General features: G+C 40.9%; 4 protein-coding genes and 1 non-coding gene across 5 annotated transcripts; 2 read left to right on the top strand and 3 right to left on the bottom strand.

The window, feature by feature from the left end:
* Positions 1-7,782: 7,782 nt before the first annotated feature.
* XK (X-linked Kx blood group antigen, Kell and VPS13A binding protein) lies at positions 7,783-21,596 on the bottom strand. Its single transcript, XM_065741558.1, has 3 exons — positions 21,352-21,596; positions 14,136-14,398; positions 7,783-10,886 (listed from the first exon to the last, which is right to left on the bottom strand). The coding sequence occupies exons 1-3, from the start codon at positions 21,594-21,596 to the stop codon at positions 10,063-10,065; spliced, it is 1,332 nt and encodes a 443-aa protein (XP_065597630.1). The 3' UTR covers positions 7,783-10,062.
* Positions 21,597-27,629: 6,033 nt separating this feature from the next.
* On the bottom strand, positions 27,630-57,007 carry LANCL3 (LanC like family member 3). The gene is made up of 5 exons (XM_065741555.1): positions 56,432-57,007; positions 32,248-32,371; positions 31,452-31,649; positions 30,030-30,237; positions 27,630-29,785 (listed from the first exon to the last, which is right to left on the bottom strand). The coding sequence occupies exons 1-5, from the start codon at positions 56,990-56,992 to the stop codon at positions 29,626-29,628; spliced, it is 1,251 nt and encodes a 416-aa protein (XP_065597627.1). The 5' UTR covers positions 56,993-57,007; the 3' UTR covers positions 27,630-29,625.
* On the top strand, positions 56,991-81,753 carry LOC136051402 (uncharacterized). Its single transcript, XM_065740846.1, is given in 5 exon segments — positions 56,991-57,233; positions 80,989-81,073; positions 81,076-81,114; positions 81,117-81,374; positions 81,635-81,753. Coding segments are annotated over 5 exon segments (744 nt in total).
* On the top strand, positions 81,445-81,563 carry LOC136053360 (5S ribosomal RNA). Its single transcript, XR_010622624.1, has one exon. It is a non-coding gene; the product is annotated as a 5S ribosomal RNA (ribosomal RNA).
* Positions 81,754-92,381: 10,628 nt separating the features above from the next.
* On the bottom strand, positions 92,382-115,116 carry PRRG1 (proline rich and Gla domain 1). The gene is made up of 5 exons (XM_065741568.1): positions 115,054-115,116; positions 106,763-106,843; positions 103,859-103,908; positions 100,045-100,205; positions 92,382-93,286 (listed from the first exon to the last, which is right to left on the bottom strand). Exons 3-5 carry the CDS (start codon positions 103,866-103,868, stop codon positions 92,762-92,764), a joined length of 696 nt encoding a protein of 231 aa, XP_065597640.1. The 5' UTR covers positions 103,869-103,908; positions 106,763-106,843; positions 115,054-115,116; the 3' UTR covers positions 92,382-92,761.
* Between the last annotated feature and the right edge of the window lie 631 nt (positions 115,117-115,747).

The following is a 115,747-nucleotide window of genomic DNA, read 5'->3' as shown; positions in this document are numbered from 1 at the left end:
TCCAACCTGGTCTTGCACACCTCCAGGGATGGGGAATCCACAGCCTCACTGTGCAGCCTGTTCCAGCAGCTCAGCTCTCTCTCTTTTAAGAACTTCTCCATGACATCCAATCTAAACCTTCCCTCTTTGAGCTTAAAACCATTCCTCCTTGTCCTGTCACTGTCTACCTGAGAAAAAAAGTTGATTCCCCTCGTTTATAATCTCCTTTTAGATACTGGAAGGCTGCAATGACAGACATCTCTTAGGGAGGTTCTGCAGCCCTTTGATCATCATGTCTCTCCTCTGGACTCTCTCCAACTGCTCCACATCTTTCCTGTACTAGGGGCCCCAGATTTGGAAGCAGTACTCCAGATGTGGCCTCAGGAGGGCAGAGCAGAAAGAGACAATCATTTCCCTAACCCTGCTGGCCACTTGTCTTCTGATGGAGCCCAGGATACCATTGGTCTTCAGAGCTGCAATTGCACAATGCTGGCTCACACTGAGTTTTTCATCCACCAAGAAGTTCAAAGTCTAGCCAAGGTAGTATTACAAAATAGGACAGCTTTAGATGTGATATTGGGTGTACAAGGAGGGGTTTGCACACTAGTAAATACTAGTTGTTTTGTTTATGTGGATCAGAGTGGTAGAATAGAAACAGACATATATAAAATACGGCATCAAACTAAAATATTGCATAAAGTAAGCCAGGATGGTGCAAGCTAGAGCTTAACAGACCTTTAAATCAAAATGACTTCCTGGATTCCCAGATTAGATTGGTTAAAGAAGTTATTTGTAGCGACAGTAGCTATATGTATCCTTGCTTGCTATATGATTCAGTCTCTAAATGTGAAGGGTCAAAGGTGGTGAGAAGTAAGATCTAAACATCATGATCCTCAAAGGAAAAGGAAGGATTGATAAAGACTGGTTTAGCAATAAGTATTAGTACACTAGTTTAAGTACCATATTAGTTTACCAAAAGGAATCAATGAGTGCTAGTTCCAAAAATTTTCCATTTTACCTTTGCTTAGTGTGTGAACAGCCTTATTTTTCTCAAGGATTCTTCTTCACAGGAGCACTGGAGTCACAATAACTACTTTTATCTTTGCATCCACCAGGTGCAAAGACTTTCACCTCAGATTTCATATATGTTGTTTTGGATTAGAGTGCACTAAGATAGAAAGTTGCTCATTAAGACCTAATAAGCAATGGAAATTTGTTAAATTGGGGGAAAACAGCTAGAGGTAAGCCAAAAGTCACTGTCATGAAGCTGATGATGGAAAATGGGGAGAAAATAAGTGGTCATAGGATCACCTCAGATGCAACAGTGCATGGCATTCCATGCCCAGAGGGACATTAGCATATAGTGTCAGTTCTTGGAAAAGAATGAATATGTATGCCAATGCCATATGTATATCTTAGCGGTTTAAATGTAGAACTTGAATTCTCATAGAGTGTGCCTGTTTTGTCAAGTTGCCTGGTACACATCAAGAGGAATAAAGGAATGGTGCTTTCTAACACCACATTGGAGTTAAAGAGTTTTCTTCCTGGATTTCAGATGACAGGACTAGAACTCATTGATTCCTAAAATAATATATTGGTCCTTAAACTAATATACTAACCCTAAACCATCCTATATCAAAATCATTATTTAAAAAGGACATTAAGATGAGTAGATTAGATTGGGGAATGTTTTCTGCAATATTACTCACTCTTACTTTTTCTTTATTAGCTCTTAATGCAAAATTTGATGGCTTAATCATATTCTCCCATTTCCATTGTTGAGGATTTCACAGGAGTAGCGATACAGCCTGGAGATATCTCAACTCTTTCGCAGTTGAGTTCACAGATTGTTCTGAAATAATAATTTTCTGCCAAATGGTGCATGCAAACTGCATGTATAATGTCAGCAATATTATTTCTACTCTGACCATTAGCCCAGATATGTTTATTTATTTCATGATGAGATGCAGAATCAAAACTACTATGTGTACTGCAACACTACATGATTAAAGACTGTGCTGCTACTGAAATAGACTAATAAAATATAAATTAAAACCAAATGACTAGGCAATGCTATGTCTAGATTAGGGAGACCTCAGCTTCTGAGGCATGGTACCCAGACTCCTTACTTGAGCTTGTACCGTGCACCTCAGAGAATGCTGGTGGATAAGCCTAGGTACTTCCTCACATGAGTTTTTCTGAGTTGCACCAAATATTTCTGTAGACTTGCAGTGTCACAATGTCATTTTCTTTTCTTCATCATCTTTTTTTTTTTCTTTCCATGTATTTATCCTTAAAAATAAGAAGGGAAGTTAAAAACAAGAAAGCCCACAGCAATCCATGGACAGTGAAGGAAATATATTTAGTAAACACCTAATTACATTGTGGTTATAAGGTTATAAGGTTATAACTCTCCCTGTAGTACCACAGTTAATGCTACGCTTCTTTTTGAAAAATTCCTTCCTATATAATTTTTTTTAAATGACATCTGTACACTTCTGAATACTGTACTGTCCCATGCTTTTAACATTTTCAATGTAGCAATGAACAATTGATGCATTCCATGCATTCAGTCATTTTCGCAGCCATGTAACCTTGGCTATAAAGATCAACCATACAAAAAATGCAGCTGAATGTTTCACTGTGTTGTTTCTCCATTTCTATTTGATGTGATCACCATGGAGCAACAGACAGGAAGAAAAACAGCAGGAAAACAAATCTTGAGAATTTAACTGATGTTACAAGGGTAGTCAACTGCAAAACTGAAGCAATTGCAAGCACCTTCCTTTCTTTTATGCATGTTAAACACAGCAGCTCTACTTCAACAGATTTACAAGAGCTGGAAGTCCACACATAAAGAAAAGAAAATGTAATGTAGCTAGGTACCTTGACTATAAGGTGCTGTTTTGATGTTTAGCTTTCATATCAGAAGCCAAACTTGAATTAGTTTTCAGGTTGACCCACTCTATTCTGTGCTGGCCCAACCTCACCTTGAGCACTGTGTGTAGTTTTGGGTGCCACAAAACAAGGACATAAAACGTAAGCATCCAAAAGAGGGCTACATAGATGTGAAAGGTCTGAGGGCAAGGGGTGTGAGGAGCAGCTGAGGCCCCAGGTTGTGCTGAGCACAGAGCAGAGGAGCTGAGGGGAGGCCTGCTGGCGGCTGCAGCTCTCCCAGGGAGCGGAGGGGCAGCGCTGAGCTCTGCTCTGTGTGACAGCGACAGGGCCCGAGGGAACGGCATGGAGCTGTGTCAGGGGAGGGGCGGCTGGGGGTTAGGGACAGTGCTGCACCACAGCGCGGTGGGCATGGCACAGGAATCTAGGATTTGGACTGATGTGACTGGCTCTCTCTCCCTCAGAACCGTCCCCGATACTTTGCTGAAAGTATCTGTGGATAATTAAAGTTCTCTGCTAACTGGGACACATCACATTAATCAAAAGAGAAGGGCTACTGAAAGAATTTCCAGAAATTAATATACGTAACGTTTATTCCATCACTTTGTTTCCTCTTTCAAAATGGATACTTTTAACAGCAAGGAATGTGAAGGCTCAGGGCATGCATTTCAGGCAGGTTGCTTCCAGTTCATTAAACCAGATCTCACCTTCAGGGCTAAAACATTTCAATGCTGATGTTATTTCAGAAGAATCTCAGAACTAACATCGGCTAATTAGCACCCATCTCTGCTTATCTTTGTCTACTCATTAATGTGAGTTTATGGTTAGAACTATTTACACGAAAAGCACTCACATCTGAATTACAATTCTAAAAGGTGAAACGGTCATACCTGAATAGTGACACTCAAGACTACTGAAAAAATTTACTTTCAGGAGCAAAAGATTTTCCTTAGGACTTTGAGAAATCTGGAAAAGGATACAACTGTTCTTTCCTTTTCTCTAGGATGTACAGTTGTTTATTCAAGGGAGAGATTCAATAAATTTCCACGTTGTCATTCGTTACAATGCTTGCCTTGCAGAAATATCAGCTCAAAATCCTGTTTCCTTTGGTACATAAGCACTTCCAGGAGGCAGGAAGTAATAGAAAATGGTTTACTGTTTCAGACTAGTGTCTCATCCCGCTGTGTGGGCTTTGAGATTCTTCTGTCTCCTGAGTCACGTTTACAGGTAAGACAGTATTAGGCAATGGCTACTACAAAGAGTCAAGAAGTAAAATAAGGTAAGAGAGAAAAGATAGAAAATGGGGGAGAGACATACACGAACACAGCAAAGCAAAACAATTCACCACTTTTCAATCCAGCGATGCCTTGGCGGTGCTGATCTTTGGTAGTGGTGGGTTGTCCGAGGCTGTGGTGGTAACTACATCGACTATCTATGACAAAAGTACATGCTCTTACTTATAGTCCGGAGTGGTGGAGCCTGCTCTTTCGGATTGACAGCTTCTGGCTTCGGGGGATCTCAACATGAACTTCTTCCTGTTTTCCAGCCCTTGCAAATTTAAATCGGCAGAGATAAGAAGAATCAAGGAGATGGCAGCTTGTATCTTGTCTTCACGGGACACAATGGTATCACCTCCCCGTTCCCGTATGAGGCTGGAAACATTTGCTTCCAGGGCAAGTCTTTAGCCAGCAAGCACTCTCGGGCCCTCCTCTTCGAAGGCAAACGGCTCAGAAGGAATGCTTTCAAATGTAAAACTGCCCACAAAGTGTTTTGATTATCCTGTGCTATTTGAGACAATGCATTATTTACCAGTACCAGACAGATAGATACTACCAGCTCCTTCGGGAAAAAAATGTAGGAAGTACAGGGAAAAAAAATTATTTTTCTTCCCAAATTAGTACAACTTACCAACCTCAAAAATTTGCCTGTCCCGAGTCAAGCCTGTAAATGTCAAACCGGCCTGTATATAATCAATTCTTTTCTCTTTTAAAAAGGTTTCATTTTAGTTGCCATTCATTTTTCAAGAAGAAAAAAAACCCCTCTATTTTACTTGAATGGTTAGAAACTTAATATGTTTTTTCTACAGTTACCCTGTGAATTGAAGCCACTTTCATTACCTTCCATGACTTTCACTAACATCCTCATCTTTCCCTCTGTATCTCTTTATTCCCACAACTTCTACTCTTTCACACCAAGGGGGAGAAGTAGCAGGTACCCGGATCATTGAATGTGATTACACAGCTTTAACACATCTAAAAAGAGTAAGCTCCTGGCTTACTAAGAGGTTAGACAGAAAGTCAAGTAGATAAATCTCACTGAAACCATCATTACCAGTAGGATCACTGCATCAGTTTGCGTATCTCCTCTCAGTAAATGAATGTCTTCACAAATTTGTTCAAACCTATTTTTCCCCGCCAGATATTGTGACGGTGTGCTCCTCCTACTTCACCCCTCCTGCCTCCTTCTTCTGTTAACTCCCTCCTTTGACCTGGCTTCATACCTAAGACCTTGCACAGAGGGACAGTGAGCAACTGTACTGATAACAATCTTGCTAAAACAGATTAATCACCGCAAATCTGTTGCAAAGTGAGGGGCTGAACGAATTGACAGCAGGCACCTGCCTGGTTCAATTGAGGTGTCCAAATGAGCGCAGATGTAAATAACAACATGGCATTGAGTCACTCATCTTACCCCTTAAATAGTGAGCAGCCTCAAGGCTATCCCGTGCTGAGATCCCTTACACCTCGATGTCAGGATGCCTTGCTGATACAGACCCTCAATCAGCAACTAATGTTTGTTTTAGGCTTTTCTATCCTCACTAAAATAAAATCTTAGGCTGACTGTAAGCTTTATTAGCTTCACTAAGGTTATATGTTTGATTGTGCACATACAACCTTTATACATAAGCAGTTGACCATGACTGGGACTAAGGGTACTAAACTTTAAGGCTCCTTACCTCTGTGGTTCAAGGAGTTCAGAAAGCAAGAGGGTCTACTCTGAATCTCTTGTCTCAACAGGAGCTCTTCCTGTACATGTGTGTTTAGCCCTACCCTCTATGCAATAAATAATCAATTGTATCCAGCCATCTAAAATCTTAAGTTGCTGTTAAATCACTGCATTATATCTATATTACATCAATAAATATATTCTAGCTTCTCTCTTACAAGTGCAGTATATTGTAGTTTGTTTACATCCGCAACAGATATCTACCCTCAGAAAAAATTTAACTTGCCAATGAGTTTTACACATGCTGGGGAGAATGGGGCTGACAGAGAAACAGTCACCTAAGTTTATTTTCTCTAAGAAATCACATTGAAAACAAAAAGCAGGGATTCTCTTCAATGTTAAGGCAGACTCTATGAAGAATTTTGTAATAAAAAAATCAATAAGCAACCAAAATTGTGTTTGAATCTGAAATGTTTTGTTTAGCTTTTAAATTGCAATCAATTAAAAAAAAGTACGTGGTCACTCAACTAATAAGTGTTCCTTGAGAATAAAAACAGTATCTGCAATAAAGGATTCATTACTTCCTATTTTTTTAAAAAGGGCAGCTAGTATTAGCAGATCATGGTGTCCATCACCACTTGTGCTGCTCATCATTTAGGGGATGTGCCAACTTTTCAACTCTTTACATATGTATATAGAATAGATATGACATCTCTTCATACAGGTTCTTAGTGAGGATTTTTGCTGGCTATTCCAAAGAACAAATGTGGTAAACCCAGAAGAGCAGGACAGGAGCATGCAGGAAAGTATTAAAGCCATTTAGAAAGTAACAATGACTTTTTTCTGCTTCCCAATGTAAAACAATTAAATATTCTTATTGTGACAATAAATAGTTATTTATGCTATAACTATTATTTATGCTATAACTATTATTTATGCTATAACTAACTATTATTAACTAATAATAGTTAGTTATGCTGATCTTGACCTGTATGACACCGTTCTCTTAAACCAGCTACTACATTTTCTGCTGAGTTTTCTACCAGCCAAATAACATTGGATGCACCACTGATTTTAGATGAAGAACTCCCAGGTCAGACTATTATTCTGTCAGATTGACATAAAAACATCTTTTGCACTGTGTGGTAACAGCTGACAGCATGCTATATAACTCACAGGTTGGATTTCTGAAAGCCTTGGATTAAGAAGTGACACCAACACAATTTGTGTTTCAATATTTTAATGTGTTGTTTTACAAGTATAAAAGAAAACCTACATTCCAGATCTTGCATACTCATATACATGAACAATCCTTACTGAGCAATCTTTTGTGTGACTCAGGACTACTGAAGTGAATGAAGCTTTTAACATTAGCCCTATACCAGAGACACGCATGCCTGTAACATTTAAAAACAATGGTAAACTTGCATTCAGACATCACTCATTCAAGTGCTTATATATTTCCCAGCTACTACCCTTCTCCCAGCGCAGCCACTGACTGTATTGATAATGACATCATCTAGACTGTCACTATTGTGGAAAAAAATGCATTTCCTGACATTATAGAACACTTCAGAAACGTGAGCTTGCTCTATAAAATACTGGTCTTAATGCAACAGAACATCTTCATCTCTCCCTTGAGCAGTGGCAGCACCACAAGATCAAAACATACACTGGTCTGAGGAGCCATGAGGCACAGCCAAAGCAATGACACTCATGGTGATCGACTGTATAAACTGTTTTTGGCTGCTATGCACAACTAAGGCAAAGCCATGTAACAGCAATATAACCCAAACAATCTTTTTCGCATAATGACTTAAATATTCAGGTTTCTATGCACACAATTGAGTACAGTGCTATAAAAATAGGAAGTGATATGGTACATTCTCTAAAAACATGTATACACATTAGCATACATCATTAGTATGTGAAATTAAATGGTACCCACTGCATATACCAGCTGCATAATTCTGCTATTGTTGACTTACCTGAAGTATAAACATTTCACTAGCTGAGGTTTGTGAAGTTTCCACTCTTTCTCAAATAGCAAACTCACAAGTGGATCAATGCTGAAGTCTCATTTAAAGACTTGAGAGCCCTCTCTTTAGCTTTGAAGTACTTCTACATATGAAACCACTTTGTTATCAAAGACCAAAAGTTTACATCTGTGGACATCTGTAGAAAGGCAATGACTGTATTTCCCTGATTATTGTCTATGAATTAGATATTCAGTTCTAGCTAGGAACACCTGAAAAACGGCCCATGTGCTGAACTCAGCAAGTTAGGAAGCAAGGGGACACATTCTCAATTGCTCCTTCAACTCAGTATTAAGAAAATAATAATAATAATCTGAAATACTTTATAAAAAGTACACGGAAATACTGTACGGTACCTTTACGCACAGTAGAGAGAAATACTATCATGTTTTCAAGGAATTGCTTCACTTCTCAAATGCTCCTCAGAGAGAAAATCTAGAGCAAAGATACTTGGTGACTTCCCCAAATATGTGAGCTATGTTCCCCAGTAAGCTCAAAAAACCTCACATTACCACCCACCAATAATTTAATTATATAACACATACACACATCAAGCAAAATGAATAAACATAACTCCATTATAAAACAGTAGGAAGACATTAATTTACAGTGCAGTAAACAAACAGAAGAATAAAAACAGCTTAACTCTGCAGCACTTCATGTGATCCCATTACAAACAACTTCAGACCCCAACTGGAGACATTGCTAATACAATGGTGTTGATCTGATCCCTACTGAAGAACTTCTCATCCTTCATTACAGCAGGATAGAAGCTGAGGCACGAGAAAGTACTCTGAGTCATGAATTATCTTTTTTCCAATAGTAGTCACAATGTGTCAGGTACAGAAGAAACTCAAAAGTGCTAAGTGATCAAAGTGCAAAAAGCTTTCACTTGTTCTTTTCAAGCACAGTTGTTTTTTGTTTTGCTTTGTTTTGTTTTTGTATTTCCACCAAATTGTACTTGGTTATCCACCCACTAAAGTTTTATCACTGATCTGCAAAATACAGAAACACTTTCATTTGTGGTGATGCAGTGCATAGAAGAAAAAGTCAACAACTTCTATTTTCTCTTTCAGACTTTGAGCCAGTGGTACTTATGAGGTAAAAGATGCACTACTGATATCAACCTAGCCATAATGCACTGTCAGAAAGGATTTCATCTCAAAGGTGCCTGCTTCATGTGCTACCAGCCCCTCAGATAATCAGAGGAGCACTTGTCTTCTCTAAATGTAGCCATCTGAAATGGAGACAGAAAGTCAAATCCACTGTCAAGACACATGGTTAACACACAGTACTAGGTCTCCAGAGAATGACTCATATCACCTAAGCCAACATTTTAAGACAGGCTGAATCACTCACTGGAGATATTTCCTGGAGAGCACCTAGCTGACTAGTTCACACTATCAACCAAACTTGAAGATGTTTCAAGCTGTGTGAAGTGAACCTCACCCTAATACCAGTGTATCACAGATTTTAAAGTAGTACTTAATTGATGTCAGTACACTGAGCTGTTACAGAACATTACACTTACTGTGTAAAATTTAATTCCCTTAGTAACAAGTACCAAATATGAAGAATAAGACGGTGTATAAGCCAATAACCCCTCTGTCCACTCTCAGTAACAGTCATATTTCATCATTAGTGCTAGCTAATTAGCTGTTTCTTGGCAACCTAGGCTACTGTGCACTGTAGAAGTCAAATTCTTATGCCCCAGAGAGAAGCATTATTTATCACACTGATTAGAGTGTAGTCTACAATTTGATCAAAACAGACCACAGTCAATTTATAGTCAAAGACTATGCTCTGTGCCTGTGCCTGGGTGGCTCGCCATAATGATATCCTTTCTGAAATAAAATGCGCTTCCTTCCATCCTCAGATTTCCTGAGTAAGATGAGAATCAGGCTAGTTTTTAAAGGACGTCTCCTACAATGATTTCAAAATAGGCACATGATAATAAACCTATGTGCAAAAATAAAAACCTGAAACAGAAATGTACCAACAAACACTGCTCCCTGTGTCCATACACAAACAGACAGCTACACATATCCATACACAAAGTTTTCCACAAAGGTAGGCTTGTCACTCATCATGCAGTATACACCTGCAAGAAAGAAATCCCATCCACAAGACATGATATCCAAGAGGCCCGACATTCTCAGCAGGTGATCTGCCACATTCCAAAGGCACACACTTGCTTCCAGTTGAACTAGGCATTGGAAGAAACACTCTGATGAGGATTCCCATTCAGAGAATCTATTGTCTTGTTACTGCTCTGTGATTCATCAGCATTTTCAGCTGATTTCAAATCCGCCTTGTCTGTAAGGGTGGAGGACTGGGGAGACTTGCAAACAAAGCAGAACATGAAACAGGACAGCAAGCCTTCGGTAATGCTGGATGAGAAGAGCTTTTTGCATGGGTGGCAGAATTGGTAGAACACCAACATGAAGAGGATAGCCATACAGTAAGCTATCAGGAGCTGCAAGACCAACAATGGGGCGCAGACATACAAGTAGATATCAGTTTTATAGATGTACCACATCAGCAGAAGGAATGCATTCTCGATGAATCTCAGCATATAATACACAGTCAATCGGTACCAATTTTGAGATTTGTTAATTAAGTCAGGATCATTGAGCTTCACTTGCACTGCTGACCAGCAGAACATATTAATGCCTGCATACAAGAAGGTAAGAAGGCACAAGACAGTGGTAGTGCCGACCCTGCTCAGGGCCTTCTCTATGTTCTCAGGAAATGGGGACTTACTTTGCCAGAAGAGAATCCATGGGTAAAAGAAAAAAACGAAGAAATTCACTAGCACGACAGGGAGAGTCCAGATCTGAAGGACTGAGCTGAAAAGGACCAACACTGTAACCCGCGTAGCAATCTCAAAGCTTCTCCACATGAATATGCAGAGGTAGGCAGCTGGTTTCACACTGACATCATAATCATCGTACTTAATCTTAATAGCCAAGATGTTGCAGCGTAAGGCGCCATATACAATTGACAGAAGAGAAAGGATCATAAAAATACCTACAAAGAGAAAAGACAAACCAGAGTGACCAGCTCTGAAGAAGACATTGCATCAACGTAACGCAGAGATGTTGTCTTCATGGCACTTCTGGGGATTACCAGTAGGGTATAATGCAAAAACATAATCCATTCTGTGTACCTATGTCTGGGTTCCTTACTTTAACCCTGCCTCCCACTTTGGTCGCCACTTATTACTTTTCCAAGCAGATGCACAGAACAATCACAAGCATCTCCCCACCACCAGCTCAGGACTGTTTGCACATGTACTATCTTTGGCAATTACACAGCTCAGCTGCAAAATAGGAGAACGATTCTGACCTAAGTAGGGTATCGATTATAGGCCCTGATCATATAGAACAAACAGAGAAGTGTCTCAGTGTTCAGAACCTAGCTGTGCATGGTTTTGTCAGCATCTGCATACGTCCTTCAGTTTTTACCAACATGCTGAACAGCTGATTTAGGGGACCAATTTTAGGCATCCTCGTTCAAATCCCTCCTGTTTCAAACTTTGCATTGTTTGCATGCAAGGAGCACTTCAAATGCAAATCACACAAGAACAATAAAAATGATTTTGCTGTTTAAACTTTTAGAGTTTGAATCAAAGTAACCAAGCTAAGTGGCTGCACTACAGAGCACTGTACTGAACCAGATACAACAAAATAAACAGAGTTGGCACTTCTTGATTATGTCAGTTACTTCTGTGATGTTTACCAACAAGTGCTTGCTGCAGCCTTCAGTTAGTTTTTGTCATTATCCAACACATGAACTGGATTTCCTACTTTGCTACAGCTATTTAACTGTGACTATCAGTTTTTCTTCTAATCAAAATTACTGATTTCTGACCAGGACTTTGAAAGAAACCAGTGTATTTCAGGATCTCTGACAACTTTTCACATGATTTTCTCTATCCTTTTAGCTAACCTCTTTCCCACACCAATCACCAAATGCCTCTGAATTACTTTGGAGGAGTAATTAATTACTCCTTTATATCTGAATTTTAAATAGCACTCAGTAAACTGGAAAAAAAAAGCCATTTTATACTGTGATTTTGTATGTACCCTATGTTCTCTGAAAATGGTTATGCATTTGCTTTACACTTGAATTTTTAATATGCATTTTTAAACATCTCTCTTACAGCACTACAGTTGAGCTGAGATTCTTTAAGCTTTATGCTTTAGAAAGCATTGCCTAAAAGCAAAGGAGCAATCAAATGGAGTCAAGAATACCACTGTGGCCAAAGCCATTCCTGTGGCTCGTGCTGCCTTTCCTCTATGTATGTGTTCATTTGAGAACTGTGAGAGAACAAATAACCACTATGAGCTAATTAACAAAAATAATGCTTTCAGAAATTAAAAACCAAAAGCACACAAAACAAGCAAACCACATAAACACACACATCCACTGGAGAAAGCGTGCTTCTGTCCTGGAACTCAGCTTGTCTTCTGCTTTGATAAGATGATAAATATTCAGCTTAATACCTGATTTCATTTTAGGGATGAATCTCAATCAATCCCAAACTTGCCTTATTAGCTCAAGCCTTTGAAAAAGGCACTTTTCAGTGCATACAAACCAGCCCACACTTACTTTGGTTTAATACTGTAGTTTGGTTCAGTGCTGTCACCAAACCACTAATTCAAACATGGCTTCTAAAGTCTGCTATAAAGGCAGCTTGAGGCAACCACAAAGGGAAATAGAGAAGAGTGATGATATTGTTGCTATTACTTATCCCAAGCAAACAAAGTAACATTTAATAAGGGAAAGTAGCTGTAACAGCTCCTATAAACATGGCACTGCTCTTCTTCCTTCCTACTCAAAGTGATACTTCTCTCACAGGTCAGAGGTGTGTGGTTCCAGAATCACTCAGGGAGGCACAGTTCTACATTTCTGTTGCTGTTGTCATCTTCAATCTTTTCCTCACCTCAGAAGTTGGGAAGAGGGTGACTTCTCCTTTAGGTGAGCCACATCACAAATATAATATTACTAATATCTTACATTCATAAGAATCATATGATTCAGATAAGTATCTGAAGCTATTTTCAATGTATATTGTAATTTCCTAAACAGATGTTCAGAATCCCTGAAAAATATGGGAACTCCCTTATCTAGTGCAAGATATGTGGATATAAAAACCTTTTCCTTCAGGTACAACTTCAACACTTCAAACTATGAATAGTCAGAAGCACTTGAAACACGTTCAAACAATGAAAAAAGTGTTCTGTTGTCAGAGCTTTGTGAGCTAAAAAGCCACAGTTGAAATATCTTAAGATATCTGGCAAGACCACCCAGAAAGCACAGTTCATGCCCATTAGGAAAGTGATACTATAAAGTTGGGAAAAAAAATCATATGAAGAAAACAGTCACTGCTACAGCTTTTAAATTGAAAGTGCATTTCTTTTAATCAGCAGAATAATTTTATTTTTAAATGGGAGGAAATCCACCTTTTGAGATTATTGGTTTAAATAACTTCTACGCACTTCATGCTAAACAGTTACAGAAGCTTTATCTTCATGGCTTTTATCACAAACCTTCAGACTTTATCTTACTTCAGCAACCATCTTTACTCCTCATCTTACATTCTTGGCAGACAATGAAATGACAATTTTGGAGAATGTCAGACACTTGTAAGTATCTGATCATCCACAGAAATTCACGTACGCCATGAACTACAGGAGAAAGACATAGCATTGCTCTGTTTGACAAAGAAAAGGACAGGTTGTGGTTTAAGCTGGCAGGTGGCTCAGCAATCACACAGTCCTTTGCTCACTGCCCCCCTCTCCCCGTGGGATGGGAGAATTAGGAATAAAAAAGCAGAACTTGTGGACTGAGATAAAACTATTTACTGATAAAACTATATACTATATATATATATATATATATATGAATACATATAAAAAGTGGTGCACAAGCAATTGCTCACCACCCTCTGACAGATGGCCAGCTAGCCTTCAAGCAGCAGAAGAGAGGCCATTCCCTTTGATATGTCCTATGATATGGGATATCCCTTTGGCCAGTTTAAGTCAGCTGTTCTGATCCTGTTTCCTCCCAGCTCCTTGGGCCCTTGGCTGCAAATGGCCTTGGCTATGTACAGCACTGCTTAGCAGCAGCTATAAACACTGGTGCGTTATCAGCGTTGTTTTCCTCCTAGAACCAAAACATAGCATTGTACCAGGCACTCTGAAAACAACTATCCTGTCCCAAATGAAACTAAGATGCCCACCAAAATATGAAGGTAACAACAGCTCTACCTACTTCTGGCAGCCGTGATCTCCTGCTGCAGGACACAGATGTAGAGCTGGAGTGTGAGCTGCGGTGCTGAGCCAAGGAAAGCTTGGATCACAGAGGCCCTGCTGAATGCAGACCTGTGGGTACACAGCTTGCCTTCAGCCTGGCCCACTTCCTTCTCAACTTCTTCTGAGTACCCGTCCTTGGGCATCTGCCTCTTCTTTGTGATGCTGACATAGGGCTCTTCAACTCTGCCGGCATGGAAGTAAATGTAAAAGACTTCCACACACCTACAAGCAAGTTAGTAAATAAGAGTAACAGGAAAACAGAAATCAAAGCATAAGTGCTCTCACCAGTTAGTACTGTAACCCATCACATACTAAGTAATTACATCATTTATTTTTTTTTTTAACAGAGCAAACTGTGCATTTTCTCCTTTTGGTACATTTGCAATAAGACAGATTTTGTGAAGCAAAATATGAACTACTGTGATGAGAGGGCAAGGATCTGGGAATGACTTCTGGGCTGCTAGTAGGAGTACTTGGACAAGAGAGGTTTGGCTGTTTCCTATGAGCCACCCTTGCCCCTAGGTATCCTATTAAAATTCTTAGGCTACTCATCCACCACAGTGTTCACAACTTCCCAACCTAGGACTCAAGTTGAAAGTGTTTCTTCAGATTCTTGTCTTCCAGTGTTATGCATACACCTGTGACACACCAATAAAACCCATCAGTCTTGGAAGAATATTCCAAGAAGATGCAGTGTTTCCAGTTGCTGCATCTCCTTGTCCTTAAAATACAGGTGAACCAAACCCCTTGCTTACCTAATGCCACACATTAAGTGTGTATAGACAAGGAGAGGGAAAAAAATGCTTTATTGCTGCATAGGATCCTGAAGATATGGGGGCTGTAGTGAAGAAGTCTGTGCACATAATGGATAAATGGTATTGAAAAACCAATCCAAACCCGATGTGGACAGAACCTACTGTGTCTTTTATGTCTAACACTGTTACAGATTTCAAAAATAGAAAGAACAGATACGTGAGCTGCACAACTAATGAAGACTAGCTTACACTGAAGCTCTCACGCAGCTGAGAGAGAACCTCAGGGGAGGGGAAACCCCATCTGCAAGGGCACCCCGTGGCATCACTTCTGGTCACAGCTCCTCCCACAGCTGGACACATATGTCATCATCTTCTGCTCTGTAAGCATCATCCTCTGATGAGGACAAAGCTGTCTTCTTTCCTTCCACTGTGCCTTACTGAAGTTCACAACTCCACCTGGATGCCTTTACAGATAATAGCTGCTGGAATACAGTATTTGAGTTTTCTATAGTCTTCATGTTAAGCCCAAGAGTTTCTTTAATGTGTAAGTAGAAGATAAGCATTATTTGAAGTATCTCACAATTACAAAGCACGGAGTTATGCTTGCCTGATACTTTTAACTTCATTTTCTTTTCATTATTTTTTACCCCCAAGAACAACTGCCAATTCAGTGTCTGTGACAGCTCATAGAATGAACTGAAAAGCAGTCCTGATAAAAATCCATTCCCACCCCCCCAATGGGCCACAAGAAAGTTTCAGCTATTCCAGATGGAGAGCAGCTTCAGCATCCTGTAATCCCATCCTCGATTCACTGAGCTTCAGCTGCTATCATCACTAAAGCTACGTGAAGGGCCTGGTGCACTGGAGCCTCCATTCACACAGATGACTTTCTATTGTCCCCTTGTTAAACTTTCAATCGCTGTCAGCTTTGTTCCACGTGAAAGAATCAGTACAGCCAAAAGTAAAGTGTGACAAATTAATAAAGCACAACAGCTTATGAACTCAATTCAGATTCTGAAAACAACAAATTGATTTTGTTCCAAAAGAAAGATCCCAAACATTTATATCTCGCTTAGTATTCACAGCCATCTATTCATCCTGAGCTGAGGGCAGTCTGAACCTATTATGGGAAATGAGATCTCAGCATCAGCCTCTGAACTCTTGCAGTGCATGATTAGAAGCAAGACACAGTCTAGGGACCCATCTAACAAATAGACAGTAATCCCATAAAAGAGATGATAAGGTTCACAGGACTAGGGACCATAGTAAATACTACAATCAACAAAAAGATGGGTTTTGGAGCAAGCACATGATTTTTACTTATTAGCTAGGAATGAGGTAGCTGTGCATTCAGTTCCACGTTTGTGATGGGAAATTCTATGCCCATGTAGGAAAGCACACCATTCCAGTATAGTGTGAAATGAATGGTCTGACCAGCACGCCTTACAGCCTGAGGGGACTTTTAACTGTACAATGGAGCACTACAAATGACACACACAAGGACTCAAATTACCTAAGTAGTGATGCTCATCTTCTCCTGAGCTCTGACACAGGAGTTTTTCTGGAGGTCATGCTTTCTGGGGCCAATGACAAACACATTCAAGACTCCAGCTCGTGCTACAGTGTAAGCAACTGCTTAAAGGTCTCCTTCAGAATGGAGAACTCCAGAGGAGACCCAATTGCTCACTGCTTATCTCTGCTCTGGAGTAAAGAGAATGGGAGACCCCAAGTTCTGCAGAAACTATCTCTCCAAGCCAGGGATGCTTATGGCCCTTCAACAGACACTCATCAATGGCAGAAGGACTTCAGCTGGGGAGCTTCACTGGCTGCAAAGCAATGAAAGCTGCAGTATGGGCTCAGAAGGAGCTAAACTTACTGCAGCAGAAGAAATAAGAAAACTACTCTTAACCAAAAGTTAAGAGGTGAGAAAAAGACATCCTGCTTTCTCCCCTGCTGTCAAATCTTGGCAGAGGGAATAGCTATACTTTTTCAAGGACACTGATGGTGTCTGCAAAGAGTGATTCAGCAGTAACACATTCATCTTCCACACAGTCTGTAGGAGGAATGATCCTATCCTGATATGCCTGCTGAGAACAAGCACCTTGTTCCCTCTTTTTAATTGTGGATGTGTGGGATTCCAGTACAGGCAAAATAATGGTGGTATGAAGAGTGTGCAATGAAGACAGTGAACCTTTAACAAGTGCTCTAAGAGCAAACGTCCATTTGAAAGGTCTATCCAGATGTGCTCACAACCACTGCACAAATGGATTTATCTGATAACTCCATTTCTAACAAATACATTTTCCTACAGAATTACTTATCTGTGTCACATAAAGATTTGTTCCTTGCTCAGTGTCCTTCCCTTCCATCTGCACTGTGTTTCTGTTCACTGCATCTTGAACACATCAGCTCAAGAATAAAATAACAACCTGAAGAGGCTCTGAGCACATTCATCCCATCTGGAAAAGGGGGAAATGCATCAAACGTGAAGTTTAGAGCTAGTCTCTCCTAAAGTCTTGTCTGCCAATGGACATCATACACAGAAAAGAGTTTTTTAGACCTGTGCTATTCTGAGCTATCAAATAGGTCACAGAACACCCACAACAGATCATGCTGAAGCATTATCTGTATAATTTTAGCTTATTTAATTCCAAACTGCTGAATTAGGTGCTCAAAGCATTAATGACTGATAATTTCAACACATCAGCAGTTTTTTACATTATTTTCTTTGTTATTTTCCTGTAGCTCCAGAATATAATTTTGACCGTAACATCTCCTCTGGCAGTTTTACAAACTTTCTCCTCCCCCTTCTTCACTGCTGTCCACGTGGTACATATGCACACAAGCCATTCTGCTCCACCTTACACCTTTAGAAACAAGGCCTGATCCCATAAAAAATATCTACTGTATATACCCTTATCCCATTAAACTCTGAGGAAAACAGACATCAGTATTTTCTATATGGATCTGTGTCGTATTTGCTTTCAAATCGTTTCTTCCACAAGAGAAATTAATTCAGCAGACAGAACCAACCACTAATTGCATGTTCCTTGTGAGCAGGACTCTTCACTCAGCAAACAAAGCGCTTCAAGACACCACAAATCACTTAATTGTCCTCTCACTCAGGAGGCCACACCAAGTGAAAACTAACTAGCCTCTTCTCCATATGTCACTCTAGTACTGTCTTCAGAAAGTCAGACACTAAGAAATGATGACATCCAGCTGACTTAACATTGTCAGCCCTGACTGTTCAGGTTCACTTGCTTGAAATCTGCATTCTGTGCTTTGCCCCCTTACCTATTAATAACTCCCTGAATAGAAAAGGGCAAACAAGTTAACAGCAGCTTCTTCACAGGGTTCTTCAAACAAAATCTTTAGGGTGAACCAATACATGAGCAAAAATACATCCCATTATTTTTTACTGGAATTGTTGCAGCACATGAAATGTTGTGATAACACAAGCACAGAACAGAGACAGCCCCTGGCCCAGGAGGAGCCAGCAGTGAGCCAAAAAGCTCATCTCAGTCTTTTCCAAAGAAAAGAAAAAAGTTTTAAATCTCTAATTGCTATTGGCTGTTATTATAAATCAATTTTTGTGTTGTGATTTATTTTATATGGTAAAAGAAACTCCTTTGGCGTGAGAAAAACATCCAAAGATTTCCTAAGTATCCAGGTGCATTGCAGCATTCAGAAGTGGCACCAAGCTGAACACAGCAAGGCTCCCCCTCCAGTGCCTAAAAATCTGCTGTCACCTTGCTGCAGCCAACTACTGCAAGTAGGCTTTCTGGCACTGGAAATCAGTTTAGCCACAGAAGGTATTGGGAATTTCACTCTACAAATTGCTGCAGCTTCATAGAGAAACTGCTGCTCTTGGGGAGTGAGAGAAGGAATTTAAAAAGGGCAATTGAACAGTTCAGGCACAGCAAGTCCTCTCTATGAAGACTAAAGTGCCCTAATTTCAGCACAGGACAGCAAGTGTCTCCAGAACAGGTGGAGTGTGGGTGTCTGAGGAAGGTGGTGGCACACAAGAAGCTCTCATAAGAGGATGTGCTTTATTTTCCCCAGACACAGAGGATTCAAAATAAGCTGGACCACTAGGATTGCTACACTAAATATGCTCTCTCCTCTATCATGATACTCTCACACTGTTCTCCAAATTTTTTTCCCCTTAAAAATTAAATTTAAATGGAAAAAGATGTCTAACTTTAAAGATCATGAAGAAATCTCACACACATACACAGGTTATCTGTAAACCAGTGCATTGCTGTCTGCATTTGAGTCTGAACAAAAAAACACTGAACAACTCATGTCAGCTCACAAACCCAAGAGAGATGGTTGAACAGCTAAGGTGAGCTATATAAAGCCTGCCAAAGCAGACTGTCCTCTATTGAATTATGCCATCTTGCACAGCCTCCAGGCTATTTAACATTTCCTTCTGATGCTGCAAACGGGCAGAGCCTGGGCAGTTCTAGTGCTTGTAGGTTCCTATTTGAACTAATTTAACACAGCACTCCCAAGAAGCATGCTGGGCTGTGGCAGTGAGGCGCAGGATTCCTGCTAACACGAGATCAAACGCAGAGGATGGTGTGAGGCTTCATGCTGGGGACCTCTGGAGACCAGTGGGTGTCAGTAGCTTTAAGAAGAAAAGAAAAAACTAAAACGACCAGATCAACATAGGGTAGACACATAAACAAACCAAAAGCCGGAAACAAGGCAGCAGGTGACTAACAGTAAGGCTCTTCCATTCAAAGTATCACACGTGGGACAAAAAGGCCACAGGGATATTTTTTTCTCTTCAGTTCACAACGGTAAAAGCTACAGTGATGTGCTAATACGACTAAATGCTTTGCCTTCTAGCTATTCCCTCCACTTGTGTGCATTCCAGGCCACACAGGACAGAAAGCCTACTGTGCACATGAGGGAAAGGTGATGTTTTGTATGCTGAAAACAGTTAAGCATTCCCATCACAGGCATACACTTGAAGAGAAGCAATCTGTTTCCTCTTCTGACACACAACAGTGTCTTGTTGCAGGAGATAAGGTGAGAAAAGAGAAAAATAAAAGACTGCACCACCTCCCTGGGCAGCCTGTGCCACTGCCTCACTGCTCCCTGTGAGGAGAAATTGCTCTTAATACCCAACCTGAACCTCCCCGGCACAACATAAGGCCATTACCTCTTGTCCTAACTAGCTGGAAAATTTAGTCTGAGCTTAACAAATCTTCCATTACTACACTGTCCAGGAGTTTCCAAAAGTTGAGGACACTTCTCCTAATACATATGTATCTTTAATTCACTTTTCAAGATTTGAACACAGATTTAAAATGAAAGCCCACACCAAACACTCTGTCACACATTTGCACTAGCTTTGCAATTTTCCCCCTGACATTATTTCCCCTACTTTGCAATTTCTTGTCCGACATATTTTTTGCCCTAAAGATCTTTTCCATCACAAGTTGAACTTAGGTTGAAAAATTCTCCAAAAGCCATTTGGGGCAAAAAAACTCACTTTCAAGAAGAGCATTTGTGGTACTTCCAGCATGCACAGGCAGGCTCCTCGCTATCCCTGTTTTACATTAGAGGCTGAGGGAGGAAATCTTTTCTTCCTTGGAAGTAACCTTGGAGCACACAGACAGGGATAGCACAGCAAACAAACACAACCATTGGACAGCATACCTCCTTTGCAAAAAAGCTGTATGGACAGGAAATAAATGCAGTACACAGCAAAAAGGAGGGAGGAAAGAAAGGAGGGAGGAAAGAAAGGAGGGAGGAAAGAAAGGAGGGAGGAAAGAAAGGAGGGAGGAAAGAAAGGAGGGAGGAAAGAAAGGAGGGAGGAAAGAAAGGAGGGAGGAAAGAAAGGAGGGAGGAAAGAAAGGAGGGAGGAAAGAAAGGAGGGAGGAAAGAAAGGAGGGAGGAAAGAAAGGAGGGAGGAAAGAAAGGAGGGAGGAAAGAAAGGAGGGAGGAAAGAAAGGAGGGAGGAAAGAAAGGAGGGAGGAAAGAAAGGAGGGAGGAAAGAAAGGAGGGAGGAAAGAAAGGAGGGAGGAAAGAAAGGAGGGAGGAAAGAAAGGAGGGAGGAAAGAAAGGAGGGAGGAAAGAAAGGAGGGAGGAAAGAAAGGAGGGAGGAAAGAAAGGAGGGAGGAAAGAAAGGAGGGAGGAAAGAAAGGAGGGAGGAAAGAAAGGAGGGAGGAAAGAAAGGAGGGAGGAAAGAAAGGAGGGAGGAAAGGGCATGGAATAAAGCTCTGTGAGGAGGAGCTGCCACCAGCCTTTCGGAAGGGACTTAACCTATTTTCCCCACCGCTGTTTACAGAAGATCGGCAACACTGCGCCCCTGTGCCTCAGGACAATTAAGCGCAGAGACGAAGAAAATACACACACACATACACGCACCCCCCGGACAGACGCGGCCGCGGGGCGCTCACCGACCTGACGAGCGGCCCCAGCTGCAGCAGGTGCAGGAGCAGCACCAGCGGCCGGTCGCGGCTCACGTCACGGTGGATGAAGACCAGGCTGAGCTGCACCAGCGCGCAGGGCAGCAGGGCGAAGAGCAGCGTCAGCCACTGCCACATGCGGTCCCCCGCCGCCCTGTAGGCGCCGCTCAGGCACAGCGCGGTCGCCGTCTCGGCCACGAAAAGGACGACGGAGACGAGGACGGAGCCCGGGAATTTCATCGCCGCCCGCCGCAGCCACTCCGAGCCCCGCGGCCCGGCGCGCCCAGCCGAGTGCCGCCGGCGCCCGCTAGAGGGAGCGGCGGCGCCCGCAGCCGAGTAGGGGCGGCGGCCGCCGAGGCGTGGCCCGGCCCGGCCCTGCGCGTTGGGCGCTGGCGGAGGGCGGGTGCCCGTGACCTCGCGGCGGCCCCTCTCCCCCCGAGCTCGGCTTTGCGGTGTGACAGCCGGAGTCTGAGCCCTTAGCACCACGCGAAGCTGGGGCTGGCAGATGGTGGCTGCGTCGCTCTGCGGTCGCTGCCGCTTCCTTCTGCCTCTCGGTGCAGCTTGGTTCGTGCCCAGCTGGCTCTGGTGCCTCCGTCGCACTGCCTGCTCGCGGGTCTGCCAGAGAGCTGGGGACTAGAAGTGCACAGGAAGGACAAAATACGGAGCCTGAGATGCTATTAGCTTAGTAAGGAGAGAACACTACTGGCTACGTGTGGATGCCAGCTAATGTTCCTTAATGCTGCCGAGTTTGTCCCCAGATTTATTGAAAACATGCCGGTAACGTTTTCGTCTGGGACGTTTCTTGAACTGCCTTTGCAGTGGCAAATGTGGAGACCCCCATCGCTTAGCTCTGTTGACCTCAGCTGATGGTGGCAAAGGAGAAACTTTGTTAGGGGTGAGCCTTAGTGATTTAAAGGGTGATTCAAGGAATGGAACAGCTCCCTAAGAGGACAGGATGAGAGAGCTGAGGCCTGGAGAAGAGAAGGTGCTGGGGACACCTGAGAGCGGCCTGTCTGTATCTGAAGTGGGGCTGTAAGAAAGGAGGGGGCAGACTCTTCAGCAGGATCTGTGATGATAGGACATGGGGTTTCAAACTAAAAAAGGAGAGATTTTAATTGTATGTACGGAAGAAGTTTTTCACAATACAGGTGGCGAGGCACTGGCATAGGTTGCCCACAGAGGTGGTGGACGCCCCCCGTCCCTGGAGGCACTCAGGGTCTGGTGGAATGGGGCTGATGTAGCTGTACGTGTACCTGTTCACTGCAAGGAGTTGGACCACATGGTTTTTAAGGGTCCCTTAGAATTCAGACAATTCTGTGATTGCAATTTAAATGCTGTAATGCTCACTTGGAATGGAGGGGTTTTCTGAAGAGGCCACCAGTGATGCATATTCCACAAAACGGGATAGACGCTAAGTGAAAATAAGCAGCAAAGTGACAAGCTTTAACCTCCAGGCCAAAAGCAGCCCATCTTCTGCAATCTCCTGTGACAGTACCGTGGGATAGCTCAGATGAATCCTTATCTGCAACCCAAATGCTTTACTTCATTCTCAGACAAATGATATTACCATTGATAACGCAGCGCCACTGAAAGCCTTGGAGCCCCGAGCCACTACTGCTTCAGAAAGAAAAGCTGCCATCACTGTGGAAGACAGAGAATTAACCATTCCAATGCAAAATCATACTGTTCAAGGTTGGGCTTTTATTTAAGGCAAAATATAATCACAGCTTTAATATTAATATCATGGATATACACAGTTTGTTCTGCCACTATGAAGCTTCGTATCATCACTGCTTTTAAAAAGCTATAAAATCTATTTTCTATCGTAATCTACAATACAAAACTAATACAATAAACACATTCTGTAAGATCACAGTGTTGAAAACATTAGAAGAGCAGGGGTCCTGCTTTTAAACAATAAGGTGCATTTCTAAAGAATCAAATCAATCTTGATTCTAAAGGGACTGTACGACAGTATGGCTGCGAACAGCTATTCCACTGAGACATGAATCTAGTGTGTAGCATGTACTGAAGAAGTCAACACTGAATACTGGAATATATTGAATAGTCAAGTGTTACCAAAATAAACTGAACATAAAGTAACATCCTTTATTAGTAATGCCATGTAAGTTCCCTGTACTTTTAATTGGTGTTGGTGTTCATGCATATAGCAGAAATTTGAGCAAAAATGGACATAAAATTGCTATCAGATAGAACCCTGCGTATGCTAGCTTTCCTCTTAACATATGAGCAGGTATCAGTGATCCCAAGGGACTTGTACTGAGGAAAGTGTGCAGGTTTGGGGCCCAGAATGATGCAGTTTTGCCATGATTTCACACATGTGAAAGGACATAACCCTGCATGCCTGAAATCAAATGGAGATTCACAACTGACATCAGTAGGTTGCATATCTGGCCCCTAAAATGAGAACATGAGGTCAAATCAGTGGCAAAATCACACCGCTGTTAGAAAACTTTTCTCTTCCTATGTGGTAATGATAATGAAGACATAAGCAGAACTCAATTTCAGGTCAGGTAGCCTTTCTCTTCTAAATGAAATAGAAATAAATATTTGAAAAGGATTTGTTTTCTATTCACTTTCAGGATATAATTAACTTCAGGACTTCTACATAAAATTTTTTGGGTAGTGTGCATGAATAATAGAAAGTTTGGGTTGGAAGGAGCCTTAAAGCCTACCTTGTTCCACCTCTGCCTTGGGCAGGGACACCTCCAGACAGACCTGGCTGCCCAAAGTTCCTTCCAACCTGGTTATGTATGGACATGCAGTGCTGCTGACAAGAGCACTGCATTATAAAGTATCTTTCATTCAAACACTGTTTTACCAATAGGCAAAGTAAGTTTTTAAGGAATTTTCGACCATTTTAGTGGTATTTCTGTGCTTGACCTAAATGCCTCCACCTTCTCTTTGAGTCATGCAATGAACAATGTCAAGAGACTTCCTTTCACACATTAAAGATAAATGCTGTCTTATGTATTTTCAGACAGGTTGCTATTTAGGGATTGATTTTTCTTCCAGAGCATGATTTTTAAACATATAGAATATAGGACCAACAGTGATGCCAATGACAACTTAACCAGAAAATTTAAGAGGTGAAAGACAAACCAAAAAGTTTCTGCATGTTGGTTTTCTGGGTATTTTTTTTTAACCATTTAAGCATTTGTAGTGTACATCATTTTTATTCCATTAAGGGATAGGAGTGGGCAGTAGGTTTATCTACAGACAATTCCTTCATAGGCAGATTTCTGTTCCACACATGATAACTTTGCTACAATGGCAATGAAGGCAGCTATAACCACATGTTAAGGATAGTGCATACTGCACCCCTGTCTGTGCAATGAATCAAACTGTGCTATTTGCTTGGAAAATGCCTGTTCACATCCTTAAATTGCTGTACTGTTTTGGGCCCTGAGCATTTTTGGATTATGGCTTTGAAGTATGTTGTTCCCTCAGTAATGTGATTTTTGGTCATTTTATTTATTTTTAATTTGGCTTTATGCCACTGACTACTTATTCCAGGACATAATTATATAAACTCAGATGTCTTCTCATAGCAATTGCAAGATTGCAGTTAGCCAGCAGTTCCTCACCTGTGTATTTCTTCACAGGAAGACTGCTCTTGGCAATCCACAGAGCAATTCTTAACCCTGATACACTACTTCCTACAGATGACAAATAGGCACTCGTGTCAGTGAATATTCAGTCTACGTAGGAGAAGATTATGGCACCTGAGATTTATTCAGCAGACCTTGGAGATGCACTCTGTCTGTGGATCTTACAGGTCAAAATTTCAGAAGTAACAAGGATATATGCTCAAAATGCATGCATATGCTAAAATTGCTCTCTGTTTTCATAAAGCATGCAGTATGTTGGCAGCTGCTGTAACTGTATATGCAGATAATACTGCAAGTAAAAAAGACTGATTGCTTGTGAAAGTTTTCATTTAAGCACATTGCACTTGTATGTTTCTGAATACATCGGATACCTACCTCTATTTTTTTCTCATAGTCATAGAACAGTAGAATCTTTACATTTGGAAAAGACCACTAAGATACCTATCTGTATTTTAAAAAGTACCTCTTCAATACACTTGTCATATTGTCTGTATGTTGATATAATTATTCCTGGAACATCAGAGTGGCATTATTTAATTTCACTGAGTAGCGACAGTGGTGATCACTTTACTTGCATTCATTTGTGCATGTTTCCCAGAACTATTTAAGTGAATGTTTTGAGATGTTCAGCCATTCCACTTATTTCTGATTGTCAGTAGAACTTAGATACCAGAGGAGTGAACACCTCTTTTGTTTTATTTAATGATGTCTGTCATCAGTGAAAGTTATTCTACAGTATAATGATTTTTCCTTACTAGGAGGGAAATGGCCAAGCCAGTGAGAAAAGACCACCGGGGAGTCTAAAAATAATGTAATGCAAATAAGTGGAACACTCCCCTTCAGCAAAATTAACTGAGTTAATTTTCAAGAACAAAGGCGTGGGCTGCTCGTTCAGCCTTCCAGAGTTATTCATAGACTGGGAAAGAAAAGTGGGGGAACTGAAAGAAGCAATGGTGCAAGGCAGACACTGAAAGCAGCAGCACAAAAGAGGAATACTGTCATGCTGAGGAGCCGTGAATGGCGGGAAAAAATAAAGACATATTTGTTAGAATGGTACTATTGCTGAAACGTATTGCATGTGGCTCTATGAATCCTAATATCACTAAATCTTGACATCGCAGATCTAATTTCCTTCAGAATTATTCTACAACAGTAAGCTATGGATGACCTACCAAAAGTCATGAATAGTATATAGCTCCTTAAACTGGTTTGTAATCTACAGCTTTACGCACAGACAGCACCACACAAACACGTGTACATCACAAATAAGCACCAGTACCCACACAATGCATCCTCTTGGCTTTGACAACATAATCAGAGATACTATACCATTTGAAGTCCTATTGCCTACGCTTTAGAAACTTAACAAAGTAGAGAGACTAATGTGCAAAGGTGACTTGGTAACTTGTGTTTTACACTTTGAAAGAGGCTTCTGAAGTTTCTGGTAACACAGTCTTTTGTCACAGCGCTGTGGCAGAATCTGTTCAGGAACACGGTCTTTCAGTCTCTTAGGTTTGATTGTGGAGCAGGAGGAAATAGCATCCAGCTAAGGATGCCTTATTTATTTCCCCAAGAGGGAAGACAAAGGACCTTATTTTTTTTATCACACTACAAGTGCCCAGTCAGGTTGCTTTCCTGTCCATGTCTTAACTGCAACAAATTAAGGTTGCAACAACATTTATGTTATAAATAACAATAAAATAAAAATTTTATAACAATAAAAAGTGCAAAAAATAAAACAAATGTAAGTTGAAGATTAAGAGTATTAAGAGATGAACACCCACACCCGTTTAGTGAGTGGCAGTTTCAGAAGAGCCCTGGAGTATATGGACACTGTGTTCAGAAGCTGCGACCACAGCACATCCCATCTCCTCTTCAGCCCAGCCAGGTCAGATGAGAAAAGCAACAAAGCCATAGGAACCTGCTCTCACTGCTACATCTGTTCCAAGATTTTACAAGATGCATCCCATGAAACACATGGTTTTGTTACTATTATTTATATCAGAAATAATCTGAATCTTCTCTGAATCTAAATCTGAAGGAATTAATTCTACAAAGAGATGTACTGTTATGGTAAACTTGAACACCTGTGGTATACGTTACAATATCAGCATTCATGACTTGGTCAGGGTTTAAATTACTGCATTCATTTATTTATTTATTGTGCTCTAGATGTACTGAGGTTTTGGCAAAGATTTCCTTCTCCAAGCCTCTCCTGAGAAAAAGAAACCTAACTAGATGCAGTTAAATGCTGTGGCTTCATGATAATTAAAAAGTAGGCACTGGGCACAAAATCAGGTCATGGTTGCTGTGCTGTTAGGCATAGATTCTGTTAAGGCTTAAGTTTAGGTTATGTTTTTTGACTGTGTGGTTATCAGAACACTAGGCCTTTATATTTGCAGCTGTGAATAAAACAATTGGCAATAAATGCAGGATTGCAACTGCCTGAGCCTGATCACAGCAGAACCCATTTCTCTGTCCTACAATGAGATAGAATCTGAGTACCACTACCCCACAAGACAAATGGAGACTGACAAATTAATGATCACAGGGAAAAAGTGGATAGACCAAGTATTACCTTCCTTAATAACTTGTTAAAAAGGGTTCTAGCTATAAAATAGATTCTCCATCTGCTTTAGGTAAGAATCCTAAAGGGCTTAGGATCTGCACTGCTTATCTAACAGGTGCATTTAAACATGGCTGGGCAGAGCACAAGGACTTTTTGTTCTCAGTTAAGCCTCACATGTAAACTCCTCTATGAAATACACACTCCTATGTGTATGCATCTCACTGCTCACAGTGATGAAGTGACATTAATGGCTTTCTCAAAAGACCCTTAATCCCACAAATTATAAACCCGTAACATCTGTATATTGAATTTTAACATTCATTAAAAATTCCCAAATACTTGATAAGCAGATACAGAACTGCATTGCTTTTGTCACCAAAGAAATATGGTTACTTCTATGATTAAGGAATTAATTAGAGCAGCACAGTGCAAGACAAATAGCAAAAATAGCAGCTCATAATAATGCAAGTCATCTTGTTGTAGTAAGAGTGGCATGAGTAGGAATGGAAATAGTGTATTAAAATGCAGAAGGATTGCAAGACTTGGCTCTATCTTACAGCCTGATCAAGCCACTGAAATCAAATGGGAACTTTAATCCATTAGGCATTAAATATAAAGAAATTGTAATCTTTTCCAGCTGAGAATGCAGGAAGAGGGACTGCAATGTTTGGCAGTGCACATAGGTCATTTTTTTCACTCTTAACTGCAAAGTTTTGACATACTGGCCTTCCCAATCCATCCTAAAAGGCAATTTCAATACATTATTCCCATATAAATAAAAATAGTAAAGATTTAAATATAGGCTTTGTTTTTACAGTTTTCTACTACAAATCTATGTTAGCATTTTCTTCAGCTTTTAGTTATCATTTCATAAATACAATGTATATGAAACAGTATAATTGCAACCTTAAGTGCTAGTGCAACTAGTGCTGAGGAGCCCGTTTATTTCTATAGCTATAAATCATTTGGGCACATACATTGTTTTGTTCACCAGGAGAAGAAGCGATTTTGAATTTTCCTATCAGGTTTTTCTTAAGCTCAGTATGCCATCAGAGGTTTGCATTCAGTTTGCAGGGCTTGGAATGAACAATTCATCAGGAAAATAGTTTTTCTGTTCTCTGTCCTACATATGTCATTGTTCAGAAATGCTGCTATAGGTAATTAATTTCTAAAGGAAGCTTTTCTATCACTGAACAACATCTATTCTAGCAATGCTGTATTGTGAAGAGGCATCTGCCGATGCTGTCTTCACTATGTAACTTTTCAGTCCAAGTCTCCTCCACAGTGGCACAAATGATCCCTGCAGAAGGGAAAGTATTGGTAGGAGCGCCACAGTTGGGGTAAGTCAGTAAGGAGACCAGCTCCTCACCACAGACTGAGCTCCAATAAGAAGGGCCAAATTCAGTTCTCGTTCACACACATCAAACTTTACTCAATGAAATGATCCTTTGAAACCGTGGGCTGCATAAATAGCTATCTACAGAACTACCCTTATATACACATGAGAAGAACTCCAGGATACAGCTATTTGTAATACATGGTACTAGTACTAGGAAATGTGGGTTAGGTACAAAATCCCAGATTTTGCCTTTGTGCAGCGTAGTGACATGTCCACAATGCCCTCCCTGGTAAGTGCATCACCACATAAAGACTTGCTTTTGCAGGTCTCCTTTTAAAACATCCTGGATGTATCACTGTTTCTTCTTTGCATGCCCCTGTAATTCTAGCTTGCCTTTTCTCTTGTGTAGCCATCAAATTAAAAGTTTGATAATCCCCCTTTCTCTATCACTTAAATGTGTTTTACTTCTTTACAGATAAATATCTACCCCACCACATTCAACCCCTTCCCCTTTTTTTAACTGACCCTTTGATTTTATTTTATTTTTTGCTCACATGCTTCCCTTACCCAAAGCCCAGTTGTATTTACTTTCACCCACCTCCCAGCTACATTAAGGCTAGCATTAGTGGTACCACTGGCTTGTTTTGGAAATAGCCTCTCACAAATAGGTGAAACCACAGGTGCCCTCTCCTGTCGCCACAGGGATGTGGCACTGAAGGATGTTGTTCTCTAGACAAAGACACTGAAGAGAGGAAACTCAGCTTGGTTGGGCTGCAGCAAGTCAGTCAGGAAACACACAGTCCCCGAGAAGCCTTCATACAGACTATATACACTTTCTAGTGCCCGGGAACCAGCCTTAAATTCCTCTGTAAATAAGAACTCTGCAAACCTAAGAAACAGAAGAAAAGATTATTATTATGATTAGCATTTTAAGGATGTAGAGTAAATCACAGCAATAGGAAATCCCAGAAGGCCCTTCCTTCCCACCACCCATATCCCTCAGCATGAATCCCAGGCCACAGGCAGGGAGGCAGCTGAGGGAGCTCAGGCACCTCTCCCTGCAATTGCAGCTTGGTGAATGTTCTTGAACCTTTCTGGTATGACCACGTGTCCAGAAAGTTAGGAATGCTAACCTTTGGGCCCTGTAGATGTATTTTGAGTTTCCAGTGAGCCTATAGAGCAGCAGGAACACATAAGCACTACCAGCCACTCCATGGCATATTCCAGGTCCCTTCTTCAGCAAACCTTTCTGCCAGGTTAGCTCTCCGCAGCGGATACAAGTGTCCAGGTACTGAGGCTTCTTGGAAACCAGGTATGCTTTGGCAAACAGATACGCAATGCCTAGAAAAGCAGCAGTGAAGAGGCTTAATATTCTGAATAGCTCACTTGTGGTCTAAATATAATACACACCAAAGCAGCTGAACAGTGTTCTTATAAGCTATGTGTGCTTTATTGCCTATGAACAGTGATTGGATACAGGATTTTCCGTGAGAGCACAATAGCAATTAATGAATTTAGACATCTGTAAATGTCTTCTAAAGGAACTTCTCTATGCCCTTTGCAAATCTGTCACCTGGGCTGAGTCTCACTACATCTCTCCACTAATTAATGAACTCATGTAAAAAATGTCAAACAAAAAGGGCATATTCCCTGCAGATTTCCTCACTAGGCCACAGAAGTCACTTTTTTTCACTTAAAAATAAAAACCAGCTTGATAAGCAAAAGCTGTTTTCATGTCGCTTCATTAGAGTGCAAGAGCAAGAAGCTTGCTCCATCATCATACCGACAGAAAGATAATACACCAGCAAGAAGCACATTTGAGGGATATTCATTATGATGTTACTTTTTGCAGTTTAAATAGAAACACTTGAAAAGTAATGCCTTGGTACTCATGGCGATTATTGAACAGAAGTCAGCTTCTCTGTAACCTTCTAGGTTCATGTTACAAAACCAACAGGACTGGTCAGCAATAAAATTCTGCCAGTAGATGAAAGAGCAATTTCAACACACAGCATTCTTTGCCCAAATTGCTAGGATACTGGAGTAGATTCTGAACTGACAGACCTCAGCTTTAACTCATGACCCAAGCTAAGTATTCTCTTTGTCTCTTAAAAGCAGTTGTATATGGATGCATTTAAAACAAAACAAAACAAAACAAAAAAGCCCTCTTGCTAGTATAAAGTCTCCTTCACATGCAAATACTTTGGTCAAATTAATGTATATCCATGTAATATGCATAGGCTTAAATTTTGATTCTGATGAGATGGAAAAAATCCTCTGAACGCCTTCTCAAAGTTCACATATATGCCTGCATCTGTGTATTCCTGAACTCCAGAACTCTTCTAGCTTCAATCTCAAATGCTTATGAAGTAGGAAATATGCCTGTCCTTTCAGTTGCTTTGACAATAAATAGAACATTTTTAACTGCCAGAATAAATAGTTCACCTGCATCTCATAAAATGTCAGAATCAAATTTAACCTGAGTTTATCTTCAACACGGAATCACCAAATGTAGAAAAACATCTGGCCATGCATAGCATCAATGGGAAAAGAACCTGGAGCTCCGTGACACCAGTGAACAAGCTCATTCTCCCGCTCAATCGTCTCCCCCAGCTCAGGAGGCCAGTTGCTATTCTGTTCTTGGTCCATGAGAAAGTCGACACTCTGCCACACAAGCTCCTGATCTGCTGGCTGCAGGTAGTCAAAATAGGAAAGTAACATCTGAAGGATTGAGGAAAGCCCATGTGCTGCACCTGTAAAGAACAGCAACAGTCAAAAGGAGAGGGGGGGTTTAGGTCCCACCTCCATCCTGCTGGATCTTTCTTTGGGGACTGATTTCATTGTGAAGTGCATGGGTCTTTGGCCCATTACAACAGTGCTTGGAATTAAGGCACTTCAGGTGCATGACACAATTACTTGTTACTGCTGCTGTCTTTTCCAGCTCCCCAAGCTAAATGTGAAAACACAGATATACTGTGCTGTCTGACTGAATACTTGCTGCTACTCTTCTTTCCAACTGAAGCTGATTGTGCCTTGATAGATACAGCTGAAGTACTTGCAGAGATATGCCTGAAGAGAAATAACCTCAGTCGCAACTCAACCAAACTGGAACCAGACTGAAAAGTTTAAAGGTTCAATTATCCTATTTTACAATAATGATAATTTAACGCTTTTTTCAAGCATTTTTTCAAAGGGTGAGTAAGAAACACTACTTTTAGGTAAGGAAAAGGTCTCAGCTTACTCAGGAGAAATCCCACACTGTAGGCTTTATATATTTTATTTCTGCATCATCTACTGTCTAGGCATCCATGCGCTGCGTCTCTTTCAAAGCAGTTGGTGTGTTTTACTCACCAAGATACTCTGTTCCATAGTAGGAATACATGAGTGGGAATGGTTTCCTCTTTTTCACTGCATACTGCTTTCCTGATTCCAGAATGGCCAGGCAAATTGATTTTATTTGTGCTGGGGTCAGCACCTAAATAGAAACATCAAAACAAACATCAAGAATACTTTAGACAGTTTTCAGGACTCTGCTTTTTCCCTGTGCACAAGACAAAGTACTGCCTTTAATCTTCTGAGCGTGCTGTAAGGTACATTCCTATTAAGATCTTCTTATATAACACAGTGCTTTTACATAATGTTTCTCCAAAATAGAGTTTCATCCCATCTCAGGAAAGCAAAAGTCAAATCTTAGGTCACAGAATCACAGAATGATTGGAGTTGGAAGGGACTCCAAGGATTATCAAGTTCCAACCCCTCTGCCACAGGCAGGGCCACCATTCTCCAGATCTGGTACTACACCAGGTTGCCCAGGGCTCCACCCAACCTGGTCTTGTACATCTCCAGGGATGGAGCATCCACAGCCTCACTGTGCAGCCTGTTCCAGCAGCTCACCATTCTCTCTTTAAAGAACTTTCCTCTGACATCCAATCTAAATCTTCCCTCCTTGAGCTTAAAACCATTCCCCCTTGTCCTGTCACTGTCTACCCTTGAAAAAAGTTGATTATCTTCCTTTTTATAATCCCTTTTTAGATACTGGATGGCTACAATGAGGTCTCCTTGCAGCCACCTCTTCTCTAGGCTGAACAAGCCCAGCTCCCTCAGCCTGCCTTTGTAGGGGAGGTGCTGCACCCCTCTGATCATCTTCATGGCTCTCCTCTGGACCCTCTCCAACAGCTCCACATCTTTCCTGTATTGGGGGCCACAGACCTGGGCGCAGTACATAGCTATGGCACACAGATGAGCTGAAAAGAGGCCCACATAGAACCACTGACTTCCCTTCCCTTCAGCCTGATGGAGGCCGACAACAAGCACCAGTCAAGATGCAAGAAATGGAGGAAGGAACAGAATGAGAAGGCATAGGAAAGCAGACCTAGAGAAGTAAATATTAGGGGCTTCACTGGAACTTACAGAGTGAGATAGGTTTTCCTTTAAACAATAAAAAAAGAGGAAGCAAGGAAGAGGGTGTGAAACTGCTGAAAATCAACAGTACATATGTAGGTTCAGAAGCATCTCACTAAAGAATCACCCTTTCTCACTTCACAGAAATGTTAACAGAAATGGCCAGCTATGCTTACCACACTTTGTCCCTGCAAACAGGTCAACACCACCTTTGTTTTAATGGAGTGCTAAGAAATGCCTCGATCAGAAGTATTTCACCAGACATGAACTTTTCAAAGTTACTGACTCAAAGTATACAGAGAGGAATCTCCTCTGCGCCGTTCTACTACAGAGATAATGATACGCAGTTCACTGCAATCATTGTCATGTCCTTCCATACATTCTTGACAGCATCTCAGTCATTAACAACACTCAGCTGCTGTAGCAATTTGGCTTTAGGGGAAAGCCTGTATGGCATCTGTGTTTTGCAAACATACATTTTGAAAACAGCACTGGAAGAGAAAAAAAAAAATAAAACGTAAAATGAGGCAGAACAAAGCCATAGAAATACTCTCGAAGAGATGACAAGATAGATAATAATCCTAAAGCTAACTGTGGTTATCAACGAAATGTCTCTAAAAAGGTTATGAACACATTTGCTTTTGCTGTAATTTTTATTATCGGAGGACTTGTAATTAGTTCTTTAAATTTAAAAAATGCCACTTGCATTAAATTTGGAGGCAACATTTGATATAAAACTGCAGACTTTTGTTTGGCAACTAAAGGATACTATGGATAAACAATGTCAGTGAGAACCTGTCTGAGAAATAATGACTGAAAAATCTTGTTTATCTATCTTTGTACAACTCAGAGAAGAACCTGGTTCTGATCTTGATTAGTGTTCTTTAATGTTACTGCAGTAGAAGTAAATAAGCTGTTAACATCTGGAGACTTCACCCATTTCCAGTCATTTTAAGATTAATTGTTTCAGCTTCACTGAATTTAATAATGGCTTAAACCCTAAACAAATGAGCTGATCACAGACACGGAGAGACACACCACATTCTCTCCTGAGTTCTGATTTAGCCTTGCCCTTTGAGTCCTAATCCTCCAAATCCTGTACTTTGTTAAAGGATTAGTAAGGTAACCCTTGAAAAATAAAAGTGGAGGCTAAGATCTCCTCATTGTCATTCTGGAAGGCAAAAGCATGCTGATTAGAGACACTGAGATCAGTTCATTTTCTTCATGCAGTTCTAATAAATGAGCTGGATTTCAACATAAACCGTGCTTGATCAACTTATTTTTATGTTCAGCACATTTAATTTTAAATTGAATTAAAGATTATTTCAAAATGCTAATTGTGGTTTTTAAATGGATTTCAACTTCTACCCAAATCCAGCATTGCACAGTGCTGTGTAAAAAATCTCAGTCGGTAAGAACTGCATCATTCACCATTTTTTGAATAAAAGGTAAGTGTAAAAAGCAGAATATTGAGGCACTACGATTACTTATGTGTATACCCCGTGGTAAATGGCTGGCATAATAATATCACTTCCCATACGCAAAATCAGACAAAAACTGATCATTGAAAATCATTACTAGAATGGGTGATAGAAATCAGCACATCCACGTGGCTGAAGAGAAAACAGAAAGAAAACAATCAATATATCTTGAAAGCAACCTTCTGCCTCTGTCCACTTGGACTTGCTGTAAGCATGAGACAGGTAGGAGATGTGTACTAAGAGCTGATTAGGAACACTTATGTGCTGACCCCAAATGCCTCTTCCCAAGCACCTCAGTCCATAGGCACTGTAGGCAGAGCTGCTGTTTTTCAAAACACTTAAATGTGACAGGTTTGTATTTGTTCCTTATTCTAGGAAATGATTAACTGAGAATAGAGACTAATAATAATTACTAGTCGCCTTCCAAAGGTTTTTATGATCACAGAATGACAGAATTGTAGGGGTTGGAAGGGACCTCTAGAGATCACTGAGTCCAACCCCCAGCCAAAGCAGCTCCCTAGCCCAGGTTGCACAGGTAGGCGTCCAGGCGGGTCTGGAACGTCTCCAGAGAAGGAGACTCCACCACCTCTCTGTGCAGCTGTGCCACTGCTCCATCACTGCACTGGGAAGAAGTTCCCATGCACATTTGTGCATCAGTTTGTGGCCATTTCCCCTCGTCCTATCACCACACACTGCTGAGCAGTGTCCAGCCTCATCTCTTTGCCTCCCGCTCCTCAGATATTTATAGGTGTGGATCAGATCCCCTCTGAGTCTTCTTTTTTCAAGGCTGAACAGAACCTGGTTTCTCACCCTGATACCTATGATCCAGTATCATATTTAAGATCTCCACTGGCTTGCTCTTCTCTTTCAACAAAATCCATGTTAGAAGTGACTCAAGATTTCTTTCATCCTGCCACAAATCAAAAACTATGGGTATTCTCTGTATGCACCCTCACAGCATCTCTAAAAACAGCTAAAAACATGTCACCACAATGGCCATCAGAGAATACACACATCATAACTGTGGATGGTTTAACTGCAATGCTACCAAGTTCATTTTCATTTCAGTGTAGTCACAATGCCAACTTGCCCCTGGGAATTACAGAACTGATATTAGAGACAGCAAAGAAACAGACTGATCTTCCCAACTCTGGCAAAACCTGGATGATGCTTTAATGAAGAATAACATCAGCATGAGAATATGCTGCCCAGAAAAAAAAAAAAAGCTTCTCAAGCTATACTTTTTATAAACTCAAATGGCATTTACTATGTGCATATTGCAGAGTAGGAAGAGTTATTCTTTATTATGTCAGTATTCAGCCAAAAGACTACTGACAGTGAAAGATACACTGCTGATGGCTTAATATTTCAGCTAACTCTTTCTGTATTTTTAAAGACATCTAAATCCATTCTGTCATCTCAGAAGCGCACATTTTAGTTTCCTCACTAGATCACAGTTTGAAATACATTTTCAAAAGTATTCCACACTTCACCTGCAGTTTCCATATCAGCAGGTTGGTGGAGTTCTTTACTTTCTGTTCTATACCATTGCACAGTGATGCTGGTTGCTGTTAAAAAAAAGAAGTTCCACTCCCAATAGTGACTGTGCATTTCCATTCACCCTCTATTTAGCACTATCAGTACCCATACTCAGTATTTGTACTGTTTTGTTTATGCCCTGGAGCTCTACTTAAAGTAATCAGTGCTGCTGTAATTGCTTCCATAGTCACTCTGATTTTCTCTTGTGTCACTGCAGACAACATGCATCCTTCCACTAAGGCATTCCACAAATAGGTGAATGACTTAAGCCAGGTACTTTATTCAATAAATCCATGCTAAAGCTCAGCAAGGAAAGGCTTTGTCTAGAAGAATCTCATAGAATTGTGCTCTTTTTGTTGTTAGAGGTTCTTCTCAACCTGAGATTATTTAGCTGGAAGTAAATAACTCCACAGCTCCATTTAGTCTACTAAGAGAGATTTACTCATATATCCTGTATGTGTGAAGTAGAAGGCATTATTGAACACCAAGCATCATTACCTGCTTATAGATGCATCAGTATTTTTAGGAAGTAACTTGTACCCTTACATAATTATGGCAAAAGCCTTCTTCTATGCATGTAAAAATTTTGAGTATGTATCTAACCCATCAAATCTCTCAACAGCAAAATTCTAAAAAGTCATTTACACAAATCTGATCATATGCTTCTTCAGATGCTGCAGAAAGTGTCAGAATAAGCTGAAGAAATTGAGTCAGTCTGAAAACAAGCTGAAAGGAGCTTTGCCACCACTCTCACCTTCTGGAAGACCAGCAGAGGGAGCTTGTGAATTAGTTATAGTACTTAAAAACACCATTCAGACAAGCACATTTCTATTTGTCAGGACAGCTGACTGAAGCAGAAAGGTGCTGGAGCCAGGCTGGTATTCTAATGACAACATACTGCATTGCACAGTATTTAAGTTCACTTGCTGAGCTTGATCTTTTTCTACCAAAGATGGGGCTTGGGACAGTTCAGGGACCTTTCCATGCAGTGTCACAGCCAGATTTTTCTTTCAGATGATGCTATGAAGCCATGGAACAGTAACAGGTACAAAGACACAGGAGCTGCCTCTCCATAGTGTTGTTCCAGTCTGACTGATGCACTTCTGCTTCAGTAAGCTGAGAAACCCAGCTCCAGCTGTACACTGGCTGCATTCCCTAGAGGCAGTCAGGTACACTAAAAAAAAAGCAAAACAACAACAAAACTGTTTAAAATTAAATGTCCTGAAAACTTTATTTTTTAAGAGAGTGATTAGATATGATTATTTCCTGAAGTACTAATGCTGCTAATGCAGCAAGTTTTGTGCTGTAACATGATCAAGGAAAGTACTTTCTAGAGAGCACACTTTCCTAAACTGCTTACGTTAACAAAATTCCATGACAGTGTCTGTAGGCTTACCATTAATAAGACTGTGCCCATTCATTTCCAGTGGCCTTTGACTTAAGTCTTGAGTTAAAGAGCCTTCCCTATAGACACCCATCGCTGCAACTGTTTAACATATCAATTTTCATTTCTTTGAGTCATGTTTTTGTCAGCAGCACGGAAACAACATCAGTTGTTATGTGAGTGCATGAATCAGATTATTGGTGAAGACAATACATCACTTCTAATATAACTAACAAAGTAAAAAATAATCTATGGGTCTCACTTGTCAGAATTGCATAGCATTAAAGCAATCATACTCTGCAATTAAACCTCTCCTTTAGAAAGGCAAAATTTCAGATATTGCTCCAAATGGAGTGCTGCAAAAAAGAAGAGAGTACCGCTATTGCTGTCTAGCAGGCAGCCTGCGAGCAGCTGGTGCTGCTACACAGTTGGTCAGATGGAATGAACATTGTTATTCACTGTCTTAAGGTAAACAATGGAGAGACTCAAGGAAAAAGAGCAATCAGCCTTTCTTCAAACTCTGTCCCATGTCAATAAAAAGAGGGGAAAAGCATCAGTCTCTCTGTTTGCACTCTGTTCCTCTTTCCTATCTCCCTCTCAGTTGATGAATGCACCAGTTGCTGGCTGGATGCTGCCAGCTACTTCTAATGCAGCAGCTTTCCTAGATCTTAGGAAAGAAACAGTAGGTCCCAAACACCCTCCTCACTTCCAGAGGGGGGGGAGGCACAGCACCCAGTTCAAAAGCTGCCTGTTCTGGGCACCCTGCTCTGGGTGTCCCCACTTGAGGAGGGGTAGAGACAAATGGACCAAGAGGTCCCTTTGAATCTCAACCATTTGGTGATTCTGAGACATTTTGGCAATAGAGACACTGGGATGTGGCCATAACAGATCACAGAATCAGAATTGTAGGGGTTGGAAGGAACCTCTCAATGGTCATCTCTCCGCCATCCAAATCCTTTCTTGGTGCTCCTCTGTCAGCCCACCTGCCCCAGACATCAGAGCAGGTTCACAACTGTAAATGAATCAGAGATCAGTACTCCACAGATACTGCTTTCCTTCCACCTGTGCTCCCCCACACAGGAAGGAGGAAGATAATTTATGTAAAATCTTATTCATCAGTGGGGAATCCTTTGGCTGCATTTAGTCTCAGTCATAATGTACATCTACACACGAGTCCTGTAGTTAACTTATGCCAAAAATGCAGCAGTAAGCTGTTATATCCTGATGGGAGGTCTACCTGTCTGTACTTGAGGTAAGTGTTCCTGACAATTCTGCATTACAAGTATAAACATCTTCCAAGCTGGGCACCTCACACTTGGGCATGAGGAACAAGCTGCCCACTGTGTTGTAGCTGTGCTGTGCCAGGATGCTAACCCATTTTTTACACTGGTATGAAAGGAACATCTGCTCTACCCATGTATTTTGGATCAGCTTACTTCCCCTAAGTAGCAGGTCTGCCGGTTCATTGAAAGTCAATCTATGCCTTCAGTTGTTCCACTGATATTTTGTGTTGTAGCAGATCTGTCCTGGCATGTGAATTGGTTGATGCATGTAACCTAAGCAGAAGCAGCTCCAGAGCAATAGGAGACAGGATTCACAAAACAGCCTTTCCAAAAGATAAAAGCTTGGATGAGAGAGCCTCTCCAAACACTGCAGTAACCTTGGCAGTTCTTCTTGTCTGCACTCAGAAATGATGCAAGTCGCTGGGCATGCTTATTTGCTACGCCAGCTTAGGCAAACCTCTCTCAACAACAAGAAGTTGTTGGTATTTGTACAAATCTGCATGTCAACATAACATGGGCAGAATTTGATCTCAACTGGTTGGCAACACTACCCATGGCAGGGGGGGTTGGAACTAAATGACCCTTGGCCCTCCCAACCCAAGCCTTTACATAGTTCTGTGATTATCATAAATTCCACTTTCATGCTGCAGCTGTATACATCATTAAAGCTTCACTATTCTCACCAACAGTAATTACACTGCTCATGTGAGATTGCCAAGAAGAGGAAGTAAAACAGAAGTCTACACTGGAAGAAACTATGTAAGTAATAAATAAAAACTATTGGATGGGGACAGAGAAAGACTGATAACTAGTTCCTTGACGATCTCTTAAATTATGTTCAATTCACCATAAGCATATAGTCTTCTTAACCACTCAGGATGACAGAAGAAGAGGCCTTGCAGTTTCATGCAATATTTATTTTTTTCCTTTTGTCAAAGTCATTTCACCTAGGTGAATCGTATTGCTTTTAATATCAAAGTCCTTATGGACCTTAATGATTATTGACTTGAAGTGTGTTACTCTTGGTAAGGAATGCTGGAGGTTTTACAAGTTTCACCTCTTATCTAACACAGAATGAAAAATGGAGTAATTTCATGACCCCAAGAATGGAATCCAATAACTCACATGGCAAACAGGTCAATAAGCTAGGTTTTCTATGCTGTGCAATTATTCTTCTAAATTGTTGTGGTTCCATGCCTTACCAATAAAATCAATGGGCAGGTCTGCAGTTTGTTAAGACCAATAATAATTTTGCCTGAGGTAGCCTCTAAAGACTGACTACAAGAATACAGCTTACTTGACAGAGTCAAACGCTGACTTGCTTGTAAAAGGCGATTAGCAAAACCTAATAGATAAAGCTGAGCAACCCTTGAACTCTTTAGAGATCTGAGCCTACTCTCCTTTTCACCAGTATGGAAGGAAGTAACAGAAGATACATTTCTGTGGAGTTCAGTGCACCACACCAATAGAGTGCGTGACTTATATGTGATGAAAAAAAATAACTCTTTTTTCTTTTTTTTTCCTTAAGTTCAAAGCTATGTACAATCTGTGTCCATGGAATAAAGCTACATGGATAAGTAGCATGTCTCCCTGGAATCCCTGAAGTTTTGCTTTGTGTCAACAAATATTCTCAAGGAGACTGCCTCCTATGGCAAGCAGAACAGTACACTTTCTATTATAACTAAATGGAAGATACTAAAAATTTCAGCTGAGGCATGAGTCACCACTCCACTGATTCTAGAATTTAAAAAAAAATGGTTTTCATTTTTTTTAAGGCAGAGCTTTACACTCCTGCTATAAAGCTATGGCAAGTGTTTTGTTTAAGGAATTAAAACCTAGCAATAAAATGGAAGATTGTGGCTCACATACCCAGCATCAAAATGGACACATAAACTGGTCACTACACCTATTTGTTCTTATTCAGTACTCAGTTGAACAACGGGAAATCATTTGCTACTTGAGCTGTCATGTTAGGTCACGGTTCACAGATGCAGCTATGATTATAGTGCACAGGTCAAATTCCCACTGTTTTCCAGGGGGGAAATTTTTCTGTAGTTTTATAGTATTTGGGGCCTGGAATGAACCTGTCAAAAATAGTTTATCACTTTTGAGCTAATCAAATATTACAGGTAAGAAACTGCACATCCAGTTATTTAGGAACACGGAGTGCGCTGCTGGTTATCACATTGTTTACATGGCTGCGACTCACAGAATATGCTGAGTACATCTGAAACACAGGAAGACAGACACTTAATTCTATAAATTATTAAACAGCCTTATATATTTTTTTTTATCTCCTTGTGTTGTAGACAGTGAATTCTTCATCTTTCATCACCATATGACAATTCCCAGTCTACCTCCAGTGCCGTTAGGCTTCATTTCCAAATGTCCAGATTCTCTCCTACGCAAGTGAGCATACGCACAGGCTTGGAATGAAATAAGACATATCTGCCTCTTACCTTCTCATGGCACAATCGTGCAAAGAAAAATAAAATCAAATAACGGCAGAGGCTAGTAGCTCGGGACAGAGCTACTAAAGCACAGCACCCTATTTCATATCCTTCTGCCCCCACCACACCACAGCACTGTTTTGCTCCTGACTCCCAACCAGCAGCACTTACTGCTAATGAATTCTGCTACAGACAGTAGCATTTGGCAAATTACCCATAGAAGACTTTATGGCTTGTTACTGTGCTAAATTTACAGAGGTGATCTAAAGAAGCAGTGGAGAGCACAATAATATTCTTCTATTCATTCATTTCAAATTAAGGTTCGGGAAGGAGAACACAGTGGCAGCCTCAGTCACAGGCTCACAATTGCAGTGCTCTCAGTGTTTGTTTTGTTTACAACCAATGAAAGCTTGGTTTTACATATTAAGGTGCCATGTATGGATGCATTAAATGCCTTGATAGTGGCTGCATAATACCTGCACAGTGGTGACAGTTCAGTATCTTACAGGAGCCCTTGACCTTCTCACTTACACTCATGGAAGAGTAGGACCTAAACTATGCACGGTGGTTTGCATAGTGCTGTGAACGGCTTGGTGAAAATCTTAGTGTGCTGCATCACTGTAAAAAGCAAACAAAAACTGTTGGGATGCATGAGTTATTAAAAAGCTATTTTATCAGTAGCTCTTTCCCCTGCAATATCTCTAGGTCTGTTCTCCCGTTATCAAAAAATATTTCTTTATCAAGGAGAAACACATTTTAGAGACAAACAAGATATTCTCTTAAGAAGTAAAGCTAAAAAAGGCAGCAGTTCATTTTCTGGCCAGGAGGTAATTAATGTGATAAAGAACACAAAAAGACACGTCAATGTAAGAACAAAACGATAGCTTGTGAAAAGCAGTAAATTTAAAGACAAAGTATTTTTCAGCTCCCTTAAGACTCAGATAAGCTAGGGAATTTATTCCTGCAAATTTCTGCTGAATGTACTTGCACTGTGGAATTTTAACTGACAAGCTGACTTGCTCTGCAAGGTGAGAATTTTTGACACACAATTCTGGGTTAACTGCAAGGAGAACCCCACCACTCCAACCGAACTAAATTACAATTCTTTGGAGTCTGTGCTGTTCAATTCAATATTTTATCATTTTTTGACTAATCAAATTTTGCAATGTATGATATTATATATGCAGTTAGGTCTGACAGATGTTACAAGATTGGCCACACAACCAATTGGCAGAACTCAGCCCAACAATTTTAGAAGAAAGGTAAACACTTATGTTTCAGAGCATGATGCCACTTCCCAGAAAAATGCAGGTTAGCAATGTTACAGGCAACACATTCCAAAATTGCCTTTCAGAGAAATTAGTTCAGTTACCCTGAGCCACCTAATACTGGTAAAGGATATCAAACCAGATGGATCTTCGGAAACAAATCCTGAGGAGGAAGAATTTGTTTGTATACTGCCATGAAAATGTTGCCAGCTCCTCACTGCCAGCAAGTGGAAGCATTAGAGTGTTTGGACAATGGCCATGTTGTGCTGTATGTAACACAGTTTGCAAACTGTTACTCAGAGCTCTCCTATTGGCATGTCTCTGCCAGGCAGGAACTGCTTCTTTCTGCATTTACAGTTAGAGCCACGGAAAAGCTGAATGACTCTGGAACGTTCAGTTTTGGGCACTTCCCTCCAGGCACTGCTGTAAAGAACTTCTCAGTACTTTAGATAAGTAATTTCAATCAAAGCCACCATACAGGAGACTTGCTGCAGCAATCAGCACACCCAGCTTAGAGGCGTCAGCTTTAAGTGCTTGCACTGTGTCAGAAGAAGAAGGGATGTGAATTTGAATTGCCGGGTTAGTGATGAAATCTCAAGGTTACTGCATATAAGAAGGAAGCTGCTGCAGCCTCTACTCAGACTGTGATTTAACCCAGAGCCTACTTTGGTCCTAAAACATGTAAGAGTGATGAGAGGCAAATGCAACCTGTCCTTGTTGATAGGAAATCGTTAGATGTTTACTTTTATTCCACAGTCTGGGAGACATGAAGACAGGGAGAAAGGAACGAGGTGGAACAGGTGCTCCAGCTGATGCTCAGGGTTGCAGCTCAACAGCCTCCTTTAGAGAAAGCAGAGAAGTGTTGCAGCAGGTGGTTGGCTTGTGCATCCTGGTGTGGCTTAATGTGCCCCTCAATGCAGCACTCTCAGGGTTTGGATGCCTATCAAAAGATGCACAGGAGACTTCAAGTGTATAAACAAAGTACCTCACACATTCAGACACATCCTACCTTAGACAAAACTTCTGGGGCTTGGCTTCCAGAGTTGTTTTTAGGCAATGGAAAGGCCTGAAGAAAGAGTGAGTCCAAAATGTCCCTCCTGGTTGATACACCTGTGTAGGCAGTCCAAAATCTAACTTGCCTTCTTGATACCATACTATGTTAACCTCTAGTTGGATAGGTTATGACTTTTCATTTATATTAGCTGCTTATTCCCACACAGAATAAATGCAAGGAAATGTGACGTTAATCTACATAAATGGAAATGTAGAACTCTGATGTGCTGCCATGTTGCATCCAGACACATGGATCACACGTGCAGACAGTATGCCAATGCCCACGTGTACTCAGTACATGAGTAACTCAAGCCCTGTCATGTTCAGCTTAATTGAATGTCAGTTTCTTCCTAGCACAGAGGATAAGTATTACAGATAATTCTCCCCAGATACATGTACTGCTAAAAATAAACCTTCTTCTAGCTCTTTTTTTTTATTATTTTTAAATCTCTTGAACTGTTTTCATACTTTCTCTCTTCCTGCATACAGTATTTGGCACTTCTCTCAGTTTAGATGCCAAAACAATTCTTATCCAGTAAGCTGCCTCTTCTGGATCATTAGTAAAGATAATACATAAGGCTGGCTCCTACATCAGTATTTTATTAGCATTTTTGATTAGCTTTGACTGTGGTCTTTCAGCCAATTCCAAATCCACAATGCCCCCATCCAAGTCGGCGCACATTAAGTTTTCAAGGAAGATTATGTTTGACACTGCAACAAAAGCTTTATTCAAATGCAAACAGGGTATTGGCTACTGCTCTTTCATCAGCCACTAATTTTATAATTCAGTTATTTACAAGTGATCTTGTTTGTCTCACAGTACTTTATTCATCTAAGCCATGCTGCCTTACATGCATAGTTCTGTTATGTAGATACTGATGAGACACATGGCATCTGGAAGTATGTCTTAAGTATTTCCTACTGAAGAAAAATGTGGCTACCTGCAAAATCAGTTAAATGAGGCAAACTACACAATAGCACAATTCACAGGCTAATTGAAGCATACATTTGTCACTTTAAAGTAGCATCAGCATTGCTTTCATGCAAAGGTAATTCTAGAGAACTCCATACTGGCCTTATGCCACTTTTACTTTGTGTGATGATCTGCAGTTTGAGCCATGCCAATAAGCCAAATAGAAATATAAGCTCAAACTACAAGAAGAATGCTGACAGTGTAGTGGAGAAAAAAACAGATGAAGGTGACCAAGTCCTCTGAGTCATCTGAAGCCCTACTCTTTGACTGCAGTAGCTGTCTGAGGTAGAAGAAGGCCTGAATATCTCTGTGCTGGCTCCTAGATCTTCCCAGGCACACTAACAAATCCTGAAATAGAAGAAAAGCAAAAGAGAATTGCCTGGAAATTCTAGCCTTTCAAGGGCAGTCATGAGATTACACTGAGGAAGTGTGGACTAGCATGTCCTTTAAAACATAACTTAATAAGTAATGGCATCACAGTCTGTACTTTTCTCCTTGCTCAAAGACTGCCATTTGATACTGGAATAGAATTAGGAAAGTGTTATCAATTTTCCTTTATGCAACTTATTCTGTTGTGACTCTAAAAACAATGCACATTGGGAAAAAGACACTGCTGTGTCAGAAGCAGTGGTTCAGATTACTGTTAGGACTAGAGTACAAACTTCACAAGGGAAGGAGGACAAGGAATAACAGCCACAGGGAAACAATTATAATAAAAAGTCATTCACTGCACTTAGCTGTTACCTTGCATTTGAGGATTTCAAAGTGCTGTATAATTAACTAGTGGGAATCACTATTACCTCATACTACAGGCTACATTATGTTATTGCTGCCCTGGGAGCACTTAGTGCCATATTTTTCTTTCACTGGATTTACCTACTATTGTACATAATTGTTCTCTGCAGCTGTGTAGGAGCAACTGTGCAGCATTTAGGTATTTCTGAACAAGGGAAGTGGCCAGCGCTCTACCTCTATATCGACTCCCAGATGGTGACAAATGTCCTATGGGGGAGGTTACAGCAATGGAAGTAGAGCACCTGGCAGCAGAGAGGCAAACCCATCTGAACCACTGAATTATGGGAAGATATGGCTGCCTGGGTAGAGAACATGGTTGTAAAAGTACATCACTTAGGTGCACAGCCACGATCAAAAAGGAGGCATGCAGCTGGTGTTCAAGGCTCTATGGCAGCTTGTGGTACTGAATGGATCTTTTTTGACATTTCTAGACTTAAGGCAAGATCTTCCCTGCGTGTAGCTGCAAGTGATTAGGTATGGCTGAAGAAATAGCAATGCTTTGGCCATCCAATGTACCAAAGGAAGTCAGAGAAGGAGGGGAAGTGCTGAGAAGCTGGTAGTGGGGAAAGAGGCAAAGGAAGCACAAATGACTGCAATTTATGGGAGTAACACTGAATTTTTCTGTTTGTCCACAGGTTCTTTCCATGTATTATCTCTAGGACTCAGCCTGAAGACTTGAGGGAGATGTTATCAATTGGTATAAATGCCTGATGAGAGGGAGCTGAGAAGATGGAGCCAGGCTCTTCTCAGTGGTTCTCAGTGGCAGGAAATTCTTCTTAAATATAAGAAAAAGCCTTTTTTTGCTGTGAGGATGATCAAACACACAAAGAGGTTGCCCAGAGAGGATATGGAGTCTCTGTCTTTGGGGATCTTCAAAACCCAACTGGACATGGTCCTAAGCAATCTGCTCAGAGCAAGGGGCTGGGAGAGAAGATCTCCAAAGGCATCTTCCAGTCTTGGTCATCTTGTAACTCTATGACTTTCAGCCAAATTCAAAAGTCAGTATATGTCAGTATTTTGTTCAGCCAGCTGTGGGGATTTTACTTTCCCCGAGATATTTTGATTCAATTCTAACTTTGACTCAGCTTACTAGTTTTCTTTTTTGTATTACCTCAAAGTAATCGTTCACCAAAATAAGCTAACAGTTCTATGGCACTTAAAGAACAATATCAAAATAGGATGAAAGCATTCCTACTATAACTCTATCTACATTCTGTCTTCTGGGTATGTAGAAGTTACATAAGCATTATTCCCAGCTATTTTTGCTGGCATTATTAACAATGTGTATGAAAAGAGCAGCCAGGCATAAGCAAGCTCATGATTGATTCAGCTCTGCAAGACCAAGAACAAACAGATCAATATTTATTTAAAGCATATAAATAAGTTTGTTTTGTTGTTCTACTACAAAGCTTTTTCCCTGGGTTCATATTTGACTATCTTTAGTCTGATCAAATCTAAACAGGTACATGCAGAATGCATATATTGGTGTCCATTGTTATTTCAACTATACTTTTGACTGATTTATCATTGTTTTAGCTTTGGAAAACTAAAACAATGAAGCGTAACGTTAGTCATTTCAAAGATGGCAAGTAGAAATACCTAGAAATCAAGAGACAGGTTTTAAAGGGATGAAGAACTTAGAGGAAATGGCAAGGTCAAAGACCCATGCACCGAGTGGTGCTTCCAACCCAGCCAATTTAATACAAGACAATCCCTGTTTTTTTATGACCCAGCTCTTCTAAGCCAAAACAGCAAATTTGGTGTTGCTGGACGAAGCTCTAAGAAACTTTTACAAAATAAAGGGACAGCTTTCAATTGACTAATGGTGCCAGTGAATTCAAGAACAGGTAAGTTTAAACTCCACACACTTCTTCAGACTTCATTTATTCCCTGATTTCCAGTGTTGCCTGACTAATGACTCAATACAGGCCTCTGAAATACACTGTTCCAACTACAAAGAAAGCCTATCACTGCCTAGATGTCCCCTGGATAAATAATATCTAGTGTTACAACACTGGATACCATATTCTCATTTTTACATTTAGAACAAAGGAAAGGAGATTCTCTCTTTGGCATTAATGAAACAAACCTAATTTTGCATACCACAGTGCAGCTTCTGTGGTTGCGACTCCTGATTTTACAAGGTCCCTAACTATGTCCCTTATTCAGAGGCCTGTCCTAATGAACACCTGTCCATGTAGCAGTGACCAATTAAAAGTCTGTTGGACTACAGCAAGTCACAAGGTGGATGTGAGTCAGTGTCACGCTGGTGTGAGATGCAAACATCTTACTGAGCCATATAAATAGAAACAAGACCTGGAAGAAACACAAAGTTATCTTTCCACTCAATTAGAAAGATCTCTGCCAGAACTATGCATACAACTTCTGGCACTCTTCAGGAAAGGCTAGAGGGAGTCTGGCAGGCTGCAATGGGAATGACTAGAGGTGTAGAAAACATGATGCATGTGGGAAGATTAGAAGGAATAGGATTGTTTGTTTAGAGAAGAAAAGATTAACAATAGAAATTGAAAGTCTTGAAACATATGAAGAGCTGCTGTAAAAAGGAGCAAAGTAATCTTTTTTTAGTACTTCTCAACAGACAGGACAAGGCATATCAGGATTGAATTCCAAAGAGATTCAGATTAGTCCTCAGGCTAGACTTTCTAATAGGCAAGGTAACAAAATAATGTCTCAGTCACGCAGGGCAGATGCAGAACCTCTACCACAAGAGGGTATGAGGAATGCATTGGAGAGAGGCAGTCAGAAATGATGCAGGCTAAAGCTGCCTGGAGGCCAGGTGACAGACTACATGACCTCTCAAGGTCCCTACCAGTTGTTTGGTTCTGTGTTACCATTCAATTGCCACGAGGACCGAGTAGACAGACTACAGAAAATTGCCAGTACAGGATATGCAATACCAACTGTTTTCCAATACATTATGCGCTGACTCATTGGTGTATTGCTACTTAAAAAACTGCCCTGTGCTTCTTCTAGCTGCAGCCCACACACGTTGCGAAGATCAGCTTCCATTTTCTTGACACTGAAATCTAAATTTGATTTGACCAGTACACTCCCAACTTACCATACTCAATTACATTACTAACAATTAATCATTCTCTACAAAAAAAAAAACAACAACCACCATACCAATTACAGAAGTATTCTGTAGAGAAAAAAGCCACACAAAATAACTAAGTGCCTTGGACAGCTAGAAGGTGTATATCTGGCACAATTCTTTTTTCCTTGGTCATTCAGTGCTGACATCCGTTCCATCTCACTCATGATGCACAACAGATATTAAGCCATTAAACTGAGGAATTCAGGAAAGCTGAACTGTTGCAAAAATAGATTTATGGTTCTGCTCTCAGACATCAAAATACACTGAGCTGAGAAACGCCACATGACTCAGCAACAGCCTGAACTGCTATGAAGATACTTCTTGATCAAGTTTGCCTGAAATTAAATAGCTATTTCAATCATTTTCCTTGTTACTTCTGCAAAAGTAAAGCAGCTCGCTGTCACTTGAAAATAATCCTGCAACACAGATAAGTAGTAATTGTTTTTGATAGTATTTTCATTGAGAACTGTTGTAATAGAGTGGACAGAAGGTTATACAATATCAGACAGTGCTTAATCTCATTCTTGTCAGTAGTCAGAGAACTGAATGACAGACACAGACAAAGACATTTTGACATATTGCCTTATCAAAAATGGTGACCCGACTGCATATATTGAATTCTGATTAGGAAATAAAGGCAGGAGGGAATAGGGAAGTTAGCAGACAAACAAGATCCCAGTTTTAACAAATGCCTTACACAAAGCTGTGCAGCAGAGAGCAAGCCCATGGGACATAAGCATTTTAATTGCCTCCCAGCTCCTTTCTACAGAGCTCTTTTAACACTCAGAGGCAAGGCTGAAGGCAGCTGCTTACCAGCCAAGTAGCTGCACCCATACGACACCTGCTCTGCAATCCTTACTCGGCCCATGAATAGGGCCATAGTTCGATGTTAAGCGACTGCTTAGCTGAATTAACAGAGAGAAGTAGGGACTATTAATTTAACGACGAGGAAGGGATGGTTTCCAGATATGAGCCCTGCTACATGCGGTGGAGAGCTGCACTATCATTTACATGCAACTCTAATGTTCTAACAGTGTGTGTTAAATGACTTATCAAGAAGTAAGTAAGTAAGCAAGACGTAATTTTATCCCCCCGTTTCAGTGCTGTAAGGTATGAGGATGTTACATTTTCATTGGTAACTGCTTCTAGTTAGCCCCCTGCTCTTTTCTTCTCTCACTAGCTGCTCAATCTTTCACACTTCTACTTCTTTAGTCTTGCAAATAACAGTCCTGACAGAACTGCCATCTAGGTTACACAGTAATTTATAGTATTATATGCACGTAATAAGAAAATTTCAGTGCTAGAAGCAAAATGCAAGAATGTCCATGAAAATGCCCTTATCTGCTTCCAGGCATTGAGTAGTTATTTCCATCATTCCTTAGAGAAAGAAATTATAGAATAAGACATAATGTTGTGTTCTGAATTTGCAAGCACTGAATGTGATGACAGCTACTTCTGTAAGAGTACGGGCATATGCAAAGAGAACACAGGAACAGAAGAGTGACAAGCAAAATACATGCAGACAAAAACAGTAATTTTCCCCAACCAACTGTAGCGTTCAGTCCTCACTCTCTTCCCTAACCTGTTTTCTCTTTGTCCCTACTCTTCTGCTGTATGTTTACCTTCTAAACTGAGCACATTAGCTGTCAAAACAACATGAGTTTGCCAGAGAACCTATTTTTTTTCATTTTAGATTTAAATCTCCCTTGCTCTAGGGTCTAAGCTATTTCTTGATGTTTTCATTAATTTTCAAATTCTGCCATGCCTACACAGACTTTAGTTTTTACTTTTTTGGCCACTATTTTATTTCTTTTGCTTTTTTAATTTTATTTCTCAATCGACTCTTTTTTCTCCCCTCTGCTCAGCCTGTGTCAAACATTATTTTTTTTCCATGCCTCCACTGTTTCTCTGCATCCCCATACTGCACCACGTAGAGCCAAAGAACCATTTAGGTTGAAAAGGAACTCCAAGACCATCAAGTCCAGCCATCAACCTAACACTTATTAAGCTGGGTACCTAAATGCCATGTTCACATATCTATTAAACAACCTCCAAGGTCTGTGACTGCCATCTCCCTGAGGCAACGTGCTCCAACCCCCACCTCAAACTTTCCATGAATTAATTCTTCCCAGTGTCCAATCTAAACCCTCTTCTGAACACATCCTCTCTTTCTGCTATGTCGTTCAATGCTGCTTGGCACCTCACACGTGGAATGAACTCTGGCTCTTAGTCCTTTGCAAGAACAATGCAAACAAATCACTATTAGCCTTTTTCATGGTGGAAAACACAAATGTCAAACATAAGTAATTTGTGGAAACGCAGAACTCTAAATAGCACGTGACATGGGTATGAAATACAAACAAAAATTTGAAAAATGTAAGGCAGTAAGTTTGAGAAAGTTCTTGCACTGTCTGGTCACCAGTGACTCATGCTTTGAGATCACCAGCTTCCAATCCTGCACTCTGCTGGAGAGCTGCTCCGTTTTTTGTTTTTTGTTTTTTGTCTTCAAATCCTCAGGTGGCTGGCAGTGCTTCCAGATGTTATGTAGGGCCACAGAACAGATTAAGCATCCTTTCCACCAAGATGCCCTCATTCCACTGCCTGTGTGTTGTTCCTCAGATCCCATTCTTCACACCAGGAACACAGCAGAGACAATATGCTCTTCACTACAGAAAACAAAGACACTTAGCATTCAACACCTCCACTTCCAGCAGGCCAAGGAGACACTGACAGACTCCAAAGGGCCGCCAAAAAATTGCCCCTTGTGATGATGGGAATGATGACAGAACACTCATGGCCACAAGCTGGGCCGGGGAAGATTTAGATTAGACCTGAGGAAACATTTTTTCTCTGAAAGAGTGGTCAGGCACTGGAATGGCCTGCCTAGGGAGGTGGTTGAGGCACCATCCCTAGCGCTGTTCAAGAAGCGTTTAGATGAGGTGCTGAGGGATTTGATTTAGTGGTTTAGTGGGTCGGGATGGTGTTAGGAGGATGGTTGGACTAGATGATCTTGTAGGCCCTTTCCAACCTTAAGAACCTATGAACAGATAAGGTTTAGAAGTGAACTCACTGTATGTGAAATGTAAAGGTGTTAGGAGGAAAATGGAAAAGTATGGATCTATTCTGGATATAAGAGACTACTCCAGATAAAAACCTTTTTATTGGAAATATTGGAAAGTTAGTATCACAGCTTGGGCTGGGATTTCAGCAAAAAAGATGATGCTGATCTGGCAAACACTTTTTCCAACAGTGCGAAAGAGTAAAGATGTATCTGACTGCCTTTGTATAAAGCTCTTTTCAGAAGATGATGGCAGATTACTGCCACTCTTAAGCTATAAGCTGTCAAAACCCATATTTCTGCAACCGAACAGAAAATGTGTATGTACTGTTAAAGTTGCATCAATCAAATCTCCAGTCCTGGCAGGATTCTTATTGTAACCTCTGACTACAGTGCTTTTTACTGCTGGTTAAACAAAATTGTTGAAATTCAACACTTTTAAAATTAATTTTTATGCTTTATCTCTGCAATTGGATATTCAGCTTCCACCATGCTGAGCTGGATCCAGGTGGCCATTATCACAGTGTCCCAGACTCAGAATTTGAAAGCTGTTTGAAATGAAGACTCGTGTTGCCTTGCTGAAGAGAGATAGAGAAATTCTGAAATGCAGACCCAAACTATTTTAGAATGCTTACTAAACAAATCCAGATTTAAATAATTCCCTTTGATTTGCTCTTTACTTTACTCCCATGTCAACTCCTGGCTTAAATTCATCAATTTAAGCAAATTAATGCAAAACCTGCCCTGTGTGGCTTGAGAAACCATGAGCAGAAGAATGAACATTTAGAAGAAGCAGGCTAGGATGAAAAGAATTTTTTTAATCTTTTCTAATATCTCATTTAAATCTTCTGTGGCAAAACTGACATCCTGTCTGTGTAGCGGCCTGTGTAAAATGAAATAATGAAATCAGTAGAGCTCCAGCTAGCACCACAGTTTGTGTGTTTGACATTACAAATACCACAGCACTTCCAGATGAACTGGCAAATTGTCCACACGAGAGAAAGGACTTTAACGAGCATACAGAAGGAATGAAATCTCACCACGAAGAGCAACTCCTCCAACTGAGGTGTAGACTGGAATAAAAGCTCAACACAGGACCTTGCACGACAACACTTGGAAGAGCATCTCTTCAGCATGTATTTTGCAGATCCAATCAAGTGCCTTTCATAGACACTTTCACTATAGAAAGTCCCAAAGTAACATCAAATCATGAAATCACTTGAGTTGGATAGTTGACTCTTAAAGGTCACCTGGTCCAACTCCCCTCCAATGAACAGGAGCATTTACAATTACATCAGGTTGCTCAGAGCCCCATTCCACCTGACTTTGAGTGTCTCCAGGGACAGGGCTACCCACTGCCTCTCTGGACAACCTGTGCCAGCGCCTCACCATTCTTAATGTACAAAGCTTCTTCCTAATACCCAGCCTAAATTTCCCCTTGTTTAGTTTGAAATCATTTCCCCTTGTCCTGTCACCACCAACCCTGCTAAAGAGTCCATCTCCTTTCCTATAGCCCTCTTAGATTCTGAAAGGCCACAGTGAGGTCTTCTCAGAGCCTTCTCTTCTCCAGGCTGAACAGCCCCTGCTCTCTCAGCCTTTCCTCATATGAGTGCTGTTCCATCCCTCTGAACATGTGTTTTAGGAAGCTTCTTTCGTTTTTTACTGTTTTTTTTTTTTCTTCTAAGAGATGGAAAAAATGGACCAAACCTGTGGGCTTTCAGGAATGACCCCAATGGCTCAGCCCTGAGGGCACAAGCTTGGCCACAGAGCTGACAGAGTCTGCTGGTTCAAGCAGCTCACCGCTGAAACAGAAGGCAACCATCTCTTACAATGTCCCCAGTGTCTTTAGAAACTTGAATGAAGCACCAGGCAGTCATGCAAAATGCTGTTTTTTCTCCTAGAATGTATACTGCTATTGGTTGTTCTTTTTTTGCCACAGTCCAGAGCTGGTGGAAATCAGACAAGTCCACTGGTTCAGCCAGTCACTGAAAGAAAACCTGAGCTGTGCTGAAAGGTTGTAGCATCTCAGCAGATGGTGATGCAAGAAGCCACTTGAATTTCTGTACCTTTTCCCTTGTCATCTGACAGTGACATTGCTGGAAGGAAGTGCAAATACTGAGGCACACCATGCTCCATCAACCATGAAATGCGACAGAGACATCAGAGAAAGCATGATCACAGGATTAAAAACCATCTTAACAGAGGGGTGAGACCACCATTTTAGCAGTCTCTTACTACTGTCTGCACAAGCAACAAGAGATTGAATGAACAGAATTAAAGCAGAACTGATGGATTCCCTCCAAAATACACAATAAGGCAAGGCTAGCAGCATCAGAAAGAGTGACCTGAAGAAGCAGGAGCAGAAACATTTCCCCTTAATAGTGAACACATGGATTAAAGAGGGCTCAAGTACATGCAACTTATCTGTGTGTACTCATTACAAATATGATACTGTTTCTGCAGAAACACTTTACCTATCTCTCTCTGGGAGACACGATTACAATGTAATAGAGTAAAGAAAGGCTGGAAATACCATCTTTCCTGAAGCATAGAAGTCGCTGCGCACCAAGAAGGTCAGGCTTAATTTTTTTGCCTGTTTAAGTAATCCTTACTCATGCAAAAACTCCCAATTAATTCATCAGGGAAAAAATGCTGTATTAGCCTAGAACTCTGAAACCAGCAGAATGCAAATGCCTTCTTCACATGAGGTCAAAGTTATTGAACTGAATGGATCTTTCAGGAAAGTCGATTAACTTCCTGAAGAACATGTGAAGCTTTAAAAAAAACCACAGAGGCTGTTTAGCTAGGACTGAAGCACTGGGGCACAGCAGCTAAGCTAAACTGGTATTTACTGAAACAGAGTGGTCCCCTTCCACTGCTGCCTGGGAAAGACAGAAACCAAACCCACAACATCAACGGCAAATTCTTCCAAGTACAATTGATTGCTTGTACATAGTTACAATTTGACTTATTTGGAGGAATAAACACGGACAGAGTGGCCATTATTTCAGTATAAGGAATGGATTTCTCTTTGTGCTGGAAATGTTTGCACAGCAGCATCCAAAGAACATGTGCAACAAGAAAACATGCTGCAATGAGCTGTGTGAGTCTGTGCACAATCAAGTTACAGGACGTAGCGTTTTCCAGCAGATAGAATCACAAGGTGTTGTTTCTATTCTGGGATGTACCTGGCTTTCCGTTTGACCTTGGGTAATAACGTTACATGCACTCTATCTGGGCATCCCTCTCCTCATTTGTAAAAAGATGCAGGATCCACTCTGGCAATGCACTAATTAAAATAATTCAGTATGAGGATGGAAACTTTGATCAGCGGATCTGAATTTTGCTAACGTGCGAGTACACGGACTACAGATCATCACCACTGCGCTCTCATAAGGAGCAAAGCATTTTAATTAAAAGTTTTTATTTTTATTAAAATTATTTTAAAACTATGAATCCTTAACAATTAAAAAATATTGTTTTCTTGCTTTCCCTGCACCTTTAAAATTACAGCATGGTGACAGAATTAATAATGCTGTGGAAGGACGTCCAGCTTACTGATTGAAACATCAGCAAGAGGACAAAGAATACGTCTTACTGTGACTGTGGCATAACGGATCCCCTACAATTGTCCTTAACTCACCTGCTGGAGGGATTCCACAATATGTGCACACCTGTGCTCACCCGTGGGGAATTTTAACTCTTGACAGATGCATCAAGTACACTTTTTCAGCAAGGCAGCAAGCAGGAAGAGCTTTCCCCTTCTTCGTATTGCTTGTCAGAGGACACTGGGAGATAGCACTCACTCTCTGAACTGTAGAGGCTGCTCAGAGATTGTTCTCAAAGATGCAGGACTGGCAGGAGGGGGGAAATAACTGAAGTGCTAGAGCCCAGGGTGCTGCTTCATACAGCTGGTACATCACTGTACGGCCAAAACTGCCAAGATAGCTGATACCTCTGCGAAGGACCATCCCCTAGAACTGGTGCTGCTGCCTCTACAAAACTTTCACAGAAAATGCTGTCAGAATGAAAATTATGGATATATTATGTTTAGGAATAACATAACATTCTATGTTTCAGGGTCTTCAGACAGAATCCAGTTAGCATGAATGTCAGGCTCCTTTAAATGCTTAGCACTATAAGAATCGCTGTTCGGGGCTATCAAAAAAGCCACGACACTGACTTAACTTTCCCCTGGAGTCCCCGCAGTCCTCCATTAAGTGAATTTCCCTGGACTCCCATCTCACCGCCTGTTATCGGAGGGGGCAGAACGGCTCTTCCCCGCAGCATATATTTACTTGTGACAGTTGCTTACTCTCCCAGGAGGAAATAAAACGCCGAAAGCACACGAGCTTGCAAACTGGTGATTAACAGAGGAAACATAGATCGGACCCGACAAGAGGACCTCGGTAACAAACACCACGACCAACAGCAGGATTAATTACTATACCGTAGTCAGTGGAAGCTCGCAACGCTGCCTGCGACATCCGAGGGTGAAGTCCCGACTCCTGAAGCCAGCAGCGCGCTGAACCACGACCAAACCACAGCCATGCAGCTCTCATTCACCAAAGGCACCACGACGCAGGGTCGGACTTCCAAAAGCTGGGTGGTCACTAAGCACCATTTGGAGCAGTAACGACATTCCCTTTTGACTTTACCCCCCATTACTGCTTTCCTACCCACTTTCTCTAGGGAAAACTCTCCCCTCTCCTCCTGCCCGGGGTCTCCTTACCTCCATGCCGAGCCGCTGCTTCAGCACCAGGGCGGCACACAAGTACCCAGCGCGGCCCACGAAGAGCTCGTCGGAGCCGCACTCGAGGAAGGAGAGCGGCGCGCAGACCTCGCTCAGCTCGCGGAACTTGCCCAGCGGCCGGGCGAAGTCGGGCAGCCCCAGGGCTCGGTACACCAACGCGGCCACCGCGTACACCCCGGCGCCGCCCAGCAGGAAGGCGGCCCGCGTGTCGGCGTCGGCCTCGCCGCTCGCCTCCTGGTAGAGCAGGCAGGCGTCCACCAGGCGCCGGGCGGCCCGCAGGTAGGCCTCCCGCGACGGCGCGAACAGCGGGCACTGAGCGACGTGGTACAGCATATAGGCCACGCCGGCCACCCCGCCGTACAGCCCGCCCTGGCAGCCGCGGGGACCTCCCGCCCCCCCGCCTCCGAGCGGCGGCAGCTCCCTCAGGATCCGCTCGATGGTGGCCGTCACCAGCGGCACCGCCGCTTCTTTATCCGGCGCTGCCGCCAGGCTGCCCGCGTAGTCATCGAAGCGGTTGGCGAAGCAGCGCTGGCTCGCCATGCCCCCGCTCTGCGCAGCGGGAAGCCGCTCGGGCCGGCCGGGAGGCGGGAGCGCGGCGGGGAGGAGCGAGGAGGCGGGAGGGGGGGAGGCGGTCGCCGCCCCTTCGGGGCTGCGGGAGGGGAGAGAGGTGTTGGGTTGCTCGTGGCTGGGAAGCGGGACCCCAAGAGCTGAAGCCACGTGTGAAGCTGAGAGAGTCCCTGACAGGCTCGCGATGGCGCCGGGTCATATGCGGCCCCTTCAGGTGTGAGCCAAGCGGAGCCTGGGAGGAGCTGAAGATAGAGGCCACTGAGTGGGCTCCTAGTTAAAAAAAACTAAATCAACGTCAGCAACAATAGGATAAAGCTTGAGGCAAACGCTAAGAGCATCTCTTGTCCATCTTGCCCTGCTTGCACGAGCTGATGGGCAGTGAAAGACCTTCCAAGAGCTGTGCCCCTGTAGTTCCTTTGCACAGAGCGCTTTTCTTGTTCCCTGGTACACAATGGCAGGACAAATAATATGGTTTAAGGTAAAGAACCCATCGCTTGCAATTGGTTTTGAATTAAGCCACTTATAGCCATCACTTCATAGAACAGAGAATCATAGAAGGGTTTGGGCTGGAAGGGAACTCAAAGCCCACCCACCCCAACCCCTGCCATGGGCAGGGCTGCCCCCCAAAAGCTCAGGCTACTCAGGGTCCCATCCAACCTGGCCTTGAGCGCCTCCAGGGATGGGACACCACAGCTTCTCTGGGCAGCTGTGCCAGTGCATCACTGCCCTCTCAATGAAAAATTTCCCCCTGACATCTAACATAAATCTCCCATCTTAATATTAAACATTCCCTCTTGTTCCATCACTGTCTACTTGTATAAAAAGTCAGCCTTCCTCCTGCTTCTGAGCTCCCTTTAAGTATCAGTAACTCATAATGAAGTCTTCCCTGGAGCCTTCTTCAGTCTGAACAAGTTCAGATCCCTCAGCTTGTATTCATAGGAGAGGTGCTCCAACCCCATGGTCGTCTTTGTGGCCTTCCTCTGGACCTGCTCCAACAGCTCCATATCTTTCCTGAGCAGGAGGCCCCAAACCTGAACACAGTATTCTAGATGGGGCACCACTAGGCACTTCAAGCACCATATTCTTGCTGTTGGATACCTTTACCTTCAGCACTTTATTGTCAACATTTTTCTCTCAAGAGTTTTTACTCACGTTGCCTACATTTCTCTGAAAGACAGATGTTCCTCCGGGTCATCAGCAAATGCTATGCATTTAAGCTTAGGAGATCAAATAATAGTTGATACAAATAAAAATATTTATTACAAAATCATATTTTTGCCTCTGTTTCTGGAAACTATAACATGCTGAGCTATAGTAAAACATTACATCAATGGTATACAGTCATAAGTTAATAAACTTTTATTAACATTTAAATTAATGCAGATGTTTGGTCTTGAGTTTCTGAAAGCAAAGCTCCTTGTACTTCTCTGATAGTACTCATGGTGATTCTAGGTTTACATTTGCCCACTCCAGAGCATAAATATATACAGCAATATGGCCAGTCTGGAATGACCAGGCTTAAAAAAAAATGTGAGACTTTTAAAGCGTTGTTTTCCTTTCTTTTGTTTTTTACCCCCCTCATTTTGAGTATACTTACTTCATATTTTCAGTCTTTCATTCAAATTTAAAAGCAGATACTTACCTGCAATCTTTAGGGTTGGAAGTTGTCTTGGACAGTGTCCTCCTGTTGATGGTGAGGGAATAGTTTCTGTATGCGCTTGTCTCCCTGTAATAAGAAACCACAAGAGTCACCTTGTCTTAGGTGCATCTTTCTGAGAACCTCAGCAAGGGAAAATGGAATTTAGCCAGTTTCAGCAGCAAATGCTTTAAGAAATGTATGAACTTCACAGGAAAATCAATTGGGTTAGCAACACTGTTCTTTAAGAGGGTCAAATAAGACTGCTACAATATTTTGTCAGAAAGGAGTGTGCAACCACATGCAGAAAAGGAACAGAAATGTTCTCAAGACTCTTTTGATAAAGAGTGCTTAGCTACTACTGCAGGGTGAGCAGATGCCATGCAGCAGTTAGAGAGAAATGAGGATGTTTCTGCTGTACCTTTTTTGCAATGGAGCACCAAAGCCAGTGGGAGAGATGAAAGAATATTACACAGATACTTCTTACAACTGTACATATATATTGATATACATATTAAATTAGCTGCCTTAAACTGCTCGTGTTGTCTTGTATAAAACTTTCATGCTTTTAGATGTGTCCTACCTGCTTTTCACTCAGATAATGCCTAGATGAATTCCAGGTATGAATGGAGAAGGAAGGGTATAACACGTGTCTCTCATCAGACCTTAGCTCCAGTGTCCCAGAGAAATGGTGGGCCTATAGTGTGTGGTTTCAATATGAGAAAAGTGTGAATCCCCCCCGCCGCCTCTTGGGGGGGGGGGAATCCCCCTTCTACAGTGGTTTATGATTCCTAGGCATGCTGTGCATCTTGATCCAGGAAGCCAAGGAGTTGGAAGCAAGTTGTAGATTGTAGAAGGAAAAGAGTATGAGACACCTATATCAGGTGTGGCTGATATAGGTAATGGTGATATAGGTAATGGAGAGGGGAGCTGAGTCCTCAGAGTTGTTGCTTCCATTCTAGAAAATCTGTCCCTGCAGAGCACATTGTTTTGTCAAACACATGGGTTTTTGTGTACCGATGTGGTGGCCAGTTTTGTTCCTGCACTGTATTCAAAATCTCTCCTCAGCCAAAGGTGAAACACTGGGCTCACACCCAGGCTGAGCTTCAGTAACAGATGTGTACTTAGAGTTGTCCTAGAGGCTGTCCAGGTCAATTAGAGCACACTGCCTGTTGAATTCAAGAGCAGCTCCCGCTCTATGTATTGAAATCAACCATCAGTACCTGTTACTTCCCAGTGCTGCCATTCCCTCTTAGGAGGGCTCTGCAGGTAAGGTTTGCAGCTAGTTCCTCTCCCTGCCCGCTCAGGCTTTGTCCTGGGAACTCACACTCCTAAATGAGTGTCTTTGGAGTTTACAGGGCAGCCTCTCCCTGCTCTGTAATCAGTTCTTGGCTGATAGGCAGCTGGCTCTTGGGCAATTGGCTGAAGGGATTGAATTAGGCAGAGTTGTTTCATGTCTGCACTAGAATTATAGAACCATTAAGGTTGGAAAAGACCCCTAAGATCATCAAGTCCAACCATCAAGTGCCTATTCTCCACTTGTGCCCTTTGTCTGCCTTTGCTGACATGGGTTCTTGAAGAGTAACATACCACTGTGTGCTGCAGACACTGCTAGCAGCCAAAATACAGTCAAGTCTGACCAGGAAACATGCAGCAGGGGCAGTCCCACCGGTTTCCTAGCACTGTCATTCACATCCTTCTCCTAGCAGACTCCAGTTGCTCAGAGATTTATGCTCGTGGTTTCTTACAGTAAGTATTTTTTCATTTCTCAGATTGTCCTAACCTGTACTACACGGGCTTCGTTCACAAACTGCACAAGAGCTTTTGAATTTTTGTTCCCAGACAATCATTTGACAGTGATGAGCAGACCTATTTGGAAAATGAAATACTTCTTGGCACTGCACAGCAGAAGCTTTTTTCCCAAGTCGGCCTTTTATTCTGTTACTTGTGCATGGTTAATAATACAAACACAATTTCTGCATGACAGAAGTGATGTAAGTTTTACTGCTTGTATTGCCATTTAATCACAAGGAAAATTACCCATCAGAAGATAAAGTGTTATTTTGCAGAGATTATGTTAAATATTGTGTTAGATATTTATATTATCATGCATCATTTGAATTCCAGTAGGTTTACTTGTCCTGCTTTTGTTCTTTCATGAAGCAGATCTACTTTCTGAGACTAGCACGTGCTTGTTGTTAAACAAGATGGTCCATAAACAGTGAAACTAGTAAGATGTGATGTCTTACTGATTTGTTTCCTATTTTCCATAATGGCTATCTTTCTCCCAGGCCAGTCCATGCCAGCAGTTCTCACCCTATCACACTGTTCCCCTTCGGATAGTGAGCATAGTTGTAGTTGGCCCATGGTTAAGGACTGCACTGAACTGCTTTTTGCTCCAAGAGAGCACTACATTTTTGTCCACAACTCAGCTTCATGACACTTAGGATTGAATAGAAATCTAATTTCTTCGAGACTCTGTCTTTATTACTGAATTTGGTTGAAACTGGCAAACAGATACAAAATTGAGGAATTATGTGTGAAATGATAAATAAGTGGATGGACAGCCATGCATTGCTTCCTTAGGAGGCAAAGGAAACAACGTAGAGAGTAGGTTGAAAAGATGGGCTTATTTCACCAGGGGTATCAGTACAGTAAAACACAGCAGCTCTTACAAACTCTCTCATTGTTCATTAGGGAAAAACATTATATCATCTTCAGTGCCTTTATGAATTCTCATTTGCATGCTTGTAGACACATGAAGCACCACCACACCATTGCTGACAAATGCCAAAGCTCTCTGCAGGGTGGGAAGTTCGAAATCCTACATTTTGTTTTTTTCTGGAAAAAAATCTGTCTTCCAAAACAGCACACCTGGGCCCCACCCTGAGCCACCTACTGGTATGGCTATTCCTTGAGTTCCTTCCCTCAGCTTGAACCTACTGAAACTGGCAGGATGGTGGATGTTTTCCTGCAGATATGCCTGTCACAGTCTTCAGTTTCTTTGCCAAGCAGATTACGCCCAATTTTGTATGTGATTTCAAGGTGATTTCTAACGAACCAGGAGTACTTTTATATACTTAGAGAACAGTAGTTAATTTGCAGCTCTCTGCATGATTCCAGAACTGGCTAACACAATAATGAAGCCAAAAATCCTGCTGTGTTTTCCATTATTGATATTAAAATAAAATAGTTAGTTCTGTATTAATAATTAGTCTGTCAGTGCAACATATGCTGTCAATTTGAAATATTCTAAAGTGCTTCTACACCACAAGTGATGTTAATGTGAGATCCAGGATTTTACTTGCAACATTTTTGTCAGGTCTGCAATTTGGAATCACTTCAAAGTACAGGAATAAAATCAGAATCTGAAATTAAGCACTGTTTTTACCTAACAACAGCTACCATTTTTGTCTGTGATATTTCACTTGAATTTTCTTCTCTGTACATTGTGCTGTTGCCTTTGTGCTACCTTATCTCAGTAATTGCCATGATGGAAATGTGTTTGCCAGGGCACAGGACCTCAACTGCAGCAGCTGTGGGTGATGAAGAAAGCTGGGGACAGTGACCACTCTTTGCATCCCCAGGGCCAGGAACAGCCACAAGCAATGAGCAATAAAAAGATTTAAAATAAAAATAAAAATAAAATAAAATAAAATAATAAAATGACATAAAATAAAACATATTATTTTTATAAATAAAAATCAAAACAAGATACCTCTTCTAAGCTCTTTCTATCCCAGCTATTTTCAGCAGACCCAAAGGAGAGAAGAAGCCTAGGTTAGGGAACATGGAGTCATGCATAATTGCATAGGTCTAACGTTGTGTCAGTGGGAGCAGTGTGTTCTAGATGCTTTCATGAGTTAGCAAAATACTGACTTATCTCTGTGGGATCCTAATGAATTATCCTTTACAGTTGCAGACTTAGAAGAACATAAATAACCTGACTTAGCACATACTGTCATTGTCCACTCAAAGAATAGAAAAGATTGCTTCATTTAAGATGTTGGAAATAGGCTGATATTCAAGAAAACTACAGTCACTCCTGACATTTTCCAGATGGACACATTTCAAAATACCATTCTTGGTATATTCACAGAGTTCTTGGGGTGGGAAGGATGCTCTGGGTCCTTCTGGCCCAAGTCCTGCTCCAACAGGGACACCCAGAGCAGGAGTGCCCAGGACCACGCTAAGGCGGCTTTTGAACATCTCCAAGGTGGAGAACCCACAGGCTCTCTGGGCAGCCTGTGCCAGCACTCTGTCACTCACACAACACAGATGTGCTGCCTGGTGCTTAGATGGAGCTTCCCGTGTTGCAGTTCATGCCCGCTGCCCCTTGTCCAGCTGCTGGGCACCACTGACAAGAATTTAGCTCCACCATCTTTGCACCCTCCCTTCAGATATTTGTACACATTGATGAGATCCCCGAGCCTCCTCTTCTCCAGGCTGAGTTGTCCCGACTCTCTCAGCCTCTCCTCACTGTTCTCCAGTGCTCCAGGCACTTCATCATCTTTGTGGTCCATCATTAGACACTGTATAGTTGCTCCATGTCTGTCTCGTACTAGGTAGCCCAGAATTGGACACAGTGCTGCAGCGATATCCTTGTTCTATTTTGTTTTGAGAGGCCATAAAATTCTCTCTCTCTTTGTTTAACATTTTGCAAACCGGGTTTTTTTTCATTCTCAGGAATCCTGAAGCACCGCATGATACACTTTTTCTTGAAACAGTGATAATGTTTTCTTGGGAAACTGCCAAGAACATTTCAAAATCAATTTCTGTTCACATGCTTTTACAGCTTGTGTGATGGGTACACCGTCTGTCTTCATTTCATTGCTACGTTAGTCTGATGGGAATCATAGAAGCTGTGCTAGACTGCACTAGATGAAGATCCATCTATAGGAGTTTATGCTGTTTTGCTCGTTCAGCATCCCAGGGGGAGGCAACAGAAATATGAAGTACATTGCAATCCGTGTTTGTTTTTTATTTTCTTAATGAAAGCAAGATATTGTAGCAGTTTCAAATTTTAGAATAATATGAAGTGTTGATACTGGACTTGGAACAAAAATATTTGCTTTATTTTTGCACCTTCAAATGTGTAAACTCTGATCCAGCGAATGTTTAGCACCTGGGATTTGCCTTATGTACATGAATAGTTTCTCACTGTTCTCTGTAAATACTGTTTGCAAGATCGTGGTCTAAGGTTGTTCCGGAATGCCATTAAGTGTTATTGTTTTTTCTGCTCTTCAGTAAGCAAATGCCTTCTGAAAAAAACACTGGAAGATACATAAAAATAATTCACAGCATCATGAATTATGCAGGGAGACACTCCAGCTCCTTGTAGATAAACAAAATGTTCAGGTACTGAGACACAGATTTGGATGGTGTATTACAAAACCAGGCTCTGATTCAGAAAGCCATTTGGGTCAGTATTGCTCACTTTCTTAGGTGTGCTCAAGTGAACCAGACCTATACTAAATGGCACTGGATTTAGTGCATTTACCCTTGCAATTTTTGGTGAGATTTTTCTGAAGTAGTGTGTTGGGATTATGTGGCCCAAGGTTCTGGTAGCTGGGGAGGACTGCAGGGGTGGCCTCCATGAGCAGCGCTGGGGCAGTACTGGGGGAGCTGCAGCCTGGGGGAAGCCCACAGGGGATCCGCTCAGGAAGGATGGCACTGTGGGAGGGTCCCGCGTGGAGCAGGGGCAGAGTGACCGTGGAAGAGAAGCAGAGATGAAGCGTTACAGTCTGACTACAGCCTCCACTACCTGTTCCTCTGCGCAGTTTAGGAGCCGGAGCTAGAAGAGTGTGGACGGAGGAGGAAGGTGTTTTTTAGTTTGCCTTCGTTTTCGCTGCTCTTGTCTGTTATGAGTAGGAAATACATTACATTAATCTCCCTTCTGCTGAATCTGTTTTGCCCATGACAGTAATCACTGGGCTTATCTCGACTCATCAGGCTTTTTTCATCATGTTTTCTTCACCTGTTCTGTTGAGAAGGGTCAGCTGCCATCAGTCTGAGACCACCACAAGTGGGCTGTTTAAAGGGCATTTCAAGCCACTCCACTAAGTGACATTAGGGACCCACAAAAAATAACCTGCTGCCTTTCCACACAGGCTCAGTTACTATCAGTTGTCTGTAAGCCAGAGGATTGAAGTTTGTTAATGAAAATAGCAATGTCAAGAAAATGAATATACACAAACCTAAATTATATCCTTATACATTAGCTCATTGAAAATTTGAAAATAAATGTTGCTCTGGCAAGTCTTCATTGTTTCAGAACAGAGGCATTCCTTTCTCTTCACATATATTTTTACACTTCAGTTTCCATACTGCTGTTGGTAAAGTCAGCCTGTTTTGTTTCACCTCATTGCCTTCAGCACTTGTGCAAAAATGAAGAACCTTAAGTCACAGCTGGCTGAAATGAATTTGCCTGCATTTGCCTTCTCTTGCTGCCTGCCCTCTGTTCCCCGGTGTCAAGTTCAAAACCATCAGCTTTCTGGAATCGCACATTAAAATAGGTTTGGTGAGCAGCCAGCCCCTCCTTTGAAAAGAGTGCTGGGCTCAATCATTAGAAGTCACTGCAATAAAAACTTCTGCCTCTGTGCTTGTGTTGCAGCTGCCATTGCTGGCAGGGCTGGGCTGGCAGGCTTTCTGGATGACCCACATTTGGATTCTTGTTCTTTAATGCACAGTGACTTTTACAGATGTAAGTGCTGGTTACCTACTGTGGAGAAATTAAATCTCTGAGTGTTAGCCAATGTACGAACTGTTCCTTCTTTTTAGCACCACTTCACCTTCCACCATAGGAAAGCTCAGAAGTACACACTGCAGTATTTAGTCACATTTTTTCTGTATATGCGTAGGTCACTCTGAAAGTAATGCTCGTATTTGTTTCCATGGAAAGTACAACAGATACAAAGAGCACAATAACACTGTTTGATAGAGCAAATCTTCAGATACAAAACACTATTTTTCAACATGGTCACCACCCCTAGCTATGCATTTTCACCAGGAGCCTGTATGCTGTGCTCTTAACAATCAGCACCAGCAGAGGTAATCCACTGTCACTGTCACCACTGCTGCAGCGCACCACCTCACTGTGCTCACATCCACTGCTTGGTCTCCATCAACATTTACCAAGCATCAGTAAATGTCAGTGGGTGCCATTTTTTCTGCATAGACAAATTCAGTTGCACTCCTTTGATTCCTCTGCACTTCCATATCAGACATCATCGTGTCAGGCTGCCTCCCTGCTGCCATCTGTCACACAGCAGCAACATGTAATGAGATACTGGAGGAACAGTGCAACCTCTACTGCCATACCACCAACATCCGCCTCTGACATTGTGAGCCAACATAATAAAACAGGAGGCATTACTTTCGGAGCAATCCTTATACATTTAGATTTGTGTGTTATTTTGTTCAAGGGTTGGATTTAAATGTCAAACATCTCTTCTGATTAGAACTCTACAGATCAGACTGATGTTGTCAATGAGCTTGACTCCCATTTGCGTTAAGGTCCTGCACTCCCATTTTACGTCCAAGTCCTGTTCTTGCAGCATGTCTTTTGGATCTCAGTCTGGATCAGTCTGGGCTGTTACTCCTGTTGCTTTTCACTGCTTGCGCTGTTAGAAGATGGAAAAGCACTATATCCAAACTTGTTAAGCACAGGAATTTTCCACTGGCTTCCTCCCCACCATTGCTGTAGTGGAAGCTTCTGAGTGAGAGAGGACATAGTGCAAGCATTTTATGCCCCACTGATGGCTTCTTCCTAAAATAGCACTGAAGACCATTAGTTTCTGGAACAAAGCAATGAACCTCCTCCTCTCCCACCCACATCTCCCCTCAAACACATCCTGGGGACCATGGGCAGACCCCATTCACTGGTGGGCAGCAAGTGGCGTGTGAAAGAAGCTTCTTGGCATTCAGACTACATTTTGCTGTCAACATGTGATGTCCCTGACTCCCTGTTCCTCACTTCATGGCCTACAGGTGGTAGGTTAGGAACAGAGATGTACACGTGTTGGCAGTAAGGTTACTCATTCCAGGTCCCACTACAACACCTGTCTAAAAACGAAGATTTCTGAAAAGCCATCTCTAAACAGCTTTTAGGAGAGAGCGGGTATGTTGCATTGCAGGCTGTGGAAGCTCAAGTTTCTCTTCTCCCAAACAGTAAGATTCCCCACGCATTCCACACCCTGATCACAGGGCAGAGAAGGTGGTAACACAGCCAGGAAAGCATGCTGTGAAATAAAGCTCTCTCACTGAGTCATCTTCTCCTCGCTTGTCCTCTGGGCTGGAGGAAGCAGGGCTGGCAGGCGGAGCAGCTGGCTGCTTCCGGGAAGGCAATGCCAAGCACTGCCAAGGAGTGGGATGCAGATGTAGCCAGGGGAGGTGTGAGATGAGCCATCCTATTAGTGTCACTTGCAGTGTGGGGACTTGACAGCTCTTTCATATCGAAGGCACAAAGGTCGTGTGTTTTCGGAGCCTTTCCCTCAGGGCAGCATAAGCAGAATTCAAGACTGGAAATTAAGTCTGTTTCATTTAAAATAATTTCAGAGGATGCTTCCCTCACCCACCACTTTTTCTTCCACATGGGCTGAGCTTTAATGATGTTAGGAATTGGTAAGAGTAATATTGCTTCCAGAATGTGGCATAACTGAGTTTATTTCAAATGCATAAAGGCATCTGGAATAAACAACTCTTTGTTTCTGAAAATGAGTTACGTGATTAAAATGAACGCAATCAATTTTCTTAGGCACTGCAGTTAACCAAAGTGATGTGTCTAATCAGCAAATTATGCACTTTTAAGTAACATATTATAGCTTGGAATGAGGAAACTGCTTTAAATCAGTCCTCTGTATCCAGCAAATCGCTGTGCAGAGGTATTTATATAGTCACATATAGAATCTTCTGAGTGAAAATCATGAGGGTTTTCTAATTGGACTTTACAGTAAAAAACTTTGCACCTAAGAATTTGGTACAAGGGAGACATCTGGTGAGATATCCTCGTACTGCCGTGCCGTGCATACACACACACCCGCAGAGCAGGGCTCAGTTGCGTTCTGTCATCAATTCATTGACCTCAAACACAGTTATGTAAGAGACAGACTGAAATTTGAAAATTTCCCTGTCCTATAAATACTCGACTTCTTTGCTGTAAATTATCAGTTGGAGTATTTATAACGTTGGCCTCACAGACTCGCAGAGCTGGTGTTACTACTGTTACAGAGTGCTAAGCAATACTATAGGAGTGCTGCTAACCTCGGTACAGTAAGTAATCTGGGCAGGCAAGGTGAGGCCAGATCAGGTGAGAAAAGGAGAGGGGAGAAAAAGATTATCTGCCTCTGTTGTACTTAATGTTTCTCTGAGACAGCTGCATACACAAGCAATTTCTTATGAGTTTTACAGGTTCCCTGCTATTCTTCCATTTGAGGGACTTTAACTAAAACTGCAGTGATGTTATAGGGAAGTGACTGTCTCTTAGCATTAAAGAAGCATATTGTATTTTGTTTAATGGCTGACATGTTAAGTGCTCTAGATTCTACATCCAGATTCAGCTTGTCTTGAAATTTGCTATGTTTAATGGAGACAGAAAAGAAAATGCATTTCATTTATTCCACACTGCTGCGTTTTTACCCTGAGATAGTGCTGAAGGAATGAGGGAAAGCATCCATGGCCACATCTGGTAGTGGTAGCTGTGTGTACTGCTCTTCAGAGGGTGCTGCTTAGCGCTTGACACTGTGTGGAAAAGTGAGCTTTCCCACATGAAAAGAACTCATTTTCTATCATATTTCCCTGTCCATTCCCCTTAATGCACTTTTCACAAAATATTTTTCAAGCTTGCAGGTAACTTCACATTTCTATTCACTCAAGAGCATCTAGGCCAGGCTACTTCCAGGGCTGAGAAGGGCCATGGCTGCCTCTCAGGCCTGCCCTTTGTTACCTTGCTTTGGGAAAGTGAAATCTAGTGCCTCTTGGTCCCACTCCCAGCCCTTGCAGGATGAACAGAAAGGTGAACTGACCCAGTGCACAGGAACAGCTTGACTGTTGGACAGAGCACAGGTAAATGATGTGCCGTTCTTCAGGGCCAACAGCCATGCAGATATATGTCTAAGCGACACCTTCATAAGTGAGAATGTAAAAGAAGGTTACAAAAAGCTAATATCTCTTGATCGTAATGGTATTATATTCCCATTAGTATCTATTTAGAAGGGGCTCTTTTACTATGTAGAACTGTTTTAGCGCATACACTTGAAAGCACATCCTTGGCTTTGTGCCTCAATGCAAGCACAAAGCATAACTGGACTGGAAAATTAAGGCCTTTCTTAAGTTTACAGTGATAAATGTGTCATGAACCTAGATAACCACTATCCCCCCCCCCCTTTTTTTTTTCCTCTCATTTGCTACTTTTTTAATTTGTGGAAATACTTCATGTAAGCAGTACCTCAGTGTGGGGTAAATAACTCCCAATGATAGTACTCCGCAAAGAGATAGTATAGGGGATGATATATTTTAAGTAGTTCTATACAAGCAGTATACAGATAACACAAAAGAGAAGATGGCTCACCTTTATGATGACAAGGCTCACAGGGGACTCCATGTGGGAGGGATCTCCAAGAAGAGATCCTTCCCTGGTGGTGGTCAGCCCTTAAATGGGGTTTGGGAGAGGTGGAACCAGGCTCCACCCCTTCCACTCACACAGGTATATCACCTTCACCTGTGCCCCCATGGCTGACTCCGTGCTCACCTCAGGTGACCAATCAGTGGTTCAGCAGTTCCCATACACTCAGGCATCTTATTTTTTGCACTCACAATTAGAAATTGAGCAGCTCAACAGAAATCCATCCCTACTTACTGTAGTCAGATTGGTTCTGAGGTCAGCTGTCCACTTGGCAGCAGACTGATGTCACAATGAGACTCAAAGTGAATCTTCACTTGAGGCTCCCCTTGATATACCCGGTGGCTTTCCAGATTTCTTCATGTGTATATGTCTAAAGTCAGGGAAAAAAAAAAAAAAGAAAGAAAGGCTATAAATGACCCCTTCTGCTGCCTGTTTGTAGTGCTGCCTCTCAGTCTGGGGTTGGACTCACACACTGCCCTTCTGCCCACAACACTTCAGTCCTCCCAGGCTCCTGTGATGCTCTTTCCCTTTCCCTCTCTTGGAGCTGTGCTGTTTGCAGTGCTGCTTCCTCTCACTCTTCTGAACTGATCATTCCTACAGTGCAATGATATGCACTACCAAAGGTCACTGCAGTGATTATCACTAAGAATAACTCAAATGTAGTATTCACAAAGAAAGGTGCTGGTCCTGGCAGATAAGGTTGGCTGCGATGACAATACTCTGTTATCTATCATAGACACAACAAAAACTTGCAAAAATTATCAGAACTGAATATACTCTATTCATTAAAAGCATTTCATTGACCCTACTGAAAACAGCCTGCAGAGGGCTTCTAGCTAACAAACATTTCTTGGCTCTTTTAAGTAATATTTGAGACTGTTCTATTTAAATGTCACATCACAAAAAGACTTTAGACTTCATGCTATAATTGAATGTTACTCACCTTTCCATTTATTGTTGATTTTTGCTGTGAAATCAGCACCTGTGTGCATATTGGGTATTGATTCACAGCCACTTACTTCAGAAATCTTGTTTCTTCACCAGTTTTTCAGAGAGGAAAGATGTAAAAGCTGTCCAGTTCATGTTATGGTTGTGGTAGCGGCCAGGATATGTGGAAACACGGAGAAATAGACCCTTGATAAAAATGCACTGAGATGCACTGATTTTTCATCCATCTTTTTCCCCGCTATGCTGCATTTTTGCTTTGAGTTCGCAGACTAAAGCTGTGGGTTTCAGACCCATGCTTGTAGCCTGCTAGACTGCACTACAGTGCACATAATAAAGATTGAATATTTGCTTCTGCAATAAAATTTACCTAATCAGGTGCTGAGGACGCATTCAGAAATTGAAGAAACTCATCTCAGCTAATGCTAATGACCTACTGTGTGCCTTCGGTTTCTGTGGTAATTTCTCAGATATGAAGCAGGGAGAGTGGTACGTGTTTTCCATCTTTATGAAGAGTTGCTCAGGTGACAAACATTTTTAAAATGTCGTTGTGATTTTATGGTGTTTTAATTTCCAGTGATAAAGAACAATGATATCTGTAAATAAGAAGTGAAAATGTTATTTCTTTACAGTTCGAGCTAGAACTTGTATGAAAGCCTGTGGATTTGGGTACTGAGCTTTTTAAAGTGAGGTAAATAAATCTGCCATTTTCAGTTGCACATTTATTCTCTTTAACCTTCTACTGAAGCAAACAAAGAATATGTCATACCTATATTTAAACCACCTTTGACATGCTTATTGCAAGAGATGCAAAGATTTAGAAACAGCACTATAAATAAAACTATTTGTCGTGTTTGCCAAACACACATGCACGCATACGCATGCTGACCTTTGAAAATCACTGCTGTTCTGAATAACCCCAAACATAAGAAATGAGACAAAAAATAATTGTCCCATCTCCTATCATTATTTAACAATTCCAGAATTTCCTTTAGACGTTGTTCTCTTCATATCTCTGGAGAACACAGCATAGTTTTTCTGCTTAGAGGGATAAATGCAACCGTCATTGTTCTTTTTATTCTATATATAAGAAAGATGAGTTAATAATTCTTCCAGATGGAGAATTCTGCATCGTATGAGGAAAGTTGTCAAGAACAATCAAATCAAACAGCATTTAAGATATGTAACAGAACCTCCTGAAAAAAAGGAAATAAAACCTTTGCTATATTCCTATTCTCAAATGCTAGCTCAGGTTTTAATGACAATATTGCAGATCAACCTGATCTCTCCAGTATCTTATGCCACTGATGAATGAGATGTGATTTGCTTACAGATGCTATTCATAACTTGATTAATAGAATGGAGACAGCCCTAGATAAATAGTTGCTCTCTCTGAAAGGATGCTTTTCTCCCTACCTACCTCTGAACAGAGCACAAACATCACTATGGCATATTCCCAGTGAAGTAAAACTACGCAGTTTTATCACTGGATGGAAAAACAGACTAAGCATACGTATAGCGTGGTCATTGGTACACAGATCTGCTGACAGAACAAATGAGTCTGAGTCATTGTTTCCATTTATTTTAAGTATTTTATTTTAAAATGTTAGCTTCCGTGAGAGTTTCCAAGGCCAGTATTGCATCACACAAGGAAGCATACCCATCTTCCTCCTTCAGTCCCTTCTCACTCACTATAAACCAATTGAGGCCAGCTCCAAATTCCATACTCTGTGAACAGTGCCAAGTGAACCCAAACTGCCTTTTCAATCCGTGACACCATCTCTTGGTTCCAGGTAGGTCTGTAAAATGCGACGGCCTATGATGTTGAAAACATACCCTTTCCATTCTCTTATATAAGTTTTAAAGAAAGAGTCATATATGCACTCACAAGCACAGCTGCATGCTGAATTAAATCTCTAATTAAAAAAATCAGCTTCTACATCTCACTGCTGGAAGCCCATTTGACACTGCAATCATCTCTCTAACCCAAACCTTGAGAAAAATATTTCAAATTTTCATCCTGCCACTATTTTCTACCTTCTCTCTTCATGTCCAGGAAATTTACGTTCCTCAGCTTTATCTCTCCATACTGAACATGTGTTTGTAGTACTATATGTGCAAAGACATCCAGAACTGTGCAACTGTTGGGAGGAAAAAACAACAAAAAAAAAGATCATTCAGGTAGACCCCTTTGCACTCTTCACACAGAGGTTTCATCCTAAGCAAGATCAGTTGTACTCTTACCCCAAGACTTTTCTATACACAATGACATGAGATAGAGGGACTTCTGGTTTAGATCAAGACGTCCTTACCCAAATCCTTTTAGTGGAAATTTGGGTCTGCTGATTGGGAAATCAGAAAGAACAGAGCATGAAACTGAAATAACCTCAGCAACATAACTGCAATTGAGACAAGGTATTTGCCTTCCTCAGAGCTTTGGGAAGAACAAGAAGGAAGGCATCTAGCAGGTATTATCACTACCTAGAGACGGACTGACTGAAGACCAGAGATCTGTTTCTTGCTACCTTCTCAAGTGTAAGAAAATTAATCACAGAGCGTCCCTCATCACAGAAAAAAATAATGAACATATTGTCTTGAACTGCTTTTACTGAATCAGACTATCTGTAAGGATGATTACATGACACATAATTTGAGTGGTAGAGGGAAAACTGTGCTGGAACATTGCACTCCAGGTGCAGAGGCTTTCTGCTTCCTCAACAAAGGGAACATTTTGGTGCTTCTCTGCTTGCTATGTAGAGTTTGTATTGGCCCTCACTGCCTGAGTATGAAAGGAAGGACTGGCACACTTTCCATATGGCCTACGTCTCTGGAGGACTGATGCATGTGTACATTATTTTTTGACAGAAAATCCAAATTTAAAAGTGTGACCTAATGCATACTCTATATTCATGTCTGTAAACATTTGTTACAGACTGCTTCAGTCTGAGCTTTGTTTTGAAAGCGTACTTCCTCCAACCACCTACAAATTCCTGCTACAATAAGAGAGACTATAGGGGGCTGTCAGAATGGTGGGTGTCTGCTGGTAGGTATCCAGAAGGAGTCCTGTTTATGAGGGGATAGAGTTACTGATGTGAAATTACTTCTTTCTGAGATGAGGAGGACTGTTTGTCTAGCCCTGTGCTAGAAGAGAGTCCAGCTGCTGCAGAAGTTGAATTGTGAGGAGAGAGTTCAGAAAAAATGACAAGAAGGTGTATATGCAATGCCAAAGAAACCAGACTGCAGTCTTTTTCCATGATTTGCATTGCCCAAAACCTCAGCCTCTGAAATGGTTAATTCCAGTGTAAAAAGATAACTGGCTAGCCAGGTGTTGAAAGGGATTAATAACGATGATTGATAGTGTGGGGAGAAAGAGGACTGTGTCCTCCAAGACACCTCTAAAGCTGTAGGTACAAGAAGCTGGTATGTACAGACAAGTGGTCTCTGGCAGCAGTGATGTCTAATTAAACCTTGGTATCTCAGGACTGTTGACAGGCTGTCCTGGAGGACATAAATGACTTCTGGACTGACCACACCAGCAGATACACATCGTGTGCGCTGTTGCTTACATTTAGTGGTTCTAGATATTCCTTGAGATCAAATGGGAGTCTTTAACTTCCTGAACTCCTCAGAGTTCTCATTGTCTCTGGGGCCAAAGATGTCCAGGAACCTAGATTCAGGAGCTCTAGATGCTCCACTGCCTGGTGCTTTTCCAGTTAACCAAGACTGAAGAGCCCAAGGATTGAATGGCTGTAACCATGGTATCAAATGCCATGTTTAAAACACTCACGAAGGCAACATCTTGATTCAGGAAATGATTAAGATCTCTATGAGACGGGTCATCAGCAACTGCTGTCATTTAGTGAAAGAAGGGATGTATGCAGTAAGGGGTGAAAAGAACTGAATACTTTGGGGATTCTAAATAAGAAATGTTTTCTATATGCAATCTTTTGCCTAGTATATCGTCTTTCTTCAGTCTTCCCTTATGAATGTTATTGGACAGCTGAGACATTTTCAAGGCTCCTGCTGCCACTTTACAAGTCCAGGTTAATTTTATAAGGTGAATTTAAAATAAAGCCAATTTTAAGTGCTGATATCTCTGGCTCACATTTTGGCACAAGGTCTTCCAGATTACTAAGTCTTTTTTCCACCATATTTGCATTAACTGACTGATCCACTGAAAATAGCATAAGCATATACAAATGAATATTACATTAAGCTTGAATCCTAGCATGGGGCAATCTGAGGGGACCTGCAGGCTCATCTCTTAAGAGCCAAGGAACCTGTGTAACTACATATCTTTGGATGAACTTGCAAGGAAACCCATTCCATCCAAGGCAGAGAAGCAATTAGAAATACAGTCTGTATTGTCTCACAGGGGCTGGACAGGCTCTGGGAAGGAGTTTGCCTTGCGGCAAGCATCCAAGTTTGTCACCAGGCAGTGCCTCAGAGCTATGTTTGGGATCTATAATCTGAACTCGACAATGTTCCTGAGGAGCCAACAGACAAGGAAATAAATTCAAGTGATACATGAAATATAAGAATAAAAACAGCCTCAGAAAGATTAATGTTCATGTGAGGGCGGTCTGCAAGAAGAAAAATAGAGTCACATTTGGCTGATGGATAGGCAGTGATGAGTGTGTGCATCTCTTATGATTATTACCAAACTAAGAGGATCTACATCAGTGTAGTCTTCGTCAGAACTAAAAATCTTGTCTTGCATGTTGGGATATATGCACACCACAGTTTGCATGCTCATATGGACAATCACATGAAGGGAAAACACAATCTGCTGTAATGCCTATCTGCCAGACAAAATGTGCATGATTAGTTCCATATGGCTTTTCCTTCTGACAGAGTAGAGCTCCAAAGTGAGAGAAGATTTCTAAGGAAGGTGATGATGCATTTCAAAATCTCAGTTCAACAGTGCACTTAAGGAGGAAACTGGCCTTCAGTGGGATGGGTTTCTGTGCTTTGCTGAGTAGAGACATCCTTAAATATCTGCTTAAAATATGTAGTTGTTAAGACATGATCCTTGCTGGATAGGCTTTGAATCAACTTCCAAGTCAGCTCTGGATGACAGTTCAAAAGCAGAAATCTGCATTCTACAGAAAGATAGGATCTATTTTCTAATGTAACATTTTTTTTTCTTTATTGCTGTGCTGCAATTCATCATCACACAGTCACGTACAGGAGATACTCCTCACACTATGTCATGGAAGGAGGTGCCTAGTCTCACGTGTGCCTGCACTTATAGTTGGTGTGGAGAGAGTTCTTCAGAGGACAAACCAGAAAATCTAGATGTTGCACTGCATTTTGACATAACCCACCCCTGACCTTTAGTTCCAGTTTTGGAAAGCTTCTGGGTGAGCTCTGCTTTCCATACACTATACAAGGGAAATGAGGGAGACTAAGTTTTCTGGTTTCTATGTCTACAAGTTATTTGCTTCCTTTAAGAGCTGTTAATCACCAACAGGAATGATGTTTTTCAAAGAGAATATTTGAGAGTGGATTGATAGTCTTGGGATAAGGCATTTCGCTTGGAGAGAGGTGTTCTGTGGTTCCCTGGGCTGCTATGAAAATTGAAATATAGAGCTCACAAGGCAGAGGAAATGCTCTAGAATAGGAGGTAGACTCCTCATCTCAGGATGCGCTCTGCCCTCTGAGCTCCAGGTCATGGCTGCCACGGACCTTCCATTCTGTGATGTTCAATGGTCCAGCTTTGAGAGGTCATGGGGAGAACTCCCACCCCAACCATGCTCTGACTGAAGTTTAGGACATACTCCTAAGCTCAGAGAGCTAAGGACTCTATTTTTCCTGGGATTAGAAGTGCCTAGGACTCAGCTATTGTGTTCTCTGGAGATGCGTCCCACCATGCTGTGGGATTGAATTACTGATAATTGAGTTGCAGTAGTTCAGGCCAGTGTAGTGAATTCTGAGTGCACACAGCAGACAAGTCCCCACACAGCTCCACGCTACATGTACCCCTGCCTGGTCAGCTCAGCAGAGCTATGGACAATTGTGGGCACACCTGACCCTGCAACAGGCTTCCAGGGAAGTTTTTTTCTCTGAGCTTGTAGATGTTTTGCACATCAAACCATCAGGGGAATGTTTCCCTCACGTAGGCACAGTGGGGGGGACGACAAGATCATGTCTTGATTCCTTCCCCTCTGGGAGCTCCCCAGGCTGTGCTTCCTCCTCCTCCCCAGTTCGGCTGCTTAAATCCACTCTGAAGGCAGTTTTATTCAGGAGCTTCTATTTCATAAGCAGCAATAAATGGCTTGTAACAAGAAGTCGAACTGCTGTTACTTCTCCTTTCCCTCAGGCTGCACAGCTTCCCACAGACATCTCTCTAGCCTTTGAATGGGGCTTTTAACAATATATGCTTTGGACAGAGACTCTCAAATTCTGTCCAAGCACCACATTATTAAGTCTCTTTTTGGATCCAAGAATTAATCTGTGTGCCTCACACTGTCATCCGCAAATGGAGAGTTTCCCTGCTTTACAGGAGAAGGGAAACGATCGATATTTCAGAGTCCCCAAAGCACTCAGACAGCTCTCTCAGTGCAGGTGACAAAAGCACCTCGGCTAGACAGGAGAACGCTGCTTTAAAAGTCCTCAAGAACAGTACGGAATAGAGATGAGGTATAACAACGTGGGAGGCAATTGTGGCAATCTATGTGATAGATGGCATCGTTCACAGCACAGCAAAATGGATCTGCCTACAGACTCCCATTCATAGCCTTTATCTTCACCTCCGACATCTGCTTCAAGGCGTGCACTGTAACACAAAGTTAACACTGGGTTCATCCTCCTGCTTTTTAATTGACATTTGCTGTGTAAAGTCCCATGGAAGGAGTGGTCGGTGGAAAAGTTTTACTACATTTTGGCTGCTTATTGTTTTGATGCTCTGGGCTGGTCTTTGCAATTCTGATCAGGAGCCAAAGCACAAAGCTGCGTTCTACCGAAGTGTAGATACAGATTTAGGAGAAAATGTTTACGTTGTGGACTTCTTTGACTAATTGTTTCCCACAGGGAGGTGTCTGAACACTGTGTCCTCAGGTGGGGCACCCCAGGCCAGGACAAACCCCATAGACACCTAGAGCTCAGCCTGCAGCCAGGCATGCTTGGCTGCTATTTACAGGCTCACCCCACGAGAGGGCAATATGGCAACACTCATTGCATTTCCGCTCCTTCGAGAAAATGTTAAAAAAGGAATCAAGCTCTTGAGCTGGGAATTTCGTTCTGCTATATATACGCAGTATTTATAGACACAGCATTTACTCTTTTAAAGCATTGCTGTTTTGCTTGTAGCAGGATCATGTAATCAGTATGCACCACTTTTCTTTCATCTCACGGAGCCTAATGTGACCCTCACCCTCTGCTGCTATCCAGCTTAGGATGACTAAACATTGGAAGAAAACTTCATGTATTTGTTTTTGGATTTCTTTTTCTATTGCAGAGACAGTAAAAGACAAGGAAACTGGGGGCTCAGTGCCACAGCTCAGTCTTGGCAAGCAACCCACTTATCAGCAGTCTAAGGAAGGTTAATCATACAAGTAAAAATCTCCAGCCTCACATCCTCATTTGCACTGACCCTTCCACAGTTCAGTATCTGTTTTCATCCTGCCCTCAGGTCTGAGATCCCCTTTGTTCAGCTGACAGACGTCTGTACCAACTCCTAACCTGGTTGTCCTGAACGTGCTTTCTAACTGCGCTCCTGAAAGGAAATCATGGCTCCCACTGCAGCCTACAAAAGGTTTATCTTCTGCTTGACTGGAAGCTGCTAACCATATGCTAAACATCTTTGATAATGCCATCCAGAAATGTTTTCTCTACGTATTTCATATTCTGTCTTACACTCCAAAAGGCCATGCATATTTCGCAACTGTCTTATCAGATGCAGCTGAAATATATTTCTTCTGAGCTGCTCAGTTCCATGGGAGTGACTGGTCCCAGCTTTGCCTTACACAGATCCTTCTCACCAGCTCTGGGCCTTGCTACTGATTTGCAGTGTCGCCTCTTATTAGGAAGGAGAACACAGCATCATTAAGCAGATTTTGACAGGTAAACAAGAGACAAAAGGCATCACAACTGCTTTGACTAATGCTGCTGGAAGGAAGGAAACATTCCTACATGCATCAGCTTAGAAAGAATAAACCAATGAGGTGAGAGATAAGGAGCACCCAGCATGTGCTAAGGGCAAGATTGTGGGGAGGATGCTACAGACACCCAGGGCAGCCCAGCAGGCAGTGATAGGGACTAGGCACAGCTTGCCTCGCACAGCCACAGATAGGTCAACGTTTTCAGCGTGGCACAGACATGACTGTGTTACATTTAATTGCTATAAAGGATAGGGCAGCTCCGTGGAATGGAGGAAGTAGCTAATTGAATTAGTCATTCTCACAGTCACCGCTCAGACGCGTGGCACGTGGTGCCCCACATGCACTGCACCACACGGTCACTGGCCCCTAGGGTGTGCTGCTGATGTCTGTGCTCAGATGTAGAGATGATGGAAAGCAAAGGGTTTGCTGTTCTCTCTGGATAGGCCCTATAGTCTTAAGGTCTGTGTGGCCCCCACCACCACCCCATCCCAGCTCTGTTCAGCACATGGGATGGGGCCCTTTAGGGAGGCACCTTTACTGCTGCAGGCTCTTGCTGCACCAGGATGGCCTCAGGAGTTCTTTCACTCTCACAAAGAGAACAGCTTTCTCCAGACTACATTTTACCAACATTTTGCTGAGTGTTAGCTATAGCTAACTGCCAGCTGGAAATTTTCCTTTGCGTCAACAAGGTTTGCTTAATGGAAGAAGACACTGCTGTCTGGGAAGGCTGTTTTTCAGCCCACAGAACCAATTGCCAGCCGGCAAGAAAAGAAAGGGGGAAAAATGAAGGAAACCATAGAAAGCTCTATAACTTGTTAAATGTGAAGCTCTAGTCGCGTTAGATATATTCAACCCTAATTGCAACAGGCTTTTCAGGGAAAATGAATTTGAACAGACTTGACAATTGAGAATTGTATGTAAATAAGGCTATACCATTTTGTTAAAGCATCATAACGAAGGGGTTGGACTTGATGATCTCTAGAGGCCCCTTCCAACCCCTGCAATTCTGTGAAGAAAACACAGATCTGCATTCAGCATGCAGCCAGTTCATACATCTCCAGTTACATTTGTACACTGTGAGGTATGTGCACATATAGAGGCTGGTCTCCAGATAATCCTCATAAATTAAGCAGAAAAAACCCAGAGTGATGGAGCCTGATGAGTGCAGCCAGCTCAGCCACCTCTGAAGCTGCATCCCACCCACACAGTCCCACTCTTGCAGGACAAGCTGCTATGCTATGCAAAGCCACCCAAAGTATCACCAAACACAATCAAATTCCAATTTAAGAAGTGCGTAAGATTAAAATCAAGCCAAACAGAAGCTTTGGCCTAAATAAATAACTTCATAGGGTAGGTCCTGGCTATGAATAGCCCTGTCATTTGCCTGCTCTGGTATTTAATTTGGCCACAATCAGGTGAGACTTGTTCCAACTAGGCCACAGATTAAAACTCATTTGAAGACTAGAAACTACCCACGTTTGTGAATTTGTCAAGATGCACAATGGACCTTTGGCTCAGTGCTCAAACCCAATGCTTTTCCAGTTGGTCCTCTGTGTTCCCTTGTGTGCGTCACCACATCTGCTTGCTGAGCAAAAGCTTAGGGGCAGTAATTACTTATTCATCAAAAACCAAAAGAGATATACAAATGAAAAAAAAATTGAACGATCAACTCCCAAATGAGAAAAATGAACCCAAGACAAAAGAATGTGTTTGCAACTCCCACTCAAGTATTCAGTGGTGCTTTTAGCCGTCAGTGTCAAATGTAGTAAATCTTTAAGAGACAGGTTATGTAGGAGGCATGAATATCAACATCACACCCAATTCATGCCCCATCTTTGCAGGAAGCTCTGTTTTGAGTAAGGAGAAATCTTTTTTCGTATAGGGCCAGCACTAGTCCTGAAAATGTAATAAAACATATGTGGAGTTGATCATGGTCAAGGACAGAAAAAATCCTTCAAATCGAAGCCAGGCGAACCCAGTAGTCATCAACTCTACAGGAACAGATTGGAGAGCTGCTATGTGAATAAGCAGAATAATCAGCTGTAAGACAGGAACAACACTGGATATAACCCTTCCAGTCATCTCAGCTCTTCCAACTTTGGGCACTTCCTCACCTTAAAGATGTGGGCAGATTGGAGAAAGTCCATCAGTGAGTGATGAGATTAGCCAAATAGGTGGAAAAGAAGCTATTACAATGTGAAGGAAAGATGACCAATTACATGATAGCAACCTTCTAAAATTTAAGAGGCAGTGGCAAACAGCTGTTAAGATCTACTGGAGAGCCTTTCACACACATTCTTCCTACCACCTGGATAAGTAAATACGTTTTCTTAAAAGCTTAACATAGCAAACAGGTTCATGTTTATGCCTAATTTGATTGTCACTTTTACTATGAGATTTTCAATAAATATTTTACAGCATCATGCTTAATGACTTGTTACAGGACTCACAGAATCGTAGGGGTTGGAAGGGACCTCCAGAGATCATGGAGTCCAACCTCCTGCCAAAGCAGCTCCCTAGCCCAGGTTGCACAGGTAGGCGTCCAGGCGGGTCTGGAACGTCTCCAGAGAAGGAGACTCCACCACCTCTCTGTGCAGCTGTGCCACTGCTCCGTCACTGCACTGGATAGAAGTTCCCACACACATTTGTGCAGAACTTCCAATAGGAAGTTGCAAGGACATTCTTGCAGGAGCAGGGAGGTGATCATCCCCCTGTACTCAGCTCTGGTACGGCCGCACCTCGAGTACTGTGTTCAGTTTTGGGCCCCTCACTACGAGAAGGACATTGAGGCCCTGGAGCGTGTTCAGAGAAGGGCAACAAAACTGGTGAGGGGTCTGGAGCACAAGTCTTATGAGGAGCGGCTGAGGGAGCTGGGATTGTTCAGTCTGGAGAAGAGGAGGCTCAGAGGAGACCTTATTGCACTCTACCACTTCCTGAAGGGGGGTTGTGGTGAGGAGGGGGTGGGCCTTTTCTCCCTGATAAATAACGACAGGATGAGAGGGAATGGCCACAAGTTGCGCCAGGGAAGATTTAGATTAGACCTGAGGAAACATTTTTGTTATGGTTTTGTGATTTTTGGTACTGGTATTCCACATCATAACATCATGTAGTGCATTTAGAGTTAAAGAGCCACACCACTCTGGCAACGCCCGATCTCGTCTGATCTCGGAAGCTAAGCAGGGTCGGGCCTGGTTAGTACTTGGATGGGAGACCTCCTGGGAATACCGGGTGCTGTAGGCTCTCTTTAACTCTAAACTCTAAATGATGTTATGATGTGGAATACCAGTACCAAAAATCACAAAACCAAAACAATTTTTTCTCTGAAAGAGTGGTCAGGCACTGGAATGGCCTGCCTAGGGAGGTGGTTGAGGCACCGTCCCTAGCGCTGTTCAAGAAGCGTTTAGATGAGGTGCTAAGGGATTTGATTTAGTAGTTCAGTGGGTAGGGATGGTAAATAGGAGGATGGTTGGACTAGATGATCTTGTAGGTCCTTTCCAACCTAATGTACATATGAACCTATGAACCACCTCTCTGTGCAGCCTGTGCCAGTGCACTTGGGCACCAGCCACTATTAACCCTTCCTATTCTGTTCTTTATATTTTGCCCTATTCAAGTAATAGAACCGGCTGAATATACTTAATATTAGGGGAACTAGCAGACCATTTAGAGCTTCCACAGTCAAGTTAATGACAATTTGCCCACAACCATAACCATTTCCTGAGTACCTGCATGTTGTTTTCCTGAGACATTATTTCTTGCTTGGGATTCTTACCTCATATACAAAAAACGTCAGGCATTTCATCTGGGATAACTGGCAGAATTTAGCTCAACAGGTGTCTGACCCCAGGTTCCATAACCAACAAATTAGATAATATAAGTTTATTGCTTTTTGGAAGAAATAACATAATTGAACATTAACAGACAGACTGACTTTCCTGTAGGGTCAGTGTTCATTAAATTTCCCACTGCTTTTACAATATGAACCACTACAGTCATTTAGTTTTCAGTTCAAGTCCTTAAAGTGTGAAGATTGTTTCTTTATTACCTTGCAATCATTCTTCATTTTAATGGTGTTTCTCAAGCTCTCATCTTAAAGCCGGCAAACATTATAAAAATAAAAATAAAACTGTGCCTTCTGTGGCTTACACACAAACAAAACAAGTTCCTTTCATCCTTCTCATTTGCCATCCACCAGGCACCAATTTGTGCCAGGCAGGTGACTAGATGCCTAGTGGAGTCAGCTCAGTAAGGATGAAAACTTCCTTTCACAGAAGTTAATGCATACTTAAAGTAATTATCTACAGAGGTCTGACTCCACAAAGCAGCACTTTTTAGGAAGTGGGACATGTAGGTGAATGGAGAGGGGAATGCCAGGGAGAGGTTTTGCCACTAAGACTGTATACGAATGCTCCAAGGCAACCAGAACCCTGTAACTGGACCAGAAATGAGTGGCTTCGACAATCCTGACACCTTCTGTTTCTCCTTTCCTCTCCCAAAAGGTCAATACATGGAATTTGACAAGATGGCATTACAGAAAGTCATCCAGGTGTGGTATAGAGAACTGCTGTGGGAAGGAGAACACACAACGGTACAAGACTGCAGAAACAGCCTGAAGAAAATCCCACCCACCAAAGAAGAAAGATGTTTATTTCTTGTTTGGTAGACATTCTGTAATGCTTATAATGTTGTAACAAGAACAATTTAAAAGGATGCAGTACCTAACTCAACCACATTCTGCATTTACAGATCTTTTACAGATCTCAACAGCTACCAGGTCAGTATTTCTGAGACATCTCTTTACTCTTTAAGGTCACAGGATATTTAAAAATACATGAGTTGCAATTCAGAACATTTAAAGATCTGTCAGGATGAGAGATTTATCTTATTTTGCATCTCTGATTTAATACAAAACCCACTTTTTGTGCATTACAGTAATCTGGTCGATTCATTTTCTGGTAACACAGGGCACAGCTAGCAGATTTTATGTTTTTGATGGATCATTGAACAAATCTTAGTTTCATCCCAACCTCCTGCTCATAGATCGTGACCTTCTCACTCTTTTTCTTTATCTGATAGTGGAGCACCACAACTTGACCATCTTCCTCCCTGCCTACTCCAAAAATAAAATCGTGATAACAGGCAAGACAGGAAGAGCCACACATCTGCTCAATCAACGTTGTGTGACTTGAAGAGCTTCTCAGAGCTCTTAACTCAACAGACTGTAACAACTAAGGATGCCAAAGCCAAGGAATGTTTGGGAGAACAATGCAGCTGAGCAACAGTGGGGAAAAGGAGGAGGCTGTGCAACGCCCTGGGCTGCTCCTAACATTATATGCTCCAATTGCTCTTCTCTTTGAAATCCAGATATGTTGTTTGGGGCTGTTGCCAAAACGTTTGTTTTCCCACTATGAAACACTTGCACGTGCCCTGCAATTTTATTGCTGCGTTACAATTCCACTGTGCCACGCTCAAACCAATAGGTTCATTCACTCTACAATAAAACTTCCATTCTGCTGCACTGCCTATAGATGCATTGAATAAAATGGCAGTTTCAAAAGTTTCAAGTCACTAGATCGATATTCCATTATTTGTCACATATTGTTTTTATTAGTGATAGAAATGAAGCTCAACAACTGATAAAAGCTCAAAATGGTTACTTGGAAAGAGGTAATGAGAATGGATTTGGGCAAGATCGTTGCATTTTTAATCTTTCTGCTCATTTCTTAATAGAAGCTCAATACATTTTTTTTTCAAACACAATTAGATGAGTCAAAGCTGATCAACTCTGTTCTTTGTGAGGTTGCTCCAATCAACAGCTGAAAGGCTCTTTTTCAAGGTTATACACAAGTGAAAGAAAACTCGCATCATAAATTTACCTTGACACAGGCTAGAATAAAACAGAAAGCTTCATCTGCAAAGAGATGTTTTGAAGAGAGTTTAGTTCAAGAGGAACATGGCTAAAAGGAAAATATCAGAAATAAAGCAAGATTCAACTCCCCTCAGCTCATTATCAGTGCTTTTCAACCACACGAGTCATCTGCTCAGCACCTTTAATCATTTAAGGCCAGAGGCAGGTACAGGAACTTGCTAGTCCAACCTCAGAGGTATTCTCACACCCAAAGCAGAGTGCTGTTAATACCTGAATACATAAACATGTAAAAACCTAACTTCAACTGCTCCTTTGATTTCTTGAGGTGAAATACAGCAGACCAAACTCTATTGTTGTTTCTGCCTGAAAAAAGAAAAAGAGAAGGAGGGACACCGATGACAGCAATTCTCTTCTACAAAACATCAGAAATCTCAGCTTCAGGGGACACTTGCCTAGCAGAGTTGGCCTCCTACACATCAACAAGGGTGATTTCAAAAACATGAAGGAATGAAAACTTCTATCAGGTTAGGCTCTTCCCGCTGCCTCACCACCTGAAGTGGGCCCCCAGCTTGCCCTCCCAAGGTCAGTGCCTTCACACAGATGCACAGGAGCCTGAACTGGCTGATCCAGTTCAATGGGGCAGTATCTGTGGTTACCCCTGAGGGTGGCTGCTCTGATGCTCCTGTTTTGCTTATCTCCTGAATGGGGATTTGCTGGATATCATGGTTTGAGCCTTCACATGAAGGCAGGCCACATCAAAGCAGAGAAGCTCGCATTAACTCCACCCACAGACAACAGCATTATAAAGAAATCAGAGATATGTGTACATGGAAAAAAAAAATAATTCAAAAACACACAAGTGATTTGGAGGACTTCTAACACTCCCATACTGTTATTAGCATAATTGCTTCAATTGACCTTCTGGACAGTTCCTTTTTTTTTCTTTTTTTCTTTTTAATAAAAAGCCTAGACCATTATTTAATTGTATCAATTTCTTTATATTTGGTGTAAAATGTGACCTTTCAACATTTCTGAGTGCCCTTCCAATAATCATACTTGCAGAACCCACTCCGCAGCACTCTATTAATGTAAATTAACTCACCTGCCAGCAATTCAAATAGCAAAGTGAAGAAAACAATTTTTTCAGACACTGGGCAGCGATGGTAGGAAAGCTCCCACGTAATTCCTGTATCCTCAGAGATTTACATTGCACTCAGCTTTCACAACATGTCCCCAACAAATTAAAACCAGAGAGGCAATGGCATGGAGCTTCTGATGTACACTCAGCCTCATCTGCAGCAAAAACCCAGCTAAGATGTAGCTATGCATGGATGCAGGTGTATGGCACAAAGAAAGTACATGGGTCAAAGGCAGACCAGGAGTTTGCGGCGAAGCAGGCCTACCTCTTCAGAGATAGGACTTCTTTGTAGATATCACAGTGCTGCTGTTGCATCCCACTTACCAACTGAGCGGTGCTTTCCACATAAGCTTTGGTCACAGGACCTGTGAAATCTTGAAGAGGAATGTCTGTTTACGACTAACAATGGCAGTCTCTTTAGAAGAAAAGGGTTAACACGGTGATGACTGTATTCAAGCATTTGTCACAGTTACCAACACAGAAAAGAGGCCAAAACTGTAAAACCCACATTCAACAATAAAGCTCTACTACTCACAAGCCCTGTCAGAGAACAGCTGCTGCGGAAGGGCAGGCAGGAGGGAAATGAATGCTTTGTGATGCAGGGCAGCATCGCTCAGCCGGCAGCCAGAGAGGGCTCTCTGCAGACATGTTGCACCCAAACTGAGGGCTCAGAAAGGGGCTGATACCTTTAATGCTGCTCTTTGAGAAGTGGTTTCAACAGTATGGCCCAACACTTAGTGCAGATGGTACTGCTATGGTACATCCTCATCAAGAGGAAACATGGTTTTATGTAGCAGTTAGAGCATCCCTGCTGGATGTTCATTTATCAGCCAAGTTGCTAGGAGACATCACTACAGTCAAACACAGAGCCATCAACCACTGCTGCTCCGGGCTTTTTTTGTTTTTTTAATAAACTGTTCTATACTTAAAAGTAATTCAGCGAAGTTAAAATTACTCATGAGACGATACCAGTTTTGATGAAAACAAGCAACTAAAACTGCAGCAGCAGGTTCCAAGTGGAATTTGTGATCCAAAAAGTACAGCGGGAAGGTTGGTATCACCAGCACATCAAAACCAAGATCTGCTCAAAACCACCCTGTGGACATACCTGAGCAGAAAACTAACGGCGTGCTTTCCAGCAACACATAGGAAGCTAATGAAGTAAACTAACTTTACTATTAAGCTATATAATTTTATACACTATACACAGAAAACTGCGAAGTACGAAACCTCAAAAGGTTTTGAGTTTGAAAGCGACCAAGACTCCCAGCCTAGTCTGACATGCACATCAAGCCAACATCCTGCAGTGCAGAAAACGCAAGTGAAAAGCCTTGCTGTGGAGGTTTGGGTGAATAGCAAGGTGAGGGCAGGAGCCAGCCTTCCCCATGGGCCAGGAGTCACTGAAAGCACCACGCTAGTGACTGCGTTGGCACTGGCATTATGAACAGTTTTTCATTTTGCAAGTTATGAAATTGTTAAAACATATATAATATATAGAGCTCAGATTGGCAGTAGAAGTTACAGAGGTGCCAATACCAATTGCCATAGCCGTTAACAGCTATTATTAGCTGTTATAGCACTGCTTTGGCTGCCTTGTCTGCTCAGGCCCTCCAGAGCAGCCAGCAGTACTGCACAGGGCATGGTAGCAGGCAGGCTATGCAGGGCTGATGGGCACAGTGTGGATGAGGCCAATTCACACTCTGCTCCCGAGAGAATATTATGAGCATGCAGTCAAAGCAATGTTTTGTTTGCAGCTGACCCTGTGCCTCTACCACCTTAAATTCTGGCAAGCACTCACCCACTGAGAGCAGGACCTCAAACATTACAATCCGCTTTCATTGCGGGCAGAACCCACAGGAGCACCAACATACAATTACCAGGATCATGCTAATTGCTAATTGCTGGGATGACTGCCTTGCCCCCAGCCCGTACGCCTCACCAGCCCAGCAGACAGGCTGCTGCCCACACCACAAACAGCTGCAGCACCTATTTCTGGTGGCATGCCAAACTTTCCGAAATGCAGATTCAGCCTTAGTTCTCAGGCCAATTTTTTAATTCTTTTCCTTCACTGAAAGCAGCTTTTCCCATTTTGAAGCTTATATTTACCTTTGATCTTCTCCACGTGCTCAGTGCTGTCGTGGATAAATATGCTCGCTGTGTTACCTACTGCAATTACCACATGAACACACACGTGTGCCCAGCCTTCATCATGCTTCTACAAGTATTCAACACTCAACAAGGGAATCCACATGTACAGCAAAGATCTGTTCCTGTGCCAGTGACAACAGTTGAGTGCAAAAGTAAAGAAAAATAAACTTGTCAGTCTCTGACTTATGGAATTGATCCAGAGTCTGTTCAACAGGAAAGCACAACTCATGTCACTGAAAGGTCAGGGAGACAGCTCCGCACAGATTACTCCTTATGCAGAGATTTTGTTACTGGCGTTTGTTTGAGTACTAGTTTCCTTCTTGGCTTAAGCTTCTCAATCAGGTCAGAGAGCCACACAGCTACGTGCAAAGCTTTCACCTGCAGGAGGAAACAGTAGGTCGTGCTGCAAGTTTTGATTCTTAGTTTTTGTTGCTTTTAGGACAGGGGAAAAGAGCACAGTAGTCAGTGTGCTCACACTACATAACATACTGAAACAGGACAGGAAAAGAAAACACATACTAATGTTACTGCAAACATAACAAAGAGCCAAATGGTAAAGAAATGTCATATACTGTAATATAGTCAAGAAAATAGAGACAAGGCATAACTGCACAAACTTATTAGCTAGCATTCAATAGCCCACTGCCAAGTCAAAAATACAGTTGATGAGCTCCTGCTGCAGGAGGAAAAGCGTAGTTTAACTTTCAGCAAAGCTCAATACCTCACAGCAAATTAATCAAATGCGTGTGCAGCAAGAAATGAAATTGTGCTAACATTACCTCCCTGTTTTCAGCTAACATGGCTTGTCTTCTCTTTAAAAGATCAGTAGACAGCACTGGAAATATTTACAAGGTTCACATCACACAAAGATAAAAAGGAATCTATCAGTGTGATTTAGAACAACAGAACAGTGCTCCAGGCATACAAAACAATGAATAATGAACATTCATCTCCGAGTAACCTGGTGAGATGTTTTGATTTCTATAGACGCAAAGATTCATGATACCAGTTAAACATTATATCCTCTACATTTCAATAGCTGGAAGCCAGGCATACAGAGGCAGTCATGTGCTGAACCATGTGCAAACACGTTAGCCAGTGCTGACAGATGCATGGTCAGAATCCTGAACGTGTACATGCACAGCAAAGGCCACTTATCTGAAAACAGAGCACTCTGTTCCACTGAAAAGTTCTGAGCTCTGCAAATAAAAGCTTACCAAGGAAGAACGTGCTACAGAATGCACACAACAGCTTGGAAATCTGCACACACTGTTGGTTTTCTTCTCACATTTCTGTGATTAATTTTTTGCACTTCTTTTTTTTAAGGCCAGTGTGAAATCGTACACGTTCATGACATATCCTCAGTAACTCTTCACTAATCTCTGCAACGAACTCCACTTGTAGTAAGCAGTGAAAAACACCAGGGATATATCTTATTTATCAGCAGCTGAGCAAGTAAGAAAACAGTTTCTGGATTGGAAATCTTTAGTTTCTAGCATGTAGGTTTTGTGGTTTTCTTTTTTAATTGCTATTAAATCATCAGTGACACTGCAGAACGAATCACAGAGCCGATGCAAAATAGTTTGAAATTTCAACATTGACTTAAGCCATTAAGTTCTCTTGACAACAAACCTTTCTATACAGTGTATCACTTCATTTTGTTGTGACAAAGAATTTCTGCTTTCCTTGTGCTTGTGACTGCTATTTAACTATGGCTACAGAAATGCTTAAAAATGCAGAGTAACCAAATTCACAAATCAAATTAAAAAAATGGGACTGAATTTTGAAAGAACAAACCTGCCTTAAAAGAGAACTACATTTATTTTTATATTGCCAAAATTAAACAACTGATTCCCTGCAACAGATTACGTACGTTTAACAATCAATAGAAATTAGAAGAGTGCCACTCAAATGCACAAAGTTAATACTGCAAATGTGTAGAACTGATGTTCTGAAGCACTAGAGGCATTTAAAAATCTTTATTTAGCATATCCAAAAACAAACGTTATCAAACTCTTTTATAAACATAGTCAAGAATGTTTAAATACGATAATTTAATGTAAACCAAACCCCTTCAAAATATGCAATACTGTAATCAGATGTTATTTACACCCAGTGAAGACAAAACAACCTCCATTAATGCTAAACATCATCTAAGCACAATTAATTTCTATAATTTTTTAAACAACAGTGACATTTAAATACAAGTTTTAGTGGGTAAATCATCTTAGTCCTAATACATGAAATTCAGTGTTACATTCAAAAGTGGGAAAAGCAGAATCCTGACTATTCATGTCATTAGTCAAGGCAGTACTGCATTCAGACTTGGAAAGCCTTTAAAGAGATACAACTATATAATGTTTATTGCATGACAGTGCAAACTACAAGACAAGAAGAATCAGTCAGTGCCCTGGAAAACAAAGCTGTAGGAAAACCCACTACAAAAGAAATGTTATTCTTTCCCCAGATCAGAAAAACCATCCACAAAAGACTAAGTTACTTCTCCACATTTCACAAAGTAAAACAGAATATTAGGTACTTTGACATTATTCCAACGAAAAGAAAGCTGCTTGTGTCTCGGAGGAAACATTTAGATAACTGGCACGTGCAAATTTATTTTATTTATGAATGCTTCTGAGCCAAGACTTAAATTGATAGCCCTAAATAGCATTCGCATTTCATATGCACGGATGCAGAAAAGGCATGGCCCAATAAATTCTAGTCACAGTTCACTTCAGGTATTTGGTTGTGGCTTTTTTTTTTTTGGAAAGACAAATGTTTGCATTGCACAAAGAAGTATCTACAGAATGCAGCAACATACTCTACTTAGGAGGCAGAAACATGAAAGTTGTTGAAACCGATAATGGAATGTGAACTAACAAAGAAGAAAAAGACATGGCTCACTTCTAAATTTGCTCAGGGGCTGACAGCTGATGAACGACCTAATGTGAAATGGGTCATCTCCAGACATTTCCTACAGAAAAACCGTATATCCAAACTAAAAAAATCACTGCTAAAACTGCCAGCTCTGTTGGCAGGCACAGGAGATGCCAATATGGCATAGACATGAATACCAGCTCTTCCAGGTGTCTCCTGCTACTGAGACGAGGCACTTTGTTTTGGTAACGTCTGGCCAAAGGCAGAATAATTGTTGCTCAGTATAAAAGGAGCTAATATTTCTACAAGTGGCAATTTAGGATTTCACCTAAGAGCTAAAAGCATTTCAAAAGGACAGAGTCCAAAATATATTGTACTTATCTGCTCGATATCTGTTATGAATAATGAATATATGAGTTATCTCTCTGACAACAGTTTGGCCTGGAGCTCTATCCATTAATTCCAATAAACTCGCTTTCAAAACTGAAGATCCCCAGTAGACATCTTATGTAACCTACTCTTTGACAAAAATGAGAATATAAAATTAATCATGGACAAATGAAGTTATGATCTGCATCAAATTCTTACAGAAGCGTGCATATACACACCCATGTATTCGCCCATTTCTTCCCAGCAATCTTCTGCAAAATTCCTTAGGGAAAAGATGGGTCAGACTCACACAAGATGGCAGATGCCAGCAGGCAATTAACAGAGGACATTAACAGCAATTTCAAATGGACAGCACTGGTATTTCATTTGGGGTTTCTGGTAGAAGATACAGCTTGAGGCTTTTGTTGTAAGAAAGCCAACAGAACACATTAGATCTTCAGAGCTAAATATGTTTCAGTTGGAGCTACTTCAGTAGCTGAAAACAGAACAATACCAAAGTGAATGTCAGGCTACCTTGATGTGCAAAGAAAAATCAAAATAAATATTCATTACTAAATTCATCAATGAATTCTTAACATAAAAAAGGAAAAGTGAATCAGCAAACCACAGCTTGCAACAGCTAAACTATCATAGGTGTCTAAAGCAGTAGAAATGGAGGCTCGCATAGAATCTCAAACAACCTGCATCAAATCTGGCATAAATTTACACAGTTTCAGATTTAAAAACCACTTCAAACTAAAACTTGGGGTTATGTCTGCTTTGTGTTGCTGGAATACAACAACACAGCAGGTCCTCATGGTTTTGCAGCTCTCATTTGGAGACAGCAGAGCTACAACAGCCACAATATTTGTGGAGCTAGTCTAGACTACCCTGCTTCCCAGCATCTCTTAGTCAAATGAACAAACGTGGTATATCAGCAATAAATACACCAGTTGAAGAAAGCTATGAAGACTCTCTGCAACAGATTTCCATAGCCACCAACACAAGGTGTATAGGTGGTATATGCAAGTACACAAGAGGCAAAATAGTATCAGGATTTGAGAATGGAGTCATATTATTGTGGAAAAAAATTGCACACTGAATGCTCTGCCTTTTTTTCCCTTTTAAAAGGGAAAACAGTATCTATGGGTTTATGTATTCACAGATAATGGATGAAATCCTGGTCCCAGTTAAGACTACAGCAGTTCTGGTACCTACTATCAGGATTTTACCCATTCTTCAGTATTTCATTCTTTCGAGATGCGTGAACTTTCAAGCTGTGAAAATAGCATGTGTACACACACTTCTCAACTCTAGAATAAACAAATAAATACAGATAGAAAACGGAGAAGAAAAGCAAAACATGCAAAAAAGTACTCAAATTCACTAATTAATGCCTTGAATTAGTGGCTTCTAAACGTGAATTGTAATGGCAAAAGTGTTAGAATATATCTCCTCTGCAGGGGCTCTGAAATTATTGCTATTAAGCCAACAGAGACTAACAATATATTGGTTTGAATACCAAGGCATACGGCTCTTGGCCATCTAAGGGTGCAAGATACAATGTGATGTGTAATAAAATTCCAGGCCAGAAAAAGGAACCAACCAGACAAGAGGAAATACTGCAAAATGAGTCTGCTTTAGTGTAACTAATTTCTAAAATGTTTCTTAAGGATTCCCCAGCTCAAGCAATTCCAAGAGTCTGCAGCAGGAAGGGAAGGGGATTCCACAAATCTTGTGGGGAATGTGGTCACATCTGGAATAAAACAAGTGACATCCCTCAAAGCAGAGATACTGTGGAGAATAATCATCTCTGTAGCTGCACTGCGCTCACAATAGATTCCTTATCTCCTAAGGTGTGCGATTTGAGAAAATAAAAATCTATGACTCAAAGAACAAGTGAACCTAAAACAAAAGGGAAGTTAATTATACAGGTCCATTAAATTACAGAAATGCATAATAAGCCAAGATAAAGTGCTACAAAATGATCAGGGTATTTTTTTTTCTTCTTCCAAGTCCAGAAGCATTCTTCCTGCTTTACTTAGTACTGGTGACAATAGGAGACAGTGCAATTGCATTGGCTGAATTAGAATTCATAATGTCTTCGTACTGTGGGGGCGGATCTAAATGTTGTTCGGCTTCACTTCTTCTCAGACTGATTTCACCAGTGGCTTCCTCATATGAAGGAGGAGGATCACAGTTTGACAGCCTTGTGGATATTGAGTCTGACCGTGTATCCGCATAGCTCAGACCTCCTGGAGAGAGCCCACTGACTTCAAACATTTCCTCCTGTGGGGAATGAACAATGCTGAGAGGCTGCGGAAGCGAACCTCTGCCGTCAGACACAGCACCATCACCTATTGCTTCGTGGGCTCCCCTATGCGCGTACACCGACTGTCTACGCGTTTTCTTTTTAAACAGGCATCTCCATATGACAAAAATGACAATGAGGATAACAAAAAGGCCAATGATTAATGGAAATGCAAGGTAAAATGAATACCAGCTATGTCCTGTGTTACTTTCTCCCTGAAGTCCATTTTTGTAGACTTTCCAGAACTCCTTCTAGAAGAGCAAGACAGGATAAGTCAGAAACGATAAGACATTAAAAACAAAAGAACAAACCAAAGACTTTATTCAAGCTGTTTTAAATGAATGAGGAAAAAGATGGCATTTCAAATTCAATGAGCAATATGAGAACTAATATGAATAAGCTCACAAAATAAATATTCTTCTGATGTGATTTCTGAAGCAAAAGACTTTTTTTTTTTTTTAAATACCAACTCCTTGCTCTACATGTAATAATCCTGTACTGGAACTTTAATATCTAAAAATCTGTAGCACAGACAGGAATAAGAAATCTAATCAGCATGCACATCAGCCATGTAGTGGACCAAAACTTTTCAGCACCACTCAAGCTCAAAGTAATTACTTATTTTTTAACTCTAATACGCTAATACAATCTGACAGTGAAATACTGCTTTGGAATGACAAACTGTCATAGCAAAGCAGAACTACACTGTATTGTCACTTCATAATTCAGACTTCCTCCATCCTCTGGCTCATAAAGCAATTGTTGTCAGTCTACCCTGAGCTGCTTCAAATCCTCTGTTTGCAGGTAAAGATAGCTTCAGCAGCATAAGAACGCTACACAGCTTATTATACTCTAGATACTCTGGCAACACAGGTATAGATAAACAGAAAGTGAAAAGTGAAATCACAAATAGGGAAAAACAGAAGAAGGAGAACTTGTACTTGAAAGTACTTTTTGCTCTATTATTAACATGCACAAGCAGGAGCACAAAGATCATGCCACCTTCGCATTTGCTCTCCAGCAAACACTGTGCATAGTACAAAGAAAAGTATATCCTATTTGCAACGTACACTCCTATCAAGAAACACTTCCACAGTGTTTTATAATGATGTCTAACGCAAAAAAATACAGCAAAACAAAATCCATGCCAAAAACTCTGAATGTCACAGCCCCATTTGAAAATGCAGAGACCTGGCCTCTTCATATTCATGAGAGCACCCACTTAAACTAATAGACATCTTTCATACAAGTTATTAAAAAAATTATCACCAGGAAAAATGATAATAATTTCTCAGCTAGTTAACAATGTACTCAGGTTGCAGGCTAACTTTGTGCACAGACCAATCATATATTTTTTTCTTTAAAGTTCAGGACTGTTGCCACATGAACAGCATTATGCAAATAATGCCACCAAACTGATCTCAGAGTTGCACAACTGACAACCCACCTTTCCCATCAAATCAACACAACCAGGAAGATCTGTTACCTATTGATTCATGAGCATTATTAACTCCTGTTGTCCATACTGGAACCAAGCTTCCCACTACACTGCTCTGCTACTTCAGCAGCAGCAAGGGAATGGAGTAATATTTGTTTCTGAGGCCAAAGCTGCAAAGATTTACTGAAAGTTAGATATAAATTTATAAAAAGTCAAGAGTTTTGTCCTCGCAGTGCATTTTATGTTGAAGTCTGTAGAGGAAATGTATCCTCTCCAACCTAAGGGTGGTAAGTTGTAACTGGGATTCTATTAATGTTTCCATGTTACTTCTAGCTCAACATTATCTGCCTGAGAAAATCTCTGTACCTTCTTCATGAAACCAAAATACCAACACTGTTTCTTGCTACCCTGCAAGGTGACAAATCAGCAGAAGAACTGTTTTTCCAGAACAGAGGGCAGCTAGTTCACAACAGGTTATATGGCTGTGGGGGTTGGTCAAGTTAATGGTGTGACAAGGCAGGTGCACAAAGAGCATAATGTAAGAATTTAAACTGCCTTAGGATGAAAGTAGTTTAGTGTCCACTTTCATTTCCAAGCAAAGCAAATGAAATTCCAAGGGATTTTGGACACGTACTCCTCTGCCAAAAATTATAATGTTTCAGGTCTGTGGCTGTATTACAGACAGAGGAATAAAGGTCCTCATACAGGCAAAAAATACTCAGTGACTTGTTTAGTTGCTGGAAAAAAAAAAAAAGCTTTACATTTCCTCTTTGAAGAAGAACTTGCTAGTGTACTAAACTTATGGTTTAGCATCAAATGAAACTACAAAGACTCTTAGTTCCAGAATTTACCAGAACTGCAAGAAACTAATACTTCTGGTTTGAGTTTCTCAGCTGCAAAGCAGCTCCTCCCTCTGCCCTGTCACCCCACAGCTATGCTGTTCTCTAAAGTGGAAGCACAAGGAGGACAAATCACCTGATCTAAGTACTGTCCATCATCAAACAGTATCACAGAGAACTCCCATGAATTTGCACAGTGTGAGGGTTCATACAATCTGCTGTGGAAAAACAAGAGGAGAAATACTGAAATTCCAGGAGATAATTGCAGAACTCTCGCAGAATGTTAAAGAATAATTTAAAAGTTAAAAAATTTAAACATCCCTTCCACTGCAGTTGCCTCTTAAACCAGGAGGAAAAAGAAGGACTTACTTTCTACTTGACAAAACTAAGAACTTGTGATTTATGAAAAGGACACTCCAGCAATCATTTACCCTTGGGCACTGCACTGATGGGAGTGCAAGGCATACATGTCTTAAAAGGCTGAAAGACTAAATTAAGCAGACCGTAGCATCAGATAACGGCGATGAGAAAGACCTAAAATCATCTAGTTTAAATTCCTGCTATCAACTACTTTTCTGCATGTTGGCAAATCCAGTTTGAAATAAACCAACAGAATTCTCAAGGGCATCACATACAAACCGTTATGGACAATGTGCCACATTCTTTTTCTGTTCACGTCTAATACTTCACTATCATTATCTATTTAGAACAGAGCTGACTTCAGTCGACTGGATTTGAACAGTGAATCAAACACTAGATCCACACCAAAGTTAAAAAGTCTCACATCCTGCTGAGAATTTTGTCTGAGGTCTTTACTACATTTGGCAGCACTGTCAGCCTCAAATGACTCCTGGTCAATCATGTGACGTGTTGTTAGGTGGGCTAATAATATGTCAATGGAAGACTGGTGTTCAGTAGGTAGAGTATATGAACAAAGCAATAAAGGGTAATGAGCATACCTGCTACTCTGTTTTCTCCTGGTTTGCCCTCAACTTCAGATTTGCATCTTCTCTTCATGATATTTACCCAGCATTCATAATTAGACACACACAAACTGATGTCTCATTTGATCATAACAGTTTAGAGCTGGTGCTGAGTTTTGAGTTGCTAACTAGGCTTTTTAGCATTTTTTACACTTATGAATAAATATAAGTGACTTTTTTTTTTTTTTTTAATGATGCAGTGTCACTCTAAAACCAGAGTTAATGCAAGAGAAATGAGTATTTGAGCTTCCATCACACCCAGGTATTTTGCACATTCACTTTCTGCAAATCTTTGAGCCTCCTGACAAACTCTGACAACTGCCTAGTGGTCACATACAGTGCTATCTGGTTATACCTTCTACATATGCAGAGCTTTACAGGATGAGGAGTAGAGTTTACCCCATTTATTATCTTCTGACAAGAATAGAGACTGCCAGAAGAGTATAAACATAAGCAGAGAGTGATACTCTCCCTATTTTCATATATTTATACTTGAAGAACTCCCACCAGATAAAGCTGACCCCTTTTATTCAATTGTCCCCAATCGATTTCATCTCCTCTGAAGTTGATATACTTTTTCCTATGGCCAAACAGTCACGCAGATCCAATACTTGTGGTGAGAAGAGAAGCTTTTATTTGCTCTGAAACTACACCTTCTTACCCCCTTTGAGTCCAGTCCCTTCTAAGCTCCACTGTCAGAAGGATGTTAAATGATTCACCTCTGTTCAATCTTCATATTCCTTACTGACATCTACTACAGGTTCCCTGATTTAACTGTTTTCAATCTATAGTTGTTTTACAAACTTTTCAATATCTTTAGTCAGCTTCTTAGGTTCACTGCATCTCCTTCAGCTACTTATTTGCTTTTTAAGTGCTATACAAGACACACTCAAGATTCAAGTGAACAATTGCGTAGTTACATCCCCCATTTTGTTCTCTGTTCCCTTCCTGGATTCTTAACATACAGGCTTTTATTTGTTTTTGTTTAACTGCTAAGCATTATAAATTCAAGTCTTCACAAACAATCCATAAATTCAGATCTCGTTCCTGAGGCAAACACATACATACATACGAGGAATGAGCTTTTTTTTCCCCTAGTGTGCAACACATTTGTCAACGTTGAATTTCATGTTTTCCACTCAGTGCCACAAAGTTCTGCAAACTCTTCCCTGCCAGCTCTAGGCTTTGCTATCCTGAGAGTATTATCTTATTACTAACTGTATCAATTTACATAATACTTCTGAAGATAACAAAATCCCCAAGTCTACACAATACTTAAGGCATTCATTATTTCCATGACATTTACGAATGTACACTTAATGTACACAATGCTACCTTCCAGGAAAACTGATGCATCAAAAATAACTTGAGGGGACTGTTTGGTATTATTTTAATATAAAAAACTTAGATGATGTACACCTGCCCAGAAGACTTCAGAGAAGCAAAGAACCCAATGGACAAGGTTAAAAACAATACAGAATAACAATTATACAAAGCAAAATTAACATGAGGTAAATAAGCACCGTAATCTTTCTGAATGTCAGTCTGCCTATACTACAAAATCACTGCATCTTTGAGATTATAATACAGTATGTTCACAATAACAGTCTACAGCACCTCTGTCTCCAGAAATCAAGTACTTTTAAGAGGCTGTAAGGATGGATATAGCTGGAAAAAAAAGGACTAAAGTAAATGAGGCTGGTCAGGCATGGCTGAACACTAGCAAGTTACCAACATCAAAGCAGCTGAACTAAAAAGGATAGCGCAATAGGACTGGATAATGGAAGAGGACTTAATTGGAAATTCCCTCCACACTGCAACAAAAAGGGTTGTGGAATAACAGTAAGTGTAATTATTTCTACTTCACTATTTCTAAAATACCTCTGTAGCAAAAAGGCTATCTACTGAAATACAAAATGTTTCTAAATATTTAACAGATGAAAGTTGAAGCAAGAGGTGATGCAGAATCATATAATATCCTGAATTGGAAGGGACCCGTAAGGATCATCAAACCCAACTCCACGCAGAACCAGCTAAAATTCAATCCCTGTGTCTGAGAGTACTGTCTAAATGCTTCTTAAGCTCTGGCAGTGGGGTGTTATGACCACTGACCTGTGAAACCTGTTCCAGCACTCAGCCACCATCCTGGTGAGGAACCTTTTCCTAATACCCAACCTGACCTTCCTGACACACCTCACGTTGCTCCTTAAGGTCCTGTCACAGGTCATCAGTTTGGCCTATCATTAGTCAACATATTTATTAGTGATAAAGCTATTAGTGGTTTTGTATTAGTTTTTATAAAAGTTGTGTCACTGTACACACTACTTTTAATTACACGATAATATCATCAGGAATTGCCACATCAAGTCAAGTTTAGGAGGTAAAAAACATGACTGTGCGTGCATTTTATAGCTTCTGAAAGAACAAGATTTGAAATGACACTACAAATCCCACTGTTTCATTTTAATAAAAGTTTTCGTTCTGTCTTCTCCACTTTCCTAAGTATGATACAAACACAAAGATGCCAAGAACTTAAAATGTTCAGTAGGTTTTCCTGTTGTTTTTAATGTAAAACACAGTCAGTGAAGAGTGGGACACATCACTCGTGTTTATTCTGAAATAAATTCATTATGCTCTCTGTGCCACTTTGCCCATTAACACACTGGCCTTGTCTGTCAGTTTCCCAAGTCACATTTTCTAGCAGCTGTTTTTCTACTTCAAGACAAAATTTGAGGATAAATCCAATTTCTAATTCAGGACAGACCTGAATGAAAAAAAAAAATCTCCACTTTACTGCATTAAATACTTCAGGCAACACTATCAAAAGCTTACATGCCAATCATATTTTTTGGAAGGCAATTTAAATTATTCTGGGTATGATGTGCAGTGCAGCTACTAGGTGCAGAGCTGTTGGCCCACAAGTTTCTTTTAATTACAGAAGGCAACAGACTTACACAATTCTGTGTGGGCAGTATCTGCTTCATTCCAGGCAAGTTAATATATCACTGCCCTTGAATAACATACTGCAGCATTACAATTTTATTTTATGTTTTGGATTGCTGCTGCTTAACAACAGGCTGTGAGGGTCTGCAGAAGTTAACTTCAAGAAGGCCACTTATCTTTGTTTATTTTTAAGACTGTAAATAACCTGGCCACTAAACACTTCAGCCAGCTACACCAGCACATAGGATATAGATTCTATTTTAAGTAGAATGATTTTCCAGTTGCTCAATCATTTTATCTGAATGTATTCAATAAATTAGTTAAGATGTGAGATAAGTAAAGACTTCTGACCTCTGCTCCTATACATTCCCTGTAACACTCAGAACTCCATCATTTCAACCAATAAAAACAATAGTATCTGCAATACATAGGTTAGGATTGAGTGTGTGATGATAGGACACGTGCTATTAGGGTAATTAGTACTGCCAAACAGAACAGACAATGACAGCTGGGGAGTATTCATGTTCCTTTTCTTCCAAGCTGCCAAGCTGTAAAAAACTTTTATGAGCAAGCTTTTCTTTGAGATTTCCCCTCTTTTGAAATTCATTGTAATTTTGGACAAAAGATTCCAAACTTACTGCTGTGCAGTCTACCCATCTCCGCTGCAGGCCTTAGTTGCTTAAAGAATCAAGTTTAAAAGGAAAGCAAATCTAGTATAATGCTGGAAAACACACAAGCATTAATCATACCCCAGAAGTTAACATCAAGACACTCCCCCCCATCTGTACATACACAACAAAACATACCGTCTTTTCCTCATTTTCAAATGCTTCTCTTGCTTCCTCATAGGTACAGATTTCTTCTCTGCATTCATGTTCTATGTCACCTTGCTTTAATTCTTCCAAAAACTTGTTGGCTCTTCGGTATCTTTTATACACAGAATTGGCTTTGTCCTCTGTTAAGAACACTGAATAAGAGAGGAAATAATGGTCACTACTAAAACATACCGACAAACCTCATGGTGAAACTATCTAAAGAAAACATGCATTGGGGAAACAATCTTCTTCAAAGTCTTTCTCTTTATTTAATAGGATAAAAAGCCTTTTCTGGTTTTGTTCACTATGATGAACATATGGGCCTATAATCTCAGTGGCTATTGCTACATCAAAAATCTGATGGGTCCTGACTCAGCACCATGTTCCTGTATGCATCAACAAGACTGAAGCTGTGCCTAAGAACAGTGCCCAGAAGAGACAGCCACATGCTCAGTTAAAATGATTTTTCAAACTAAAACAACACAGAACAAACAAAACCTGCCTGTGAACATCCAAAGAGATTTGCAACTGCTCGAGGGCAACACAGCTAAGAGTACTCAGAAGTTTTTGATGCTACAAATATTTCTGAATATTACCCCGTTGTATGCACCACAACATCATTTATCAAAGTTTAATTCTGCCTGTTTTGAAGCAGACTTGCTGCCTTTATTTCAGAAATGTTAGCCATGAAACAGCAACTCTTCTAAAGGTGTAAGGGAAGTTGTCTCATTCCACCTTCTTAAATAATACACAGAACCCCCGAAATAAAATAATGCCAAAAGACAACCATAGTTCTGAAAAAGGTATTCTTTTTTGCTTTCCTTAGTTTTCTGTTCAAATAAAAGAACTGGAAATAACCTTCTGCAGTTCCATTCTTCCCTCAAATTCCCTAAACAAATGATTTTTACAGAACATGTAGCAACTGAAACACTTCAAAATCCAGGTGGCTGAATTACTCAAAAGGTGCATTTACAGTGAATGATACAGAAATTCCTCAGATATGTTAGGTCAGGAAGTGAGAACACTGTGCAATGCAACACTGTCCTTGGGCTCTCAGTGCTAGCAATCGGGCTAAATTCAGTGTACTGCCATATTAACATGCTCACACTATCTTCCTCGTCAGTGTTACCATTTCTGCACTGGTTCAATTACAGCTAATCTGAGATCTCTGATCAGCTTATGAAGACAAAACTCTTACCGTCTGCAGAAGGATGAAGACTAACTAGTTTAAATGATGATTTATCTATGATTTCATATGAATTAGTCTTCTATTTCTACCCTAATCCTCTTATTTGAATACTAAATTAAAAAAAAGATGCCTGCAAGTCTACAAAGATAGGTCACTACACATTTCCTTTACTGAACTTAGATGTGGCAGCATTCGTCAGCAGTGGGGATACAACATTTAGACTTACCTATTTTACATTAATTTCATTTTATTCAGTATGTGTGATGTAATCTGTGTTAAAATTCATTAGACAATCACCTTCCTTCTGCAAACGATTAAGCATCAGTCATTCCCCTACTTTCAGTTGAATACATCTGATGCATGCATGCACCACAAATTACCTTATTCACAACTCTGTCAGAGATTCTGTGCATACAGCTCTACATCTGCCTGTTTTGCAATTCTTGTTTTTGATAGCACCATAGGTGAGCACACGGGCATTTATTTCCTACTGTGTAATTTCACTATCTAAATAACAAATTAATACTCAAAATTTTCCTACAAAGAGGAAGCAAAGGGATGGCTTCCATCTCCCCACACAGTTCTCCTGACTCCTCTCTAGGCCTGAAGAACTGGCTTGTTTTCCACATGCCTCAGTGATCATCTATAAGTGGGGAGATGGAAGACTTGGTCACACAGGAAGCCAGCATGCAGCCATGTATGGGGATGCCAGTGCTCTAACTACTTCTCACCAATCCCTCTCATGAGCACTCTAGAAGCAGAGCAAGCTACTACCCCAACTCTCTTAAGAGCATTGTCACAACAGAGTAGATAATGAACTGTAAATCAAGCTTCCCCTCCTTCAAGGGATAAAACCAAAGGAATTACATTTCACAAGTAGAGCTCATCCTTGAAGAGAGGAGAGAAACTGTAACAGCTTTGTACTGGATGTAGAGGGACAAGGAATAAAGCAGAAATTACAGGTTGCTGAAAATATCCTGATTTGGAACTACTGGCTCTCAGAAAGTACGTACAAATCTTGCTTCCAAAAACAAGTATACACTTGCACTGAAAAATACACTGATGAAGAATAACGAAGCATTAGAACAATTCAATTTTTAAGAATGGTCAGCATGTAACTTCCTAAAAGAAAACCCTCACTCCCCTTCCCCTTCCCAACTCACAGTGTGTCTCCCTTCTGTCACAAAACAGTATAGAAAATCCAATCAAAGTCAAAAAAGCCCACTGAGAAGGCTAAACCACACATTAACTCTTTTGTTAACATATGTTTAGGAATAGCTTTTGACCTTGTAAGACTAGACAGAATGATGTACAACATTGTTCATTCGTTTGTTTTGATTTGACATTTTTAAAGTTCCACACACTCCTAATGACTTTAAATCCTTATTGAGAAGTCAATAAATGAACAGCAATGAAAAAAGCATGCACTGTTCAAAGAAATCTTGATGCATATACTGATAGAAATATAATGATTTAATGAGAATGTCACATCCTGATGAATGCTATAAAGAAAGATATAATGGTACCACGCAGCAGAAACCACACTGACTTCTTAGTACTCTATGACTGTTATTGTGGAAACATTCAGTTATAATTGCATAGGAGTGCGTAGAAACCCTTCTTGGGTCAGATAAGACCTAACCAAGATAAGATGTAGCTGAATCCACTGCAGCTGTTAATATGAAACTGAAAATGATTAAAAAAGAATAACATTTTGAGAATATAACTTCTTAAGAAGCTATATAAAAAAAACTTTTTTTAGTTTGACAATAGTATTGGAGAGAGTAATGCAGCCCAATCAATTTATAATACATTCTCAGGAAAGCACATGCAAGTTGAAATTCAACTAGAATTACAAAGAATCAGGCAAGGACATGTGTGAGGATAAATATGTCTCAGCCTGCCAGCTGAAGATGTCACAACCGAAGAAAACTGGCTTCAGGTTTGTAGTGGTAGAGAAACAGGGAGCAGCTCCGTGGGAAAAATATTCTGATACACAAAAATGCTGCAGAAGGAAATTCTGCAGCATCATGGGCTGGTGCCAACTCTGTTGAAACCACTGCTGATGCTTCCATTTTCTGTCTGTTTACCAACACCCAAGGATATTAAAGCAGAAATAAGCATTTCACTCAAAAATGAAAACTGAAGCTACTGATAAATGTGAATCTTTCTGCTGGTAATCTCAATAAAACCATTTGATTTACACAGCGGAGAAGGCAGAAAAATGCTTTGAGTATTCAGTTATAAAGCATGAAAAGTGACTTCTGCTGTGTGATGCTGGAGTTAGTGGAACAAGCTTCAGAACATAAAATGGGACACAATCCTGGAAATCAGCTCTGTGGTCTTTGTTCTGCAGCCAGCTTACAAAGGTCCACAAATGAGCTAGTCATAATATTATATGCAGATTATAATTCCATGTCAGAACAGTAGTACAATTCCAATTCAGTTCAGTGTGGGCAAAGATCTGCATGACACGTAACACTAAAATCAGTTTCATAGCAAAGACTTTTGCGCAAACCAATTAGGATTTTGAGAAGAGGTCAGTTTTGGGGAACACTAATGCCCTTTTGATGTGGCACAGTAAGGAATGCATGTTCATCACCAAGTTAAACTTACCACTGTCCATGATGATCACTGTCAAGGCACAAAACTGGCAAATATCAAATCTAAAAACAAAAAAGGAAACATCCTGTTGAGTTGTCAATTATGGTGAACTTTGGAATGTTATTAACAGTACGTGGGAATCAAAATAAACGTATTAATGTTTGAAACCTTGTGGTTAAGATTAATCTCCATTTTGAGTTGTGTCCCTACCACATGCATAGTAACTTTGGTAGCATACAACATAAGATGACTCTTAAGAAATAGTGAACACTTCAACCTTTATCAAAGTTTTCCATATATAGAATATGCAAGGATAATGACATAAAATAGGTGTGTTTCATTTTAAACTAATCTGAAACCTGTTCTACAGCTTGAAAGGTTAAAGTTCTTGCATCTTATCTAGGACTCAAATTCAGTCTACAGAGAACATTAAGCCAACTTTATTCTACAGATCTTATTTGAAAAATCAGAATGAACACATACAAAATCATTCAAAGTCTGCTACTGATTAAAACAGGATGCCTGCATTAAGATCAAAGGTAAAAGAAGACTTGTGATTTGGGAAAAGAACATGCAATACATCCCAGGATTCCAGCCAGTCCTACAAGAACTTGCACGTTCTTTATCCTCATCTGGGAAGGAGAAAAGACAAAAGACAGTCAAGAAACTGCCTGAAGCACAGTGCAGCCACCAGGTAGTCAATAAGAACCACACCTAAAAGCTGCAATAGTTACTTGAGGGACTGTTTTCAGTTTCTTGGAATCTTCAGTAGCTTGAGACAAGTTAAGAAAATAAAAGCTTTATGCAAAGAATGCTGCAGCTGTGTAACCAAGTTGGTAGAACACCAAATGAGGTTAAAGATTTTTTACTAATAAATTACCAACTCCTAAAGATTAGCATCAGTTCTACTTCAGAGGTCAAGTTACACATCAACATATCATTCCATATGCATGCCCTCAACCTCCATAAAACCAAAACCTCATATACAAACATCTCCATTAAAAAGTGCTAACTGTGCACAAATGTTGGCTGTAGCTGCTGTAATAAACTGGGAAAGTTAAGACTTCCAACACTAATTTGTTAAACAAGAGCAGAGTCTAATGCCTGCCATAAATGCTGCTGAAGTGAATGGAGCTGTAGATACATATCCCAGTCTTTTAACAAAATTGTAGGTCTGGGACTAAAGGAAATGTGGGATGGAGAGTAAACTAATTTTTAAGCAAGTTCTTCATGTCTCTGTAAAGGTAAATAAATGTGAATTAAATTAAAGCATTCTGAAGTCTCAACACAGTGATGATTATTGTATATTACTACATATAGTAGGGTTACAGAAGCAGAGGGCTTATATTCTAGGGAAAAAAAAGTATATAGCCTTCTCCTTCAGCACTAATTTTTCACAGCAGACTCTCCCTACCTATGCAAAGACTCAAACTGGAAAAAGTCCCTGAAACAAGTACTGCAGCTTTCAGTTGTGGTTCTTACTGATCCTTCAATAGTCAACATTAGATTCTTACGGCGATTACAAGTATTTAGAGAACTCTGAAACTAATTATGTCAGTTTTCCTACAAATGTGTATCTTTGTCTTTTTAAATGCCACTCCACCTTCCCTCCCTGTCTCTGTATCTGCCCAAACTTCTTCATTTCCAAGCCTCTTACTGTCCCCGTGTTCCCACAACTCATGGCAAGTTTCCTGTCATGGCACCTCAATACAGGCCGAACTAGAGGCTGTTGCAGGCAGTGATGCCCTGCTGTTACACAGGAAAAACACACAGCTCAAGTCCATAGAACAGACTTTTCCTATCACAGAAGAACTACTACTCAGGTCACCCATTAAATTTCAGTCCTCTGCTCCCTGATAGTCTTCGTTCTCACCAATGAAAGAGTTGAAAAATCACTTGGAAAAAGCGATCAATGCAGACAAAGACATGAATCTTTTTTTGCTTCATAAGACAGCTGACAAAACTGAAGAGGGTTAGGCAAAACTACAGGAATATCTTGACTTACTACTGACTCATTTATTCCTTTACACAGCTTTTTACATGGAATTTCATGCTTTTTAGTCTTCAAGAACCTCACTGAAAGACAGAATGGTCTTACTGGGTCAAAGAAATGCTTTTCATGTATGTATGCATTTAAAATACACCTACATATATATTCACAAAAAACAATGGAAGAACAAACACACCATAGAAAATATCTTAGTTGTAATGCTAATGCTTAATGTTTCAGGAATTTGTATTAATATATATCAGCCTCTTCTCAATCTCCAAGAGTAGGTTATACAGTGGACAGCACAGATTGCAATACAGCTGAGTTAATCATCATATTCCATGTTCAACAGTAAGCTGATGTATCTGAACAATGACAAGTGATCATTGTGATAAGTAAGTGAAAAACAAGTGATCATTTCTGAGTGCCTACTTGACTGTCAGAGTGATGGTAAAAAAATAAATCCCCAAACAAAACAAATCAACAAACACTAAACAACCAGCCTTTCAGTTCTAGTAGAAAATATAATGACTCAATAGAAAATACAATTAGTTCTGAGGCATACATGAGACAGCAAATAAGATACCAAGGCCTGTGCTATTAACCAGCATGGCTATGCTCAACACCAAGAGGCTGTAGCATTTTACATCTTGAAGCAACATACCAAGCTATACACTTCTTCCCAAATATAACCTAAGTATTTTTCATCAATCCTGACTGTTCACACTTTGTACACACTGTACAAGCATAAAAATCAGAATATCATGTACCCCATAAATTGGGATGACTGATTTCAGCAATAAAGATTGTCAGCTGAAGACAGTGTTTCTGTAAAGTTTTGTTGCATGTTAAAATAGCTATATTCCGTTAACATATCCTCCTGACTCCGTTTTCTGACAAGTTTAATAGAAATGTGCACCACATACCATTAAAGAGCAGAGGATCTGATAGAGGGTACATAAATCCAAATTGTCTTCAATATTCTTGTTCACTGACTGTCACAGATTCTAGAAAAAAACAACAACATTGAGCACAACAGGAAAGGATCCTTAAGGGATAATGCAGAGCACCAGCTGTATGTCTAAATTTCTCACTTGCTGAATTAACAGTGTCTAGAAGCACAGTCAGGCCAGCAGGCTCCTCTCACAGCAAGGGAGAAATGTGCACTCTTGTGCACAGGTAGGGAATGGGAGATGTTTTTTTTTCCATTCAGCAACACAACTCTAACAAGGGATATAGTTGGCTATTTTAGTTATGTAATATGTACAATTAATGAGACTACTGAGATGCAGTTCACAGTCAGATGCCGCCCAAAAAACTATAAAAATTTTCAAATTGTAAATTTTTAGGTTATGCTGCAGCTTTTGATGAAAGCAAATATATTCAAGAGATGCTACTAAGTGAAACATCAGAAGATGCTCACTACAAAAATAAACACCCCTCTTTTCACTCCGGGCCCCAAAGCAGGTGCATTGAAACAACCAAAATACTCCTGTGGGAGGTCAGGTTAGAAGAAAAATGGAAAGAATAATTAATTACACAGGAAGACAGACAATAATTATTAAACTGTCATTTATTCAAAATGCAGGATCCCAGTTCAACCACATTTGGCTTTTACACCCTTGCAAGAAAATGTTGCAGAAAACAACTTTAATTACGTCAATCTCTTCCAAATGAACCTTTTTCCTGAGGAAAAGCACACAAGCAGATTTACATGGATTCAGACACTGGAGAAATATGTTGCTCTAGGCAGGATGCCTAAGGATATAGGAAAAGGTAGTACTTTTTAAAAGGTTGATTTGTTGGCAACAGCAGCTAGCCATGGAGTCAGACCAGGAATAAAGAGGGATTCAACACTTTGGAAACTTATTATCAGACACTTATGTAAAAGATTTGTCTCACCTGAGACTACAAATAACATGGATAAGAGTGAAACAGAACTGAAAAAAATCACAAAAAAAACCTCTTCAGCTTTGTAAATGCTATCCAATCACAACATTATAACACATTATCATTAATTTTAATTACATAAAGATCGAAACCACAGCCTGGATCAGTAAGAAAAGCCTGTGCTTATGGGACTGCCATTATGTCTTAAAATCAATGAAATGTATAATCACTCCCAGAACTCACATGCTAAGTACAACTCTTACAGAGCTACACTTGACAAAGAAAAGGCTGCTTGCAACTTGGCACGGGGCAATGTTTCAGCTGGCTGAGGCTGAAGTCTCAAGCTTCTACCTCAGCTTCATGACCCATTCTGAGAGGTTTTTTTCCCTGTTGTTTTAGAGCTGTGATAATATTCTGTCTGCTTATTCCCTGGTGCCTGCCAAGCTCCTCCAGTAACTGTATGACAGCTCTTCCTTACCTTCATTCCCAACCAGACACATTCTGAGGAGCAGGAAACCTGTTCAGGGAAACAACACCACTTTCCTTTCTGAGGGGGAGGGTTTTGGCTAGTTTCATTGCTTCCAAGTGCACCAAGACACCTGGGGCAGTTCTTGGGAAAAATGAATGCTTACCTAACTAGCAGCATGGAAACCCCAAACGACACAAATGCTCAAGAGATCTTTCTTATCAGCATACATAGCAGCGACTCAGACACCTCAATTTTCTATAAGCTTGATGTTAAAAGATGTTGCTTCAGGTTAGACATAATTACTCTGCTTTGGGAATTCAAATTTGCAGTAATGAACGTGATAATCCATGTAAACGTTGACATGGCAGTTATCAATTCCTTTTTTTTTTTTTTTAAGTGTAAATGGGGAAGGCTTAAGTAAGACTATCACAGTAAGCTGTATTTTTATCCTGATACTGTATACCATCAAAAGTAGCGATACCATGTTAGAATGGTTAAGTTACTTTTGCTCTCTTCAATGCTCTTTAACCGAATTTGACACCGAGAATCTCTTCATTCATTACCTTAAGTCTTTCCTGAAAGATCCAGGACCAAGAACAGAGAAATCCATCAATGTTTTCTGAGAAAACATTACAGATGAGTTTCAGCATTTGTGGAAGCCTTTCAGGAGGCAGGTGACTTGCACAACAAAAAATCATTACCCATTTTCACTGTCAGAAGGTAGGCAGTCAGCAAGCATACAGCCACGGCCTGTATAAACATTTACAAGTTGCTAAGTCAAAGCTGCAGAGATGAAAATAGGGAAATAGCACAGCCAGCACATGGGAGACATCTAAGAACATCGTGATTTGGTTAACAGCTGGGTCACAAAATACATGCATACTAGAGAACAGAAGAGAACTCAATTCAAGTAGGAAAGTGCAAGAGGTGACAGAAGCAAGAAAATAATTTCATACAGTTGCGGTGCTCCCCGATCTAATTACAGTTTAAGTGATGGCTTCCACACCAAACACAAGCTGTTAACTACTTCAATAGTATCTACTCAAACTTCGGCCTGAATAGATGGACTCGTTTGAAACCAGTACAATGGTCAAGGGTAACAACCAGTAAGTGCTGCAGATTTATCCCTATCAATGGCTATGATCACATTAGCCAGGAATGCAGAGCATTAGCAGCATGTCTGAAGAACAAAACAGTAGGTACTGAGGGCCCAACACTAACAACGGGCACGTGAAAATTTTGCTTTGCAGTAGCTGATTTGGTTCCATCAGCTGAATGAATACAGCGCGGTTGTTCGCCTGAAAGAGGTATGCTCTCGGAGTACATCTTTTCATTTACTTTCAGCCAAAAGTAATTCAGTTTCATTGCTTTAAAATTATTCCGCAATGCAAACTAAAGCACAGGAAGAGGTGGCAACTGGGAGTTTTGCTTCCATAAAATGCTTCTAATCTGAACCAAAACGCTGCTGCAGATACACCCAGTAGTAAGAAACTGTGCGGAGGAAGCTCTAGATAACATCATTTCTCAACAAAGACTCAGCGATTGTTATGGGACGACAGTGAATGGCTGGCAAAACTTCCTGTGGAGCTACAGAACTCCTTCGACAAACAAGCAGACTAAAGCAGAGATAACATTAAACTCCTCCAAGAGAGAAATCAGCTGCTGGGCTGCTAGGTAGGACTACGCCCAACCAAAACGCTCCATTGTCAGGGCAAGATCTGAAAATGCCAAGCTTACCTACAGTTGTAGGGAATTAAACAAGAAAAGGGATAAAACTATAGAACACAACAATCAAAAAGAAACAACCAAAAAGCAAATCCTTCAATAATAAAGGGACAAAGAAAGTCAAGCAACAGTGCCTAAGCGGAGTCCGTTCACCAGAATGTATCCACTGGAAGGATGGTTTGCCCCATTCAGAAAAGGTCACAAGGCCAAGGTTAAAACATACACAATTTTTCCTACTTGGAAATCCTTATAGATATTTCTTCCCCAACAGATCTTTCAGAAAGCAAAACCACGACCCAAACACCACAAACAATACTTTTCTGCTTTTTCCACTAACAGAAGCTGGCTGTTCAAAATTCAGCCACCAACTGCATCAGCCCATGTCCCACACTCTTCCCAGACGAAGAGAAGAAAGATCTGACAATTCTGCACATTTGAAAAAGATTATCCTCAACTCTCTGAGGCTGTCTGAAATTGTTGCAGTGCTCTGAAGGTTAAGGAGCAATAGCAATTCTAAACTACCACTATTTTTCAAGGGGAATGAGGAAAAAGAGAGCTCTCAATGTGCACATTTGTAGCCAAAAGAAACCTGGATCCTTTTATGCATCTTTGCTGTGCGTGCAATAATTTTATAACAAACCTAAGCCTGCTACTTCATAAAGTTTGTTTTTCTCTTCTGTGAAGAAGAAAAGGTGCAGTGAATATTCAGTGCGGAAATTGCATTTAGCGCTTGCTTGGTAGTCCAATGTCTCACACCTCATTTAATTCAGAAAAGTTATCCAGAAGCAATAAAAAGTAATTTCTCTAGCTTAATGTAGCACTTCACAGAGAAGTGCGCAAACAAAGCCTTGTCTTCCAAATATTTACGCACCGTCAGCACTTTTCAATACAAGTTTCCACCCAGCCTGCTTTCCCCTGAAGCAACACTCATTCGATGCCATTTCAGAGCATGTTTTAATGGGATTTTCCAGTCAGGCAAAAATTAAATTGCAAAGAAGTGCCAGAAGAATTATATGAAAGCTATAAATACATATTTCATCTTATTGAGTTATATGATAACTAGGAAAAAAACAGGGAACAACTGCTACTCCAGAATTTTTACAGTTTTTTTCCTGTCATGTAGGGGAACTGCATAAAAGGAGCACACAAAGGCATACAACACTAGAAATCATAAAAGAGCTGCAGCCAGTTATAGGGTAAATACCTTACACAAAGCAGAAAATAGATCTTTTTGATATCGCCGTTTCCTTCTCTCATAACAGCCACCCTCTTTTTCCTCTTCTCATCAGCATTACTTGAATTTCCATATAAATTAAATGTGCACACATCACAACTGTCTCTTGTAAAGCATTACACATTTGAACAAGCCTACACACAATCATTCTGGCTGATCTACATGTCTGCAGTGTAGTAAAACAAGATGGTAACAAGATGGTAAGGTTTCACCCATGAAGAGGGGGTAAGGAATTTCTCCTCCCTTCCACCTACCCTTTACTGAAGATCAGTGCTCCTGATTTGTGCTAAGGCAGTAGTTCAGTGCTCTGCACAGCAGCTTCACACAAACCCTACCATCAGGCAGGGTACTAACACAGTTTTCCTATTTTTAGATAGCTTTCCTTCAGCAAAAGGGCTTCAGGTCTACCTGGGGTTTCCTCAAGTCCTCCAATACAACAATTACACTTGCTGGTCCTTTTCAACCAGCTAGGACTCAATGGTAGAAAAATGAAGCTGTATTCACAGACGTTTTCCTAAATAAAGTGAACTACAGAATCATTTTGAACACTATCACTCAAGAAAAGACTGGAAGATGAGTTAATTTTGAAATAAATACCACATAAAACCTTTAAGTCATAGCCTCTCACTGATCAACCACACAGCATTACCCCATAGAAAACAAAGCCAAAAAGTTTCATAAGTCAAAGCCACCAGTATCAGTATGGTTACAAAGAATTTCTGATACTTTCCAGCACTGAAAGCAGTAGAGCAGCTCCTAGAACTAGAACAATAAAACTATTGATGCTCTCCTACTTATAAAGTGATTCAGTATATTACACAGCCTGCCTGTAAGAAGTATGAAAAAAATATAAAACGAGAACAGTTCAGAAGGATTTTGGCTTTAAAAGTCTTTTAAAAATGACTTTGGGTGAGGAAAATTTTACACACTGAAATCAATTAAATACTGACATGCCAAATTAATGCACAAAATTAATTGCATTTGAAGATATTTATCTTAGTAATGTCAGAAACTCATGCAATTAGGGTAACAGTTAATTGCTAAAAAATTAATTTACAACAGGAAGATCCTCCACTGTATCTGCATGCTAAAATTCATTTTGGAATATTCCAAGGGTAGGTTTCCCTCCCACCCCTTATGTTGTATACCCTCCCCAGCATCTATATAATGTGGAAGAGAACAGTAGTCTTTTAACACACAAAAACAGGTCATTGATATATATATATTTAGTTTGCTAATTGTCTGTCATTTACAAATGACATGTGATACAGATGTCACAGGAGAACCTTCCTAGGCTTTCAACCACCAGTGGCTGCAGCTCTACCTTTTATATTTCCATGTAGATCAAGTCATCTGAACAGAAACTCCATCAAGCTTTGCCCTGAGCTCCTGAAAAACAGCCACTATGAAGGTATTTTGATACTTCAGTTTTTTCCAAGATAAATGCAGATGTGATGAGCTTGTAGCTGAGCACTTTACAGTTTGCCACAAGCGGCCTTTCCATAAAAGATGAGCTTGCTCACCTTGCTTCTCACCTTCCGACTTTGCCTCCCCAGATTTATTCATCAGGTCCTTGTCTCCCTTGCGGGTCTTACCATTCAAGCAGCTTGCTGCTGCTCTCCAAAGACACCAGCAAACAAAGATATTCATGCACTGCTCCTTCACTGAGAAAGTTTTAGGGCTGTTACTTAGCTCAACACCAATAAAGCTGCTATCTGAGCAGGAAGTTTTCCCTTGACAGCCACGTACTCCTGTTCCCTCCTTGAGCCAACACAGGCTCTGGCTGGCAGCCATACAGCTAATGGAAAGCCTTCTGTGTGTCTGAGTTTGATTAAAAACAAATCACCTATATTGGTCCAGTTGACTACACAGTATTAGAGAAATGGTCAAAATGCAAAATCTAACAAAGATTGAAAAGAAATAAAGAATTCTTGTTTTCAAGCAGTAGAACATGCTTAGATCAGCTAAGCTGCTTACAAAGCCATGCACTCAGTTCTTCATCCTAAGCCATGCCTTTATTTCATTGCTGCCCACAGCTCTGTTAAGTGGCAGCACCAAACAGAAAATAGCACAGTGAGTCCATTTCATTTCTGATACTCAAGACTGCTCAGCAGCACTGAAAGGAAACATTAAGGACTGTGCTAATTTGAGACGCTTCAGGGCATGGCTACAGGAAGGCAGGCAAGAGAGTTTGCTGAGGATACTGCTGTTGAAACCTCTTCCCCACTGCAGTGAGAGCAAAGGGTAGAAAAAGTAGGAAAAGAAAGGTGCTTCTCTTTCCAGCTTTAGTAAATACTTAGGAGTAACACTCTACAAACAAAAGCTGAAGTATATACACAGGGTCAGTAAATAGCACAGTGATAAACCTGGCAGGTTTATCCACAGGCAGGTGCAAAAGTTCATGTCTGATGAACGACACTATCTGGTAGCATTCCTAAAACACAGCTTCCCACCAGTGAGATAACAAATCTATGTTTCCTGAGTGAAAACATTCTTCAATGTGAATACTAAACACTTAGAAATATAGCTAATTTTAATAGACATTACACAACCTGATAGTTCATTTAGAGATAGGGATTTATGGACATATTGATGGTAAGTGATTCTTGAAAATTGGTTCATGGCATTCACTCATACTAAAGACAAAAGCTCAGCAAAACAGGAATATCCAGAATTACAACAATAACAACAACAACCAAACCACCTCGCCTAACCTGGCAAAAACAGAAGTATGGCAGCTTCAGGCAACAAAATGAACCTTGATACACTACCGCAGTATTACTTTTCATGTGTTCTCTCTCTGGTTTTAGCATCACTTAATGTGACCACTACTGGAGTAATCATACTGAAGCAGAGCTGACCAGTGTTGAAAAACCAAGTATGTTCAGTGGGAAATCTGAAAACATGAGATGCCAAATCCTCAAAGTGATTTCAGAAACAACTTGAGAAGGTTGCTTCAACTGCTTTGAAGAAACACTCCACTGAGCATGTACATGGCACAACACAATGGATAAAACTTGATTTCAAATCTCCAAGGCATCTACTTTCAAAAAAAAATAAAAATAAAAAATAGCCAACCAAACCAAACAAACAAAAGGAAGCACTTGTTTTGAAAACAGGCAACGTTTCTTGCACCACTGTATTGTCTTGAGAGTCTTAATCCTAGATGCAAACTGTTATGCTGGGCTGTGCAAACATTTTTCATCTATTCTAAGTGTATTTCTGAGCTGGTGCATAACTTTCAAAGATATTTTACATAATCCTTACCTATCAGCTTTGGGTAAAAGTGAGCTCAGCCTAGAACACTTACACATCAGATTTCCACAAGTATACTCCCTTTTAAGCAAAAACATTTTAGATGGTGAGCAGGCAATTTCTTTACCCTGCCTGCAGATAGGCTTTGCTTTTGAAACGTTACTAATTATCAATTGACTTGTGCTACAGCAAAACTGATGGCAATCAATTATGAGCTTATCGCTCGTTTCAGATTTCACAAACACGTGTCAGATTTTACTAAACAAGAATCAGTAAACAGAAGAAAGGCAAACAAAGAAAAGTCCGGGTATTGTCAGATAAGACTTCAAAAGGTCAAAAAGTTACTGACATCTGAACTTGAATAAAAATAGCTGGCAAGAGAACAGATACTAGACATTAGGTCATTTAATCCACATCCTTGCCAGTGCTGCACAGTTTTCTACTGCACACTGCAAGTACTTTTGTTTACAGTGTGGGAGAGGAAAGAGGGATGTGGGGAGGGGTAGGGAAGAACAACTGCCTTTGGAGGTTGGACCAAAAGAAACACTACAGAAACACAAGCCAGAGAAAAGCCAGAGATTTACAGGATTTTTGGATGAGGGGAGTAGATGAGTGAAATGACTTATTTTTTCCAGTACATTTACTTGGAGTAAGTGGTACCAGCTGCACTGTGGTGCTCCCTCACCAACCCAGTTGATTCTAAGAGCTGAGGAAAATGATCCAGGGTCAAAAGGAGGTCAGACTTTTTTCCCCCAGTATGATTAATTTTGTGATCCACCTCATCATGTGAACACAAAGTGATTACACTCCTACAAGAGAAGGAGACCACAGAGATAGGCAGGACAAGAATATGAGGGAAAAGACGACAGGAAAAAGGGTCACAACAGCACATAAAACACAAATGTTTCACAACAGTATGGCCTAAAATAAGCTAGCACTGTACTAAAGCATATTCCACACCTGCTTTTGCCTCAAAGTTCCCTCATGACTCTACAGAGACACTTTAAAATTCTGTTTAAGCGTGAGCACTAACTAAATGCCTTTTATTTTAAGGGTACAAAAGCAGTACAGGTTTAGATGAGCAATTCAGTTTCTTCAAAGCTGCTTTTCACACTTTAACATCAATTTCTATGCAATAAACAGTATGTTATTTCTTAATAGTTAACTGTAGTTCAATCTAGATGTATGAGAAGGCTGAATTGAAGTTAACTAGAAAAAAAACTTTTTCATTTGTGAATGTTTTGGGAAATGACAATATCGGTACAGTTACCGTAGTTGTGTCTTACTCCCTACCAAATCAAACCGATGTCACCATATCCAAATCTCAACACATTACTC

This window comes from Cyrtonyx montezumae, unplaced genomic scaffold (assembly GCF_038088225.1).
Source record: "Cyrtonyx montezumae isolate F1298 unplaced genomic scaffold, pur_monq_1.0 scaffold_3, whole genome shotgun sequence".
Classification (NCBI taxonomy): Eukaryota; Metazoa; Chordata; class Aves; order Galliformes; family Odontophoridae; genus Cyrtonyx; species Cyrtonyx montezumae.
Note: the sequence above shows the minus strand (reverse complement) of the source record. Positions and strands in the feature narration are given on the sequence as shown.

Bases quoted from the DNA above. Each gene is read 5' to 3' on its own strand.
- XK (XM_065741558.1), bottom strand. From the start codon at position 21,596: ATGAAATTCCCGGGCTCCGTCCTCGTCTCCGTCGTCCTTTTCGTGGCC. The intron at 14,399-21,351 runs GTCGGTGAGCGC...ACTTGCTTGTAG, and splicing joins CAGCTGGGGCCGCTCGTCAG to GTGTGTGGAAGTCTTTTACA. The intron at 10,887-14,135 runs GTAGGTAGAGCT...TTCTCTTTGTAG, and splicing joins GGAGATCACGGCTGCCAGAA to GTATTTTTATGATCCTTTCT.
- LANCL3 (XM_065741555.1), bottom strand. From the start codon at position 56,992: ATGGCGAGCCAGCGCTGCTTCGCCAACCGCTTCGATGACTACGCGGGC. The intron at 30,238-31,451 runs GTTCTTTTCCCA...CTGCTTTTCTAG, and splicing joins CTGGTGTCACGGAGCTCCAG to GCATTGCGTATCTGTTTGCC. The intron at 29,786-30,029 runs GTTAGCATTCCT...TCTGTTTCTTAG, and splicing joins TACATCTACAGGGCCCAAAG to GTTTGCAGAGTTCTTATTTA.
- PRRG1 (XM_065741568.1), bottom strand. The intron at 93,287-100,044 runs GTATGTTTTGTT...TTGCTCTTCTAG, and splicing joins TTGAAAATGAGGAAAAGACG to AAGGAGTTCTGGAAAGTCTA.